The following is a 144,179-nucleotide window of genomic DNA, read 5'->3' on the forward strand; positions in this document are numbered from 1 at the left end:
CCTCTTCTCGCTTCAGAGCACATCTCTATAGTAGCCGGACAAGCTTAACGGTCCACAGACTGAACCCAAATATAACCATTTCGGTCGACGGGCGCTCGCCGGCTACTCCTTCTGCTTCGCAAGAAGACGGTAATACTAACGGCAGTTAGTATTCAAATCGACCTCGCCGTTTCTTTCCCCGGAAAGTAAGGTAAGGTTTTGATTTTTCTCAAGCTAGCTACGCACCTCTTGCTAGCTAGCTTCCCCTTACTACCGACACCACGGTAGCGAGGACGCTTTTCTTTTTCTCTCTCACGGAGGAGAAAAGGATTAGAAGTATATTGACACACCAGTCAATATTCTTTGAGAACAAAGGACCCACACCGTCCCTTTTTTCCGGATTAAGGTCGGGTTGGTAACACTTTTTCTCTCAACGACGTACCTGTTACGAGCGGGTCCTCTCCACGCCACGAGGCGAACAAGATGGACGCCTCTCCCCCTCACACCAGAGGAGTCAGGGACTCGGAGGCTCGGTCATGCGGCTGCGGGTTGAAGATAGCAGGCACAGACTCACACCAGGTCTGCTCGTCCTGCCTCGGGCTGGAACACGCCCAGGAGGCTATCGACAACCCCGGCTCGTGCGGGCATTGTGCCCTTTTCACCCGAAAGAGCCTCAACCGACGGCTAGCACACCAAGCTAGCTTGTTGGAACAGGACTCCCTCATGTCCACTGATTCGCCGTTTGGCAATCAAGACACGGGGGCGTCCGCCGCAGAGACTGAGCCCCTCACTGTGTCGGTCTGGGGCTCACTAACAGCGGCAGCTGCGGAACCGGGATCCCACGCCGTGTCAGGCCAGGACCCGGTGGCGGCAAGAGACGCGGGAACGGAGCCCCACGCCTCACCAGGCAGGAGCTCCCGGCGAGACCTCACCATGGTCTCGCCCGCAGAGAATCGGCCTGCTCCGCATACCGCCGATGGAACTGCTGGTGGCAGCCCACCTCCTACCGAGGATGGGCCCGTCACCAAGCAGGAACCCCACGCTGCCAGCGAAGGTGGACCGTTTCCAGTCGACCATGACTGAACGATCCTACAGAGCCGCAGCGTTGTCCGCCAGGGCTCTGAACGTTTCCTCACTGCTAACCGCATACCAAGCGGAGCTCTGTGAGGATATGTTGAGTAATCCTGGACCGGCCGTTCTGGATGAGTTGGCCGCGGTCACAGACATTTGTCTCCGTGTCCAACGCTGCGCCGTCCAGGCCACGGGCAAAACAATGGGGATCATGGTGGTGCAGGAAAGAGCTAGATGGCTCAACCTCACCAACCTCCCAGACCGGGAAAAGGAGGATGTGCTTGACATGCCCATCGTTCCCGAGGGGATTTTCGGCTCCGCTCTTGCCTCCATGCAGAGGAGATGCGAGTCGAAAAAGAAGGAGGACGAGGCCCTCCACCTCTGCCTCCCTCGAAGGGCCCGCAGCCCTTTGTCCAAGCTGCTCCGAACCCTGCTCGGTTCAAAATACCGAAAACGCAGAGGTCGCAGTCCGCCCCGAGTCCCCAGCCCAGGCAGGGGACGAGGGCGAGCTGGCCTAGAAAATCTCCGGTTCCGGCTGCAGCCCAGGCGCAGCCAACCCAGAATTTCGGCCAGCAGTCGAGGAAGAAGAAGCGAGCGGCGTGACAGCCCCTCCTTCTCCCCTCTGTGACAGAGCTGGAAGTCTACGGTTCCCCAGCTCTAAATGTGTTCCCGCCGCCTCGAGAGATGCCTCAACACCATCCTCAAGTCCGCGTAAACACATGTCACACACTTATTGATTTTTCTGTCATAAAACATTTTCCGCTGACGCATCCAGGCTTCGAGCCAAGGGCGCAGCTCGAAAATGAAAAGAAAAACAATAAACAGTCCGTCAACTGTTCCCCTTCTGAGAGCAGCTACGGCCTCTCTCAAAGGGCGGACAATTGACGGGTCTGTGAAGGCACCACCGTCACGCGCAAGCGCAGTGCCGGATGGGGCTGTAAAGGCACCACCGTCACGCGCATGCGCAGTGCCGGCTGGGGTCGTGAAGGCACCACCGTCACGCACATGCGCAGTGCCGGCTGGAGCTGTAAAGGCACCACCGTCACGCGCATGCGCAGTGCCGGCTGGGGTCGTGAAGGCACCACCGTCACGCACATGCGCAGTGCCGGCTGGAGCTGTAAAGGCACCACCGTCACGCGCATGCGCAGTGCCGGCTGGGGTCGTGAAGGCACCACCGTCACGCGCATGCGCAGTGTCGGCTGGAGCTGTAAAGGCACCACCGTCACGTGCATGCGCAGTGCCGGCTGGAGCTGTAAAGGCACCACCGTCACGCGCATGCGCAGTGCCGGCTGGTGTTGTGAAGGCACCACCGTCACGCGCATGCGCAGTGCCGGCTGGAGCCGTAAGGGCACCACCGCCACGCGCATGCGCTGTGTCGGTGGGGATTGTCGAAATGGGGCACCACAGTGCTCAGACACTGGAGGGCCCCATAACACAACAAATAGAGACTCAGAGGGGAAGAGACGTGACATCTCAGCTGGCTCTAAGGAGCATACAGCGGGAGATGCTCACGACATCTGCTTGGGTTTCTCAAGACAGTTACACAGAGCTACAGACCCCAAGTCACCGTCACCCCCCCTCGCTTCTCGGGCATTGTGCATTCGCAGGCCCGAGGAGAGTCAGCCCATATTCTGGAGAGAGAGATTCTCTCACTCCTAGAAAAGAGGGCTATATCTATTGTACCCGCCGAGCAGAGTCAGGGCGGCTTCTATTCCAAGTACTTCCTCGTTCCCAAACGGGGAGGGAATGGAATTCAGCCAATACTTGATTTGAGGGCTCTGAACAAATATCTAAAAAGATATAAGTTCAGAATGCTCACTCACACATCTCTGCTGCGGCTCGTGCGACAAGACGACTGGTTTACATCAGTCGACCTGAAAGATGCGTACATCCCAGTATATTACCCACACAGGAAATATCTGGGATTCGCATTTCAGGGGATCTGTTATGAATACAGAGTACTCCCCTTCGGTCTGTCTCTCAGTCCAAGGGTGTTTGTACGATGTACGGAAGCCGTGATAGCCCCGTTAAGACAACAGGGTATTCGCCTGGCGACCTACCTGGACGACTGGCTGCTTCTCGCACAGTCGGAGCAGGAGGCTGTTACGCAGACAAATGTCCTTGTAAAGCACCTGCTCAACCTGGGTTTCATAATAAACACAGAGAAGAGCATGTTGTGCCCCGCGCAGACTATACTCTTCCTGGGTTTACGCCTGAACTCGGTGCCCTTTTCAGCTCGCTTGTCAGCGGAAAGAGTGAAAGCTTTCAGAGCTTGTCTCGCTCTTTTCCAGCTGCGCAAACATGTTCTCTTCAGATCATGCCTGCGATTGCTGGGGCTCATGGCGTCAGCCATCCTGGTCGTACGACTGGGACGCTTACACGCGAGGGAGTTTCAGCGCTGGGTGGCGGCCCTAAAACTAAACCCCGCGCACCACGGCGCGTTAGAGAGTTATGGTTACTGTGAAATACGTAATGGCACTGCGCCACTGGCTGCACCCGACTTTTCTAGTACGGGGTGTGCCTATGGGTGCTGTCCTTTCACGGAAAGTGGTCACCACGGACGCATGTCTGACAGGTTGGGGAGGTATTTATGAAGGTCGCCCGGTGAGGGGTCTCTGGAGCAGAGACCTCCAGCGTGCGCACATAAATTACCTGGAGCTTTTAGCGGTGTTTCTCACCCTAAAACGCTTTCTGCCTTTCCTCAGGGGACATCATGTCCTCGTGAGGACAGACAATACGACCACAATATCGTATATTAACCGCCAAGGGGGTTTGTGTTCTCTCCAGTTACACACACTGGCGCGCAAACTGATCCTATGGAGCGGTAGACGTCTCCTCTCTCTGAGAGCGACGCACGTACCGGGAGTGATGAACCTCGGGGCAGATCTACTGTCCAGAGGTTTACCACTTTATGCAGACTGGACTCTACATCCAAGGATTGTGAGCCAGCTGTGGGTGCGTTACGGCAGAGCCGCGGTGGATCTGTTCGCATCGAAAGACAACGCTCAGTGTCAGCTGTTCTTTTCGATGCGCGATCTAAATGCACCGTTAGGCGTGGATGCACTCGTGCACGATTGGCCTCCGGGCCTTCTGTACGCGTTCCCACCCCTGGCTCTGATACCCCCAACTCTGGCCAGAGTGAGAGAGCAACGCCACACACTTATCCTGATAGCTCCGCACTGGCCAGCTATGTACTGGCCAGCGGAGATATATCAGCTGCTGTGCGGGCAGCCATGGCAGCTCCCACTACTTAGGGACATACTGTCCCAAGCGGGGGGGGCGATCTTTCACCCACACCCAGAGCGCTTGGCTCTATGGGCCTGGCCCGTGAGTGGTACAATCTGAATACAGTGTGACATGAAGCTGACCCTGGCAGCTGCCAAGCGAGCCAGTGGCACTCATGCGCTATCTGTACAGTCTTCATGCACTCAGTTTGCCCCAGGGCAAACAGAGTGTGGTTGAAGCCCAACCCTACCTTTATCTTAAGGCGGTTGGTTCAGGTACCACATTTGACATTGAGGCATCCTCCCCGCTGTATTCCTCCGGGGAACAGCGGCCGGATTTGCCGTGTCCAGCCCGTGCTTTACGCACGTACAGGGACAGATCAAGGGTGCTTCGTCATAATGACCAACCCCTTGTGTCCTGGGCTAACCCTTATAAGGGCAAGCCTGTTACTAAGCAATGGCTCTCCCACTGGTTTGTGGAAGCAATTGCTTTGGGGCCCATATGAGTCAGAGTTCGCAGGCATCCTCGGGTCCGCGAGCTCTTTCGACTCAGGGTCTGGCTGCATCCTGGGCTCTGTCCAGGATGTCTCCCATCCAACACATTGGTGCAGCGGCGAGCTGGTCCTCGTTGCTCACTTTTGTCCGCCTCTTAACAGGCTGGACGTTCTGCTCCCAGTGTGACTCAAGCAGTGCTGGGCACCTGGTTGAGTCAGAGCTCTCCCTGTTAAGTTCTGGTTGGTTTGGTGATTTTCGAGATAAGCTCGTCTGACAATACGGGAGCTACAATTTCCCATAGTGAGACATCGAACGGAGTGTTATGAATGAGAACTATAGGTTACTTACGTAACCCCAGTTCTCAGAGTAACATCAAGTGAGATGTCTCACCAGACGGCCCTCCTTGCTATGGTGAACCGAAAAGAGGTGCTTATTTTGAATGATGCATGCGTCGTGGCGCAAGCTACTTATAGGGGGTGAATTCCCTGATGCTGACGTCAAGATCACCAGCCAATCAGGATTGGCGTAATGAGATTGATGCTTCTGTTTGCTCCGCGATGAGGCGCATCCCATAGTGAGACATCTCACTTCATGTTACTCTGAGAACTGGGGTTACGTAAGTAACCTATAGTTTTGCATCAATCTTGATACAGGGTACTTATTATATGTTATAGTTTGGATTCCTAAAGCTTTTAGTCTACTATCCCATCATTCAAGGGAGGTTTTCACAATAAGTAATGGTTTATTTTTTGCATGGACACTATCATTTAATTTTTTTTACTATGTTCAATCTGAATTTACTTTAAAAACATCTATATTGATTCTGACTTTTTCTACATCCAACTCACAGGTTTATCATTGCTTTGAGAAAAAAGATTATTAATTTAACCATTTTTAGAAGTGAAGATATAGTCAATTGTTCTGGGAATGTCATTTTCAAACCTGAGACCTGAAAAACAGGCTTGGGGCTTAACTGGTTAAAATGTTTTACCATAATGTCTAATTGTGCATTGTATTACATCGCCCTATTTTATCTAGTTTAGCTTTTCTTGTTTTGTTGTTTGTAATGGCAGAGATTAGGGATGAATACAGTACAACTATAACCATAATCACATTAAAGCATTTCAATCCATAGAAAGGTCTGTGCCACGCAATTTCAGTAGAAACAGGAACACTTTATTGCCCTTTTGTTTTACAGCCACGACTCGCACTAGTTGCTTGCCGCTCATTCAAAATCAAAAAGACCCCCAACTTCCTCCCAGACACCCACCCAAAAAGCCCAACCCTCAAGTTAAGGACCCAAAAGCCTTTTTGCGCTTATCGTTGGCACTGATAAAAGACTGGCATATTCCTTCAAGGTCCAGTCTGTCCAGTTTCTTCTGGTGCACATGACATATAGCCACATTATTCAGCCTCGTTTGACTCATCGATGATCTAAGCCATGTCTAAGATCTAAGCCACTAAAACTCCTCTCAGCCTCTGCAGAAGAGGCAGGGACGACCAACAGAAGCCTTACTAAAGCTTCCACCTGACCGAAGAGACCTCTCACCTCTGGCACCATTTCTCGAATAATGCTAGCAACATCTGAGCTTGTTTCATAGGTGTAATTAGCCCCAAACATGGCCAGCTGCACCTGCAGTAGTCTTGAATTCAATTCAGGATACTCTTCTACCACCTTGTCCATGTCTCCGTGTAGCAGCACATTTTCAAGCTGCTGTAGCTTGTGGAATCCAGCTTGTTCAAACCTCTCTATGAATTGAGTATTCACTGTGTCCAAGGCATTGTAGAATTGGACTCTGTACAAGGACTGGGCATCAGGAGGGAAATGGGCTGCAGCCTGACCGGTGTAACGCTTTGTAGGTTTGCGGACATGAGGGATCTGAATTGGTTGTAGGTCCAACTTTGTTGCCACAGCAGTTGCTTTCGAGAACAATACATCAAAATGCTCCTCTGTTCGTTTGACCTGCATGCTTGTTTTGACATAGTCTATACAGCCTCCAACATGCCTGAAACGGTCTGTTTCCTAAGCTGCAGGGAGGTGTTCAGGCACTCCAAATCCCCCATCAGGTCTTCAGCCATTAAAAGGCCGAGCACAGTGTTCCCTTTAAGAAATGTTCCATGAAGACCATTGGCCTTGGCTGAAGTTTCAGGTGAGCTGCATGATGCCATTTCTTCAAGGGCCATCAGCACTGACTCATACTGCTTGAGAACTGAGCGGATAGCAGGGGTACGTACAGTCCACTGGTGGGACAGAGAGGCTTCAATGAGGTGAAAGTTGAACCATGCTCTGATTTTGCGATATTCTGGAAAATCAACTTGAACTTGCCAGATTGATTAAAGAAGCCCCCCAATTCATGGACCAGACCCATTGCATCTCTTACTAGTGGAGAGGCTCCACAGGCAGCCTGCGTAATTAAGTTCACGCAGTGGGGACCACAGTGACAATACACAGCCAGCGGTTGTTCTTTCCTTAAAATGGCTTGTACTCCCTGCAATCGTCCAGCCATGTTTGCGGCACCATCATAAGTTTGTCCTCGGAGTTGAGACAGAGGAAGCTGTAGGCGCGTCATCACATCACATGCCATCTTGGCTATATTTTGCCCTGTTGTTGATGACACTTGGTAGATTCCCAGGAATTCTTCCTTTGGTTGTAGATCTGCATCTACAGAGCGCACACATATTGACTCCTGCTCAACTCCTGATATATCTTGGGTGCCATCAATGATAATTGCGAACTGGACCACTGGCATTGATGTTATTTCCGACACAATTTATTTGATGATTGTATTGGCCATCACCTTCAACAGTTCGTTCTGCAATTCCGGACTGGTGAAATCGAGGGGACCTTTTAGCCAGGAGGTCAGCTCTGCATCGCCCGTTGCCTTGTACTTTAGAAGCTGGCTTAAATTCCCTCTCTCCTTCTGATCGCCTCGAAAAGTCAGACCTTGCCACGCCAAGTACCTCACACCCTCAACAATCTTCATCAGATTTTTTCTTGCTTGTTGCTGCCGTCTTTCAAGCTCACGTGAAAGTTGCACATTAACAGGCTCTGGCTCCTGAATCCTAGTCATCACAGCTAATTTGTGACACTGGCTGTGTTTATGCACACTACATTTCTCCAGTGCCTTCTTCCAATTGTTAAAACCAGTCTTGACAAACGCTGAATCTGCTTTTGACGCAAGCTTAGACTTTTGTGCTGCAAAGTATTTGGCACAATAGAAACAGAGGACCCCTTTTACAGAGGGGCTGTAATGGAGCCATGTATGATCTTCAAACCACTTCTCCTGAAAGTAGAGTATTCTATTTGATAGGGTTTGACTGGGTAATGGGTATGACTTTCACATTTGGATGATTTGGGCAAAGTCCAAGCTCCTCCCCTTCCTTTCCTGTACCTTCATTTTTGCCTGCCTGACTGCTCTCTCTCTCATTGTCAAACTCACTCTCCCTGCTTGATGGTATTATCTGAAATACATATGAGGATGATCTCATCTTAAATTAATATTAACATTAGACTGCTATGTTGTCATTATTCTGTCTTAACCATCAATATAGCTCCTTTCTGACTTACCTCCATGTCACCAGCGCACACTCTCCCTGTCTGGTCACCATGCTCACATTCTCTCTCTCCCTCTCTCTCTTTACTCTGAACACACCAGAGTGAACATGGAAGAAATATTATCAGTAAACAAGCTATCTGACTGGTAACAATACTCACGTCTGAAGAAATACACCCCCGGGTACAAAATAAGGAACCAATTTACATATGAAAATAAATATCCTTTTGGTGAAGTTCACAATAACAGAAAATATAGATTTTCAAGTATACAAATAACCAAAAATAAAGAAGTCATAGAATAGCAATTTTATTTTTATTGAAAAATAAAAAAATTAAAACTTTTTTTTTTTTGCTATTTATTGGGGGGGACATTTTGAGTGTATCTGAATATTGGGGGGGATGTGTGTCCCCCAATGTATATGGTGAATACGGCCCTGCGTGAATCACAATAACTCTCCATACCAGCAGGTGGCGGTAGTGTGTATTCGTCATTCAAAAGAGGCAACCAGAAGACAGACTGCGTGATATACAAACAACAAATAGCTAGATGCTACAGCTCGAGCCAAGCAGCACAGGGATGAACTATGCCAATATTGTAACAGTATTGGTGCTGTGCCTTTTCAGTGGAGAGAGATATAGCAAATATGTGTGCCTATCCTGCTATTTGTGTTTATTCTTTTAATCACATAGCGTTAAGATGTTATAAAAATGTGCCTACAATACATAACTGTCAGTTGTAGCCGTAGCATTATTATTGGTTTAACTAGCCTAAGAGTATATATTTAAAACATTTTAAAATGACCATCTTGAACAGCTACTATATTAAAATACTTCTAGGCAGATTGTGGACAGTAACAAAGTACATTTACTTAAGTAATGTACTGTTCCACTCCCATTCAGGCAAATAGTGTTTCGCTAAGCTGAACAGCCAATCAGAGTGATTTCTTTACCCGACGGCCTTTTACCGACAGCCTACCGATTCGACATGTTGAATCGGCGGCGGAAGGTGTCGGCACGGCCGAAAAGACACGACGGTGCGGGACACACCAATCTGAGTTGGGCGACAGGACGCTCAGCGACGGCCAGACATCTATCGACATCTATTGACGCCGAAAATCGGCCCGGTGTGTAGGGGCCTTTACTTTAGATGAAAATAAGGAGCCACTCCCCACGCCCCTCTGAGAGATATTTGGTTAAAAAGAACACAATGGTGCTCTAGGAGGAGATTCAGGTGATAAGGTGGGGGGTGTCACCTTGGTTGGTGATTGGCTAATGGTTACACAAGCCAATAAATCGTTATGACATCATAAAGTGGCCAAAATCTGATCAGCTCATTTTCAGACAGGTTTTTATTTTCAGGGTTTGACTCCCAATCAATGATCATTTTAGATCAAACATCCATCAGGGTAAACAACACCAACTGCACTAACAAAACAAGGTTCAAGGTTCTTTATTGTCAAACTAACATAGTTACATGTAATTATATCGTTGAAAATCTTAGGTCACAGCTAGGCTTCTCCAACAATGCAACACAATAATACAGATAAGCAGACAATATTGAAACAATATTAAAGTATATTATATTAAAAGTAATACAAAAAAGACAAATAGTTTTAAAAAAAAGGGAAATAGTGCAATACGAGTCTACATACAAGTTATTGGAATGATATATTAGATAATAGATCAATAATTACTAAGTAGCAGATGATTGTTATGAAATTGTTGCAGCAGTTCAGTTGTTTAACAAAACGAAAGCTTAGAGGTTTAATTGTTAATTTTGCAAAACAGTATCTTGTTTTACCTAAGCTCAATGTACATGTGTAGGTCTACACATTAGTTAAATGATGTGTCAGGCAATAAAGGAGAGTTAATTGTTGTGTAACTAATAAACACAAGTTTAGTAGCTTCGAGTCTCATATGTCATATACTAGGGTACACCTTAAACAATGTGAAGCATATAGTATTCAACCTGGTCATCTATAAATAATACAAAGACAGAATGACAAACATATACTGACGGAGAGGCAAATGAGGCCTGCATGGGTTGTATTTCCCTCTCTGCTGACAGAATTTCTGATGCGAGGGGAAAGAAATGGAACCGGCCTGCCTGTATTGAGTGCAGCCATCCTTGTATTTTTATATCCCTGTCTCCTTCTCTACAATGTCCACAAGTTATGGCTTAGCTTTTCCAAGGCCTGCAGTGCGCATTAAAACATTCAATAAGCCAACCAAAGCTGCCCGAAGTATCACAAAAACAATACAAAAAAACGTGCTGCACAAAGGAAAAAATATAACTGAAATACATTTTTAATGAAGTTAACACAATTCTAATTAGCTGACCTTAGGGCACTTTGTGACATTAATTACCAAACAAAACAAAACCTAGGAAATAATTTGTATGCACTAAACGACCCCTGTACATGGACATGTATTGGTCAGTGGGGGGACAGAGAGACCTGATTGGAGCAGAGCGGGGGCGTCCATTGAATTAGTTCCTTTGTTATGGAATACTCATTCCTGCGATTGTCTGCTCTGAGTGATCATGTGGACTTTTGCTGTATTGAATGTGACAACAGAACAATGCATCTGGCCCACAGACTGATGGCACTGTGAATGCACTGGAGGGCTGGAATCCCATTTTGCTCACCAGCTATCAAAGTGCTTTTTGGTTTTAAGGCTTGAGATGACTAATTTATAAAACATTCAAATCACAATCTTTGTCTTGCAAAGAGCTCGTCTATGACAAGTTGTGTGGTTTCATTTTGAAGGATAAAGATGATTTATCATCAGTAATCCAATTTAGGGGATTTATATAAAAGGATAAAGCTCGTACAAATTATTTATATTTTGAAGAACCGTCAATTAATTAATCTCTCCATAAATACTATCCAACTTCCCCAGCCTGTGTTGCCCTTAGCCCATGGTTTCAAAGGTAAATCATTTCCTAAAACAGCTTTAAACAAACATTAGTCCAACTAAAAGGTTTAGGATTACAAGAGAGGTCTATAGTTCAAATGAATAGCTTTTGTTAGACAGGCAATATTTGTTGGTAAGATCAATCCTGGTAAGAACAATATCACCACACTTTGTTTTAGTTTTTTCAGAGAACTTATTTATTTTAATATGAATATTTGGCATTGACTACAAACTGACATTGTTGACATGTCTGTTTCACAAGATTGCTTGGTCTTCAGACACTGTGCTGCCAAACTGAGCATTATTGCTTCAGGCAGCATAAATCATAACATTCCCGTAATTGTTTTTCTGTAATGACATGCCTTTCAATAGCCGTGTAGGATGTCTTCCTGTATGGCTGACTGTTTTTATTTTCCACCTAATGGAAGAGTGCCCTTTGTGTCATCCCGTTCAAGTCACCTGTAATGCATTTAGTGCCGTTTCACCTCACAAGTGTGGCCGTTCCCAACTATGTCAGCAGCCTACTGCTTATTGGATTAGGATAAAAGACAGGAGATATAGCTACAGGACACACACACACACACACACACACACACACACACACACACACATACACACACACACACACACACACACACACATACACACACACACACACACACACACACACAAGAAACAAAAACACAAGAAACAAAAACACAGCAGCTGCAGATATAAGGACAGATCAATGTGTTCTTCATCAACATATTTTTATTACAGAGCTGCTGATAGACTCAAAGGGATTCACAAATAATAAATTAAAACATCACTATTAACACTTCTGAACCCTCATCCTGTATTACGAGTCCCTAACCTGCTGTATATATGGCAGCAGGAGATAGGTGGGACGAACGCAGTGAAGAGAGGAGGAAATGAAGTGATTTGTTGAGATTGCATGGGATGAGTGAGATCCACAGAGTATCAGCATGAGAGCCCCACCATGTGCAAAACAACACAATTAAGAAGACCGCTTAGCCTAATCAGTGAATGCATCATGCAAATGATGTTTTTTTTTCAATGCCTACTTTAATCTTGGCTGTTATCATAGAATACAAATCAGGGACTTAACCCTAATGAAAGGAGGAGAGAGTGAAAAGAGTGGGATGAGACAAGAGTGAAGAAGAAGGATAGCGGAAGATTTAGGGGTGATGTAAAAAGCAGAAGTCTAAGACCAGAAACAAAGCCAGAGTTGCTTGCTGTTAAAACTGTATTACACCCTGTGGTGAGGGTTTAGAGCAAAGATCATTCTTCAAAGTTTAACAAATATAGAGACAGCCACACATTTGTATTAAAAGTATAGCAGTCAGTTTGTACTCAACTCTCAATGTGTAGGTTTATTCATATTGTTTTATATACTTCCTCAATTATTATCAAAGCATTACAGTTTTTTTCAGTTGCTAACACACTAAAACGACACATAAAGCACCATTAATTAAACTGACTCAAAGACCAAGACCTGAGCTCAAGTCTTCAAAACTCTAAACACATTTTCAGCTCTTCACCCAATTTTCAATTCAACTTGGCACTTTTTGTAAGATACTGCACACGGTTCGCTAAGCAAGACACATACATCTGACAGTCACTTTTTCAAAACACTGCTTTAAAAATGCTACACTCATGAACCAATTTACAAATACATGCTAACTGGCCAAACATACTGCTTTATTGTTGATTCATCAAATAGGATGTAAACACTAGATAAAGGCTCCATGTAAGAACTTTTTACAACAAAAATTGATCAATGGACAAAGCAGCAAGAGGAAGAAGGAGGATACGAGTGAGAGGGAGGATGAATTGAAGTCAATTGAAGAGTTAATTGGAACATATTGGTTTTATTTCAACAGAATATTTGTGTTTTTGCACATATTTCTTAAGTGTAGAATTATTGACATACAGAAGAAAGCCCACAAAGGTGAGTGTGCTTTTGATTGAGCATCACAGTGTGTAATTAGTTGGACAAAGTGTCTTGTACTAAAAATAAAGTGTGTGCCATCTGGTGCAAAAGTTGGGTTTTGATAAGTGTTTATGTAGTTGTGCAGTGCTTCATTCTGCAGAATATGTTTTGCACTTTGGGTGTGTGGTTTTGTGAATTGTGTTAAGCGTTTTGAGAAAATGAGCCATGTATTCAAAAACGTGTGTAAGCAGTTGTAAAATACTGTATTGATGCTTGATCAATACACAATTCCACACCACCACACACTGCAGCCAGTGCAGACTTCTAGATGTATACTGTACAGGTGTTGCTTTGAGCCCTACAACCACCACCACCAATATTATTTATGTAGTTGCAACAAAGATATTGTTTTAATTAAATGTACTCAACAGAAAGCATTTTTAGAAAAGATCATCATGTACCACATATTATTTTACTTGGTAAATATGATTTCCAAAATCAATATTTGAAGCTTTAAAGCTGTACTCCAGGTCAATGCTGGCATAAAAGGAGAGATACTATACATGTCCAAAAGCAAGACATATTAAGCTTCATTGAGCAGGGGGGAAACCTGCGGGAATATATGGGAAGTACCACTGCCAAAACATTCTTCATATTACATAAGTAAACAGACTGTCTGTGCAATACTGCTGATGTGTTTTTGTCTGTTGCCTCAGGCTGTAAAAAGAACACTATAAAACTGAACCGCATTAAACTATGTTCCACGAACACAGGCACATAGATCTTGTGTTACTTAGCTTGAATCTTAGTTGTAAAGAACAGACACAAGGCAGTTGTATTGGTCCCTGACTTTTTCCTTTTATACATACCATTTTCTATACACACGCTTAATCCTGGGGTCTCCTTACACAATGTACATGCATGGTATGTATGCTTTAATTGTCTGCATGTTGTTGCAAACTCTGTTTTGGGTCAGTAAAAAGCGGGGTTTCTTCTTCGTGACATCATATCCCAGAGGCCCCTTTTGATTTTTGAAGACAAGAGGCAGCTGGAGGTCTGGAACTCATTCATTCAGAACTCCAAAACATGGCCCAGGATCCTCCCCCACAAAACCCAAGCCACCATTATGTAGGACCCTGTGCTAATGTGGTCCACAGTCTGCATTGTGGATAAACAGACTTTAAAAATATGCTATGTAAGTAAGTCTCAACAAAGGATCCAACACATGCTGACTGCAAACAGCGTTTACTTCATTTTTAGATTATTTTCTTGAGCCCACATTCACATAAGAGTGGTTCAGCTTTGTTCACTTCTGCATGCATTCAGACTGAGACTACCTTAGTTATTCATCCACACTGACAGGGCCAGTGCCTGCTCAGTGGAAGGTCTTTACTTAAATTAGCCCCATCAGGATCAGAGTAATAACAAAGGATTAAGCAGTTATCCCCAACATACCTGCCCTGAAAACAGTTTCCCATGGTTCATATGCTTCTTTTCATTTTTTTTTGGGTGTACCTTCATTTTTGGACAGTCTTTGTAAGCATGCGCATGTATACACACAAGACATGAACATAAACATGCAATGTGTTTAAATAACTGTGAAATGAGGACGTAAGAGATAGACATCCTGTTTACAGAGAACATAGATGTTCTCTCTCTCACAGAAACACACACACAGCTGCCTGCTCCATCATTTCCCTTTAAATTTCACCAGGGGAAAACAACGGAATCAATCTCCGCTTCACCAGTATTCAGCTCAGCTTAATGTACCTAAATTGCACCAATCATGGTCCAATTCTAAATCTGTATGTATATGAAAATGATTGTTGAGAGAAAAAAAACCTTTTGCTAAAAAGGGCTGCTTAGGGGAACATACCTTTACCAAAGACTTGTGGTTACCTAGGGGACTAAAACAAAAGACCACCAGTGAGGCACATTATCTTGTCATGCCCTACATGATGCCATAACATGTGAACACCGCTGCCAGCCGGGAGACTGAATAGATGGTAATTTGAATTCGACCAACACACATTCAACACCTTAAGTGAGAGTGGCGACCATTTAAAGTGCTGTAATTGCACTGGGATTCAGTTTTGAAAAAAATCATCATAGTCAAAAATACACATGGAGTGTGTTATTGAATTTCTTCTTTTTAAATGTCTGCTTGTGGGTTTGAACCTCCATTTCAATTTTTAGAAGAAGTTATTGTGAATGTTCCATGCTGCAATCAGAGGCAGATTGATTTTCAGGTCCAACTGTGCTACCTACTATTACCTACTGCAGAATGCAAAATAAACGTTCCGTACTCCTGCTGTGAATATTTCACAACTGTGTTTAAAGATGACTTCTTACAGGTAATATCTTATTGTCACAAAAGCCTTTCACTTGCTCGTCAAACAGACAATGCTAATGGCAGTTAGAAAGGCAGCGCTTCCAGTTACGAAACACTGAATCCACCAGCTACTAGTAGCGCTTTCTGGTGGCAAAAACAGGATAGTGTTGCTTGCTTACTGACATACAGATGTGGACTCAACTCTTCATGCCAGAGCTGACCTCAGAGGAGAGGAAAAGAAGGGGAAGAAAGACAAATACTTTCCACTGCTCACAAGATTAAACTTGTGAACATGTGCAAGAGTACTAAAAGACGAATGCAGGAAAGAAAGAAGAAGACAACTTTTTTACAGACATTTAATAACGTTATCAATATTGTCAAAGACTGAAAGTGTGACTCATGACACATGAATACAAATCTGAAACCTTTTAAAATTGTGCAACACATAACATGAAAACACATGAATTGGAAAAGTATTTGGCAATATAAACAACATCATTTAAAACACAGCACATACATATCATTGCTTGTATTCCAGTTTAGCCCTAAAAAGGCATATTTTCAGGTGTATGGCTTTTTGCAGGAGGGTTGTTGGCAGATATTTTTAACTTTAATACATTATGAGCCTTTAATAAATCATACAAAAATGTAATGTCAAAAATGTACAATCACTATCACATTTTAAACCAAACAGCTGGCCACCTGTTGAGTTAGCAGCTGACCAAAGTTAGGACTGTGTCATGATATGGTGCAGACTAGATTCTGTTTTGTATTTTGGATATCATAAAAGGGCAAAACATCTGTTTTTTAAGGCTGTATTACAGTAAAAAGCTGTCATTTTTCAGCTACTTAATCAACCCCACAATATCACTATCCAGGTATTTGAAAAATATATTGTGATATTTGTATTTCTTTATAAAAACAATTCCCTATATTACATGTGTAGGTTTCTTTCCCATTTGGTTTTATAATTCTGCTGGTGAGTGTGTTTATCTTTGTCTGTCTGTTATTTAGCATTGCACTAGCAGTGTTCCTTCATCCACAACAACTATTCCGTAACTTCAAGTAAATGATGTACTTCACTTCTGCTCTAAAGAATATAGTGTTCAACTAACCAAGTCTCATGTGTAACCCTGGTTTTGCTACGACTCATTCATAAGGCTCTTTCTCTTCTCTCAGTTCAATAACAAATAGAAACCCATCACATCTGTTGCAGTTGAAGTCCCACAGGCAACGCTACATTTCATGCACATGTAGCATACCTTACTCAGGAAAATCTGTAGTATGTCTGGAAGCTGCAGCAATACAGTTTGTTGTTTCCATTCATCAGCAGCAGCAGTAGTTAGATAACTAACCCCCATAGAGTTTGACTCCAGAACATCTCAGCAACCAGGAAATGCCATCCAGGAGACCTGACAGAGATTCTGCCACTGTATCCTGCACCTGAGATAGTGAAACACCAACACAGATTATACATCTCCTCAAATTGATACTGGATGCATATAAACGTAGTGAAAGCCTTTCAGTTGATCAACTATCAGGGAATTACCATCCAGGGGTTAGCCAGTTGCGGTAGTTCAAGTCTCTTTGCCATGTCAACACAGGGAGTCCGACACCTGGCCCTGTTTCTGCTGGTGACCTTTTGCAGGTTAGTTATTCTATCCTCTTCTGGGTCGTCTCTGGAGACACAGGAAAGCACCAGCAGAGGCTTGGATGCTGAACTTTCGGCAGAGCTAAGCACAGCCCGAATCTGAGCCACCTCACACTCTTCCCCACCTATTAAAGACATTTTGTTATGCAAATGTTCTGTGCTTATGATTAATATATAAGAAAAACATTGTGAAGAAGCTTCAAGACAAACCTCTCCCAAGCTCTGCATTAGCTACATAGATGAAACCATCCACCACCTGGCACACCTGCTGGACCTGAGGCGCAGGGCTGTAGACTGGACATCCTGATTCATCTGTTCCTTCTAAGGTAAACAGTTTATTACTGACAGTCTGCTGCTGCACTCTGGCTCTTTCCCTCTCTGCCCTGCACACACAAACACACACAGTGTAATGACGGTGGCTGTCTTCACAAATATATAATGATAAAGATAAGAATTGCAACTCTCATGGTCATTGTAATAACAAAGTGCTTACCTATTGGTTGAGTACAGAGTCAAGATATTTAATTTGTGTTGGTTGTTGAAAATGTAACTGATCCCAGAACCAATTCCTAAAATGAAAATAAAAATATCAGTTTTGTTATTTTGGCATCTGAGCTAGAAGTGACTAATGGGATAACAATGTTGAGACAATTATGCCATCTAGTGGTAGATAAATAGAACTACATTAGATACGATAATCAATCAGAATACCTTTATTAGTCCCACAGAGGGGGAATTTACATTGTTACAGCAGAAAAGAGCCAAAGACAGCTTAATGTTACGCAAGCAAGCATGCATAAAAAGTACTAAAGATACAAAAATGAATTATAATAAAAAAGTTACACATTTGACAACAATGTACACAATTGGGATGAAATAATATGTATAACAACAGCATTGTAGGAAACAGAAATCTGATCCCAGACTCAGCTGCCATTGGTTTAAGAGGAAGTTGTACTTTGAAACCGATTCCAGAGGTACTTTTGTTTGTTTAATCACTGACCAATCAATCAATCAGTCAATATCAATGTAATCTCACCATTTATCTGTCTCTGAGGAGTGCCCGACACAGGTAGCACATCAGGGGCATTCATGAGCCTTGTGACTAAAGACACATCAAGCTGCTCCATGCCAGGGCCAAACATCGCATAGCGTGGTTCAGAAGAGGGCACCAAAGACTGAATAAAGGAGGTAAAGACCTCATATGCCGGCCGTGAAGGAAGCCAATGTTGTCTGCAGGATGGGCAGCCTTTCAGGTATCTGTCCAGAGAAAAGAAGTTTGTCAAAACATTCCAGTCAAATCAATGGTTACCAACGGACCATTAAACTAAACAACAGAAAAATATACTTACTCTGACATGTAGTCAAATGTTGAAACCATCCCTCTGTCGCCATCCTCTTCTCTATCATCCAGGCTCTCCTCTTCATTGATGAGGGGTGCATCCAAAAACTCCAGTTGGGGCATGCTCACATGATCAATGGAGGGCCAGTGTGGCATGTCCCTGAGCAGGAAGTACCTCCACAGTAATGGATCTTTAACCATGGCCCTCCAGTACCGACTGGTGGCTCCCAGACAGCAGATATCCGCAGGACACATAAAGGTCATAATCAGGAACTGAACATCCACCTTAATAAGGAGGGAGGGTAGGATTGATGTGATGAGGATTTCAACAGTACAAGACAAGATGACAGGGACACAATGGGGGTCGATCCCTAACACCAGTATTTAGCAGCAAATCTATTATTATTGAAAATACACAAATGAATATGAGAAGCCTGGCATCTAAAATGTTACCGTAGCAAAAATAATATAGGCATCATGTTGTAGAAATGTCTGTAATAAAATGAATTAAAACAAGCAATTGTCATTCAGAGGTTTATTGTGTTAAGTGTTTTACATGCACGTCATGTCTTGATAAGACAACATACATTTTATAGATAAATCTGTCTTTTAGAAAATAGATTTACCAGGAATTCTTGCTTAAATACAATAACACAAAAGGCTACACATGGCTGTTTAATCCTAATATAAAGAAAAACTGAATTTCAACCACATATTATGGGAAAGGATTCCATCAAAAGTAAAAAGTAATCATGAGCCCTGCCAGTTATTATAAAATATATTATATAGTTCCATAAAATCAGTAAAATCAGAATCTGCAGGTGAACACTGCTCATAACTTGCCCTTATGAAAAGCAGTGCAGACAGTAGGAAGTTGAATGATGCTACTTGGGCAAAGTTCAAAATGTGTTCCTAAATAACATAGCCTTGATTGCTTTAAAAAAAAGAAGGGTTTCTCTTCGCAAATTTCAAACTGGAATTGCCCCTTTCTTTACTCCAACTGAATATACACAGGCATAACAAAATCACTGTTACCGCAATGGTGGGTGGGACAGTTAAAAGACGTGTCCATGAACGTTTGGACTCACCGGTGAACTGTCCAGAAATCCGGGTTGTGGCTCTGCTTTCGTTTCAACGACAGGCGCTAGTTCGTCTTTAACAACTTTAGCTCTGTTTGTCAAATATGTGTCTCTGAAGCGCCTGAGACTGCGAATCACTACCGACTCGTTGAGCTGCTGGATATTACCTGCCATGACTCCAGATGTTAGTGACAGTAAGCGTGTAGCTCCCCACACTTTAATATGGACTAAGGACAGGTTGATTTGGACACTTCCTTGTTGCTGGCGGCAGCGGGGCATTGTGGGTAATGTATTTCTAAACGTGCTGCTAAATATGGATCTGAAAAAGTTGCAATGGAAAATAAAGGCGTTTTCTTTTTTAAAACAACGCGCGTGTTTATTGTCACCGAGGACATAAAAAACAGAAAAATGATTTTTGTCCAAACACAGATTTTCTATTAAGTTATACTATCAAGGTTATTGAAGTGGCAGAAAATGTTTACTTGCAATTGATGGGAATACAAGTGGCGCATTATAAAGCTGGTATGAACAAATATGAGCATACTTCAAATAGTCATGAATACATCATTGTCAAACAGTTTTTGAACACCTTTTCTTGCCTTAGTGTGTATATTTTAATACACAAAATATATATTGTATATGCAATTATAATATATTAAAAGCATACCAAAATGGCAACAAAACAATAAATAAAATGTTACTGTGCAATGTCTCATTTCCAGCTGGATTATCTTCAAACTTGTAACAATCTTAACAAATGAAAGAAAAAAAAAGGTACATTTTATTAATAACCTTTTTATATTCATATTAATGTTATTATAACACATTCTCAGAGCAAAATAAGTGCCCCAGTCAACAGTCTAGAATCAAGATGATAACTGCTTTTTCAGCAGGACAGGGCCAAAAGTTATTCAACCTCCGTCTCTGACTGCAACCCCTGCCAGTTTTACACCACCTATCCTATCCTGTCTGACCTGCTTTGGCCTGGGCCGTTTGGCATGGGATGAGGTTGCCTGAAGACACTGATCCAAAGACTTTCTTCTCATACACTTTCTCCCCATGCTTCCTCTTCACCTTCCACAACATTACACCCCACCTGATGGCTTCCATTTTTATTTGGGGTTGACACATTTGAATACTGAACTAAGATCTGTGCCTGAGGGCAACTTCAATATAAGAGCAGCTTGGCTCACTGTAAAATACTAAGGATTTCCTTGGCATTCTCAGTGTTCCAGCCCTGGCCCTGCAGCGGGCCCTCACAGGCAAGCACGTATTTGTTGAGGATCTGTGTGCCAATGTCCCGAAACTGGAGGCGATCATCTTTGCGATCCATAGTTTCAGCGCTGCAGTCCTCATACTTCACTGCCCAGAAACACATTTCCCCGATGTACATCATTGTCAGCAGGTGTGTGTCCGAGAAGATGCCTGTGGAAACAACAAAATCATACAATTCAAGAATATTCTCAATAATTATCCTACAATGGAACACAAAAATAAGTGATGACATATTTACCTTCAGATAGGAAGTTTGCCGTAGCAGTATCATGGAGCACCACCCCATCGTTGAGCTTTACAGAGTTCCTCACCTGCAGCATCCGCATTAAGTAGCGCACCCCTTCCTGAATACACTGGATTCAAATATGAGAGTCATGTGAATAATCTCTACCAACAAGAAACCTGAAATATCTTTTTTCAACAAAACCACCACTTGATTTGCAACGAAGATTCAGTGAAGCCCACATCCTGTCCAGAAATGCATTTAGTGAATGTACTTATGGCGCATTTCCACTGCAGGCCTCGCTCGGTTTGGTTAGGCCTTATTAGGCCTGGCTCACTTTAATGCTGCGCTTCCATTAGTTTAGGAACTGGGGTAGTTACTATAGTAACGCAGTGTAGGCGGAGCCGTGACGTCATCTTCAATGAGCGCCCCAAAAAACAACACAGCCGTTAGCTCTTAGCACTCAGAGCTCACAGCTCTTCATATCTGTTCAGAAACTAGACAAAAGTTAAACAAGTACAAACCACAGACTGCCTGTGTCATGGCGAATACAGTCGCTGGTTTATTTATGTCTGTATAGGCCGTTGTTGTGAGTGTGGACGGTCGGAGCATATATAACGTTAGCTTAGCCAATCTCCATTTAGAAAACACGCATTTTAAAAGGTTTTTCGCCTGCCGTCTGTCTGCAGACTTGTCAAAGCATTAATTCATGGTGTTTACTAACCGGTATCAGTATGTTGTTACTTCGGCATCATTTTGAAACGTGTATTACAATTAAATCACGGTCAAATATGTTCATCTTGTTGTAGTTGTAGCCCCCTTGCCAGCGATTCTCTCTCTAGTTTAGCATACTCAGCCCGGCTCACCCTGGTTGTTCCTGGCCCTAGAACCACGATTTTATGGGGCCAGAAAAACTGTGAATTAGGACCCGCTAGCCGGTACTAGGCCAAGTGGAAACGCAACCAAAAACGGGCCCCGCACGGCTCTGCACGCTTAAAGCGAGCTACCCGCTGCAGTGGAAACGCGCCATTAGATTTTTCACACTTTGGTACCTTAAGGAACGTGTCCTTGTTTTTCTTAATCCACTGTTTTCGTTGATGAAGGGTGTGGCAGTACATGTACAGCAGAGCTCCACGTCTCCAATAGAGGCATTCTAACAGCTCTAGGCCCAACACAGACTGCACCTATAAACCAAAAAAACATCAATAGTAGTGTTAGACAATGTCATGCAAGTCAATCTGGGAAAGTGTAATTTGCAAAACTATAAACCTAAGACAACATTACAGTCCAACTAATACATCTCTTAAAATATTTCTTACTGGGAATACAAAACATGTAGAGAACATGCATACAAAATCCTTTTGAGACATATATATATATATATATATATACACACTTCTTGCGCTGGTGCTAGCCTCCCCGCCAAAACCTCTGGCTCAGTCAGGTCTTGCAGCAGCTGCTGGATTTTAAATGGTGAACAGTCCTCAGGGAACTCCTGGTCAACCAGCTTATTCTCTTCATAAAATGTGATGTCAAGGATCACCTTAAAGAGGAAAAACAAACAAATCCACACCAGACATTGAACACAACGTGTAAGAAAACATGGAACATTTTAAAGATAACAAAAATCTGTAAAAATAATCCGATATAATTAGCTCACTCCTCTCACTTAATGTCATTACTGAGTTCTTCCTAAATATCGAGGTCAAATTAGGGATAAAACATATAATACTAACCAGGGAGTGGTAGGCACCGCGTACAATCCCCAAAACTCTTTTAAAGCCACTTTTCAAAAGCAAATGTGTGCTCTGAGTATCATCCAGTGTTTCCCCTATATACATTCACTGCTGCTGATTTTTTTTATACATTAAAATAATAATATGTGGTGCTCGCGTCATCGCCACGGAGGAGCACACAGCCTGTGAGCCAGCGAGACAGCACACCTTTATCTATTTTATATAGTTGTAAAAAATAAAGTAAGAAATCATTCCAATGTGTATAGGACAGTAAAAAGTTTAAAAGGGGAGTGATTAGTAAAATATGCATAAAGAAAAAGAAAGAATGCTAACTAGGTAACATAAGATAAGAATAAACAAGTTTAAATGATTTGTTATTGGTTGTGATCATATTCTAAAGATGTTTGGATCATTGAAAAGTATATGATTTAGCAAAATACACCTGTAGAGCCACAAGAGCCTTTCTTGTGCTGGCAGACACAAAGAAACATATTGGCGGGGCGCACTTTGCAAGCACAAAAATATTCCATGCGCTCCACACTCACATTTTGCTTGGCCCTTGTGCCTTTGCACCGCTGCTATTACTCCATCCTAGGGGAAACACTGTCATCCCTAACATCTAGTTAGTTTACTTCTCTGAAATAATGAGAATTCCTTAGGAACCAGTTGTTTGAGTACATGCACGTTGATAATACAAAATGAGCGGCCTTTGTTTGACATTTACAGTATAGGGGCAAAAGGATAAATAACTCACAACAATTTTGGTTGATTAATCCCAATCTCAGCATGATTTTTCCATTTTATATAAATCAGCACGCTCAAACCTGTCCATGAGTCCAAAAAATAAAAAAGTATGACGATTTGAATGTAGGGACATTTAATTGGCATTTCCCCCCGTTCTCTGACTAGTCTTACCAACTAGATGATTCAATTAAAAACGTTCCGGAAAATTAACCACTAATGTAAACATCATTAATTGCAGTTTTAGACGTTCAAATAAGTGTAATACAATGAGGTACCTGTGTGTAATCCTGAAGCACCTTGGAAAGGTTGCTACTCTCCCCTCCTTGCCTGTAATAGCTTTTCAACTTGTCTAGTATGGCAGACGCATTCTGTAAATAGTCATCATCTATGGAAGAACGATATGTCAACATGTTACCATTTACATATCTGAACTCAAGCACAGTTTCCCCCAACTTAACACATTTCAGTATTGTTTTATATAAATGGCACGGTTAGGTTACACATGTTTGTGACAGAAGTGGAACACGTTTTAACGGTACAAGAATATGCCTATGCGACAGCATTCAAGAGTTTGACACGGTTTAAATGTAATGATTGCCAATATAAAACGGTACATTTCAACATAAAAATAATAACACCAATGCTTTGAAAGTCAAGTATCAGCTGAAGTTATTTAGCTATAACGCAGCAGCGTGTTTTTGTCCAGCTAAACGTTTGTCAACAATAACGCATTTTAGCTAACGTTAGCCAATTTACGCTAACCGTTACATCGAACACGCAGGTATTCAAATTCAACCATCGTCATATATTACACTTTACTCAAAGGTAACTAAAATAACACGTTACCACCTGTTAGTTAACGGCATGGTGTGTATTATTTCACAATATGAAACATGTCATCAGAAAACAGCTGTTGTTATCGTTACAGGCTATGCTAGGTAACGTTAGCTAGCTTGCTAGTTGGCTGATACACTTATCAAGAATTTTAGCCACGCACACGATGTGCCAAGACTGGCCACAATACAGAAAATAAACACAAACGTCTCATCGATACCTTGCTTTTCAGCTCTGAGACTGGAACACTTGATGTCTAACTCAAATATCCTTCTCTCCAACTCGAAACCTTGTCGCCTGTAGTCGTCGGCCATGACTAAAGAGTGTGCGTCACGTGAGCAAGGGATTACTCACGTGCTCATAGACGGTCTCGTCTGTTTCCAATACATTAGTGTTTCTGCTTGTGCGCGCGCCTGGGTAACCGTTAACAACAATGCGTACCGCGTAATCATCGCCATTATTACATTTATTACTTGATGCGTGTTGAAATAACAGGAAAGTGATATAATCTTGCCGTCCTATTAATAGTAGTGGTGGTGAAAGGGTTACATGTAAATTAGTTTGCCAAGCCTCTCTGTATCTCCCCCCCCAGTCCAGCCCACTTGTCCAGCCCAATCACTGAGGCAGCAGCTAATGTCACCGTGAGCCTATGGTGTAAACTAGCACTGCTGATAGCCACTGTGTGCGACCTTTCAGGCTACATCATCTGTCTTCCACCGGCTGGAGCTCTCACTCCTCGACTCATCGCCCGTGTGTAACTCCAAAACATGGCGGCCCTCAAAGCTTTGTGCAGAGCGGATCATTTATTCTTCAAAAACCTCTCAGGTCCGTGCAGAACCAGATTAAATGTCGCTAATCTCCAATTAAGCAAGGTTGGTATTTAACGAATACGGTAATTGATTGTAGAAAAAAACAAGGTGAAAATGAGATTGTTGCAAATGAGGTTGTTGCAAACGAGATTGTTGCAAATGCCTGAGCAAGATTACAAGGTCATAATATTGTGAATATTTCATTTCCTTATTCGTCCGACATTTCGGATCAAAATGAATAGAGTAATTCGAATCCTGTCCGTATATATTAATGTTAATTTTGTTTATTTGTTTTGTTTATTTACTCTTTGAATAGATCGTGAACTAACCTCAAACTGCGTAATTGCGGGGATTTTCGTTAACAGCATCGCTGGATTATAATTCTGTTTGTAACGTTACAAACAGAATTATAATCCAGCGATGCACAATTTGCATTTGTTTTGGGTCAGTGATTTAAACACATTATAAAGATAAATCAAACCCGCAGCTTTACATGCAACATATATAATAAAGCAGCCTAATACCAATGTGCGTGTGTGTGTTGTAGGTGGAATAATCACACGTGCTTGCACAAACGACCCCCCCTGCCCGGATGCATTTACACAAACTCATTACAATGTTTCCATCATGTTTATTTTATGTCAAAGCCTATAGTCTGTACATTGTAGAAGGTAGTCACCATGTCTATAAATAGTATGGTTTCAGAAATCCACATATGTCTGAAGTTAGAACTCATGTGGAGACTGAGAGCACATTTAGAAAATGATCAAGAGTGTTACTTAGTTGATATCGAAACATGAATCTCCATACCATTTTTAAACAATCTGGGGGGGCAATAACTGGCTCTATAAATTGATCAATGCCTTTTATTCTTGAATTCATACAGAACATAAATTAAACTAGATAAATACTTGTTTAAAGTTAACAGTTTGTACAACATTGTTTATATGTTAATTTTGTTTATAGATGAAGGGAATTTATAAATGAGGAAGTGACTAAGAATATAACAAGCAGGGTGGAGTCTGACGGAAAGTGTTCTCATCAGTTCAGTATTCAAAGGTTAGACAGAAATTACAAATATTTACCATAACACCAAAGTCATTATAGTGTATTATAATCTGTATTGAAAAGCAAATCATGGTTTTTATTTATTGTAGCCACCTTCTGGTGAAACACAACAATATATGATATTTCTTCATTATAAAATTGGTCTTTGTTTGTACCATAGGTCAACATTGTATAGGTCAGTGTTGACATAAACAATTTCAAGTTTGAGTCCTAAACTACAGTATCTGTCCCGTTGGGATTCGTTGCTGTGAGCTACCCTAAAGCTCAACTCCTTTTGTTGTAGGATTTATTCCCAGTTTTGCATATCTTTCCCTTCCTCAACTGAATAAACTGGATTAGCTATAATACAATCATATGAGCTGCCCTCAGGCTTTGCTCAGTTTTATTTCAACAAGCTTTCTTCTCAGCAGTAAACTTGTATACAGAATATAAAGCTTATGATTATACTAATTTTTAGTGTCTGTTGCTGGTTCTTGAAAAAAAGTTCAAAGCGTATTGTAAAGTATTAGCATCTCTTCTTCTTCTTTTTCTACAGACCTGTGGTTGTTACTTCTCTACTTCTAGCCAAAGAAGGTCAAAGTTCTACAAAGATTCTTCAGAGGCAGTCAAAGATATCCCAAATGGAGCTACTATTCTTGTCGGAGGTAAAGATAAACAATACTTTCACAAACAGATTTTTTCATATTGTAGGACACACACCTTAGTGACAGTGCTAGCAAATAGCCTCTGCCTTTACTCTGTGTGTGGATGGTATCAACCACACTGCCAGGCAGAGCACACACAAATTCCACTGCTCTTATTTATAGTCAAGTTTTGAGGTGACACTTTTCCATTGTGTCAAAAGCACAAGCAGAAGTCTGACTCACTCAGTATAATATTAGTAACACCCTATACACACATGACTAGAATTACCTGGGGCTTGATCCAAGGTGAACAATGTTATTTCACTTGAGGTATTTTCTGAGTGGTTTGTAATAGCTGTAGAAGTCATTGTTTTTTCTTTTCCAAATATGCCATGTCCCTGATCTACTCTTTAAGTGCCACCATACCATGTTTATCTCTTAACACTTTTTTCGAATGATTTATTGGTTGCTTGCATTTATTTAATTTGTATTGGTTTACTTTGTATAACCTTCTTTTCATGTGTTTCACTCAGGCTTTGGATTGTGTGGTATCCCAGAGAATCTGATCAACAGTTTACTGAAGACCGGAGCTAACGGTCTCACTGCAGTCAGCAACAATGCAGGGTAAGTGCGTGTACAGGAAGGAAGAATGTGGGTACAGTGCATGCATACTTTGCACGCACAGGTGCCTGCGTAAACATGTGCTTAAACCATGCAGTGCGTTCCATGGTGGTGCTTGATTGTGAGTATAATTTGACATCATCACAACCATTTCAAAATCCCAACCTGTTTCTGGAGTGAATGGGTTGATAAAGAAGATGTTGCTAATTCGCATTTGTTTGGATTCACATTTGAATCCAGAAAAGTGTGAAGTGTCATTTATGAAGTAATGCATCATTTCTGTTTCAGTTCAAGCTGTGAGTTAATACAGAAGTCTGATTCTTGTTGCTTTCAAATCGTAAATAATATAAAAGGGGTCAACTCTTTAACCAGTTTTTGAGAAAGTCCAAGTTATATTTTGTAGTAATAAAAGTTCACAAGGTCGGAAAGTGGGACTCCCCCGTCGTGTTCAGCTCTTCACCTATTGAACGTGGAGTCTCGATTGGCCTCAAAAAGGAGTCTGTTGTTCTGTCTCCTTGCAGAGTGCTTTTAAATTCGCATTGTAGCGGTATTGTGACCTTGTTGCCGTATCCTCAAACAGGTAGAGGTTTGACAGGTTGACCTGGAGAGATGCCAAGAAGTTTGCTTATGATAAGTTATCATTTATTTGCAGTCACAAGGAAAAGGTGTTTTCAGTCTGTCACTCCTTCAGCCTTCAGGGTATATTGTGTGTGATGTGTGTCGTTGCTCTCAGTGGGTTACACCATACTTTCAGTTAGCCCTTCTGGTGCTAGAAAAAAAGCTTCTGACCTGAATGCCCTTTATTCTGTCTTGTTACTGCCTTCCTTATAATCCACTATCCTGAGCTAGAGATGTAGGAATATATTCTGACATAACTGGGTTCAGAGCAGAATATTTTTACGAGATATCTCCATAACGATAAACCTAGGAAAAAAAATCTTTAACTTTTAAAGTAATACAAATTGCAAAAACAAAGAGGGAGCTAATCTTTATGTAAGGTTAAATCCCATAAATAAAGTGTTTAATACCAGTTCAGTGCCAGACAGGATAAGCTACATCATTAAGACACTGGCCACTGAGCCTTTCACTGATCCTAGACGTTGTTTAGCATAATGTTGAAGTCTCTCTTGCAGACTAGGCAACAGTCTTTGTCTTGTCAGTTGTCACGTTGCAGTCCTTTTTTGTAATTAAATCCCGATGTGCTGCAACACAATAAACGTGGCTTCGTCTGAACTGTTTACATAACAACATTGAAACTTTAGACAGTGACCAAAATCTGATCCTAGCTACTTAAATATGAAAGAGATTATCCAAACATAATGCTTTTCCCCTGACTTCAGTCTGCAAAAGCATACATTTTGCTTAATTTCCTTTGCAGATGTAAACTCTCATTGCCGAACTAATTGATAGTCTGTTCTGTTACTTTTTTCGCCGTTTAAAACTTTTTATAATTCATAAAGATACACACCTATGGTTTATTTTCTTTGGAACTCTGCTCTCTCCCCAACACAAAATTCCACTAACATGGATTAAGAAACATTTCTTGAGAACTTGTATTGCATCTCTTGTTATTTTCTATTAACTTGTTAGCACAGGTCTCAGGCCCGGTTCCAGAACAAAATGACTCAGGGTGCATCTGAGATTAGAGAGGGTGCAGTGGTAAAGTGCTATTTTTATAAGTGGGGAGTGGACCTAACACCCTCTAGGGGGGTCCTCACCTCCTCTAGGGGGGTCCGGGGCATGCTCCCCCGGGAAGATTTTTTTTTTTTAAATATTGAAGTTAAAAGCATCAATCTGGTGCACTTTGAGAGCAAAATGAAGAGATCTATGGATCTATGTGCTCTTTGCTTGATTCATGCCTTCTCAGTCCCTTGTCACGTACAAGAGCATGGCGCCAGTTGTGGTGAAGGCATCTGACTTACTTGAACCGAAATGTCTACATGCATAGCAGAAGATGGCATCTTTTTTACATGAATATTCCAGCCAATCTCTGTTTCGAAACCATGAGCAGCAAAATGAGCGCCTTACCCCACTGTACAGGTGAGTTGGGTACTTTTTTAAATATACCTGGGCAAGCTCTGTTTTGCCGAGGTCCTCTGGCACTTGCGGGCCGCCGAGGGGTGGCGGTGTTTGGGGCAACGAAGACCGCTGCGCAGTGGCGGCTGGTGGAAAATATTTTTGGTGGGGCTGTTGATATAGTGAGTAAAAAAATGACCCCTTAAATTAGGACTTCTGGTGATGTAATGGCGCGTTTCCAGTGCAGCGCAGAGCTCGCTTTAATGCTGCGTTCAGACCGGACGCGATGCGAATATTCGCTTCGCTCTAAACGCTCCTATCGCATCGCTCCAGTCGCTCGAGTTTCACCGCGGCTGCCAGCTGTGTTTACTCGCATCATTCAAACAAGACGCGCTGGCTCGGGAGCTACAACTACAACAAAATGAACATATTTTACCGTGATTAAATTGTAATACACGTTTCTAAATGATGCCGACGTAACAACATACTGATACCGGTTAGTAAAAACCATGAATTAATGCTTTGACAAGTCTGCAGACAGACGGCAGGCGAAAAACCTTTTAGAATGCTTGTTTTCTGAATGGAGATTGGGTCGACCAGGCTAAGCTAACGTTGTATATGCTCACTCCACACTCATAACAACGGCCTACAGACATAAATAAACCAGCGACTGTATTCGCCATGACACAGACAGTGCCGAGCCGTGCAGGGCCCGTTTTTGGTTGCGTTTCCACTTGGCCTAGTACCGGCTAGCGGGTCCTAATTCACAGTTTTTCTGGCCCCATAAAATCGTGGTTCTAGGGCCAGGAACAACCAGGCTGAGTCGGGCTGAGCATGCTAAACTAGAGAGAGAATCGCTGGCAAGGGGGCTACAACTACAACAAGATGAACATATTTTACCGTGATTTAATTGTAATACACGTTTCAAAATGATGCCGAATTAACAACATACTGATACCGGTTAGTAAAAACCATAAATTAATGCTTTGACAAGTCTGCAGGCAAAAAACCCTTTTAAAATGCGTGTTTTCTAAATGGAGCTTGGCTAAGCTAACGTTATATGCTCCGACCGTCCACACTCACAACAACGGCCTATACAGACATAAATAAACCAGCGACTGTATTCTCCATGACACAGACAGTCTGTGGTTTGTATTTGTTTAACTTTTGTCTAGTTTCTGAACAGATCGTATCTGTCCCCGGCTGTTTGAAGAGCAAGCATGGGAAACAAAAGACAGCATTTACCTGTTTGCATCCAGCTAGCCATGCCTTTCTGGTGTACCAGCTACGTGAGAAGCCTCGTTGATACGTTTTGTCTTTTTCACGAGCTTGCTGCGATATATACAAATCGGGTTGGTCCGGTCCAAGGTCTTTAAGTATCGATTTATCTCCCAAACTTCTCCTTTCGAAAGGATTGGAGAGTAGCTCTTGCACGGAATTGGGTGCGGACCGAGGTCCGGCGACTCCACCTGCACACAAAGCCATTCTCATCCAACTACTGCGTCACCTTGGTCACTCACGAGTCTAAAAAACAACTCACGTCAACGCACGTAAGCAACGTGAGCGCCCTCATGACCAAAATAGTTGACGGCGCTGATTGGCTGAAGTTATGTTTTGGCGGCACAGTTTACTATTGAGACTTTTGCAACGTGCTGGTTGCTGCTGTTTGGCTCGGGGGCTCCGCCCGGTAATGATAAACTAATGCCACGGGCAAGGCCAAGCAGGAAACATGTAATTTATCAGTAACTTTAGACATCGTAACACAATTTTAAACGAGATTTTATTGTAGATTATACATTTTACTGATACCAATTGTATGATATTTACCTTTACTGCTGGCGATTAGGGCTGGTTGTTTTAACAATTTTCTGATGTCCATCATTGACTGCTGTGTAAGTACCTTGCAGATGATGAACGCGCAGCGGCACAGGTCACGCGCACCTGACATAATAACGTTACTTACCGTTTAAATTGACCAAATAAATGCAGCAGACAAAGTTATTTAACCACAATTACAATTTATTTGATGTCAACTATCTTCTTCTTCTTATTATTATTATTATTATTATTATTATTATTACTATTATTATATATTTAATATTTTTCACTTTTCATTTTTTTACTTTTCATTTTTCAAATGAGGGTGCATAACGACTCAACTGAGGGTGCAATGCACCCTTATGCACCCCCGTAGAACCGGGCCTGACAGGTCTCCATAGATTGGTATTGCTAAATGAGTAAAGTGTTCATCTTGATGGTTTATAATTTGAAATGTATTTATTATGATAAACCCCTTGAGATTCACCATGTCGTTGTCAAGGGGGTCCCGAGATTATATGTTAAAAGGTACTGACAGAAACTTAACACCATTTAAAGAATAAAGGTGCGTTACCTACGCCAACAGTAGGAATCAGCTCCGTTATGGCAGTATGCAGCACAAGGCCCTGACGCACACAAAGTGCATCCTTCATTTAAGTTTGGTTTTGGAAAAGCTGCCTAGTTGCGTTTTTATTTATACAAGTCTTTACCTGCCACAAGCTGAGAAAATATCCACCTGGAAAATAGATATGCATCTCTCACCAGCTAAAGAAAGGTCATCTATATGGTTTGTGTATTTTGGTCTACAATAATCATTAATAGTGCCATTGGCTACTGGGGAAGGTCTGCTCTTTTTGAAATGTGCAGCCTTATTGGACACTTTGCAGAACTCTGACACAGAAGGCTTTTTATGCACTGTAATACTAGATGAGAGGGATTCAGCTGTACACAAGAGGATATTATTAGGCCGTGACACAAGTGCAGCCTTATGTTCATTCTTTAATCAGCTACTTCAGTAATGTTGCCCAAACCACATTGAGTCTGTGTGAAAGGTAGAACTTGAGTTCTGAGCTGGAAGGTGCTCTGATCAGTGAGCCTTTACCAAGGACAGATTATATTGTTTACCTCTAAAGGGAGAGTCAGCCCATTAGTCACCAAGATGTTTGTATACATACAAATTTCATAAACAATACTACAAATTGCTAAACTTCTATACATAGAGGACATTTGAGGTCTTATAACACTAGCGTTGTGTGTGTGCCAGGGGGCTTTTCACATGTATCTGTTTTTGGTATTCTGGGTGCACATGGCCTAGTTATCTTGTCAGCTGATCTGAGTTGAGGACAAAGCATTAGTTCTGCCTTCCCAACTTCTTTAAAGAATAAAAGGAAATCCACTCTTGGCAAAGTCCAGCTTTTGTCTTGGCTCTGAAGAGTAGGAGCGGAGAAAGCAATAGAGAGAGACCATATTGTGGAAACATGATTTTACACTTCCATGCTGCAAACTGTTTTCAAGTTGTATTACATTGCTTGTTGCAATTGACTTGATTTGATTGCATAGTGTTCTCCGATTAATATTGCAAGACAAAGTTGTAAATAAAAGACCATGAGTTGTTGGATAGGATTTTACTATGCTCTATCACAAGACAATACCTCTCTCAAAATGTCTTTATATGTTATCATAAAGTTTTATGAAGACTTAACTTTCATAGGGTAATGAATGACAAGCTCCATGAGATCAGTCCTCTCATAGCTGCTGGCCCATTCCATCAGTATTTCAACAATCCTACTTATACAATAACCTTCCTTTGTCATAGAAAACTTGCAAGTATTACAATACTTTGCTTAAGAATGACTTTTCCTGCTGTCAAATTATTGTTTGTCCAGGTTTGATTGTCTGTCCCCCCTAGCAATGACACATTGTAGTGAAATATTTCAGTCAATAAACAAAGAGGTGCTGGCAGTGGTACTCCAGGCCTGCAGCTGCGTATGATCTTTTATTGCAGATGTGTCTTTAAGTAGCAGAACTATGGAGCTAATTTCCTGCCATAACTCCACAAACAAACTAAACAGGTTTTACAAATGCCTCATGGTTCACTAACACAATGTGGTTTGCAAATACAAAACACCATCTACAAACTAATGCATTTAGTTTTGCAAAGAAAAAACGTATCTATCAAACAAACACATAACATTTTTCTAATAAATCATGCTTCAGAGACAAATTCAGCATAGGTTTTATAACTACAAAACGTTTTCTTCTCACGGCGGAATATTACTGCCAAAAGTCACGTGACTTTGGCACATACTCCACGGCAGCAGGGGGCGCTACTGAGTCCATTGGGGAAGGCGGGAGCCTCCCGCCGGGAGGTTGAGCAGAGCATGGAACAGCCCTTGCCAGCCTGATGACAGCGGTGTTTCTAGTAGCGATCCAGCGATCTGGGTCAGTGTTTGAACAAGGTGAATTTAGCGATCACAACGAAAACAGCCAAGACAAATATTGAGCCCAGAAAATGAATGTTATTAAGGCTGTACATATAATAAGCCTTTGTCTAAAATGGACAATATTGTAACTAAGGAGATTTAAACCACACAGCGATTCTGCACTCTTCATGTTCTTTCCTGCTATATTCAATGAGTGATACAAATGTGTTTTACCATACGTTCTGAATAAAACTGATACTGTTGCACTCGGTACTAGTTTACTGCTACCAGAAATAAAAGGAAGTACTTTACTGTGTACTTTGTGAGTAATCCTCTGTCAGAGTCCCCTCCGTAGGCTATAATGCATGTTTTCTGCTTGATGAATGATAAAAAGACCATTTTGAAAAATGAAGAGTGCAGAATCGCTGTGTGGTTTAAATCTCCTCCATTTTAGACAAAGGCTTATTATATGTACAGCCTTAATAACATTCATTTTCTGGGCTCAATATGTGTCTTGGCTGTTTTCGTTGTGATCGCTAAATTCACCTTGTTCAAACCGTTCAAACACTGACCCAGATCGCTGGATCGCTACTAGAAACACCGCTGTCATCAGGCTGGCAAGGGCTGTTCCATGCTCTGCTCAACCTCCCGGCGGGAGGCTCCCGCCTTCCCCAATGGACTCAGTAGCGCCCCCTGCTGCCGTGGACCATGTGCCAGTCACGGCGCAATATTTATATTATAAAAGTCACGTGACTTTTGGCAGTAATATTCCGCCGTGAGAAGAAAACGTTTTGTAGTTGTAAAAACAAGTTTTGTACTTGTAAAAAAAAGTGTTGTAGTTGTAAAAAAAAGTTGTGTACTTGTAAAACCTATGCTGAATTTGTCTCTGAAGCATGATTTATTAGAAAAATGTTATGTGTTTGTTTGATAGATACGTTTTTTCTTTGCAAAACTAAATGCATTAGTTTGTAGATGGTGTTTTGTATTTGCAAACCACATTGTGTTTGTTAGTGAACCATGAGGCATTTGTAAAACCTGTTTAGTTTGTTTGTGGAGTTATGGCAGGAAATTAGCTCCATACAGAGCTGCCAGAAAGGAGCCGTATCACTTGGCTGGGCCCAGTTACAACCTTGAATAACCTCTCTGGGATTTGTTGTAACTTAAACTATGTTAAAAACTGTAAAACAAAAGAAAGGAGTGATAAGATAAGATGGACCTTTATGAATCCCTGTGGGGAAATTCAGTAGTTCAAACAGCAACAGGGTAAGGGTGGAAAATAGGACAGCACAGATTCACACAGATTAATAAAATAAAATGAAAGATAAAAATAATAATACAATTTAATAATGAAAAACTATGACATTTAGAAATGACTAAACAATTAAAATGAGCATATATACATATTGGGTCATATAAACTATGAAGTAAGAAATGAATGTAAGAAGTGGGCACTAATCTAGTCTCAGACAGTGGAGGATACCGCATCAAATAACATCAGATTTCTTTTTGGACAAATCAACAGGACGTTGTTACATTGAAGTTATACAATCTTTGTATAAATGAGGTTTACTGTGCTTATGTTCCCCATTTTCTTTAAAACCTTAATTTGTGAAGCGTTTGATTCTTTTTAAATATTGAAGATTGTCTTGAGATATATATATATTTAATATGCTGCACCTTATCCTACCCATTTAACGGTTCATGATGCTTTGTGTATGTTTTCTTCAGAGTGGATAACTTCGGCCTGGGCCTGCTGCTGAAGACTAAGCAGATCAAGCGGATGATCTCTTCATACGTCGGGGAGAATGCTGAGTTTGAACGACAGTATCTGACAGGAGAGTTAGAAGTGGAACTAACGCCACAGGTTGGTCAGAACACATGTGGAAATATATACAACAATACATGAATTTTCCTACAAGATATTAATATGTTTCTCTTTTCCTGACAGGGAACTCTTGCAGAGAGGATCAGGGCTGGGGGTGCCGGGGTTCCTGCCTTTTTCACAGCCACTGGATATGGCACACTGATCCAGGAGGGAGGCTCTCCCATTAAGTACAACAAAGATGGCAGCATTGCCATCGCCAGTGAGAAGAGAGAGGTGAGATGTTGCAGTTGTGCCAAAAAGTCCATTATCTTTCTTATGCCTTGTTTGGTGGAGTTAAGAACTGCAGTCTGCAGCTATGGCCATGAATAATGTTCATAATAACCCTACCATTATTATCTTTTGCATTGTAGTTCTTGCTAGAAAGAAAGCAAACTTCTCTGTACAGAGGAGGATACATAAGAGCATGAGTCCAACAATTCATCTGTAAAGGCTTTACATTACAATTAAAACAATTGAGAACTGGCCACTGCAATGAGTTCAAGTTTGTAATTTTAATTTGCATTCAGAGCACAAAGTAATGTCTGGGCGGGGCGTGCATTGTGAAGAACATTTCAACATAACTTGTTTGTCTTGTTTGATTTTAGTATTGTAGCATGCCCAAATATACTGCACTTTAATAATAACAGAAACATTTATGGTTCTCTAAGGATACAAAAATACATATGTTCACTGATGGCATAATGCTTGAATCTTTGCTATACTATTGATTTTCTTGTGTGGATGACAAAAGCTCAGCAGTATTGACTAATCTAGGTCTGGACTCAAATGTCTGTCTGTAAATGCTAAAAAACACACAATCTTCATCCTCCCCTGCATCCAGCGTCACTCACTTATTGAATTGTGTTGTCATTGTACAGGTGCGGGAGTTCAATGGCAGGCACTATATCATGGAGCAGGCCATCACTGGAGACTTTGCACTGATCAAGGCATGGAAAGCTGACAAGGCTGGAAACATTATTTTCAGGTAACTGATGAACTGGACAGGAATATAGTGCTGGTCACACACCAGCAGCACAGACCTGTAGTGTTATGGCAATAGCCGTATTTATTTAGGAAAGGATTCAGCCTCCTGGGTCGAGGCACATTAGACAAGACTTAATCACCTCTGGTATGTTTGCACAACAATCTGCTCACACTGCTGATATCATGTGGTAAGAGTCAAACAGTAATTTAAAGAAAGGTTGAATATGTTTTTCTAAAATGGCCATATCAATGGGAAATTATTCTAATTTTGACCATAGGGATATACTGCAGGGGATGATTCTGATCAGCACATTTTTGGCTGTTTTAGCTAAATGGTTTTATTTAGTTGTTCTAAATGTTTGATAAAATCGTAGTATTTATTTATTAACCAATTTAAGGAAACTGTTACATCACTGATAATACTCTTTTAGTTCCAGTTTAACCATATTCATGGATGCTGCCCACTGTCAGATAACACTCAAATACACTCATATTACCTGTTCATGAATATTGTATAATATTGTGTTTATTTATAAGACAATCAAAAATGTAGTTTTGCCCCTTTGTCAAGCACCAATGAGGTCATTTGCACCAACCTCATCAGAAGATGTAGTACAGCCTTTCTCCACAAGGTGGCAACCTCGTCCAGTAAACTAACACTTAATATTAATTCTTGGATGTTACACTGAACATTCTTGTGTTTACTTGCTTATATCTCTTTGTTTTCTTTCTATTACTTCTAATTGTTTTTTTAAATCATCTCTTTCTTGCTCCTTCCCCTCAGGAAAACGGCCAGGAACTTCAATCAACCAATGTGCAAGGCAGCCAAAATCACCATAGTTGAGGTATCAATTTCAAACTACCTAATGACTTGCTTTCACTCCTGATGTCTGCCTGGAACATGTAAACTGTCACATATCTATCAGTCTATTCACAATCTCAGCTTTGGTTTGAACAGCTTTCATGCATTATGTAGACTTTCATTTCAAAATCTCTGGAGTAGATATGCATCTCCATATACCTCATACAGCATGATTTCAAAATCCTTAGTTAAAGCCATTCTTAAACTAAAGCACCTCCTGAAAATCATCTGGAATGAGCACGAAAAATATGCAAATTCATCTCTAAAGTTTAGAGATTGTAGTTAGTTTAGAGTCTAGTTAGTTTAGAGTCTTAGTTTAGAGTCGAAACTAACTACAATCGCAACTGTGATATTCTTTAATACGGTATTGATTTTGTCCTTATAATACCCATTAGATAAAGTGATGTAAAACATTTCCTCACTTCCTACTAGATAATTTGGGGGTAAGAGGGTGATATCACAATAATGTATGAATAATTTTGACCACTATAATGTGTGTACGATAAAGAAATCAATAAAATAAAACCGCTGTTTCACTTTTAAAACCCAACCACACAAAGCTAATAGTCTTACATAGAACCCATAGCAGTTAAGCAACAGAATATAGTCATCATATACTAGATGCCATCCCTCAAAGGATGAAGTAGATACAAATAAAAAATCTATTTTTCAAGGATGGGAGCGGAAATGTGAAACAGGCATTTTACTGGTTTAAGGCCATGTGTTTTATAATCATGAATTGAAATTTTACCTTGAATTGGGAATGGTTTATATTCCTCTGAATATCATTTTTAGATAGCATATATTATAAATAGACTCAAAGTTTGAAGTACTTTACAAAAAATGTTTTCCTCAACCAGTACGGCCAAAAACCAAGTGAGGATGTCCTGCTTTCTCTGGGATATCTGTGTTATACCTACTGTCATTCTATCCGTCTGGGTACCCACTTGTGTGTGTGTGTGTGTGTGTGTGTGTGTGTGTGTGTGTGTGTGTGTGTGTGTGTGTGTGTGTGTGTGTGTGTGTGTGTGTGTGTGTGTGTGTGTGTGTGTGTGTGTGTGTGTGTGTGTGTGTGTGTGTGTGTGTGTGTGTGTGTGTGTGTGTGTGTGTGTGTGTGTGTGTGTGTGTGTGTGTGTGTGTGTGTGTGTGTGTGTGTGTGTGTGTGTGTGTGTGTGTGTGTGTGTGTGTGTGTGTGTGTGTCTCTCAGCCCCTCCAACACAGAAGCAGCTTCACACCTCCCATATAGACACAGCTTGATTTAGTGAGCAGCAGGGAGAAAAACTGTGTGTGAAAACCATAAAACAAAGGCGCCTTCTGAAAATAAATGGGTAGCGAAGGGTCACTCGTAAATCTAATTGCGTTTCACAAAGCACATTTTCAATTATTCCACGGTTGCTGGACGTGAGATATAGTCTTCTGTTGAATATAAATGTCTCTGACTAAATGGCAAAAGTATATTTTCTCACAATGAGACTATATTTTCGAATTACCACTCAAATTTGGTTTAAAGCTGTAAATGGCACATGCATTCCTTGAGGTTCATAACAGTGTTTTGCGTCATGTTTAACCCAGATGACAGGGCCATGTTGCCAATGATGCATATCATAAATGAATGCAAACTAGTGCCAGGGTAAAAAATAAATTGCTACATTTTCTTCTAAATTGGATTGAAAAGCTAGTCACTCTGACAGCATCAATGCCACAAATGTGTCTATGTGACGTCTGCTGGAGTTGTGACGTATAAGGTAGTGGCATGAATACTAAGGCTTACAAAAGTGCTTTATGAGATGCAAGCTTAATCGGGTAGATTCAACAGTGAACTGTCTGCTCGAACCATTGTGCACACAGAATCAACTGCTCAGGGTATTTTTGCAGAGGTAATAGGATGAAACAATTCTTATTGGGTTTAGAGACGACACAGGCTGCTTTTAATTTGACTGAGACACATAAGTGTTTGTTTTTTTCACTATCCAGGTGCGTTTTCAAGATTGTTTTTGTGGCATTACTACTCTCATATAGAGTGGCAGGAATTATAGTCAAGAGAGGGAGAGGACATGACAAGTTAAAAGCAAGATTTACATTTCCCCATATCGCAAGCTTCCAGGATGCACCTGCCGTACTTCAGAGGAATCAGAACAGTTATGAACACAAACAGCTTCTGCAATGTCTCATGATTTTAGAAATAATTGTTTGGATTAATTTCTAAACATGGACACAGTATAAAAAGCCTTTTAATTGGTGTGACGCCATGAGAAATGTTTTTTTAAGTTGCCTATTTAAGAAAATATGTAGTGTCTTAGTCAATTAACTCACCCAAGACCCAGTCCAGACCCTGTCACAGATTTTCAAATGTGGGGAAAGGAAAGCTCGGCATCTGCTTCTGAACGTAAATAAATCCATTATAAATGTCATTTTATTTTCCAGCACTAAAACCAGATAGTTTCAGACTACTGTGTCACATCACTCTAGTCTTTGAAGATTTTCCATGTCACTCCTTTTTTATGTCATGCTCTAATAACACATTGTCCTTTCAAACACACCAGAGATCAACTAAATGGTTCTCTCTTGTGGGGCATTCATTGTAAACTGTGCTGCAGTCTGACAAATGATATCAAACAGGATTTCCAAATGTTAAGTTAAAGTTCAGTGTGTTTCAGTGCATGTATTTCTTACTCTCTGTGGCTATTGTGTTTTTTTATATCTTACTTTTTGAAAATGTACCAGCTGAAAAGTGAGGTCTCTCACTTTCTCATAATGGATACATGCATCTTAATACAACATGAGTATCACCTTTTTAAAATCTATTAGTCTTTCAAATGTGTATATGATATTCATTAGGTGTGTATCACATATAACTGCCTGCACACTTTTTCTTATCCTCCTATCAAGTGATTTGTCAGATTGTGTGTTCCATTTTTATAATGCCTTTTTTATGGCAGTGCAGTAGCATAATGCACATGTATCTAAGCCTACTTATTGGTGACAATAAAATGATAGGCCTGTGTTGTTAAACCCATTAAGACCCTTTTAAATCTGATACTGAAGCAATTACTGTCTCTCTGAGTATACATGTATCTTTAGGATTCAGTGCATGCTCAGTAATAAATCTGTTGAGTTGCTGTCAATATTGACCCTGACGTCTTGGTGCACTGCTAAAGGCTGGAAGAGGAACCAATGGACAAGGTTAGATGTTTTTTAAGCTATATATATTTAACTCGCTTGGCAGCTCAGGCCAGTGTGTGGAAAGCTTTCTGAGCATCATGTTGCACTGTAAGATGCTGAACTGATTTCTTTCTCTGTAGCCTGTACACAGCCAGGGAGGCTCACGCTGTTCAGGGGCAATTCATTGTTATCAAAGGGCAAAATATGTCAGGAAATTGAGGTGGGAGACTACTAAACATTGGGTAGAATAAAGATCATAGACTTCTCAGTTTCAGTCAAATTATAACATGCCCTTATTAACTATTTATTTAGTAGATTAAGTTCAGATTAGAATAGTTTAAACTATGTCTTTAAAATATTTTCTCATTTGTGAAAGTAATTACATTTTTATTGGAGAAAAGAACATGCCTTTTCCTTTTTGTCACCTGTTAATAAAATACCACCACAGTAAGGTGTGTAAAGGGGATTTCAATAAATACTGAAGAGCTTCCCCTTGACGCTAACCATGGTGCCCGTTAGCCTCTTGAACATAATTTTGTTTAGCCATCCCACTCTTCTCTAATGTTTGTTTGAATCACCTGTGCTTGACCTCCTAACTTGCAGATTGAGATGGCTGTCTCGATTTTTTTTTTCCACTTGTATTTAATAGGCGTCTCACATTTGTACAGCTTTGTTCTATTTGCATTTTGAATTAAGAAAAGTACACACTGATTGTCCTTCATCTAAGTACCAATTTGAATTAGAATGCTGAGCAACTCCTTCACCTAAGGCTCAGTAAATGTGTGTAATGCATTAAAACCCTTAGGGGCTAACAGAAGTGTAGGTATGTTACCTTTTGTCTCGACCTCTGTATGACATTTATGCACATTCAACGAAGAAGAAGAATTATATTATACATAACATCATGATTAAGCTCTTATTGTACATGGGTCATTTTGAACAGATTAGACAATAACCACCTTTACGCCTTCATGGTAAGTAACCACTGGCTCATCACTGTAGTCCACATTTTTATAAAATCTTCGACTATTTTTTGTTTTAACTTCTACAGGCAGAAATGGTGTCAGAAACCGAGATAACACAAAAGCACTTTGAAAATTACCAGATCATCACTGGCTCCTGCCAAGGTTACTAGGCAACCAAATCCTGCTATTCAATCTTTGAATGTTCCACGGTATCCGACTGGTCCAGTCGCAGTGAAAGGGCCGCATTGCATTGTGGGAAACAACACATCCAAGACTGAACCAAAGCAGTGGTTTCTGCTGTTTTTCTACCATCAGTCACAGTAAATGACTCAACTGTATTCTGTTACTGTGGCAGTGCGTTGTGGTGGCGTGGGTGTTCGTGTGCACGACCAGTCATGCATGAATTGGACACATTTTTTTGTCAGTATTTGTTGTTCTTTTAACCCAGCTAGAGGACTAATTAACTTAGCCTCCCCCTTAACATTGTGTTAAAACATAAATAGCAAAACACAGGCAATCTCAGTTACATGATGTTTTGAATTAAGAATTCGACTATATGATAGTTAATGTTTTATGTTGTTCCTTTTGCAACTTTGTCCTTGGAATCATATAGTTGGTATCATAATGCCTTGTTGAGTTTCTTGCCTTGTTCTAAATGTGCCCCTGATTAATTCCATTACTCCAGCAACTGTTGGCCAATTGTTATAAATCCACACATTTTCCCAATCATTTCCTGCCTTAAGAGGTTCAGCATTTGTGTCCATAAGATGGGCAATTAATGTAATCATTTAAAGTTGTGGTGAAGGGTGTTTGGGGTATCGGCTTGTTATCTATCCAGTTTGTATCCCTTCTTGAAATCACTACCACAATAATGTGAAAATGACCATCTTGTTTTATTTTTTAAAGGATCAAATGTGCCTTCCTTTAATGCAAAATGATATAAAATTCCTTATTTAAAATACTAGTATTTGACATCAGCAACGTTTGCATTGCCTTCAGTATTGTCAAAGTTTTTTGACTTTGAGCTAAAACCTCTCTAAAGCAAATGGATGGATGCATTGCAGATCTAGCTAGACTACAACTACAGAAAATTGCTGTAATAACAATGGACAGATGGCTATAAAAGCCTTTGACATGCTTCTTCCCTCTCAACAGTGCATATGCTCGTGTTTATGCATGTAACGAAAGAGAATATGTCACAATGACCCTGACATTTTCATCATATATCCCCTCAGTAGAGACTATTTTGAGATTTGAATTGGTGACCTTCACCATAATGGAAGACAATAGACGTACATACACAAGTACATTCACACCAAGACGTGAGCTCATGATTGAACTAATTTCTAAGGCAAGGAATAAGTCTTCTACATTTATGTGTCCAGCCCCTTGTGAAAATGTATGGTTGTCTTTTTTCTAAGTTCATTTCTGAACTGGTGCATACATTTATGCACATAATACACTTCCTTCTGTCGTCTGATTAGAGTAGATAACTGAATGTAGTCTTTGGGCTTTCAGCCTCTCAGGTTAGACCTCTCCAGCATTAATTTACGGAGCCCTGGAGGGTTAATAGAGAGAAAAATAAATTAAACGTGGCCACGCTTTATTAACTTGTGCGCACGAGATGTAAAGCGTGGCCACGCTTTAAATACAATGACGCACGAGTTAATAAAGCTTGGCCACGTTTAAATACAACGAGGCCACGCTTTAAATACAACGAGGCCACGCTTTATTAACTCGTTAAAAGAGTTACGTGGCCTGTACTAAGAAGCAGGATTTGCTATTTACACTATTCATTCATGAAGTATGACGCTGCGCTGTCAGCACGCGTCTCCATGTTTGTGATTGGTCAAATGTTGCTAACCCCGTCCCTTTCACGTGAACGCGCTCTGAGCCGGACAGAGAAACCCTGGTTGATTTACTGAGTTGATAACCAGCTTCGTAGGAACGCTTAGCGGCATCGCGTTTGTTAGGGTTAGTTAAGCCGGGTAAATGAAACATATCCAGGGTCTGTTGAACTGGCTTCGTCGTACAGGGCACTGGAGGCAGTAACGTGTAACTCAGCAGAATCTGAGAAGAGCAGCACCAGCTGCAAAGAGCTGTGCCTTTTACTGTTTACTTCACTGCGTTTCCCTTCATTAGAACCGCTGAATAGAGATCGAGGCTGCTACGTTTAACCACACACACATCGAACTACCAGATTATTCCCCCTCGTTTTATGAAGGAGATGTCCTGTCACCGGGGCGCATGATGTGTGTGTGTGTGTGTGTTTGTGCTCAGCTCGGCTCTGTGTGTGTGTCCGACAACACCGGCATTTGTTTTCAAATTACCACAAACAGTAATTTACACAAATCTGGTTCTCCATAGTTATATGTGTATTCCCAAGTGAAAGAAATGTGTTTAATCGTAATCTCGATGTAGTGCTATAGTCCTGCCGGAGTGCACCGGAACGAACGACACTATCATAAACACACACACACACACACACACACACACACACACACACACACACACACACACACACGCCCTGTCGACCGGACATATTCTTCATAAAACGAGGCCACGTGTTACCTTCTCGTGCACACGCTTTATTAACTCGTGCGCACGAGTTAATAAAGCGTGCGCACGAGAAGGTAACACGTGGCCACGTTTTATTTATTTTTCTCTCTATTAACCCTCCAGGGCTCCGTATTAATTCAGACATTTGAAGATACACTCTCATGTTGAGCTGATGAATATTTTATAACCAGTCAATCTCAACTGCTTACCTTTTTAAGAGATATTGCTGGCAGTATTATCAAAACATTGCTGCTAAAGCATCGCTACACTTTATATTACCTTATTCTGAACGTAAGAGGACATGCAGAGCATTTTGATTTGGCATTGTCTTGTCAATTTTCGCATGCATTTGAATTCTAGTGCAATGCTGACATTTACTGATTGACACTAAAGCCAGCGACAGTGTAGGGTAGGGCAAAGGGTTTAATATTCATTTGTACTGTGGGTCTGATAGTATCGGTTCAACACATACAAGCGGAAACAGTCCAGATAAAAAGAGATGAAAGGAGACAGTAGAAAGAAAAGACAGATTTGCTAAACATATGCAGGGCCTGGATGTTTGAAATGGAACATTTGCATTCTATGCGCTCTCTATAAGTTCAAAGTTTCCTGATGACTGCCTATCATCTGAATCTGAACAGAGGCTTAAGTGTTCTTAGAAATGTAAACATTTGAGTTTGATGTGTTTGCATTGGCTATCTCCCATTTTCTGGATACCATGCAGGCTGCCATAGGCGAAGCAAGTTTCCACTGAGAGGAAACGGATTGCTCATGGTGTCACTATTCTGGGTTAGAGGATAAAGCAAGAGCTGAGCCCCGAAAGTGGCAGCAGAGCTTGGCCATGTGCCCACATACACAAGCACACGTACGCACACTGGGAAGAAGATAGAGGGGCTATAAATACACAGAGTAATGAGAGTGTGGTGTCGCTGTCAGCCACATGCTGTCGCCCGTAGCCACGCCGTCTCCGTCTCCTGACTGTCGCATCTCAGTGTGCGCACAAAGACGCATAGACAACACGCAGATGTGATGGATTATTAACTAAGGAAGCCTTGTAATCAATGTGTTGGCCACTAAAGCTTTGAAAGTCTGTAAAATACTAAAAACAAAAAGAAATTGACTACTCCAGATATAAAGAAAATGTATTAATTAAGATATTGTTTGTCAGTTAAATAAGTCCCATTAATGTTTAACATCCATGTAATATAACATTTAACCTTGCTAATGCTAGACTTTATGAGGGGTAATGTCAAACCTCCCAAACATTTCCAAAATAAAATAGCCCAGAACTACTTAGAGAATGACACAAAATATCAGGTAAATATTCATAGTTCCATACCTCATGTTAAGTGTGTCCATTAAGAAAAAACGATGTTCTCCATTGAGTAAACTGATGATGAATATAACTATTTATTTTAATATGCTGTGGGTATAAATGGTAATAAGAGTTTTTGTTGACTCTAAATGTTCTCCTCTTGGACAGCTTTTAAAAGTGTAAAATAAAGAATGTTCCTCATTAGTGAGCCCATTGTAATCAAAGATGTAATAAACATACAAGATGTTATCATATTATCTTTTGTTAGGACTTTCAGAATTATTATTGACATATTATGTGAACACAAAAATGCCTGATCCTGATCATTTTGGGATTGTCACGTAGGCCATATGGTCATAATGAGTTATCAGCTCAAACGAATACCTTCCCTCAGAGCTTTGAGGTTGTTAAGTGCTCAACGGTTGTTGTGCTGCTTCTGAATTTATGTCAGCGTAGTGGTGTTTTTCATGTATGATTCATAATTGGATTTAGTTCCATGTACTTGAAAATATGGTACTAATGTAGAGCTGTTTGTTGTTTATTTTGGTCGAGCAAACATTAGTGATAAGCCTGATATATTTCTGGCATTGTTTATTAACCTCAGGAAAAAAAAAAGGATGCAACACCACTGCTAGTGGTTTATTCTAGGAATCTGGTAGCATTGTGATCCAATCAGTTTGAGATTATCAAGGTTCGACCAACCTCACAGCCTAAAAAAGCACAATCCCTGAAAAAAGGCTTGTTGTGTGTGTCCCCAGAGGGCACTTTGATTCCCTCTACCCTCCTGCCAGCTCACTTCATGCCTTGCTCTGCTCTCATTGATGTGAAAATCGTTTTACAGATACAGGAATATCAATGTGTGTGTCTGTGCGTGTGCCTGTCTGCTTGATCCACACACCTGCTCATTTGTTTTTAGTATGTGTTATTCTTGTGTGTTTGTTAGTATTTAATTGTAATGCTTTATACGTTGAACCTTCCGTCTGAACTGCATCTGAGCACCGGTGCAGGCGGAACACATCACCCGGATAAAAGGAACAGGAGGCTTTTTTATGTACACAGCATATTTAAATTGTATGAGCTTGTCATTATGCTTTGAGTTAGCTTTGGAAGGCTAATTGAAAATCTGGCTGAATACATGGTCTGCTTGCATATGATTGAGAGACAAACAAACGGACATAGAGAAATACATCTCCGAGAAGTGATTTCTGTTTTTGAGAGTGTCACTGTTTGACACTTTTTGATTGAGGAGACACAATTAGGGATGGATACACTTAATTCAATTAATCATAAACTGTAATATAAGCCATCAAATATTCGATGCAATTCCCGTCCGGCACCCCTCTTCCCTATTTCATACTGTGACTGTTTTATTATGTGATGATCTCAGGCTTCCTTGATAAAGATGTCTACGGAAATTATCACAAAAGCAAAAGATGAAGCCCCCAGAGAAAGATGTGGGTGGATGTGTGGGACTGCTGTATCAATTCCCTCGCGCTATCAATCTCCTCTTCCATGGCCTCGTTTTCACTGTGGAATATTACAGATTTACCATAAAACAACCAAATGTATCAGAATTCTAAAATCACTATAGGCTACAGCCCAGAGTGTCCTTAACTTACTACAGACAAAAGCCTGCGTATCCATGACAACGCTAAGATGGGATCCACTCTTAGCCATCGATTCCTCTCAGTCAGAGCTGAGAGCTGAGGGAGGAAGTGGAGATAAGGAGAGATTCAATTCAATTTGGTCTGAACGCCTGCTTGCCCCCTCATGGAGATGGAATAAGTAGGTTACACACTGAGCTACACAAGAGTGTAGCACAACAAGGATAAAGGGAAGGGCGAGAATAAATAATGTTGTCATGGTTAAGTCCCCTTTGGGTACCCAAATATGTAATGATCTCCGTTCTTTTCAAGTGCTTTCCCCCTTGAGGAATAGTCAATTATATTTGATAGAGAAAAACCAGCTCTCTAAAACAATGCCCACCCTATGCCTTCCCGGCCTAGTTAAATTCCAGCATTGACATATCATTTGACACATCCTACGAAGAGGAGCATGGCATCTGAGTCTTAGGAGATAGATCTGGTTAAAATGGGCAGTGAGATTGAGGGGAGCCCACACATGCTGTGCCTGAACACCTGTACAAGTGGAGGCTGTAGACTGAGTTTATAGCACCTGATGTTACCTTCATTCTGGGATTTCTATCCAAGTCATGTTCACCCAGCTCTTCTTAAATCAATAGCCTTTTCCTCCTGTGTTGTGTCAGACAGAAATAACCCTTTATTCTCTGCTGCGAGACACTTAGGTGATGCACCTCTGTCTCTGTCAGGAATACATTGTTTAGAGTTACCTGGAAAACAGACCTTTTCTAATATACCATTAAACATAACATAAGTGTTTTGAGAATATTTAGACATTATATGTTGCCAATGTTATATTTCCTCTACTGACATCCCAAGAATAGGCTGAGCTGAAATGTAAACCTTGCAAAAGTCTTGAGACTGGACTATACCTAAATAAAAAAATATATAGCCAAGCAATGTTTCCTTTGACCGTCTTTCCAATTTCCCCCCAAAAACACCAACAAATCTTCACAACGCACATATACTCTTCATCGCCTTTGATCCCTGAACCAAACTATGTTCCCTGGGCTGTTTTTAGTCAGCCGAGCTGTTTTTTGGTACACAGAGTTGTAGTTGCAGGAAGAAAAAAAGTAACATTTTCTCCGATAAATATTTACCCTTTCTTCCCCCATGAAAATCACGTCAGTAACATCATTTTTTAAACCATAGAGCAAATATCTGCTTGTGCGTCACCTTATAATTGAATACAAAATATTTTTTCTATCAGGAATTGCCTAAAAATAATTACAAATCTCTTCTGGTCTTTATTATTTAATCTGTTTTATTTCACAGCTGGGAGCAGCAGATGTTATTTTCTTATACCACCGTTCCATCAGTGCGTGGTTTCCTTAACTGAACTCTCAATGGTGGTGAGACATTTTACAAGGGAAGGTGGATTTCAGTTCTGTCCCGGTGTCTTTGTGTAGGTGGAGGAGGTGGTGGATGTTGGGACCTTTGCTGAAGAGGACATCCACATACCTAGCATCTATGTCCACAGGGTGGTCCACGGAACCGGCTACGAGAAAAGGATTGAGGTACAAAAGAAGACTTTGCAAAGCAGTGTTGAATGAAAAGACTATGTACATATCAAAATGATTCAGTCATGTGTAGCATTCGTCACTTTCTTGAAAATCCAGTTCAATACAATTGGCTACATTAATTAAAAAGGATAAATGATTGATGCTATAACGTGAAGTTCAAATTATTTTAGCAGGGTTTTATATTACCATCATTGTTCAGAAACACACAAACCAGCTCTTATCTGTGTGTGTCCTTGTACCTGGCCAGAAATATCCTCTCAACATGCTGTCTCCCTGTTCCTCATATATTTCCGGATGCTTCCAGAAACGCACAGTACAGAAAAGTCAAGACGAGAAGCCCAAACCAAAGAAGGACTCGGACATTGTTCGGGAAAGGATCATTCGACGGGCTGCACTGGAGTTCGAGGATGGAATGTATGGTATCCTTTAAAAAGAATACATATAAACAAATGACCACGAATAAAACCAATCCAGGTGTAAGTAATAAATATGTGCTGCCCAATTGTAATTACTCAGTAAATACTTGTTTGCTCTTCACAAGGTTGATTACAATGGCAAATTATGCACGTTCTTTTTTTTCCAAGAATTTCACATTTCCATATTAATTGAATAGCATTCCTCCTTATGAACACAGTCTTTTAATTGTATTAATAATACCCTTTTATTTAAGCAGTTTTGGTAACTTGTATCTATTACAACTTAATAGTTTTATAGATTTGAGAATTGTCCACACAACTAAATCTTTTAGTTATTTACATGATGTGGGATGTGGAGTGATGGGTAGATTATGTTGAAGCAGCAACATTCAATCAATCCTCTATATTTTTCTCTTGATCTCTATACCTGCTTTCCATTTCAGAATTACGAATGTAATAGTCACTATCTTTAACAGAGTTAATCAGCAAACCTTGGTATTGGTATCCCCATGCTGGCCAGCAACTTTATAAAACCAGACATCACAGTGAACCTTCAAAGTGAAAATGGGATTTTGGGACTGGTAAGACGCCTACAGAGAGCTTTGTTCCCCCTCAGGCTTCAGTGCTTTCAATCTCAAAGCCCACGAGCAGCATATTTTCTGTCCTGTGTGTAGACTGTTGTTTTAAGCGGCAGAAACCTTTTAGAACTGAATTGTTCTCTGAGCATGTAGCAGGATGAATAGTCACTAATTTGAGCGATATCATTCCTAGTTTTGCCCCTTGAGCTAGTGCTGGGTTTGTTATGTAACTGATTGTGCTGGTTTGACTCTTTCTCTTCCATTTTTCTTTCGCACAATCATTATTTGCTGGCTGAGCTTTCAACAAAAGCTGCTGCTGCTGCTGCTGCTGCTGCTACGGAATGACTTTCAAATCAGTTGTGTTGACAGGAGAATGTAGGCGCCTATGCTAATGCCTTATTTGTCAAAGATTCTTTGAATTATGAGTGCCAGTTTTAAAAGAGATTCTGCTCTCCTTTCCTCTACACCCAAATGTTTTGGTCTCTTTATTGAGCACAGGGAATGTCAATGTCTCATCAAATCACTAAAATGTGATTGTGTCTGTCTCTCCCCTGAAAGATCTTGGTCAGTGAGGCTGAGTGACGTGTGAGTGTATGTGTGACCTGTGCACACACTCTTTATCTTATTCTCTTTTTGTATAGGGCCCATATCCCACTGAGGATGCCGTGGATGCAGACCTGATTAATGCCGGTGAGAGTTAACCTTCCTAAATACTTCCCAATAATAAATGTATGTTTATGTAAAATATGTATATTAATCTTTGGAATCATTGGTTAAATTATGAATTGATTAAGAGAGCTTTTCAGCTAAAATGTGAATCTGTATTTTTTTTTTTCTGACTCTTCTGCATTAAAGACAATCATACTTGGATCAATGCTTAATACAAAGGAGTCTTTGTAAAGATCAATAGTTTTTTTCAGATGCACTTTTAAAGTGATATTAGCATATTGTTGTCATCTGACACCCCTCCAGTTCCAATCAATAATTAATGGATAATGCACAGTCTCTTTAATTTTTTATTTATTTATCTTGCTGTATATTTAACTTTATTTTGTAGTTAAATGTACTGTCTTTGTGATTATGGTTGTTTTTGTTTGCTTCTATATGAGTGGGTTTTAAACTTCGACATATTTCATTTTGCCAACAAAACCTCTCAAAGATATCTCTTTGTTCTGCAGGGAAGGAGACGGTCACCGTGCTGCCAGGGGCCGCGTATTTCTCCAGTGATGAGTCATTTGCCATGATCCGAGGGTAGGCCATAACTAATAAGCTTCAAAAACGTATTTATTCTCTCAAAAGTAGATGACATTTATGGATTAACATATAGACAGCGTATTAATACTTAAACGTATTTGACTATGACGTTTGTGGTGCAGTTTTATTGAAAACATTTTAAACAAATGCACTCTTATAATTTCTCATACATTTCCATAATTCAATAGTTTATCACATGCACAATATGCAAGCTATAGCCAATGGATTTGGCTACGGGCAGTAGCCACAATTTGCCACACTGGATTCAACAACTAGGTGTGTGTCACCCAGTGCACCTAGACAGCAGCCTTGCTAATATTCCCATGGTCCCTGGTTCTTATTGATTTGCCAGCTGTCTGAGTATGCCCACCCGCACACATCAGTTCTGTTTGTCCGCCCAGTGGAAATCCAATATTGCTCATAAATAGCGCTGTTCAGTCACACTGGCGGGGACCAATTGCGCGTGAGCGTGTGTGTGCACTTGTCTGCTTTTGTGCAAACACACAGTTAAGAGTCCTGAGTAGCTAAGACAACGTGGTATAGACATCTACTTCTGTTACTTCTCATTAGTGAATAACATCAGGACCTGTACGTCTTTATAAATACCTTATTCACTTATTTGTCTTTGTTTGTGTTTGTCTAACCTCAACCCCTGCTATGTGCGGCCACATGCATTTGAGAAACAATAATTCATTTACTGCAGGCAGCAGCGTCGTATATCCCAGTTTTAATCAATGCAAGCTACCTAACGCTGCTGTCTCCTGCTCTAGAGGCATTGTTGGATACCTCACTTTTAATATTTAGAAGTAACAGGAAAAGGCATCTTATAAGAAAGATTAAATAACCAGCTTACCTTCAGAATCAGACATTAATTTGTTCTGCTTATAGTATGTACTGTATAATGACATTACATGTGGCAGCTGGACCAGATAAGACCTTAGCAACAAGCAGAGACGAAATGTGCAAAAATACAAATTATATATATTTGAAACAAAGTGGTGGTAAATAGAAAAGATACAGCAGATAGTAAAATAAAACCAGGTCACCTGCTTTTTTAAGGAATGCAAGTACAATCAAGATAACAGCAGATATGGGATGATCTCTATTATAGTGAAGAAGTTTATTATTTAAAAAAATCTATCATATCAAGTATTTGTGTTGTGTGTCCTGTCACAAATCAATGGAGGCACATGCATGTGTTCATTAGTTGAAGTGATTCAGAAGTTGACAGCTGTCTTCTTCTGTTGTGTCTTTCTCTTCAGGGGTCACATCAACCTGACAATGCTGGGAGCCATGCAGGTGTCAAAACATGGAGACCTAGCCAACTGGATGATCCCAGTAAGTGTGGTTTTGATGATGATTTTCACGACCTTTCTCCAAATTCATGCTATCTGCTCATTCTGGTAGGGGTCAACCCCTTTTTATAACATAACATTGGTCAAAAGTAACCACATTTTTCCAAGAGCCGAAATGACTGGTTTTGTTTGGCCATCAGTCCAAACATATATTCAGTTTTGGTGGTTTTATTGTTTATGTTTTAAAAGTTAAGACCTTAAGGCGACACATCATGAAAAACACTTTTTGTTGGTGCTTCCAAAATGTAAATATAATCCTGAAACTGACCCCTTTTAATTGTAACCTCTTCAGTTGACTTCAGCATTAAGCATTTTTCACAATAGGCGATGTATTTGATAGTCACTAAAGTGCGGGTTTGGTTATTGTTATTTAAGAGCACACTGTCAGGAGATGAAGCGGTGGAAGTTCTTTGTGAGAGCCACAATATAATGGATGGCTGACATTATTTCTAGACGTTTCATAAGGTCAATTGGTCTTAAGACCACAGTGGCCTCAGTGATTACTAAGGTCAAGAACCCATTTAAAAGACTGTTCACAATGTGGGAGGGCTCAACCAGAAATGCCCCATGGCACACAGTGGTTTTCTGCTTGACTGAAGTGTACTAGCACTGCTGCCTTAGCTGGTGCATCCTTTTCTAGCTCTGTCTCATCTAAACAGCCCAGAGTGTTGAAGATGATTTGATGCAGAGACATTGAGTACAATACATATATATTCAAATTAGGGCCGGGACTCGATTAAAAAAATTAATCTAATTAATTAGAGGCTTTGTAATTAATTAATCGAAATTAATCGCATTTTTAATCACTAATTTTAGTACCATCTCTTTTTGGTGTGAACGCGATAAAAGAACGTCCACGCTAGCTTCCACGCTAGCTGCTATATGTTTTGCATTGAGGTGATACTTGAGGCTTGATGTGCTGCGGTGATATGCGAATTCCTTTTTGCATAATTTGCACACAACCGTGCTCTTATCGACGCTTCCATCCGTCCGTTGGGAAACAACATTTCCCACTGTTGTTCACTGTGGTTTGTTGTTGTCTGAAGTCATGAACGTTAGTTGGTGCTCCAGTATAATCGGTACGCCTGAAACTCATCCAGTGAGAAACGTTCCGCGGTGCAAAAATAAGTGCGATTAAAATGCGTTAATTTTTTTAACGCGTTAATTTTTGTGTAATTAATTAATCTTAATTAACGCGTTAAAGTCCCGGCCCTAATTCAAATGTGATATATGCGAGTCTGCACAACAACACTGTTGTTGATGGTGACCTCTAAAATGTGCAAAGTAATTTATTTTCTCTTTGCAGCTCCAGTTGTACTTGTCTGTCCATGGTAATTGCTTATTAAGCAGTGCTTGATTAAACGTGTTGTGCATTATTGAATGCCTGCGATAGAGCTGTTATTCAGCTGCAGGGATTGTATCTTGTTTGGGTATTTGAGTGTTGGACAGTTTGAACAGTGAAACAATGCAGCAACACAGACACTTATACCTCTGTCCTCACCTACCTATTCAATCTTCATTATCCCCTCTTTTAAATGGATTGATGAAGAGAATTACATTTCCCACCTTCTAGGATAATGGAAATTATTCACTATCTAAGATGGGTACATAGCGTGAAATTGAAAATGTTTTACGTAGGAGTCTGGGACGCAGTACTCTCAGCGTGATTATGTTGATTTTGAACGCTTTAAATATGCAAAATGCAGATGGAACATTTTCCAGTTGAGGGCTTTGAAATGCTTTTACATCTCTTCTCAGCCATAAGCATCTTGAAAAACAATGAATGGGGAAAGAAAGGGGTAATAGAAAAAAGGAGGGCATTTTGGACTGGGTGTACTATTTTATGATTGAGCTGATGGAGCTTTATCAATCTGTCCTCAACATAGGGATCTTGCAGACACTGTTTCCTATCATAAGTACCTCCCCACAGATTTCTAACAGTCAGCAATACACCGTCTTTGTGAACTAGATTTTAGTTAAATAGATGTTGGATGCCTGAGCAGTTATCTTGCTCCTTTAAATCTTTGTAGTGAATAAAGAAACACTGAAGTTACTCAAATGTACCTGTTTTTGTATACTAAATATTCAGTTTTGGTTATAACATGTATGTGAATGTCTACGGAAACACCGTATTCACCAGCTTTATGCTATAAATAGTTATGAATTCCGATTTCTTTAACAAGGTGTCCATTGTCCTTTCATTAAGTCCCACATCTCCCTCTGATTGATGTCATTAGTTGTCTGGGTAATGAAGGCTTGTGGCTGTCCATCGCTATGTTATTAAATAGAGAACTATTGGTATCAGACAGCGGAGACACTCAGATAATTTGTGGGTGAGAGAGAGGAAGCCAGTTGGTAAGTGGGAACTCTTGGATAGGGAAAGGGGTCATTTTCTTTGGTGTTTGTGGCGCTGACTGAAAAGTGTACACTTGCACAGAGTATGAGGAAATCCAATTATGTTGTCATGGTAACACAGAAAATGCAAGCCACCCCATAAGCCTAGCATGACAAACACAGTGCTAGTCAAAGCATGTTTCCTGTGAAGGTTTTCCCACAGTCCCACAGTATGTCACAAAAAAAAATCCTTTGAACACAATTTATTTTTTACTGAGCATTAATTATTCTTATTATATTAAAAAAAAGGCTACATCTGCCTTCCTTGACAGATGCACAAACAGTGTTGTTTTAGGAACTTACAGTATGAAAGCATTTGACTCTTATACAGACTATGTTTATACTGCAGTTTCATCATTCTTCCATGCTAACTATTATTAAATGTGGTATATGCCTTTTATCTATAAATAGCCTAAGCGGAGGTAGTCACAGAGCAATCCAACGTCTAGGTAAAAGGGACAGTCTGCACAGTGAGAATACACATAGACTCAGGGAGTGGGTAGGCATCTCAGGATCTGCCCTCCAGTGGTTTGCCTCGTACCTCAGTGGGAGAAGTTTCTCCGTGGCGGTGGGCCTGTTCTCATCACATAGCACTCCCCTATCCTGCGACCTGCCCCAGGGTTCTGTTTTAGCCCCCCTTCTTTTTGCCCTGTACATGCTCCCATTGGGCCGCTTAATTAGCCAATTTGAGGGTGTTGTATCACTGCTACGCAGAGGATATCCAGATATACTTCTCCTTCAAACTTGTCAAAATGGAAAAAGTAAACACCCTGATCACATGTCTGTCTGCAATTGAGGAGTGGATGTCAAGCAACTTCCTACAGCTCGATGCATCGAAAACGGAAGTCTTGATCTTAGCGGCTGATAGCATCGCCTCTAAGGTAGCAAGCCACCTGGGTTCATTTAGTGGTAACATAAGGGCAAACATAAAAAACCTTGGTATAACTTTCGATCAGTCTATGCTACTAGACAAACACATAAAACTTCTGACCCGTACCTGTTTTTTCCATCTCAGGAACATTGCCAAGCTCAGGGGGGTTCTATCCAACGCAGAAATGGAGATGGCTATCCATGCTTTTATTTCATCCCGGCTTGATTATTGCAATGCTCTTTTTTCCTGCCTCAACAAACATCAATAAACCGGTTACAACAGGTCCAAAATGCTGCAGCCAGATTGCTCACTCGGTCCAAAAAAACATGCCACATCACTCCGATCCTTTCTGCCCTGCACTGGCCCCCTGTCCATCTCAGAACCCAATTCAAAGTATTGGTCTTCACAGAGCTGTCCATGGCCAAGCACTAGTGTTAATTTCGTCAGCTATTTTTTTATTTAGTTTTAGTCTTAGTCCTGTGTTAAATTTTCTTTTTAGTTTTAGTCATATTTAGTCACCTTCATCCTGTTTTTATTTAGTCAAGTTTTAGTCGACTAAAAGTCTGAGCATTTTAGTCTTATTTTAGTCAAAGAAAACTAATTATTTTAGTCTACTTTTTGTCAATGAAAACTGTTGAGTCTTTTTTAGTGATCAGATTAACATTTCAGTCAAACTAGTCTAGCCAAAACCAATAATTTGTCATTTTAGTATGTATAAATAAATAAGATTATATCTTGTCCTTATTTGATGAAAAACACAGGTTGAATGATTAAGAAGCTTTGCAGAGAGTATCTGGTCAGGTTTGTGGTGTTTTTACCAGCTGTGTTATGGCCACATTGCTTACCTTCTGATGAAACAATGCATTCGCTTTTTTCCCTCCGCCTCATTGTAGCGAAAATGGGCCCAAATATCACATTGTTTCTTTCTCCCAAGCAGTGGTGGCTTTAGACTTTTTCGTTGTCAGTCATTTTGACGGACAGGATCGTAACATTTCCGTCATAATCCATTATTATCCGTCGAGTGCACAATTTATCACTCACTCGCGCTGACGGGGGGGTATTCGGTTAACGCGAGTGCGACCACTGCTCACAAGCCCTGTTCTTGCCATTGTTAAAAGTTAGACCATGAGTTAGACCCGAGTCTTCCTGACAGTTCACAGTGTGCCGCTGCCCGGTGTAATTCAAATCTACCGCCGCGCGCAGCACAGACACACACAGCTGCTGCCCTGCCGCAGCACCGGAAATGGAACTGCTGGGAGAAAAACTGACTATCAGAGATGTAACGTTATCTTTGATAATATTTAGTCTCCTCATTTTTCGTCAACGAAAGTAAAGGGAGATTTTGGCATAGTTTTTATTTAGTAAACTACATTTTCGTCTCGTCACTTTTCGTCAACGATATTGCATGATGATTTCGTTACAGTTATTGTTTACTGCCGTCGGTGCCGTCTCGTCATAGTCTCGTTTTCGTCATGGAAAAAAAGGTCGTTGACGAACATATTTCGTCATAGTTTTAGTCAACGAAATTAACACTACCAAGCACCAGCCTACATTAACGACCTTATCCACCATCATATCACAAACCGGGCCCTGAGGTCCTCTGAGCAAGGCCTCCTAAGGGTGCCCCGAACAAGGCTAAAGACTAAGGGTGACCGGGCCTTTGAGGCGGTGGCCCCAAGGCTTTGGAACAAATTCCCCCAGATAATAAAAACCTCTGCCTCAATAGAGATTTTTAAGGGGCAGTTAAAGACCCACCTTTTCCGACAGGCCTTTGGGTCGTCGGGGGAGGTGAGTTAGTAGCTGTCTTTCATTGGTGTTTTATCGTATGTTTTATCCTATGTATTACCTGCTGCTGTTTTATGCCTTTTATTCTACATTTTATAGTTGTACTTTGAATTGTGTCCTGTGTACTGTACTGTAAAGCACTTTGTACACCCGTGTTGAGAAGGGTGCTATATAAATAAAGTTTTACTTACACACACACACACACACACACAAAAGACTCCGACCATGTTATGTTACATGTCATGATATAGTTCAAAATGCCTGTAAAAGGGTATAATGTTATACAACAATACACCTTTTCCCCAGTCAACAGTCAACCCAGTCTCATGGCATTTCGTGTTCACCAACACGATTTTTAATCTATTGATTCGTGTTCACCAACACGATTTCCCCCCTTTTTTTCGTGTTGCACAGCACGATTTTAAAAGCAATGTATTTCTACTGGTAATGTGTTTCGTGCCTGCAGCACGTCTTTTTCTCCGGTCGGGTCGTGGAAGACCGGAAGCTGTGTGGTTCATAAAAACATGTTCTTACTCAATATCAAGCCACAGTTATTGCTTTTATTTTAAATCGTATAATTTCGGACTTTTGTTGCCGTCTGTGAGGAAAATAAATGGGGGTCAGAGCCTCAGGATACTGAAATCTGTATATTTTAAATATTTTTTTCCTTCTAATTTGTTATTCTTTTGAAAATAACACACTGTTATTTACTCACCAATAACACACAATTATCCTTGCTTTTATTTATTGGTTTAATTCCATAATCTCGGGCTTTTTTGGCGCAAAATAAAAATAACCGGAAACAGACGTAGGCCTCTCAGAGTTTAGGATGGCCGAAGACACTACACTACCCATAATCCCCAGCTATCGTTTAGGACTACAGTCCCCGTGATTAATCTTCAAGCTCTGGGATTGGATGTTGGAGTGGCAGTGCGCCAAGGTTACGCCGAGCGTCAAACAGCTGTTTGAAATGGAACGAAACCACGCCAGACTATCCAAAACTGGAATCGAACGCCCCCCCAAGAACTACACATGCTGGCGTGTTTCGCAAAATGTTCTATGGGACGTCTCTACTGAACGTTTTCGTTTTTCCCACAATTAGAAGTTGCCAGTATTAAACACATTGGTGTTATCAAATGTAAAACATATAATTAATAAATGGGTGAAAATCGCTTGTGTCCATAATGCGCAGCATTAATATATATATACCCACATGACAGCTCATTGTTACTTTGTAATTCTACTCCACTACAATTCAGAGGTTAACCTGGTATTTTTACTCCACTACACTTATTTGACTTACTTTGCAGATTCTGATTAATGATGTGAAATATAAACAACCCCTTAAATCAGACTTTAGTTACACCTGAGTAAAATTCAGGTAAGGTGATTGTCAAGTGCCAACAATCAGGAGAGATATTTGATAGTTGGTGCTTGAGAAGACTAAACATGTATCTGCAATTGACATGAATGGAAACAAGTAATAAAGTATATTCATTACTCGTTATTCTCTACTAATAGTTAATTAAATTAAATTAAAGACTAATTAAAGACTGTATATTATGGCTATTTTGCACATCCCTTTCAAGATTTTCAACAGTTTATTGACATATCATATATCATATACACGGTGTATGCAAGGAATGAAAATCTTGGGTCACAGGTTCCTCAACAGCGCATTACAAGATATCTATCAATATGTGTGTATACCTCCACCATTAAACTGTCATATTCTGCACATTTCTTATACTATCTGCATACATAAGAGTATAATTCATACGTATAATATCAGTTAAAATAAGTGCTTCAACATAGTTAACATTGCAGGAAAGCAATATGTTAGACGTTAAGTACTTTGTCATGCTTAATATTTATCTGTAGATAGATACCCCCAAAGTTTTTTTCTTATTTAAAAGAAGACCTTAATCTAAAGTATTATTTAATGTTTAAATAAAGGTTAATTAGTTTGTCTGTTTTGCACTTCCTCCTATTAATATCTTTGTACATCCTGCACTAAACTGTTTTATTGTAGAGATCACTTATAGAATCTTCTTGATTTTTTATATTCTATATTTCTATCACAGACCTTCTACTTTCCCCCTATGAAAGTATGTATTCTTAAGATTTTTTTAATCAAATATAACACATAAAAACAATAATTCAATAACGTGCTTTAACCACTAGGCGGTGCACACAAGGTACACACAGCCATAATAACTTTGTATTATTAGTGTAGGACACTTATGTATGTACAACATCTGAAGATGTGTAGTTTTATTCATGCTTTCTCATCATTTTACAGCATATTGCTATACTATTTCAGACTCAGTATTTACATTCTTATATTCAAAGAAAATCAGTAATATCTTTAAAAACTACAAGTCCTTTTATATCAGCTGTGCACCGTTATGATGTAAATATAACCTATCTATGAATTAGATCAAATGTAAAAGTCAGCCGAATTAGTGTTGATACTGCAAGGAGACGTATTGTGTGAAGAGAAATTGAAGATGTTTTAATTGTTGATATATTTATGATCCACGTCAAGTATTCAGTTCCGGCGGCATTTCTTCCAGTTTTTCCAAAGGTCTTCTCATCAGGGCTCTATAAATAAAGAACTACGGCAGATCTGTAATATGTAATTCAGCCGAACCGTGTATTACAATGCCGTTATGTGATGACTTTCAAAGAGAAAAGCAAGAACACTCGGAATTAAGTATTGTTTTATTATTTTAATTTTTTTCCCGGATTTCATATCATATAAACACCAAATCCCAGCATGCATTGCGGCTAAAACATCCAATCAGCGAGCTTAAACCATAGCTGAGGATCTTGGGTAATCGCCCGAAATGCCTACGTCTGTTTCCGGTTATTTTTATTTTGAAATTCAGTTCCTGACGGACGCCAAAAAAGGCCGAGATTATGAAAGTAAACCAATAAATAAAAGCAAGGATAATTGTGTGTTATTGGTGAGTAAATAACAGTGTGTTATTTTGAAAAGAATAACAAATTAGAAGGAAAAAAGATTTAAAAAATACAGATTTCAGTATTCTGAGGCTCTGAGCCCCATTTATTTTCCTCACAGACGGCAACAAAAGTCCGAAATTATACGATTTAAAATAAAAGCAATAACTGTGGCTTGATATTGAGTAAGAACATGTTTTTATGAACCACACAGCTTCCGGTGTTCCACGACCCGACCGGAGAAAAAGACGTGCTGCAGGCACGAAACACATTACCAGTAGAAATCAGTAGAAATACATTGCTTTTAAAATCGTGCTGTGCAACACAAAAAAAAGGGGGAAATCGTGTTGGTGAACACGAAATGCCATGAGACTGGGTTGAAACAGTATGTAAGAATGTGTCCCTGATATTGCATTTCAGCTAGCTTTCTACTAGTCAGACAAAACAAGTCTAACAGAAAGCCAGCCAAAAGTTTAGGCTTGATTTGATTGAATAACATCACTTTAGCAGGAGATTAAAAGGTTTTTAGCTCATCCTAGCCTTTGCCACACACTAAAAAAGAAATCATATTAAGAGTTTTTGGTGCTCAGATTAAAGCGACCTCAGACAACCAAATGCAAAGCTGCCCAACAGAGGCAAGGTAATGCTGATCCTCCAAGCAATATCGGTAATGGACAATAACCTCACACCTGTCTATCTCGCTAACAATGTATTTCAATCAAAGTGTTCTCTATTAAACAAGGTCATAAGCATTATTGAGACCACATGCACACACACAAGCTGAATTGTTTCTTCTGCTGTCACGGTGATGCAACACAGGCACTGAGGCTGCATCATTTCAAAGCTAAATAAATGGTCTTTAACGTTAGGAATTAACAAGGCCACTTGATTCCTAGTATTGTCTTGCAAGAAACACACAACTAATGATTATTTTGTATTAAATAGTGGCTCCAGTTGAAGTTTCATTGGCCCAACCAAAAAAAAAGGTACATTTGTAATTTATCTTTAAAATATATATTTGTATCTCTTTATTGATTATAACCACCAAAGTACTTTTGTTCAATACCAATGTTACATTTTAAAAGCAAATGCTCTCTCTGGTTAACTACAGCCGAGTTGATGGGTGCAGTAGCAGCTGTAAATCCAGACCTGCTGCTGTCAGGTCAGATGGTGTTATCCCCTCGGGCATTTGCTCACACCACCTAGCCCTTTGACTGTCAGAAATTGCATTAACATTGATCATGTGAAAAAGGACACAGTTATCATCTGGAGTATCGCTGTATGTTGAATTGAAACACTGACAGAATACAAAGGTGGAGAGATTGTGCTTGAAGGCTAAAGTTAAGAATGGATAGTCTTTAAATAGCATAGATGTTGGTCATTTTATTTAATGATGTAGTGTAAGGCCATATTCAGGAGTTCTACAAGATAATAACATAAATTAAATTAAATGCAGCCCCTCCCATATCCTCAGTTTTCCCGTACTTCCTGTAAACCTCCTCCTCTTTTCCAACCCTCCCTTTGCTCTTTGTTGATATCTTCTCCACCCAGCTGGCTTCCCCGAAGGCAGACGGTATCCCAACCGCACTTGGCATATAGATTCTCTGGTTATAGTTTAGCAGAGAGCGAAGCTTCACATGATTGATGAGCAAATGGGATTTTAATTAAGTTACTCAGCTGTCACCCTGTGGCAATTTCTGCATGTCAGCCATCCTTATTTGGAACCATCTTTATTGGGAATAATGACAGGAACTGAAGACAATTTTTCACCTGGTCGACGTATATGTTGCTGTGATGATCATTCAGATTTCTTTATGTACTTTCTCCTCTCCCGGTTTAAATTAAAACCAACTTTATTTAAATGTTAATTTTTAAGGAACATTTCAATTGTAAATAAAGGCAATGCAATGCAGTGCACATAGGAGCATACAACCATGGTTTAAAGCACCATGTTTAACCATATAAGGCAACCTATTTAAAAGATACACTACATTTTAGGCTGATCTGTGGGTGCTAGCTCTGTGCTTTGCTCACATCTCTGTGAATGTATAACTCTTTTTTGCAGCATAAATAAGAGATGGTGGTCCCTGTTGAGGTTTGTAATCTTTAAAGGAAACAGTGGGCTATGATCAAATTTCCCAACACTTTGTATTCTGTATTTAGTAAAATGTTGCAGTTAAGGAGAGTAAGCACCGTTAAACTCAGTTAACACCCAGCTAGGCCCAATTAAGGTTTATCTTATACTACACTACTATACACTACTGAATTCATCACAATACCGAAGTACTGTTGATGCTGCATCTTATCAGGACCATTGACGAAATACAGTAAATGGAATAAACACCATAACAATTCACACTCAAAATGCTGCTGCTGAAATTGTACCATGAAACATGAGTTATGAGCACATTGCTCACGGCAATTACAAAAGCATATCTTCTCACTCACCACCATTGTTATCTATTCATGCAGATAGCTTTGGTTTCAGTTGCTCAGGTTTTGATAAATTAATCTGTGACATTTCTGCTGGTGCTCCAATCAATACAAACGCAGTGAATGGAGGTTTTGTTCAGTATTAGAGGACAGTGGATTTCTGAAGAAGACAGTGGATATCTAATATTTAAGTGTCTAGTTTAGATTTGTTACACTGTGCATTTCGCTTTGCATTGCATTTTATTTTACGAATTGTTTGGAAATAAATCATATGTTTTATAATATTTAATTAAATAGCGTTTGTGGTGTTGCCACTGTAACCTCACCACATTATTCTAATACTTTAGTTTGATTATTTTTGCTTCCTTCTCTTGTTCACCGTCTGATTCTGTAATTTGTTTTCAAGGTCTTGCTACTGAAGGAAGAAAAGTACTGTATACCAAGAATAGAGCTTAAAATATTTTTCTTCCATTGAAGACAAACCAACAACTAGCAGCTTGCAAACCTTTATATATTTGCCATGGATGTGGTTTTGTGTTGAGAGAGCCATCTACTTGAATAGGTGCAGCGGAAGTGAAAAAAGTGTTGTCATTTCTTTTCACCTTTCTAAATGAATGCTTTTGTTTCCTGTTTTTTTTTATGATTTTGTTGAAATTTACATCATGGTCATTTTAAGGCCATTGCTAACGGGAGATAACAACTGAATTATGATTGTTCTACTTTAAATACATGTGATGACTGAAACCTTAATCCATGTTATTTTCCAATTTAGGGTAAAATGGTGAAGGGTATGGGAGGAGCCATGGATTTGGTGGCTAGCGCTGGAACCAAGGTGGTGGTCACCATGGAGCACTCAGCTAAGGTATGTGTGCATGTAGGAGTGTGTGTGTTATGTGTGTGTGCTTTCACCATGCTTGTTCTAACCAACATGACCTTTACAAATTACCCTGGCTAATTTCCTTTGCCAGGTATCCACGTCAAATTAAATTGGCAATTTTCTTTTCCCATGTTGGCACCGTCACTAGAGTACTTTGTATCTGCTTCCTACGATAACGAGTGGGAGTGTTATTACTGACTAAGGATTATTCTGTTAATGGATTTCTTAATGCCTCTTTACAAGAGAGCGCTGCTCATACTGATGAAGTTTTGCACACGAACCATGTCCTGTTTGTTTCATCTGTGGCTATTTTGAATATACTTAATGCATTGGAAACAGCTGATTAGTTAGACTGGTTCTATAGCTAGGGGTGAGTAATCCAACTGGGATTTTTGACAAAAGCAGTAGGTGACCAAACTGATCCACTTCTTTTTTCATATGGGAAAGTCCAGACCGATATGACCCAAGGGCAGCGTAACATAGCATTCACAGAAGCATGTTGTTCTTGCTAATGGTATCCTTTCCGGTGCCTAGCTGTATTCCAGATGGTGCAGCATGTGAGCATACACTTACTGCCCTGAAGTCTGCGAGGTGGGGGGGGGGGGGGGGGTTGATGAAGTGTGCATCTCAGGCAGCAGCAGAGGCATTTGAATGTGTCCCTTCCTTAAAATGACAGTCTTGCGTGGATTTTGTGCTGTATACATTTTGGAGGAAATAAGAGTTTATATAACCAGCTGCATCACTGGATATATTTAAATTGGAGCTGCATCACTGAAGGTATCAACCCACATTCCGAGGGTGACTGTTTCTTCCTAAGTTTATGTTTTAACCAACTGCCCTTTGTCTTTCAGGGAGGAATACACAAGATATTGGAAACATGCAACCTGCCTTTAACAGGGAAGCAGTGTGTAGATCGGATCATCACAGAAAAGGTGCGTTTCCATTTTTTGCATTATCTTCCATTTAGAGCGAAATGGATGAATGGGGGGATTTCCCAGACTTCGGTAAGGAGCCCTTTATTATAAAACAACAGCAACGCAGTGGTATCTCCTGGCATACTTACTCACTTAAGGAGCAAACAAATTTAGGGGAAAAATGCTGTCACCGCAGCTTTACAAGCGTAAAACCAAAGAAACACACACATACCCTCTTGTAAATCGTGAACACAACAAATACTAAAACATTTAGGCTTAAAACAACCAACTGCTGCCTACATACAGATACTAAGCCTTGAACCTGTTCTCCCTCTACAACTAACTCAAGCCTTTTTTGTTTCTTTAATTAAAGCATCTTGATTAATTTGTTTTAGTAGATGACTGACTACAAGTGCTACAATTTCCCACATTGCAGTAGGGAAATATTGAAACCAAAATGTTTTGGTTGGTTTTTTATATTATCTCAGCATTATTTAGCAATAAGGTCCCACATTGTATCTGTATCTCTCAGTTCCATTTCTTGCATTACACTAACAAAAACAATCACACTGCAACTGATAAATTAGTATGATGCAATAGAGTGACATGGTTAGAGGGAAATTGCATTTATTCCATTAACAGTAATTAAATTAGTTGTGAGGAGGCTTCTGGTTTGTTAATTTTCATGGTTAGGGTTGGGTTTCCCTTTATTATGTATTCTGTTGATGCTCCCATCCGTGCCTCAGGGCCTCCTTCTAATGATGTTGATGCTTGTGCAATGATTGTAGTCATAGCTGATCTGCAGCTGTGTGTTTTTGACTGTTTTTCGGTTATTTTATAAAGAAAAAACACTGAATGAAACCGAGTTGGAAGCAGACTCAATTAGTCAAGAAGCTCATCTGTATATGGAAGAGATTCACTTAGGATATTGTTGGGTAGTCTTGGTTGACACACCCTTTGAGTGTTTCATGCACTGGGGACATGCTGACTGGTTCCAATCTGGAAACTCTAGAAAAACATACTGCTCAAGCTCTCAAAGCATATGTGTCTTGGCAGGAAGGCAAATCTCCATCTTCATCATTTAGAATTTCATCAGCTCCCCACAGTTTGAGTGTTCTGTGGTGTGAGGGAAGAAGGTGGAAACATTTGGATATAGATGCCATTTACATTCAAGTTGCCTTACTTGGTAGCCCATGTGGTGATAGAGAAGGTAGGGGTTCTAGCAGCATGAATATTATGTTATGGTTCAGGCAAACTGGGTTTTAATGACCAACACACAAGTAGAGAAAACACTTATCTTTTCAGAATAGTGCTACAGTAAGCACATGTACATGGTTGCAAACAAATAAAGAGAAGTAGGGATACAGTGGGGCAAAAAAGTATTTAGTCAGCCACCAATTGTGCAAGTTCTCCCACTTAAAAAGATGAGAGAGGCCTGTAATTTTCATCCTAGGTACACTTCAACTATGAGAGACAGAATGGGGGGAAAGAATCCAGGAAATCACATTGTAGGATTTTTAATAAATTAATTGGTAAATTCCTCGGTAAAATAAGTATTTGGTCACCTACAAACAAACAAGATTTCTGGCTCTCACAGACCTGTAACTTCTTCTTTAAGAGCCTCCTCTGTCCTCCACTTGTTAACTGTATTAATGGCACCTGTTTGAACTCGTTATCAGTAGGGCTGTCAAACGATTAAAAATTTTAATCAGATTAATCACAGCTTAAAAATGAATTAATCATGATTAATCACCATTCGAACTATGTCCAAAATATGCCATTTCTTTATGTATATTGTTGTGGGAATGGAAAGATAAATGAAAGAAGGCGGATATATCCATTTAACATACAGTATCTATGTTTATTATTAAAAAATTCTGAGTGTCAAAATGAAAGACAACCCACACACCTATCAATCATCAAATCGTGGGGTCTTAATTCATTACGTGTTGATTTCTATCAACGGGGGAGTACTTCAGGAAAGTCGACGGGGGGGGGGGGGCTAGTGGAGTACTTCGTGACCACACCTCATTCACACCAACGCAAGTCCGGTTCAAGCTCCGTGCTAGAGCTTTTCAGGTTCAGAACCAGTTCTTCGGTTTAGCTCTGGCTCTTTTCACACCGCCCAGAGTCCGACTGGTAATGCGTCATTGCGTCATCGTTTGCGTCATGACGTAACCGTTTGCGTGCCTGTTTCATAAAGCCAAACCGCACGGATGAAATCAGTTGCATTAATTTCTTATGGCTCTATCTGCAGCTTTTCCGGAGTCATTTCTGTGGTTTAGTTATATTCTTATTAAAAAGTGTACTCGTGTCAATAAAGGTTTTTTTAAAACACAACTGCTTCCGAGGTCGGTCTTATTTCTTAAGGTGGACTGAACCATGAGTGTGGAGTAATGTTGTATCTTTCATTTAAATGAACTGTAACCTTCACCCAGGTATGTAACAGCTGTTCTCAAATGAACACGTGAAGTAAAGTTTAATATGTATAGTTTTATAGATTTATAATGAGTTATAATGAGAGGTGATCAACGTGAATGCTCAGGTTCCACCTTAACACGCAGACACGTTGCTTCACCATGAGCAGAAACCTTTATATATATACAGTCTATGGCAGAAACACTGAAACTCTGAAACTCTTGTTAAGTTTCTCCATCGTTGTACAAACTGGATAAAACGCGGGCTTTTTGTTGTTGTTCAGGAGTTGATCTGTCTCTGCCCCCGCCTCGACGTAAGCGTGACGTATGTGGTGCTTTTGCTCTGGCTGGACAATTTGTTGGTGCTTGAAACTAACCGGATTCCGGAACTAAGAGGCTGCTCCGCTGCGGTGTGAAGAGGAAAACCCGGTGCTTTTCAAGCTCCAGCTCCGAACCGGCCCTGAAACACCATTGGTGTGAATGAGGTAACTGATACCTCATTCACACCAACGCAACTCCGGTTCAAGCTCCGTGCTAGAGCTTTTCAGGTTCATAACCGGTTATTCGGTTTAGCGGAGGCTCTTTTCACACCGCCCAGAGTCAGACTGGTGCTGCGTCATTCCGTTATCGTTTGCGTCATGACGTAACCGTTTGCGTGCCTGCTTCATTAAGCCAAACCGCACGGAAACCCCTCACAGCTGACACCGACAACAACAACAATGGCCGATTGTGCTCCAGCTTCCTCTGTACCTCTTCGGAAGACCAGATTCCCAGTAGGTAGCTGGTCTCTTCAGTGGACCACTGCTGCTTGTTAAGTTTCTACATCGTTGTGTACAAGCTGGATAAAACGCGGGCTTCTTGTTGTTGTTCAGGAGTTGATCCCGCCCCTGCCCCTGCCCCCGCCTCGACGTAAGCGTGACGTATGTGGTGCTTTTGCTCTGGCCGGACAATTTTTTGGTGCTTGAAACGAACCGGATTCCGGAGCTAAGAGGCTGCTCCGCTGCGGTGTGAAGAGGAAAACCCAGTGCTTTTCAAGCTCCAGCTCCGAACCGGCCCCGAAACACTGTTGGTGTGAATGAGGTATGTGTGAACGTTGTGATCAGCTGTTTTAGCGCAGTTCTCCAGTGAAGGGGGGGAGTCTCCCTCCGCAGCCGGTTGGCGTGGTTTTGGCACAATTCCGTTGTACAGACCGACGTTAACAGCAGCCCTGTCTGTGCACACGGAGACCGACTCTGTCGTCCGGTGATCTAACCGCCTTCTGGAAAAGCTTCACAAGTACGTCGGTACGCAAATGCGCTTTGTGACACAAGTGACGGTACGCATTTCAGATTACGCACATAACCTGCGTACCAGTTATGTGCACCCCTGTACTACAGCAAAAGTATTCTCCGTCGGGACTTCCTGCAACAACACCACGCCGTTATCTTGATTATGATTGGCCAGAAGACATTATCATTATATTATATAGATGTTCTATTGAGAAGACGATCACTACGTGACAAAAGTTTTCAAAACTGTTTCTGGTCTTCGGTATTTCCAGACAAGTGGCTGCTGAAATCAATCTTACTAACTGCTGTCTGTGCAATTTACTCCGCGCAAGTTGGCAGACTTTATTTTGCTTACTTTAACATCATTTTTCATGGTGGGGCTAAGCCATTTCTTGGTATGGGTGTAGCCTACCCCAGCCATACCCTGGCGCTGTCACTGGTGGGATGTATGGGGCGGGCCATTCTGCACATGCGTTAAATGCGTTAAATATTTTAATGCAATTAATTCAAAAAATTCATTACCGTCGTTAACGCGATAATTTTGACAGCATTAGTTATCAGTATAAAAGACACCTGTCCACAACCTCAAACAGTCACCCTCCAAACTCCACTATGGCCAAGACCAAAGAGCTGTCAAAGGACACCAGAAACAAAATTGTAGACCTGCACCAGGCTGGGAAGACTGAATCTGCAATAGGTAAGCAGCTTGGTGTGAAGAAAGCAATTATTAGAAAATGGAAGACATACAAGACCACTGATAATCTCCCTCGATCTGGGGCTCCACGCAAGATCTCACCCCGTGGGGTCAAAATGATCACAAGAAACGGTGAGCAAAAATCCCAGAACCACACGGGGGGACCTAGTCAATGACCTGCAGAGAGCTGGGACCAAAGTAACAAAGGCTACCATCAGTAACACACTACGCCGCCAGGGACTCAAATCCTGTAGTGCCAGACGTGTCCCCCTGCGTAAGCCAGTACATGTCCAGGCCCGTCTGAAGTTTGCTAGAGAGCATTTAGATGATCCAGAAGAGGATTGGGAGAATGTCATATGGTCAGATGAAACCAAAATAGAACTTTTTGGTAAAAACTCAACTAGACGTGTTTGGAGGAGAAAGAATGCTGAGTTGCATCCAAAGAACACCATACCTACTGTGAAACATGGGGGTGGAAACATCATGCTTAGGGGCTGTTTTTCTGCAAAGGGACCAGGACGACTGATCCGTGTAAAGGAAAGAATGAATGGGGCCATGTATCGTGCGATTTTGAGTGGCAACCTCCTTCCATCAGCAAGGGCATTGAAGATGAAACGTGGCTGGGTCTTTCAGCATGACAATGATCCCAAACACACCGCCCGAGCAACGAAGGAGTGGCTTCGTAAGAAGCATTTCAAGGTCCTGGAGTGGAATGTGATTTTCTGGATTTTTTTTTCTTCTCATTTTGTCTCTCATAGTTGAGGTATACCTAGGATGAAAATTACAGGCCTCTCTCATCTTTTTAAGTGGGAGAACTTGCACAATTGGTGGCTGACTAAATACTTTTTTGCCCCACTGTATATGGTAGATGCAAGTAAAAAGGGATGAAAGTGGGGGCAGGTTAGAGAAAAGCGACTAGAAGCTCCTAGTGCTGATTAGGTTTTTTTGTCCTATTGTGCTTTTGTCAATTCCCTTTGGAACTCATTGAAAACACGACCTGTAAGCATCAAAGTGAGACCTGGCCTTGACAGTGTCCGTGGATTTTTTTTCCACCCCATCAGTTTTTTCCTGCTCGACTGGCTTTTGCTGTGATTGCGCAACATTTCTCAGGGAGCAGATTTCTGTCAATATTTATAAAGGTTAAAGCTCTTTCTGCTGCCATCATAGCACTGCTACCACCTCCTCATCCTTTCCACCTGTCTTAATTTCACCTCGTGCTGTTTTCTCTTCCTCAATATCCATTTGGTATTTATTCTCTTATTACATCCCAAGCTTTTTACTTTTTTTTTTAAATGTCTCAAATTTCTTGCGTTCTTTCATTTATAACCTTTCTTTTGATGTCCTTCCATCTCTTTCAACACATTCCACATACACACCTAATGTTATTTTTCCTTCCACTTGGCCTCCCATCCACAATCAACAGGTATTGTCCAGCCGTATATGTCCATATTTAGAAAATACCCTTTCATGAACAATGACAGTCTGCTTTTGTAGTTTGGACAGGGAAAGGTGAGCTTTTCAAAAAATGCTGACAAATGACTGTCAGCTTGTCAGCCTCTCAGATATTGCCACAATACTCCTGCCTGGCAGCAGTGGTATGAATGAAAAACAAATAAATAGCTTGAAAGCTTCTAGTCTAATTGACATTAAGCAGTGTTAAGAAGCTGACTTTTGGTTCCGTTTAGCGCTGGCGGTGAGTGCTTCTTTTGAAAAACAGTGTAGTGAACTAGACAACAATTACAGCCGCAGGAATAGAGAATACTAACGAAAGTACAGCCTAAAAAAAAACCCTCTACCATGAAGACAGAATACAAACTATTGTCTGTTATTGCTGTTTGGTGATCAAAATAATGATTTCCAAATCTTTTAAGCCTGCTAAAAGCCTCAGTGACATTATTGCAAAGACATTTGAATCACATACAATTGTTCATAATAATAACACAGGATGTGGTGGGGGAATAAGAACTTATTAAAGATGCGGGAACAAAACCAATTGTGAAAAAAAACTGTGGTGATCACCAGAGGAAACTTCCAGCAGTAGAGATTGGGGAGCTATAAAGCCCGGTGGCAAACAGTGCTTTATAAGCCTGATAATGGTAATTCCAAATTGGTTTCTTACTATTTGCTATCCATGATTAAAATCTCTGCTACAAATTGTTACTAAAATGAGAGCAGAGACTTGGGCCTTCTAAACCTGACAACAAATATATTTTGTCCCCCTCAGACACATGCACAGATGCTGACATACACAATGTATTCTCACGCACCCAGCATGCTCCCTGGCTCTGATAGCCTGGAGGGACGGTGATTCAAGCGTTGTCCCTAAATAGTGTTGCTATGAATTGAGACCCAGGGTGATGGGAAACCTGTTGCCTCAGGCAGCATCTCTGCTCGATGTGGTTTGCACCATTTTATACAGCATGTTGCCATTTATTTTTCTCTTAAGCACAGTTCCCCTGTTTAAGAGCCATCTCGCATGTAGCATTTTCTTCAAATTGATCATTGGGATCATTTCTGAGTTAATCACAGGCAGTGGGTAAATCACCACTTCCCTAGCTTCTGGTGCTTAAATTGCCGCCATGACAATGGTATACACACAGGTTTCTGTGTAATTTTAACCCTTTTCAACTGTTATTTAGGAAATCATTTCCTGTTTTAAACATTTAAAAAACAATTGCCCATTCATGCAGTGATGAAGCAGAATGAATATTCATTAGTTTTAATGATCCCAGAAAAGGGTAGCATTCTGCGTTAAGACAACAGAGCCAATGACAGCAATTATAATTCCAGAAACCACATTTAAATAATCTTCTTGTACTTCTTGTCCAAACACATCTTAAAATATGCTCCTTTAAATTGCTGTCGTGCGTTGATAGGATACGGGATGATCTTTAAGTTCACTTATTGAAGGGTAAAATGTCATGTTTTACTCCCAGCTCTTTGTTACATCCCATTTGTCTAGTGCGGGCTGTGGGCTGAGCGATGTTGGCTTATTGTTGTTTCATGATGACAGTCAGACAACACAAGGGGTAGACTAGCAGCTTCTTAAGGACTAACGTGCATCAATCTGGTTAATGATGGTAACTCTGAAAGATGTGAAGAAAGACTCAACAAGAGTCAACAAAAAGGCAAATTGAGGTACATTTTGTTATTCAGTAGAAAAGTGAGGCGATCAGAAACTAGGTCAGCTGATTGTTAATGACCATTGTGTGTCAATGTCTTCTGAATTGTATATCAGAGTATGTCAAACTGTGAGCTCACATTGTGTATAAATAGCCCCTGCTAAAGCTGTAAACTCTTGTTGCACCTATATTGACCACCTCTGACAGATTTCACAAATATATTTTCCTTAATCACTTGGGAAACTTGTCAAGATTAGAGATGGATGTCACTGTCTGTGTAATACATAGACCCTTGCTCCTCGTGACATTCCATCTGTCTTGCTATATTGGAGTGAGATATTTGCCTCCTGCCCTGTCACTGTGTGGCCCTCTAATGAGCGGAGAGTCCTGACAGGCTCTGCCAGGATGTGTCTGGCTCAGCCCATCAGTCCTGCTGAGAGGAGCAACAGGAAGCGGCTCAGCTGAGTGCACCTGGTCTGTCTTTTGAAGCTATTTTTTGCATGAATATGTAGAATAATACGGCTCCAGGTTTAGTTTTAAAGGTAAAGTTTAAAAGGGCTGGTGTACACCATGTACTATATCAAAAATGTGACACAATGACTGGACATAAAATACACACTGTTTTCACACACACAGGCACATAAAATGTACACATGACCAAATATGTATGTTCATTTAAATTCATTTCTTATTTTATAGTTATTTATCATATTTAATTTGTATCTTTGATTTGATCCTTCATTTGATTAATCTGTGTGAACATTTACCCTGTTGCTGTTAAACTACTGAATTTCACCACAGGGATTAATAAAGATCCATCTTATCTTATCTTATATGCACACATGACTTCATGTCAGACGTGTGTTGAGAAGCAGCAGTCTGTCAAAGTTGAAATGTTCTAATTTAATTGAAGATGTTAACAGTAACAGATACCTCTGGTGAGGCCAAATAAAAAAATGACGGATAGATATTCAAGAAAGGAATTAACATTTAGAAGTTACTTCAGAAATCTGTTTTTTTCTCAGCTGTCTAAAGTAAGTTTAAAAAAACTAACGGGTGATGATTATGCCCAATTGTTGACCAACCAATGAAAATGTAAACGTACTTACATAAAGTTACAATGTTTAGGATCATTATTAACTAAATGTGGTTGAGTCCAAGCAAGAAGAGAATCACACCCGAAACGAAAATATGTTTCAGGGGAGACTTGGAGAACTTACTAACAAATCAATCTGTTGTACACACATACAGTATATGGCTCATATATTGAATTATCTTGGCTCATAAAGGCTTGAACAGGTCTGTTGCCTGAAAAATCTTCAAAAACATTGTTGTATACAATTGCTTTTTTTCAGTACTTAGTCTTTAGATATACATCCAGCATTTGTTCTACTCTGGCCTTGTAATTGGAAGATTCTTTATGGTAATTTACACACGATCTCCAACTTCCTTTCTTCTACATGACATTACATTGCATTTAGCTGACGCTTTTATCCAAAGCGACTTACAATAAGTGCGTTCGACCAACAAAATACAAACTTGAAGAAAACAGAATCATATAAGTACATCAGGTTTCATAGAGCTAAAACATTTCAAGTGCTACTCAACTGGCTTTAGATAAGCCAGTCCTTTATTAGTATATAAGTGCTTTGTTAATAGTTCTATCGCTCGAAGTGGAGTCGAAAGAGATGAGTTTTCAGTCTGCGCCGGAAGGTGTGTAAGCTATCTGCTGTCCTGATGTCAATGGGGAGCTCATTCCACCATCTTGGAGCCAGGACAGCAAACCCACGTGTTTTTGCTGATGGGAACTTGGGTCCCCCTCGCAGCGAGGGTACAGCGAGTCATTTAGCTGATGCAGAGCGTAGTGCACGTGCTGGGGTGTACGGTTTAACCATGTCCTGGATATAGGAAGGGCCAGATCCATTCGCAGCATGGTACGCAAGTACCAGTGTCTTGAAGTGGATTCTAGCAGTTACCGAAAGCCAGTGAAGGGAGCGGAGGAGCGGAGTGGTGTGGGAGAATTTAGGAAGGTTGAAGACCAGACGAGCCGCTGCATTCTGGATGAGCTGCAGAGGTCGGATGGCACATGCAGGTAGACCGACCAGGAGGGAGTTGCAGTAGTCTAGGCGTGAGATGACGAGAGCCTGGACCAGAACCTGACGTCGCTTTCTGGGTCAGCTGGGGACGTATCTTCCTGATGTTGTAAAGCGTGTATCTGCAGCAGCGGGTTGTAGCAGCTATGTTTGCAGTGAAGGACAGGTTGTTATCTAGGGTCACACCCAGATTCCTTGCAGTCTGAGTCGGGGAAACAATAGAGGTGCTGATGTTGATTGTTAGGTCAAGAGTGGGACAATCTTTTCCCGGGAGGAAGAGCAGTTCAGTCTTGTCAAGGTTGAGCTTGAGGTGGTGAGCAGACATCCACTGAGAGATGTCAGCTAGACAAGCAGAGATGCGTGCAACGACCTGGGTCTCTGAGCGGGGAAAGGACAGAATTAATTGGGTGTCGTCAGCGTAGCAGTGGTATGAAAAACCATGCGGGCTAATGACAGGTGTGATGCCTTTTGCCTTATACTGCATTGCATTAGCCTTAGAGATGATACAATCTCCAGGGGCCTTTGTTAAGAATCTTGCAGACCAACCATTGTAAGCTCATCTTGGAATCATATTTATACAATTTTGCTTATGAATGTTTGTATAATCAGAACAACTCCTCACAAAGTATGTGCAATAACCCTTTGTTGTGGTGTTGTAAAGTCTTATAAAAAGTAAAGTTGTAAAGACAAACACACAATGCCATATTTAACTATATTAGCATTCTAAAGAGAACAAGGAAATGTTGTTTAGTGTGGAGTTCAGTCACATTGACCTTTCTTACTTCCTCCTAGCAATGCCTCCGACTAATGACATGTTTTCTTTCTGCATTAATGATTAACTGTTACACTTGAACTACATTATTCTTTATTAAATCAGTGATTATTTTATGTTCCAATTGTTAAAAGAAGTGCCACAATTAAAATGTAATTGCTCTCCTTTATAGTGATCGACCCTCAGAGAGTTGAGGACCACTTTGTGAATAATGGCACTATTTTAGGTAACACTTTATTTTGATAGTCCATATTTAACACTCTATAAGTCATCAGTTGACATTTAGTAGCATGTCAACAGCGTATTAACCAATATTCAACCTTACTATCTGTATATTGTGTCAACATCTTCAAAATTGACAATCAACTACTCAAAATCAATCTGTCAGTTGAAAGTCAACAGGGTCATGTTGACTATCTGTTGATAATCTGTTGAGAGTCAAGATGTCAACTAAAGATTACATTAAGCATTAGTTGGTGATCAACAGATAAGCAACTTTAGAGTTTAGTTGACTTTCTGTTGATCGTCAACTAATCTAGAGTTGACTATCTGTATACTTTTAGTAGGCATTCTCCACTAAGCGTTTGTAGGCATGTGTTAGGACTATCCAATTAAAGTGAAAAACAGTTGAGAACAGTAGGAAAGTCTATAACCTATCAACAGAACACATTCATCCACTAATTATATGCAACAGACATGGGAATAAAGCAAAATGTTTTGCAAAACTGATCACAAACTTTATGTATTCATTATGTATGTAATGTTTGAGTTAGAAACACCTGTTCCTGTTTTATTTGACTAATATATAAGATAAATACAGAAGCCTAATGCATTCACTTGAGAAAAAAAGGTTTTTCACAAGAACTCACAATCTACAGATAGTAAGGTTGAATATCGGTTAATAACCTGTTGCAAAAAACATGTTGACAGTCAACAGACACTTTTTGTAAAATCTATAGATCAACACTTGAGATGTACCTTATATTCTACTGGCAGTTAGTTAAATGGATGTTACTTGTCTGTTGAAACAGTGTTGTTGAATGTCAACTGATGACTTGTAGAGTGTTAACTATGGACTATCAAAATAAAGTGTTACCCTATTTTATCATCTATGGTTGGAGTGGTTCTCTGCCCCCACTGATTTTGTGTGTGTGTGTGTTGGGTGGGGGGGGGTGATCATCTAATTTAAGGACTGATAATTGAGGCCTCCACATCCTTGTCTGTGACCACACAAAAATAGGGTTCAAATCCATCTTTTAAGGAAATACTCATTTTGTCTTTGTGTCTCATCACCCACCCTCATCTCTCTCTTGCTCTTAACATCTCATCCTGTTTCTGTTCCCCAGGCTGTGTTTGATGTGGATACGACAAAAGGCCTGACTCTGATAGAAGTATGGGAGGGACTCACTGCTGAAGATATCAAAGCATGCACTGGCACAGATTTTGAGGCAAGTATTGATTGCTAGCATTATATTCCATTTTCTAACTTAGTATCATAACCATGTGACATCTTTCTTCCTTATTAACGGTCTGCTGTCTTTTTAGGTGTCTCCCAACCTGAGGTCCATGCAGCAAATCTAGAGGAACATGCAATGGTTTTGGCTTGTGTACACTCATTTAATTTCTCTTTGGTGACCAGATAGTGTTTTAGCAGCCAGAGACATGTCAAATACTGTTTAAACAAAAATGTTAGGTGCAGTTCCCTACTTTTACCATTAAGTTATTCTTTTTTTTTTTACTAGTGCGTATGTATAGATATTACCAAATAATCCATCTGAATTGACATCTGGAATACTCTTTATATGCTCAGGGAGAAAAATGCTAATTTACCAGTGCTATGAATAAAAATATACAAATACTTGAAGATTACTGTAGACTGTAGATTAGAGGATTTTGCACTAGGCACAAAAGGGAATATGATTGTGCTGTATTTGTGGTAATACACCAAGTAACAAAAGAGTCTTTGGATTATATCATCTAATGTAAGATATCATATTATTTATTCTCCATTTGATTGACAAAGAAGATGCAATAATGACATGTGTCATAACAAACACTGTCGCATTGTCAAACTGTTTTATGGACTGTATTTTCTCTGACATATTTGGTGTGCAATTACTTATTTATTTAAAATAAAATGTTTTTTGCTCAGCGTAACATATGTATTTGTTTTTCTCTAAATCTTAATTTCTGTATAACAGTATCTGGAAAACCAACAATAGTTGGATTGCTTGTTGAAATTAGTCATCAAATCACACAATGATTTAAAAGCATTATGAGTGCTTTGAGAGTGATTGTTTCTGACACTTTACAGGTTAGTGCTTCCTATATATGGGTGGTATGCTTGCATTGACATCCTTGATGTTATTTATTTATTTCTCCTTATTTCGTCGAGTAAAGGCGCTGCCATTACCTGAGGGTTGTTACATAACTGGATAAATCAGCCTCTGGGCTTTTGGGTTCAAGAAGATCAACTGGATTGGATCATCAAGCAGAAAAATGGAAGAAAGTGACAGGAGCTTTTGCCACCGGCTGTTGATGTTAATCCAGCGCATCCCTTCATGAGTCAAACAGAAGTGGTACCCATCTACATTTAGAAACCTATTTCTCATACATGAACTGAGGTGCAATTATAATTAATTGTAAGAAGCATATAGGCTTTAACACAAACAAAAAGCATTAACTTGATTTTTATTCATCACAAATGTAAAAATTGCGTGGAAGTAATTTTAGTGTACATGGTGGCTGTTTTGGCCTGAGGTTGGTGGAAAGCAATCAGAGTTGGTTTTTGATGTTTTATGGGAGCAAGTTTGCTTGTGGCCTCCCCAGTTATTGTTGTAATTGTTATTTTAATGATTTTCACAATGCATCATTTATGGATGTAGCCCCCAACCATGAAAAATGATAATCAATAATGAACATAGACTATAGTGATATTCTGTCTATTATCTAGGCAAAACATATTTGACAGCCTATACACCTGAGGAATTTCTCTTTATGCAGTTTGGTGTAAATATGGATTTATTATGAGCACAGTCGTTACAGAGGCAATTAAAGCATAACATGCCCTCGATGTTTCACTGGACCCAGGTATAACATGCAGCGTGTCTATGCGATGCTCAGCACAGATGCATACATTCTAATTATTAAATTATTCGAATGTTTTTCAGCTTCATGCCGTGACCTGAATAACTAAGGTGGCTAGCTCAGTATCATCACCACATTGCTTATATCAGTTATTCATTGTCATTTCCGTTTTAACTGCAGTGATAATTAATCATATGGCTCTGTCCTGAAATTGTATGACCTCAAACAATATAATTAATTTTCAGTATTTGGATATTTAGAGCTAAAATTATTTTTTTGCTGATTCCTTATCCTTTTGTAGAGAAATAAAGACCCAATGCTCGTCTCGAAAACTGTACTAAATGTTAAAAATATTGAGAGAGAGAGAGAGAGAGAGAGAGAGAGAGAGAGAGAAGAGAGAGAAGAAGAAGAGAGAGAGAGAGAGAGAGAGAGAGAAGAGAAGGGAGAGAGAGAGAGAGAGAGAGAGAGAGAGAGAAGAAGAGAGAGAGAGAGAGAGAGAGAGAGAGAGAGAGAGAGAGGAGAGAGAGAAAAAAAAATGCGTGTGTGTATAGAGAGAGCGAGCGCTATCCAGGTTGGCGCAGGCACCGGTCCGGTAGAACGGAGCGTTGTGCACGGTGGCAGCATGGCTTCGTCTCACGGGAGAAACGACATGCGGTTCGCTGACTGGATGTCAAGTTTACCGCAGAGCATGCACACTCTTCCGCTCACCAACCTGGCTATTCCCGGTACGTGTTTATTTCATGTTGATCAAATATAATCATGTGAGGAGGAAATTATGTTCTTCTCTTTCTATCCGCGCGCATTGTCTGTATCTATCCTGGTAGGTGGGAACTAAATAAATATGTTAGACCATGAGTTTTAACATTAAACATGTATATCTGCTTTCAAACGTTGATGTTTTACTATACCCCGTGCAACTCGGCTGTAGTTTCATTGTACCTCGTTAGGGTGAGACCTGTTGCGCAACATAATAAATGTCCTTTATTTTCAATAGTTGGGCTTTCTCCTGCAATAGTCCGTTTTCTCAAGGTGATCAATAATACCTTATGTATTGCTTGCCTATATCTAACTTAACGATGAGAAGCCCTGACACATTATATAGATGAATGATAGACAGATGACCATGCTGCTCTGTTTTGTGTAAGACTTTTGGCGTCTGTATGGGGTGGTGGATTCACTCAGATGATCTGTTTTAGCTTTAGCCAAACAGTGTTTAGGATTCCTTAAACTCCAATAAAGTATGACACTGGTTGTAAATCACACCTCTGAATGATGGAATGGCATATTAGAAGAATTGTATATCTGCTGCGTGGTGATTATGAAAACATTACACAAAGCTTTTTCATTCTTAATTTTCTAATTTTCCAGTTTTAATCTTTAAACCTCCGCCCCCCCACTCAACATATCTCTCCTCACTTGTATGCTGTTGCACTAGATACCTGGTATATTTAGGGGTATTGCATGTGCAATGATGGGTTTTCAGATGCAGATAGCTTGGACCATATAGTGTCCAATGAGGTATGACAAATAGACACATGCAATACATCATAGATTTAATCAAATACTGACTGTTATACAGAAGCAGCATGACATATGACCTCATGCATTTTGGCTGAATCACAGGACATGTTCATTCTTGCCAAGCCAGCATGTAAGCCATCATTTCTTATTGGCCCTGCAGATCAGATCAGATGTTCTTTGTCTTTCATCCCTTTGGAGATAGATTCTGTTAACATCCTCAGATTCTTTGCACTTTCTTGTGTTTGTGTTTACCCATCTGGCATAAGGTTTCTTAAAAAGCATTGTTATCAATTGTTTCAGCAACACATGTGTTCTTATTGGAGTGTATGTCTGGAAGTGAGTCTCATATCACTTCCTTTTGTCTCATCTAAGAATGCAGCCTTTGTTCAAGCAGAATTGAAACTAGGACAGACAAAAGAGACATCTGTTTTATCTTAGTTTCACTTTTCCTTTTAGTTAAAGAATATTATGTTCATCATAAAGTTTCCTGACATACACTCCTTAGCATCCACACACTGTTGCCTGTAATTCAGTGATGCAATTTATTTTCAAGAATAAAAAAAAAAGTTATCCATCCGACAGTCTCAATGATTCAGGGCCAAGTGTTTTGGCAGTTTGGAGTAATCTACCATGCGTGGGTGATGTGATGGCGTTGTGCTCTGCTGTTGCCAAAAGCCCCCACTGTGTCTGAATTGCCGGCATTCCACAGCTGTACTCATTAATATACATAATCTGTATGATTGGGAGTGAATTTAAAAAGGTTTCACAGTGATAGAAAATACTAGCATTGCCTGTTCCCTGGACCAGGCCATGACTATGAGGTCGTCTAGGCAAAAATAAAACTCTCATGCCGTGGACGTGCGGTTTGAGTGCAGAGGTCACACATTTGCTGAACGTGCGTGGGGATAGGGAGTAGCCGAACTGTAATCTGTTGTACTCGTCTCGTAGGCTATCCCCTGGAAGGCAAAACGCAGATACTTTCTGTGCTCTGGAGCAATTTCCACATGAAAGTATGAATCTTTCAGGTCGATCGCCCGGTTGCATTAACTGTTTTATAACATGCGGAATTTTCTGCAGGCAATATGGCGATTCAGGCTGCTGAGATCTAGAATAGATCTGAATTCCCCTGTCTTCTTGAGAACCAGGAAGTGGAAAGACCCTTTTCTCTGTGCTGAGGGTGCACAACAGACACCGCCTGTTTTTGCACCAGAGCCTGAATCTCTGCTGAGAGGAAACCCATCTCCTCCTGGGATGACAGATTTACCTCTCGCATGCCTTTGAATGGAGGTGGGATGCTGCAAAACTGGAATGAATAACCCCGTTTCAGCGTCCTGTCCATCCACTTTGTTAACACACAGCTTAGTTTCCATTCCCGATAACATTGTTATGGGGAATGGCCCTCAGCTGTGAGCCGCAGCGATGAAGCTGTGATACTCTCTGGTGACCCGTTCCGCCGCAAAACTCCCCGTGAAGGGAAGTTTTGCCCATGGAGGGTCGACACAGAAAGGGCCAACTTTTTACTGAGGTCCCTGAACACACCGCCGCGCGCTCTTGTGTGAGTGCGCGCTCCACCATAATGTCCCCTTTACCACTACGGTAAAGCGCATTAATCGGAGTCTTTACTCTAGGCGTAGTGTGTTCCCTGACAGTAATACGCCGGCCATAATGCCCCTATACCCGCATAGCGCTCTGATAGCACTTCCTGGGAGCTCCGTGCCGGCGCCTCTCCCTCCGTCACACCGTCGCGCTGCGCTCCCTTGCCTGCAGGGAAGCCCGCAGAGGAGCGCGCTGCGGCGCCTGAGGAGGAGCCAGCGGTAACATGCACCCTCTCCTCCTCTAGGCGCTGGGTGACCGAGGATATCGATCCAAAGAGCCCTTCCGTGGACACGGGGGCTCCAAGGAGATCCTCTCGGTCCTTCTTGGATAGGGCGGTGAGTCCTAGCCACACGTGATGCGACGCCACTGCGGCCAAGGACATCACCCGCCCGCTGCGGCGGCCACTCCATGGATCAGATTGTTCATCTTACCTATGCAGTGGTCTGGATAATTGCTCTCGTCCTGAGGCGGGAGGGCGGGAGCGTCTGCTTGAGGAGTAATCAAGTAGACGACAAACACGCTGAGATTATTGGCCCCAGCCGCCATCTGTGCACCGAGCCTGAACATTTTGTCTAAATATTCCAGGGTGTCTCGGTCCTGCGGCAGAGGGGGTTGAGGTTTCTTCCTCTCCGCCCGACCAGCTGCCTGCGGAAGCAGATGGGCCGCCAGGCTTTCATCGAGGGGGGGCACACCGGGACACGCCATGTCCGAGCGGCCCTGCACCCTGATGACACCCGTCATGGCTGCTACTGGGGCCTTCGTCCTCAATGGCCGCCGCCACGTCGCCTCCACACACTGCCAGATATCTGGCAATGGGTCGAGACGAAGGCCGGCTGCGCCGGAAGCACGGGGCTGTAAAAACCCTGCCGAAGGTGGCTTACAGGCCTCGGTGGCAGCGGTGGGGGGAGCGGTAAGCCCACACGCTCCGCCGCCAGGGTCATCACCGCCGGGAAGTCCAGACTCGCAGACCTGTATGCTGAACCCTCCTGGCCGCCGGAACCGAAGGTGTCGGACAACGAGGCGTCCTCCGCAAACGCGACCACCCGGCCCCTCTTGAGGGTGAACTCGAATGGCACCTCATCGAGATCATCCATGTCAACCACCTCGAGGTCCTGATCCTCCACCTCCACCTGCGGGCCGAGCTTCACCTGGAAATGCTCGCCACGATGCCGGCGGCTTAGCTGCGGGATCATGCGGCAGGCATTACAGGCCGGCGACTGGCCTAGGCCCTCCTCTGCGTGGTTCGGCCCCAGGCACTGGAAGCACAGGCAGTGCGGGTCAGCCCCTGCAATCAGGCCAGGGCATGTCCGGCAGGTTTGGTGCTCTCGGAGTGGTTCCATGTTTGTTCAATCCATCTCTTTCACGTCTTGCTCAGTGTTCACTTCTGCTCGCTGAAGAGAAAGGGATGACGGTCAGGAGGCGAGGCCTCCTTAAATACGGTGAGATGCGCACGCATTCAGGTAGGCCCGCCCTGGGGCTGGCTACGTCTATAGAAGTCTCAGTAGGTGAATGCTTGCATGATAAGGTAGTACCCATAGAGTCCAGTATAAAGGGTGGAACCCTGGCTGAATCTACAATGCAGGAATCGAATTAAATCTAGAGACCAACTATTGAAGCAGAGCTTGAAATCTGGACTATCCACTGATAGACAGAAATTCACTCATGCTCGTAACAAGGTAACACAAACAATAAGACAGGCCAAAGCAAACTTTTTCATCAATATAATTGAAGGTGCGAAAGGTAACTGTAACAAAGTTTGGCAAACCTTAAAGGTCCCATGTCCTGCTTTTCTGGTTATTACCCGTCCCCTTGTGTGTTATGTAGCTTTTTATGCATATAAACGGTCTGCAGAGTCACAAACCCTCAAAGTACACCCTGTAGCGAGTAAAACTCTAACACAGAAAAGACCTGTCTATGCTGCCCCAAAATGCCTCGTTGGATATTTCTCTGTTTCTTCCTGGGTACAGTGACGTATTTGGGTATAGTGACGTAACACACACACACTCAATATTTTCTCAGCTGCTGCTCTGCCGATTTCTCCGCCTGAGACGGCGGGACGCGGCGAGGCTGTGAGTCTGTGTGTGAGCACACACACAAACTCCCAGCCAGGCTGCGGGTGTGTGTGTGTGCTCGGGCTGGTTTCGGGCTGGGTTTCGCTGTGTCTCACGGCCCGTCCACACAGCAGCGTTAAAAAATCTTCCAACGCTTCTGCCCATTCACTTCGAATGGTGTGACGTCACGTTTCAGGATTCAAAAGTTGAGCAATGTTCAACTTTTGAAACTGAGGAGGAAGCGTCAACCAATCAAATGCTGTTTATGCAAATCTGACAGTACAAGCGCTAGCCAATCAAACCGCGTGCAAGCTGGGAGTGGCATACCGCAGTTCATTTTCTATATCCCTAAAAATGGAGGAGAAATTAGTTATTGCGGTAGCAAATCACCCGGTTCTTTATGACCAGTCCCTGTTAACTTACCGGGATACAAACCGGAGGAACCAGGCTTGGAGGGAGGTGGCAGAGACAGTGGGTGAAACTGGTAGGTTTTCGCCTGTTTGGGGATTTTATATCCAGTTTACTTCGTTTTAACATTGCTATTGCTTTGTATGTCGGGGGCGGGAGATTCATGTGATTGGTTGTTGGTCGAGTTGCTCGCAAAAAATCCCCAAGCTTCAGATACGCCCACCTCCAAGATTATTTTAACACGGCTGTGTGGACGTACCATCACTGTCTCGCAGGCGGCCACTGGGCTCACATGGAGGGGGGGGGGCAGGAACTCCAACAAGCCGTTTAGGACAGAGAGTGAATACACATACTATACAGAGATGCAATTATGATCAGTAGAAATGTCCATGACATGGGACCTTTAAATAAACTATTAGGTAACATATACCAAACAGGAAAATAATGTACTAGAATTAAAAATCAATGATGCCCTGATAAAAGACCCTGCAGTGTTGGCCAGCTCTCTCAATGAGTATTTCATAAATAGTGCCCTGGACATTACAAAGTTATTCCCCCCATATGAGGTCTCACCTAGCCCGACTGTGGATACACACCCCGTTTTTGACCTGGAGGAAATCACAGAGGTTGAGGTAAAAAATATAATCTTAGGGTTAAGAGGTTCTAAGGCTAGGGATGCATATGATCTCGACACCAACATCAGCAGGAGGGAAGTTCCATCATCCTGGAAGGTGGCCACGGTGACACGATCTTTAAATCTGGGGATAAGGCAATGATGTCCAATTATAGACCTATCAGCTTCCTCCCCTGTGTCTCTAAGATAGTTGAGAGATGGGTGTCAAAACTAATCACCAAACATTTAGACAAAGGTTTCGCTCCACTCCACCCAATGCAGTTTGGTTTCCGTGCTCACCAATCCACTGAGACAGCTAACTGTGTCACAGTTAAGTAAGGCACAGTAAGGCAATGAGCATAATGGCCCGTCCACACTACAGCGTCGACAGCTTCAATCTGCCCATTCACTTTGAATGGGGTGACGTCACGTTGCCTCGCTTTTTCGCCGAACTGAATTGTGGGTAGCATAGCGGTCTGTCTCCGCCGTCTCCGGAGTAGCCAGCGCCAGCCAATCAAATCCCGTTTCGGAAAATCTGACAGCTCAAGCCGTAGCCAATCAAACCGCGTCTAAGCTGGGAGAGATATCCCGCCGTTCATTTCTATATTTCAAAAAAAGATGGAGGAGAAACTAATTATCGCCGTAGCAAATCACCCGGTTTTGTATGACCAGACCCTCTTCACCTACCGGGATACAAACCGGAGGAACCAGGCATGGAGGGAGGTGGTAGAGACAGTGGGTGAAACTGGGGTTTTTGCTTTGTATGTCGGGGGCGGGAGATTCATGTGATTGGTTGTTGGTCGCGTTGCTTGAATAAAATCCCCAAGCTTCAGACACGCCCAGCTCCAAGCTTTTTTTGAAGCTGTAGTGTGGACGCTCCGTAAGAGAAAAGCAAGAGGGAGTGATGGCAGATTAAAGATGGTGTTCAATAAAGGGGGAGAAGGAGGGAAAGAGGCATGGAGAATTTTTCCTTTCCCAAAGATGGTCAGTGGGGGACATGTTGGGTGGGTTTTCTGTGGCTATTGTTAGATCTTCTGGGTGAGTGCTGCAGGCTGCAGTCTGCCTGAGGTGGTCAGCAAAGGTTTGCTGCCAGATATACCCTGAACCTGTCTCTCTGTGGGCCTCCCACCATGAAACGAGCTTTACCCTCTGCAGGAATGGCTGGGAGAATGTTGCTGCCATATAAATTAATCTGGATTTTCAGTATCAGTTCAATACAAAACAAATATACTTACTGGAACGTGCATGTATCGCTTCCCAAAAGTGTGCACAATCACTACAGTAAATGTACATTTAGATTCCTCCAGGTCTATGTTATGTATTAACTAAGCTCTGCCTATGTTAACAGGCCAACATTTTTACATTTACTCTCCAGTATTTGGGTCATCAAAAAATCCACATCCACCTTGGGCGGGGGGATATTTAAATTAATATGTTGGCAAATTTTACAAGCACAGAATGATTTGTTTCTATGTCAATATAAACAATGGTACGGATTAGCTACCTCACGGAAAAATGCCCAAATAGACCTAAAAGTATCAGATTCACATGAGAAGGCTCAAGGGAGCCATACTTATCCTCTTCAATGGCTGACTGTATAGCTTATGGCTTTAGTGGAGGAAATGAATGAATAGTGTATAGGCCAGGAAGAAAGGATCAGGGCAATTGTATTATATCAAGATGGTTTGCAGGCAATACATACGCATCCATTTCAAGAGGGGCCTCCTCAGTCTTGCTTTGCTCCCACAGGGCAGAGGGAACGACAGACCATGCACTTTCAGCTGTAAATCCGTTGATCAGTTCCTTGACAATTGTGCTGCCCCTTAAGCCGCTGAACAGGGAGGATGGATGATATCAGATGCCAGGATAAACACTGGTAGGGCACCGAGATGCTTGGAGGCAAGGAAATCAGACAGCTTAAAAGCCATTGATAAACAGAAGATATACAAATTCTAAAAAAATAAAGGATGGAAAATATTCAGGTCATTAGAAAGACAAAGAAAGAGAGTATTTGTCCAAGTAAATAAAGCAGATTTATAAGGATGCAGGAAAAGTAAAGCTATTTCTGTAATGGTTGGTTTGCCAAAGCCATGTGCTTGACCAGGTGCTTCATGACTTTAGACAAAGACTAAGACTAAGACTAGAGAGAGAGAGAGAGAGAGAGAGAGAGAGAGAGAGAGAGAGAGAGAGAGAGAGAGAGAGAGAGAAGATGAGAGAGAGAGAGAGAGAGAGAGAGAGAGGAGAGAGAGAGAGAGAGAGAGAGAGAGAGAGAGAGAGAGAGAGAGAGAGAAACATCTTGGAGAATACAAGATCTTGGATGACTGAGCTCACGTTGAGGACGTAATGCATGTGTGCAGGTTACGTGCCAGTTTAATAAAGATGGACACTCGGAATGAGAGAAGTAGTCCGCGTCAGCTGTTTATGTAGACAATTATATGACCATAGAACAGAAGATTACAGATAGATAGTACCTAAACAAAACACAAGTCTAACACCAAGCGTTTATATCCGCACTGGTAGCGATATGTTATACTTCATGCTATCTGCACAAACTATATCATATGAAAAGCTGAGAGTCCACAGATCATATTGGTATACGTTTCATCCCTATGCGATCAAAACTCACTGTTCTGTATGATAAATAAAAGAACATTGTACCTTGAAAATCAATAGCGGGTACATTTTACCCGTTGGCGGTTTTAGGTATACAGCGACCTCTGGCGGTTCTAGTGTTAAAATAGCTCGGATACCAATCTGCTTATACTGTTCTCATTCATAACACTCCGTTCGATGTCTCACTATGGGATGCGCCTCATCGCGGAGCAAACAGAAGCATCAATCTCATTACGCCAATCCTGATTGGCTGGTGATCTTGACGTCAACGTCAGGGAATCACCCCCTATAAGTAGCTTGCGTCACAACGCATGCGTCATTCAAACACCTCTTCTCGCTTCAGAGCACATCTCTATAGTAGCCGGACAAGCTTAACGGTCCACAGACTGAACCCAAATATAACCATTTCAGTCGACGGGCGCTCGCCGGCTACTCCTTCTGCTTCGCAAGAAGACGGTGATACTAACGCCAGTATGAAAATCGACCTCGCCGTTTCTTTCCCCGGAAAGTAAGGTAAGGTTTTGATTTTTCTCAAGCTAGCTACGCACCCGTTGCTAGCTAGCTTCCCCTAAACTACCGACACCACGGTAGCGAGGACGCTTTTCTTTTTCTCTCTCACGGACGAGAAAAGGATTAGAAGTATATTGACACACCAGTCAATATTCTTTGAGAACAAAGGACCCACACCGTCCCTTTTTCTCTGGATTAAGGACGGGTTGGTAACACTTTTTCTCTCAACGACGTACCTGTTACGAGCGGGTCCTCTCCACGCCACGGGGCGAACAAGATGGATGCCTCTCCCCCTCACACCAGAGGAGTCAGGGACTCGGAGGCTCGGTCATGCGGCTGCGGGTTGAAGATAGCAGGCACAGACTCACACCAGGTCTGCTCGTCCTGCCTCGGGCTGGAACACGCCCAGGAGGCTATCGACAACCCCGGCTCGTGCGGGCATTGCGCCCGGTTCACCCGAAAGAGCCTCCGCCGACGGCTAGCACACCAAGCTAGCTTGTTGGAACAGGACTCCCTCATGTCCACTGATTCACCGTTTGGCAATCAAGACACGGGGGCGTCCGCCGCAGAGACTGAGCCCCTCACTGTCGGTCTGGGGCTCACTAACAGCGGCAGCTGCGGAACCGGGATCCCACGCCGTGTCAGGCCGGGACCCGGTGGCGGCAAGAGACGCGGGAACGGAGCCCCACGCCTCACCAGGCGGGAGCTCCCGGCGAGACCTCACCATGGTCTCGCCGGCGGAGGATGTCCTGGAATTAGACTACATGGAGGACAAAGAGGACACCTCTGAGTCCCTCCTGTCTGATTCGGATGAGCAAGAAGAAGATATCTTCATGTCATCGGCTCAAACGGCAAAGCCGGGAGCGATGGCTGCTCTCCCGGGCGATAGCACACCAGCTTCGCCCTGTCTGAGCTTGGACCTGCAGGCCGCGTGTCAGCACGATGCGTCCAGGCTAGACATCCCATGGCCCGAAATGGCCAAGGAGACCGCCAGGTCCCGTTACGAGGGGAAACATTCTCCCCAAGCAACGAGGACAAGGAGGCAACTCCTCCCGGTCTTCCCGGAGATGTTGGATGAGGTGTCGGTCTCGTGGAGGGACCGACCCTTTACCAACAAGGCCCCAATCCAGGGTGCCTCCTCCCTAGACTGCGACGGTATGGAGAGGCTCGGCCTGCTCCGCATACCGCCGATGGAACTGCTGGTGGCAGCCCACCTCCTACCGAGGATGGGCCCGTCACCAAGCAGGAATCCCACGCTGCCAGCGAAGGTGGACCGTTTCCAGTCGACCATGACTGAACGGTCCTACAGAGCCGCAGCGTTGTCCGCCAGGGCTCTGAATGTTTCCTCACTGCTAACCGCATACCAAGCGGAGCTCTGTGAGGATATGTAGAGTAATCCTGGACCGGCCGTTCTGGACGAGTTGGCCGCGGTCACAGACATTTGTCTCCGTGTCCAACGCTGCGCCGTCCAGGCCACGGGCAAAACAATGGGGATCATGGTGGTACAGGAAAGAGCTAGATGGCTCAACCTCACCAACCTCCCAGACCGGGAAAAGGAGGATGTGCTTGACATGCCCATCGTTCCCGAGGGGATTTTCGGCTCCGCTCTTGCCTCCATGCAGAGGAGATGCGAGTCGAAAAAGAAGGAGGACGAGGCCCTCCACCTCTGCCTCCCTCGAAGGGCCCAGCCGCTGCCTTCGCAGCGGCAGCCCTTCGCCCAAGCTGCCCCGAACCCTGCTCGGTTCAAAATACCGAAAACGCAGAGGTCGCAGTCCGCCCCGAGTCCCCAGCCCAGGCAGGGGACGAGGGCGAGCTGGCCTAGAAAATCTCCGGTTCCGGCTGCAGCCCAGGCGCAGCCAACCCAGAATTTCGGCCAGCAGTCGAGGAAGAAGAAGCGGGCGGCCTGACAGCCCCTCCTTCTCCCCTCTGTGACAGAGCTGGAAGTCTACGGTTCCCCAGCTCTAAATGTGTTCCCGCTGCCTCGAGAGATGCCTCAACACCATCCTCAAGTCCGCATAAACACATGTCACACACTTATTGATTTTTCTGTCATAAATCATTTTCCGCTGACGCATCCAGGCTTCGAGCCAATGAAAAGAAAAACAATAAAAACAATAAACAGTCCGTCAACTGTTCCCCTTCTGAGAGCAGCTACGGCCTCTCTCAAAGGGCGGACAATTGACGGGTCTGTGAAGGCACCACCGTCACGCGCATGCGCAGTGCCGGCTGGGGCTGTAAAGGCACCACCGTCACGCGCATGCGCAGTGCCGGCTGGGGTCGTGAAGGCACCACCGTCATGCGCATGCGCAGTGCCGGCTGGAGCTGTAAAGGCACCACCGTCACGCGCATGCGCAGTGCCGGCTGGGGTTGTGAAGGCACCACCACCGCCACGCGCATGCGCAGTGCCGGCTGGAGCCGTAAGGGCACCACCGCCACACGCATGCGCTGTGTCGGTGGGGATTGTCGAAATGGGGCACCACAGTGCTCAGACACTGGAGGGCCCCATAACACAACAAATAGAGACTCAGAGGGGAAGAGACGTGACATCTCAGCTGGCTCTAAGGAGCATACAGCGGGAGATGCTCACGACATCTGCTTGGGTTTCTCAAGACAGTTACACGGAGCTACAGACTCCAAGTCACCATCACCCCCCCTCGCTTCTCGGGCTATCTGTATTCACAAGCCCGGGGAGAGTCAACCCATATTCTGGAGAGAGAGATTCTCTCTCCTAGAAAGAGGGTTTTATCTATAATGCCCGCCGAGCAGAGTCAGATTACGCAGACAAATGTCCTCGTAAAGCACCTGCTCAACATGGGTCTCATAATAAAACTAAACCCCGCGCGCCACGGCGTGCGGAGAGTATTGGTTATTATGAAATGCGTAATGGCACTACGCCACTGGCCGCAACCGACTTTTCTAGTACGGGGCGCGCCTACGGGTGCTGTCCTTTCACGGAAGGTGGCCACCACGGACGCATGTCTGACAGGCTGATAGGGTATTTACGAAGGTCGCCCGGTGAGGGGTCTCTGGAGCAGAGACCTCCAGCGGGCGCACGTAAATCACCCGGAGCTTTTAGCGGTGTTCCCCACCCTAAAACGCTTTCTGCCTTCTCTCAGAGGACACCATGTCCTCGTGAGGACAGACAACACGACCACAGTATTGTGTATGAACCGCCAAGGGAGGTTGCATTGTCTCCAGTCACACACACTGGCACACAAACTGATCCCTTGGAGCGGCAGACGTCTCCTCTCTCTGAGAGTGACGCATGTACCAGGAGTGATGTACCTCGGGACAGAACTACTGTCCAGAGGTGCACCACTCTATGCAGACTGGACTCCACATCCAAGGATCGTGAGATCACCCACGCCCAGAGCGCGGGGCACTATGGGCCTGACCCGTGAGTGGTACAATCTGAATACAGTGGGACTCCCTCAGAAGGTGATAAACACTATTCAGAGTGCGAGAGCTTCCTCCACCAGGTCTCTTTATGACTGTAAGTGGAGGGTGTTTGAGGAGTGGTGCCTTCAAGAAGGACACATCTCCTTTCAATGTCCTGTCGGGGTGATTTTATCATTTCTACAGGACTTGATCGATAAACACAGAGCTTTCTCCACGACCAAGGTGTACCTGGCTGCTATTGCTGCATGCCATGTGGGCTTTGAGGGTAAGACCAACCCAGTCTCACAAAAAAACGTGTAATAACTACGTTGGTCCACAACGTAGGACGTAGTATATCTACAAAAACGCCTCTGAAATTGTAAGATGCCTACGTTTTTTTTCACCATTCATTCCAATGGCTGGCTTCTATGTCACGTGATCTTCAAATTTCTCCCTGCAGAAAAAAAAACATGGCCGACCTTCGTTTTATTCTCGGTGTAAAATGCCTATTTTAAGGTTAGTTTGGTCATTAAAATGCGTTTTGATGTCATTTCATGCGAGAAATATGGGTTGTTATTTAAGATTATGTGTGCAGTGGGTGTACATGATCTTTAGTTTGCTAGTTATTACGAAGATTACTTCAGGAAATTGTGTCTATACAACGTTTTCATTGTTACCAAGATGGTTGCTAGGGACGCTGCTATCGATATTATTTCTGTTATGTTGTGTACAATGGTGTTATCTTTATTGCTACCCCCTTCCCCGTCAATGTATAGTGTTGGTCCACAGTGCAAACGTATTAGTTATTAGCTATACTTTTATTTAGCATCTCAAAACACATGTAAACAGCTTCATGCCCGGGAGGCGAAGACCGGCAGTCCGGCTCACTAAAATGTCCGTGCAGAACAATACCCATGAAATGGGATGGGACCACGGCAGACTGTCCAAAACTGAATTTGAACGGGTCCACCGTGTGTCCCCCTCCCCCACCCCGTCCCCAGAACTACACATGCTGGCACGTCTCTACTGGGAATTGTAGTTTTAAAAGACGTTTTCATATTTCCCATAATAAGAAGTTGCCAGTATTAAACTGTGTACATCCCTGGAGGACAGAGGGTGTCGTTTTTCTCATACTGATATTCTGAACAATCTGTGCTGTTGTATTTGCTGTAAAGTGTCTCTACTGTAGACTAATTTTATTATATGTACAGCACTTTGGCTCAACCAAAAATCGTTTATAAATGTGCTATATAAATAAAACTTGATTTGATTTGATTTTGGAGGTTTAGGGGATAGGAAACACTCAAATTTAAAAAATATAATTAATAAATGGGTGAAAATTGCTTGTGCCCAATGGGCAGCATTAATATATATATACCCACACGACAGCTAAGATCAGAAGAGCTTTATTTAACAGCTGGTCTTATGTCTGTGACCCCTCCTGTTGTTCATTGATAAGCCTGAAACATGCACTTGTCAAGGTTCAGAGGCACATTTTGCAAATCTGGCAGTAGCCATCGATCAGCTTAAGATAAGATATACTTTATTGATCCCAAGTTGGAAACATTTGCGTTACATCAGCATGTGTATAGTTGTACATATGCAGTGGTGTTTATTTGTAAATCATTTAGTATAATCACACAAATTCTGTGTTTTATATTTAATAATTCTCTGTTCTTTATTTATTGATTGTTCAATACCTGACAAGGCCGGAGATGAAAAACTTGGGTCACAGGTTCCTCAACAGTGCATCACAAGACGTCTTTCAATATTTGTGTACCTCCACCATTAAATTGTCGTATTCTGCACATTTCTTATACTATCTACATCTTATAAGAGTATAATACATATGTATAATATCAGTTAAAATAAGTGCTTCAACATAGTTAACATTCCTGGAGGTATACACAAAGTTTTACATTCATTGCATAACTACACCCTTTGTGAATATGTCAATAAACCTTAGAAAATCTTGAAAGGGATGTGCAAAATAGTCATTATATACAGTCTTTAATTAACTATTAGTAGAGAATAACGAGTAATGAACATACTTTATAGGGATTCTATTAATGTCTAATAATAAAAATAATGAAATTCAATAACATGCTTTAACCACTAGGTGTCCCTTTATATCAGGTGTGCACGTTTATGGTGTAAATACAGCCTATCTACCAATTGGATCAAATATAAAAGTCAGCCGAATTAGTGTTGATACTGCAAGGAGATGTATTGTGTGAAAAATAAATGTAAGATGTTATTTAATTACTGATATATTTATGATCCATGTCACGTTTCCAGTTCATCATGTTTGTCTCATCAAGGCTCTATAAATAGAGAACTACAGCAGATATGTAACATTTAATGCAGCCGAACCGTGTATTACAATGCCGTTATGTGATGACTTTCAAAGAGAAAAGCAGTGGACCAACACTAATAACGGTGTTGGTAACGGAAAATAACGTATCTATTGTGGTGATTGACATTATTCACCCACAGATCTATGGGTTAGGCCAGGGTATTGTTCTGCACGGACATTTAAGTGAGCCGGACTGCCGGTCTTCGCCTCCCGGGCATGAAGCTGTTTACATGTGTTTTGAGATGCTAAATAAAAGTCTAGCTAATAACTAATACGTTTGCACTGTGGACCAACACTATACATTGACGGGGAAGGGGGTAGCAATAAAGATAACACCATTTTACACAACATAACAGAAATAATATCGATAGCAGCGTCCCTAGCAACCATCTTGGTAACAATGAAAACGTTGTATAGACACAATTTCCTGAAGTAATCTTCGTAGTAACTAGCAAACTAAAGATCATGTACACCCACTGCACACATAATCTTAAATAACAACTCATATTTCACGCATGAAATGACATCAAAACGCATTTTAATGACCAAACTAACCTTAAAATAGGCATTTTACACCGAGAATAAAACGAAGGTCGGCCATGTTTTTTTTTCTGCAGGGAGAAATTTGAAGATCACGTGACATAGAAGCCAGCCATTGGAATGAATGGTGAAAAAAAACGTAGGCATCTTACAATTTCAGAGGCGTTTTTGTAGATATACTACGTCCTACGTTGTGGACCAACGTAGTTATTACACGTTTTTTTTGTGAGACTGGGTTGGTAAGACGGCTAGCCAACATCCTTTGGTCTGCCGTTTTATGAAGGGAGCTCGCAGGCTCCTCCCTGTCTCCAGGTCACTGGTGCCCTTATGGGACTTGGCAGTGGTTTTAAATGGGCTCAGAATGACCCCATTTGAACCCCTGGAAGGAGCTGACATGAAACATCTGTCACTCAAGACAGTGCTGTTACTGGCCCTGGCATCCGCCAAGCGGGTCAGTGATATTCATGCGCTGTCTGTACATCCTTCATGCACTCAGTTCGCCCCAGGGAAAACGAGAGTGTTGTTGAAGCCCAACCCTGCCTTTACACCAAAGGTGGTTGGTTCGTGTACCCCAATTGACATTGAGGCATTTCCTCCGCCGCTGGTTTCCTCCGGGGAACAGCAGCAGGATCTGTTGTGTCCAGTCCGTGCTTTACGCACATATATGGACAGATCAAAGGAGCTTCGTCTTAATGACCAACTCTTTGTGTCCTGGGCTAACCCTCACAAGGGCAAGCCTGTTACTATGCAACGGCTCTCCCACTGGATTGTGGAGGCAATTGCTCTGGCCTATGCGAGTCAGAGTTTGCAAGCACCTTCGGGTCTGCGGGCTCACTCGACTCGGGGCCTGGCTACATCCTGGGCTTTGTTCAAGGGTGTTTCCATCCAAGACATCTGTGCAGCGGCGAGCTGGTCCTTGCCGCTCACTTTTGTCCGCTTTTACAGGCTAGACGTCTCCGCTCCAAGCGTGGCCCGAGCAGTGCTGGGCACCTTGTTGAGTCGGGACTCTACCTGTTAAGTTCTGGTTGGTTGGTGATTTTCGAGATAAGCTCGTCTGGCAATACGGGAGCTACAATTTCCCATAGTGAGACATCGAACGGAGTGTTATGAATGAGAACTATAGGTTACTTACGTAACCCCAGTTCTCAGAGTAACATGAAGTGAGATGTCTCACCAGACGGCCCTCCTTGCTATGGTGAAGCGAGAAGAGGTGCTTATTTTGAATGACGCATGCGTCGTGGCGCAAGCTACTTATAGGGGGTGATTCCCTGACGTTGACGTCAAGATCACCAGCCAATCAGGATTGGCGTAATGAGATTGATGCTTCTGTTTGCTCCGCGATGAGGTGCATCCCATAGTGAGACATCTCACTTCATGTTACTCTGAGAACTGGGGTTACGTAAGTAACCTATAGTTCTCTGCATTGTATAACTGACAGCAAAGCCTGGTGGTTTACTGATGCTCATTACACACATTTTCAATTTTAAAAGTTGCTTGACTAAATCTTTTGTGAAAATATCTCAGAAGTAGGCAGGAATGATTAGGTTTGGATTCTCCACAGGCTGCTTTGGCTTCAACAGTGGCAGGTAATTGAGTTTTCCAGCAGGAGAACATTTATCTTGATTCAAAAAGTCAGATAATAGAGCCCCATGTGAAATATATGCTTTGTGCGCATTGCTACTCTAACAAAATGGAAGAAGTGTGAGACAGGGTGAATCTAGACTCTAGAGCTAATTGAATAGGAACTTGAAGAATAAAGGGCTGGAAACAATAACACTTGAATTACTCGACAATCGTACAAGGTAGGGTTAGGGTTAGGGTTAGGGTAATGTTGTGAATCGAGTGGCCTGTGTTTGTCGTCCATAACATACGCCTGCCTATACCATAACCCCACCACCACCATGGGCCACTCGATTCACAACATTACCCTAACCCTAACCCTACCCCTCACATCAGATACTGACTGGTTTTCGGACCCCCCCAATAAAGCAAAAATGCACGTTTCAGAGTGGCCTTTTATTGTGGCCAGCCTAAGGCACACCTGTGCAATAATCATGCTGTCTAATCAGCATCTTGATATGCCACACCTGTGAGGTGGGATGGATTATCTCGGCAAAGGAGAAGTGCTCACTATCACAGATTTTTTCAGATTTGTGAACAATGTTTGAGAGAAATGGTTATTTTGTGTATATAGAAAATGTTTTAGATCTTTGAGTTCATCTCATGAAAAATGGGAGCAAAAACAAAAGTGTTGCGTTTATATTTTTGTTCAGTGTAGTTTAGTCATTTTCTCATTTACTCCTCTCCTCTTTCCATTCTAAAATAGAGTCCATGGGGAGCAATAATGAATCATCATGAAATGGGCGTAAACCACCAGCGGTTTTCTTCAATGTGCTGTTTTCATTCAGACAAAATGATACAATAAAGACAGCTCAAATCTAAAAGATCATCATCATCGACATCATCATCATCATCATCATCATCATCATCATCATCATCATCATCATCATCATCAAATAATTGTCTTATAATTATCTCTGCTTGTTTCAGCCTTTTTCTGTTTCTCTTCTGCAGTCAGGCTCATTGTCTCTTTCCACTTTCTTCTTCACCCCTGTAATGTCATTATTTTGCTGATTTATGGGAAAGACGAGTTCCTAAAGTTCACATGCAAGCTCAGCACCATTCTTATTCAGGTATTTTGTCATATTCTCTGCATTTTCACTATTGACATGGATGTTCTCACAAATCGTTGATCCAGTGACTAAACAATTTTAGCTAACTATCTAGATAATGGAAAGAATTTTCAATTATTTTAGATTTGGGACTGTTTGGACTAAAAAAGCAAATACAAAATACCACCTTGGGCTAAGACATTGTAATTGTAATCATTTTATTCAATGAATGGAGCATATTTGGTTGGAAAATGAAGAAAACAATTGTGTGATTATTATTACATTATGTTGCATTACCTTTAAAGCCAAAGAATAATCTTTCTCTGTAGTTGCAGCATATCGAGCGGTTGCGACTGGTTAAGGTCATACTATGTTTCACTGTGACCCTGTTGCTACTATCAGCCTGCAGGGATGTTATTTCCTTCCCCCCGCCCCAGGATTTAGCTGTCTATCCTGCTTATAGTCATTCTCTGGGCCCTCTGCATAGACCTGGCACTGGATAATAGCTGAAGGTCAATCCAGGCTGTCTGTGCATGCCTGCGTGCCTGTGTGTGTTGGTGGAGGAGAGGAGGGTGTATTTGTTATGATTGAGCGATGAGGAGACCAAAAGTCGATGAAAAATCAAGTCCAGTGATTAGAGCAGGAGGCATTTAACAGAATTATTGTCAGCCTAATTTGCATACAATGTGCATAAACCCACATAAACACACTCTTACTCTTATCTTACTTTCAAACAGACATAGAGGACACATGACCTTGAGACCCCACTAGCAGAATTCACCATGGGCCCTTCTCACTTCGGTTAAATGGAATCCTTGCATCCCTCACTTGCGTTGTTTCCCTGTGACTAGTCCCTCCCACCAGGGAAGCATGGAGAGATGCAAGGAAACCACGAGAAGCAGGGAAATTAGTTTTAAGAGCAATAGGACGTCCTTTCCTCCGGAGCGTCCCGTTTGTGATGACGCTGCACAGCTGATCGTCTGACAGCAGCTCTGTCCCCGTTATTTCCACACACACCCCCGCCTCTGTTATACACATTTACTGACACAAACATTTGTATCATCTGTTGTAGACCCAAATAAATAAAAATAAAATAAGAACTAATTCTCAAAAAAAAAAATGCCATTCTTAAAATTTATAAACGATCATTAGTTGGATTAATATTGATTAGAGTGCACAATAGAAATAAAATAATTGAGAGAAGAAAAAGAGATATGTTATCTATCAAAACCCAGTTAGATTAACATTCATTGGATTGCACACTTTGTTTGTTTGGATATGTAGCAAATTAACATTTTAATAGCACTTAATGACTGACTGAATGGAAATGACAATAAATGAAAATGTAAAACGAAAAAAGCGATCATGAAAATGTTTCCAAAAAATGAATAAAATGATTTTTTACCACTTTGTTGTTCAGATATATCACATATTTGTAACTAAATGATACATGAATTGAAACAAAACACGGTATAAACTGAGGAGTGAATCCCGTGAGGTTCATATTTTCTTCACTCCGCTGGGAAACTGCATCGTCCAATCAGTGAGCAATACACAGTAAGGGGGCGGGGCGAGTGTCAGGATTTCATCGAAGGATGGTCTGGTGGTTCCTCGGTTATATCTCCTCCATTATCGCTCCTCGGTCCTCCGGCAAAAATAAGACCATTGGGACGCTACTCAAGATGGCGCAGACAAATCAACTTCCGGTGAGACCGAGACCGAGGAGCGAGGAAATTAAAAATAAGAGAAGTGAGAAGGGCCCCATGCATCGATTGCAAGGCAATGCTTAAGTGTCACCTAGGAAAGCATCACTTCATCGACAGACCTTCACAATCCGTCCAGTGTTATTTTACTGCCACTAACGGGATAGGATCTTGGATTATTCTTTTGATGCAGCTCCCAGTATACAGTTATATTAGCCGGACAATAAAATTAGAATGACATTTTTGATCAATGGCTTAGTACATTTATATATCTGTATTCATATGAGATATCTTACCTCTGACATGTCTGAAGCCACTCCAAAACCATGGCAGTAAATGGAAATGTGTTTGTGATGGTCAGGGCACTGATAAATTACATTTTAAATATGTATCAGCATTTATGTTCTCAGTTTCTTAGTATAAGAAACCCCTGTGTCAAATGAGACAGAGATGCTTAATTGTTTCAATAAACATTTCATTGCCTCCAATTCCTTGTTTGACACATTATCTTTTGGTAAATCATCTCCCTCCATCACCACCAGTCATGCCTCCAGTAGCCACACTTTCTCCTTCAACCCCTTCAATGTTGGGGAGGTTTGTAAGGCTCTAAAGGACCTAGACCCCAAAAGATCAGCAGGCCCGGACGATCTCCCCCCTTATTTCTTACGGCTAGTGTTAATTAATTAAAATCAATGTTTTATGGCATAATGTACCTTAAACATACCGTCAGTTTAAATGCTATTTTATTCTGGAAAAAAACGGAAGTTCTCAATACCAAGCTTTTATTCTGAAAATCCTTCATGACGACATCCGGGACTACCGCCCATTAGTATCATTAAAGTGGCTATTGACGCCGTTAACATGTATTACATATAAAGTTATGAAAGAGATAAGGAGGAGAAAAGGCATGTAGAAGTAAGCAATGAATGTAAAATGTCGAAATCCTCTGTTTAACGCGATATCGGACACAGACAAACGAGGGGTCACTACAGCTCACAGAAAGGAGGAGCGAACAGCCAGCAAGCGGGAAGGACGAATGCTTGTAAGCTCTTCTGCACGGCCGGCACCTGGGAGAGGAAGCTGCAGTCTTTCTCTCCTGACTGAACAATATCCTGTTTGTAACATTACCGCGCTTTTTATTAATTAAAGTACCAATTTTTTATCTTTGTTTAATTGGAGAAAGTTCTGACACATCCAGTCATTGATTTGTTCAATGCACTTACTCAGTGTTTGAATTGGAGCATAGTCTCCTGGTGAAATTGTTACGTACATTTGTGTGTCATCTGCATAGCTATGGTAACTTATTTTGTTGTTCTTCATTATCTGAGCCAGTGGTAGCATGTAGACGTTAAAGAGAAGAGGCCCCAAGATGGAGACTTGAGGTACCCCACATGCAACACACTCTCACTCCCTAAGCGTCCAGGAGCGACGTTTGGTCAGTGTCCGTGGCGTCCAGTTGTGACGCTCCTAGGCTCCTTCAGCGTCATAAAGGGACGCAAATAGCTTTCAACTGATTGCAATGTATTCCCATCTGCAGCGGGATTTGACGCTCATGGAAGCACGGCATTCGTTTGTGTCGGCTGCCCTTAAAGGCAATGTGAGCGTCCATTCCCATTGGATAACGGAGAATTGTACACCCGGAAGTAAGTATTCCTCTTACTGTCGATTGATTTTACAGTGATATCTGCACTACTCATTGACTAAAAAACACCAGATGATCCTTGATAATTACCCAACATTGATTGGTTTAAATTGTGTGCAATGCTTTTGTATTTTTCCCCTTCGATTCGGAGAAACAAATATTTTTTCGGAGTAAAGGATGGCAGAAGACACTACACTACCCAGAATCCTCAGCTATCATTTGGACTACACCACGTGCTCTGTTTGACAAACCCCGTTTTTTTCACTATTCATTCCAATGGCTGGCGTCTATGTCACGTGATCTTCAAATTTCTCCCTGCAGAAAAAGAAAACATGGCCGAACTTCGTTTTATTCTCCGTGGAAAATGCCAATTTTAAAGTTAGTTTGGCCATTAAAAAGCGTTTTGATGTCATTTGATGCGAGAAATATGAGTTGTTATTTCAGATTATGTGTGCAGTGGATGTCCATGATCTTTAGTTTGCTAGTTATTACGAAGATTACTTCAGGAAATCGCGACGTTTTCATTGTTACCAAGGTGGTTGCTAGGGACGCTGCTATCGATATTATTTCTGTTATGTTGTGTAACTGTTTAATGGTGTTATCTTTATTGCTACACCCTTCCCCGTCAATGTATAGTGTTGGTCCACAGCGCAAACATATTAGTTTAACAAAATCCGCATCTAAAGATAGCCTACGTTATTTTCCCCTGTGCAATTTCAGTCTCACATCTCACAGCACATCGTCATTAACAAATACCGGAAACAGACCGAAAACTTTTTTAAAAATAAAATAATACTTTATTCCGAGTGTGCTTGCTTTTCTCTTTGAAAGTCATCACATAACGGCATTGTAATACACGGTTCGGCTGCATTAAATATTACATATCTGCCGTAGTTTTGTATTTATAGAGCCCTGATGAGAAGACTTCTAGACAAACATGAGGAACTGAAAACGTGACGTGGATCATAAATATATCAGCCATTAAACAACATCTTACATTTATTTTCACACAATACGTCTCCTTGCAGTATCAACACTAATTCGGCTGACTTTTATATTTGATCCAATTGGTAGATAGGCTGTATTTACACCATAAAGGTGCACAGCTGATATAAAGGGACACCTAGTGGTTAAAGCATGTATTGAATTTCATTATTTTTATTATTAGATATTAATAGGATCCCTATAAAGTATATTCATTACTCGTTATTCTCTACTAATAGTTAATTAAAGACTGTATATAATGACTATTTTGCACATCCCTTTCAAGATTTTCTAAGGTTTATTGACATATCATATAGGCCTACACAACTATGGTGTAGTTATGCATTGAATGAAAAACTTGGGTCGCAGGTTCCTCAATAGTGCAATACAAGACATCTATCAATATTTGTGCATACCTCCAGCAATGTTAACTATGTTGAAGCACGGTATAAACTGATATTATACATAATGTATTATACTCTTATAAGATGTATGTAGATATTTAATCTCCAGCCAAATGTTCCAACTTGGGATCAATAAAGTATATCTTATTTTAAGCTGATCGATGGCTACTGCCATATTTGCAAAATTTGCCTCTGAACCTTGACAAGTGCATGTTTCAGGCTTATCAATTAATGTAATGTAATGTTATCAATTAACAACAGGGGTCACAAACATAAGACCAGCTGTTAAATAAAGCTCTTCTGACCTTAGCTGGCATGTGTGTATATATATTAATGCTGCCCATTATGGGCACAAGCAATTTTCACCCATTTATTAATTATATGTTTTAAATTTGAGTGTTTCCTATCCCCTAAACCTCCAGGGATGTACACAGTTTAATACTGGCAACTTCTTATTATGGGAAATACGAAAACGTCTTTTAAAACTACAACTCCCAGTAGAGACGTGCCATAGATAGAGAACATGTTGCGAAACAGAATAGCCAGCATGTGTAGTTCTGGGGATGGGGTGGGGGGGGGGGGGGACGTGGTGGACCCGTTTAAATCCAGTTTTGGACAGTCTGCCGTGCATGGTTCCATCCCATTTCAAGTGCTGTTCGAGAATCGGCGTAACCCTCGGAGCACACTCTCCAATCACAGAGCTTGAGGACTATCACGGGGTTTGTCAAACAGAGCACATGGTGTAGTCCAAACGATAGCTGGGGATTGTGGGTAGTGTAGTGTCTTCTGCCATCCTTTACTCCGAAAAAATATTTGTTTCTCCGAATCGAAGGGGAAAAATACAAAAGCATTGCACACAATTTAAACCAATCAATGTTGTGTAATTAACAAGGATAATCTGGTGTTTTTTAGTCGATGAGTAGTGCAGATATCACTGTAAAATCAATCGACAGTAAGAGGAATACTTACTTCCGGGTGTACAATTCTCCGTTATCCAATGGGAATGGACGCTCACATTGCCTTTAAGGGCAGCCGACACAAACGAATGCCGTGCTTCCATGAGCGTCAAATCCCGCCGCAGATGGGAATACATTGCAATCAGTTGAAAGCTATTTGCGTCCCTTTATGACGCTGAAGGAGCCTAGGAGCGTCACAACTGGACGCCACGGACACTGACCAAACGTCGCTCCTGGACGCTTAGGGAGTGAGAGTGTGTTGCCACATGTCATATTTGCCAACTCAGATGTGTACTCACCTATAGAAACAAAGTTGTTTCTGTCCTTTAAGTAGGATTCAAACCAATTTAGAACTGTTTCCGAAAGTCCCACCCAGTTTTCCAGTCGGTCTAGTAATACGTTGTGGTCAACAGTGTCAAACGCAGCACTGAGATCTAATAATACTAACACTGAAGTTCTGCCACTGTCTGTGTTTAAGTGGATGTCATTGAAGACCTTTACAAGAGCAATTTCAGTGCTGTGGTTTGGACGAAAGCCTGACTGGAACACATCAAAACAGTTATTCAAATGCAAGAAATTACTCAACTGTTGAAAAACAACTTTTTCAATGATTTTACCTAGAAATGGGAGGTTTGATATGGGCCTGTAATTGTTTATTACTGAAGCATTTAGATTATTCTTTTTTAAGAGTGGTTTAATGACTGCAGTTTTCAGGGCCTGTGGAAAAATACCTGAGTGAAGAGATTTGTTTACTATATGAAGTAGATCTGAGGCCATGCAAGGCAAAACATCTTTGAAAAATCCTGTTGGAATAATATCAAGGCAGCAGGAGGATTTCAGAAGTTGTATAATGTCCTCTAGGTTTTTATCATTAATCTGATGGAATTGTGTCATGGTGTTTGAATTGATTTTAAGTGGACACAGAGACAACACATTTGCTGTACCTGATGCAGAGGCACTGACTGCTTGTCTGATTTTCTGAATTTTGTCAGTGAAGGAGGCAAAATCATTGCACGCCCTGGTGGATAGAAATTCAGAGGCTACTGACACTGTTATTAGTTAGTCTGTCGACGGTAGCAAACAAGGCACGTGCATTGTTTTTGTTTTTGGTAATGATGTCAGAGAAGAACGATTGTCGTGCGTTTTTCAATTCCAAATTATAAAAGCCAAGTCTCTCTTTATAGATTTCAAATTGAACCTGGAGATTTGTTTTTCGCCACCTGCGTTCAGCTTTTCGACATTCTCTTTTTTCACGGTCATGGCCTTTCTCCATGGAGATATTTTCTTGCCAGACACTTCCTTTACCTTAGTTGGAGCAATGGCATCTATAACATTTTTAATTTTTGAATTAAAATGATCTACTAGCTCATTTACTGAGATGTTAGCAGGGGCAAGTGTAGAAGAAAAATTCTGAGTAAACATTTCCCTAGTATTTTCAGTTAAATATCGCTTTGTGGTTACCTCTTTTTGAAAAATGTTGTAAACAGAAATAGAGCTCTCAAAGAAAACACAGGAATGGTCAGAGAGTGCAACATCAGTCACCACAACCTTAATGTCAGGTTTGAGAGAGGCAAGCAGGACCCAAATGCAGATTAACAGAAAATACCTTTATTTCAAGGTTTAAAGACAGAACTCTTCCCAGTGAACACAGTCCAACAACAAGGAACTAACAAAGACTAACAGAAAAACACAGAACCTAAATGCACACATGACTAATCAAACAAACAAGAGACAGGTGAGGAGGGAGGAGAAAACACAGGGGGACCAGGTGAACACAATCGGGTAATCAGGGAGGGAAAACAGACAGAAACCAACAGGCAAAACAGGAGGTGAACACTTTTCAAAAATAAAACAGGAAACCAAAGACAGAAAAAGACAAGACACAACACAGACAGATCGTGACAGTACCCCCCCCCCTCAAGGAACGGATCCCAGACGTCACAAAAAATGGTGTCGGCCGGACAGGAACCGGAGCCGGTGGGACAGGCTTCGGCAGGATCCCCCACGGAAGAGGACCAGGCGTTGGCAGGACCCCCGGCGAGACAGGTGACGGCGGGACCAACGAAACAAGACATGGGATTGGCAGGACCCCCGGCAGAAGAGTCGTCGGCGGGACCCCCAACGGGACAGGACACAGGGTTGGCAGGACCTCCGGCAGGAGAGTAGTCGGCGGGACCTCCAACGGCACAGGACATAGGGTTGGCAGGACCCCCGGCAGAAGAGTAGTTGGCGGGACCCCCAACGGGACAGGACATAGAGTTGGCAGGACCCCCAGCGGAACCTCCAACGGCACAGGACATAGGGTTGGCAGGACCTCCAGCAGAACCTCCAACGGCACGGACATAGGATTGGCAGGACCCCCGGCAGAGGAGTAGTCGGCGGGGCCTCCAACGGCACAGGACATAGGGTTGACAAGACCCCCGGCAGAGGAGTAGTCGGCTGGGCCTCCAACGGGACAGGACATGGAGTTGGCAGGACCCCCAGCGGAACCTCCTACGGACCAGGACATTGGGTAGGGACTTGAGACGTGACTCGAGAGGGGACTCGAGAGGAGAACCAAGGGGGAACTAGAGAGGGGACTAAAGGAGGGACTAAAGGAGGGACTAGAGGAGGGACTAGAGGGGTAACTCGAGAGGGAACTGGAGAGGGGACTAGAGGTGGGACAAGAGAAGTGACTAGAGGTGGGACTAGAGGTGGGACTAGAGATGGGACTAGGGAATTGACTAGAGGAGGAACTTGAGTAGGGACTAGAGATGGGAATAGAGAAGGGACTAGAGAAGGGACTAGAGAGGGGACCAGAGAGGGGACTAGAGGAGGGACTAGAAAAGGGACTATAAATGGAACTCGAGAGGTGACTCGAGAGGGGTGACTAGAGAGGGGAGACTAGAGAGGGGACTCGAGAGGGAACTCGAGAGGACACTCGAGAGGAGACTTGAGAGGGAACTCGAGAGGTAACTGGAGAGGTGACTCGAGAGGGGCCTCGAGGGGTGACTTGAGAGGGAACCTGAGGGGTGACTAGAGAGGGAACTCGAGAGGTGACTCGAGAGGGGACTCGAGAGGAGACTCGAGAGGGGTGACTAGAGAGGGGACTCGAGAGGGGTGACTAGAGAGGGGACTCGAGAGGTAACTTGAGAGGGAACTCGAGAGGTGACTGGAGAGGTGACTTGAGAGGGAACTCGAGGGGTGACTTGAGAGGGGACTCGAGGGGGGACTTGAGAGGGGACTCGAGGGGGGACTTGAAAGGAGACTCGAGAGGGAACTTGAGAGGGGACTCGAGAGGGAGCTGGAGATGTAGCTTGAGAGGGGACTTGAGAAGGAACTTGAGAGGAGACTTGAGACGGTCGGTTCGCCAACAGAACACAGGGGGCTGGAGTCGGCCGGAATACCGACAGGGCACGGGGAGCTGGCGTCGGCCGGAGACGAGGGGCTGGAGTCTAAACCATGGCTACTGGGACCAGGACTGAGGCTGGAACCATGGCAGCTGGGGCCAGAACTGGGGCCGGAACCATGGCTGCTGGGGCCAGAACTGGGGCCGGAACCATGGCTGCTGGGGCCAGAACTGGAGCCGGAACCATGGCTGCTGGGGCCTGAACTGGAGCCGGAACCATGGCTGCTGGGGCCTGTACTGGAGCCCAAAGCATGGCTTCTGGGGCTAGGGCTGTTAGCTTGGACCTGCGACTCCTTCTCTTAAGAGCCTTTTGGAGGCTCCGTGGACCTCCAAAAGCCAGACGAGTTCCAGAGAATGGCTCCTGGACAGGAGCAGGAACTGGGGAAGAAGCAGAGGCCGACTCCAGACGGAACACACCGAGGCGTACGGCGCCAGGTTGGGAGTTGGGAGGCAGGGTGCTAGCATGCCTGGGGCTAGCAGGCCGGGAATCACACACCGAGAGGAAGTCCAAAATCCAGCCTGGTAATAATTTCACTAAACCTGGCTTCTCCATAGCCATCTGGTGCACCTCAGCCAGAGCAGCCTCTCGCTGCTGAACTCCGGACACTCCCCTCCACTTATCAGAGCAGCCAGCCAAAGAAAAAGGAAAACTGAGTAATTCCAACTCAAAAGGATCTGCTGGGCCCATCCTTGGTTAGTTCCTTCTGTCAGGGTTGAGAGAGGCAAGCAGGACCCAAATGCAGATTAACAGAAAATACCTTTATTTCAAGGTTTAAAGACAGAACTCTTCCCAGTGAACACAGTCCAACAACAACAAGGAACTAACAAAGACTAACAGATAAACACAGAACCTAAATGCACACATCAAACAAACAAGAGACAGGTGAGGAGGGAGGAGAAAACACAGGGGCACCAGGTGAACACAATCGGGTAATCAGGGAGGGAAAACAGACAGAAACCAACAGGCAAAACAGGAGGTGAACACTTTTCAAAAATAAAACAGGAAACCAAAGACAGAAAAAGACAAGACAAAACACAACACAGACAGATCGTGACACTTAGAGATATTCAGACCCTTTGAGATAATTAAGTCTAGAGTGTGCCCCTTATTGTGCGTGGGCTCCGTCACATGCTGAGTCAGTCCATAGCTATCAAGAACACAACACAGTTATTTTGCCCCTCTGTCCTGGGGGTTGTCAACATGGATGTTAAAATCACCAACAATGACTAGACGGTCAAAGTCAATACACACTATAGACAGCAGTTCGGTAAAATCATCAAAAAAGCTTGCACAGTATTTGGGTGGTCTATAGATATTTAGGAACAGAGCTCGAGAGGAGGTTTAGTGTCCTGCCTGTCTGTAACTTTGTGTGGTAGTGTTACCACTGAACAGGTCTCTCTTGAAAATGAGACCTTGTGTCTCAATGAGATTTTACACCTGTATAAATAAAGGCTAAATAAAATAAGCTCCAACTTTCATCAGGACTACTTTCTGCATAAGAAATACATTTGTGAATATTTTAGATTTTATGGTAGGTCAGTTTGATCAAAGCACAGACACATGTATCCAAGCAGTAGTTCACTTGTGTGTTTGATAGAGGTCAACCCAAGTTGTGTCTAAAGCCACGTGGCCTTTTTTTATTTAGGTTTGATGAAACTGCTGTGATCTAACTGAGAAGCATGAGTCAAAGCCAGAATTAGTTATTTTTCTTTCTTTGTCCCTGCAAGATATTATCTTATTTATTGAAAATGCTTTAAAACGTTCAGATCATACTGAAGATGACTTTTGAAAAAACATTGGTCTGAAATAAACTTTGAAATTGTGTGTAAAAAAAACACCTGCAAAAAGCAATTACTTGGGTGTTAGTGTTTTGTCAAGATCTACAGTATGAAAGGGGATCCTAGAATCTACAAGAACATACCTTTGCAATTCTGAAGGAAATTAGCCTTACTCTGGGGACTAGAAAATCTCCAAGGATAGGAAATTGCAAATTGAGTCAATAAGGATGAGACAAGACTGGATTCTAAAGGCATATTACTTACAGAGGCAGAGGAAAAAACCGGCAACAGATCTAGCAAAAAAAAAAGTTCTCTACATAAAATGAATATGACTACTTCATCTACTGAGGAAGACCACAAGATGTTGTTAAAATATTTGGTAACAACATGATAGTTGGACTAACCGGTAAGACTCAATATATGATTATTGTGTTTTAAGTAATTGATCTGTGTGGTTGGAAAAAGACCAATGACAATACAAACTGACAAAACAAAAGGTAAACACAGACAATTGCATTTTATATTCACTGTAGAGAATAATGCTCTGAAAGCTAAAGAAAAAATCCTAATAATCAAAGTTCTTTTTTTTCTCTCGGATCTCTGGTCTGGATGAATAAATATATAATAAGAGTATATGAGCACAACTTTTCAAGTCATACAAGTTCATAACTTTACGACGTAAAATGCTATTATTCTCAGTCAGTGTTGTTGCCATGGTACCGGGATATTTTTCAGCTTTGACCTCACTCTCAAAGCTGTGTCAGCACAGAAACAAAACCTGCTGCGTTGAAAACCTGCATTAAGACTCATGTTTGTGTCTCCTCCAGGTTCCCATGATTCCTTTAGTTTTTACATTGACGAGGCGTCTCCAATTGGCCCCGAGCAGCCGGACACTGTGCAGAACTTTGTGTCTGTTTTTGGCACGGTGGCCAAGAAGCTAATGAGAAAGTGGTTGGCTACACAGACCATGAACTTCACGAGCCAACTGGAGGCTGGGGTCCGCTTCTTTGACCTGCGCATCTCCACCAAGCCCCGTGACCCCGACAACGAGCTGTTCTTCGCCCACGGGCTATTCAGCGCCACGGTCAGCATACAACTCTGAAGTTTTCTAATGTGATGAATATTTTTCCAATGCATGTGGCTGCTAATGTTTGTACATATCTGTGTGGCAGCATATTAATGTGAGTTTTATCAACAAGTGCCTATATTTAATCTCATTATGTGTTAAAATAAATTGTTAATACCTGTGTTGTTCATATTTGTGTCTTTTAGGTCCGAGAAGGTCTAGAGCAGATCAGCGGTTTCCTGTCAGCTCATGCCAGAGAGGTTGTGTTTCTGGACTTTAACCACTTCTACGGCGTGCAGAACATGCACCATGAAAAACTGGTGGCCATGTTAAGAGAGGTGTTTGGAGACAAACTCTGCCCGGTTATCTTCGCTCAGGAGGTACTGTCCTATTCAGATACAAAATAGACACTTCACAGTGAATCATGTTTTGTGTTTTCCTGTTGTGCCACATGTATTGTTGACATTTATGTTTAGTGTTTATTTTTATTTTTTATTTTTTGTTCTTTTATAACGCCTTGTGCAGAATGCTTTGGCAATACTGTGTTTAAAATGTGGTCATGCCAATAAAGCCCCTTTCTATTGTATTGTAGTGAGTAGGACTTAAAGCAATTAAGTGACCTAGAAGCTGAACAAAACAATGCTTTTTTTGTATACCTCAGCCACTCTTGATTAAGAGAAATAAAAACCAGGCACATATTGTTAATGTCAATGTGTGTTTGTGTGTATGTGTATGTATGTATGTACGCTTTTAAATATCATGTTGCATGTTGCATGTTGCATAGAAGTTGAATAGGTAATGTCTATCCAGGGCTTTTCTCTGATAGTTATTTTATTCTTTCATTATGATACACTGTAAAAGTACTGCAACTAAAGCAATGCTCATACAATATTGTGGTTTACACTATAATATTGTGCAAAAAAGTTGAATGTTTTCCTTCTTTAATTAATAAAACAGAAACTACAAGTAGAACTGCACCAACGTGTAACATTTATCTTTTTCGGAATATTTCAATTCTGGCAGGTTTCAGTCTCAGTAATTCTGAGAAATGTTTTCATAATATGTTTTCCTCTTGAATAGCCTGTAACTCCACCAGTTCTCTTTAGTCATTTTAGTATTAAGCAATACACTCTGATTTAACATAAAACAGCGGTTGTCGTCTGAAATACAATTTTTGAACAATCAACACTGAATATTGAACAACGTTGCAGAAATAGGCATCATATCAGGCAATTATATCCACTTATTTAATTTGCTTCTTTTAAATGAACACAAAGCTTTCTAAAAAACTGCCAGGTACATCTTAGTTACCTGTTTTAAATGTCACTCAGCACAGAAGTTGATCTTATGTATTTACAATAACTTATCCCATCATCTTTTCTTCTTTTCTTCGAATCTCAAAATGTCCGCTCTTTATATACCTCCTGCTGCGCTGAACACATGCCTCCATCCCAGGTGTCTCTGCAGTATCTATGGGAGAAGGAGTACCAGGTACTGGTTTTCTACCATCACCCCATGGCCCTGGAGGTGCCCTTCCTGTGGCCCGGGCAGATGATGCCCTCCCCATGGGCCAACACCACCGACCCAGAGAAGCTGATTCAGTTTCTCCAGGCGTCAGTTACTGATCGGAGGTCAGCCTTTACCTTTATTACACTAAGAGGGCATCCTAATGCATGACATTAAATGGGAGGAAATCTTGCAAACCTTTGAGGAGCTCTATGTGACTCAGTGTTTTTACCTGTTTCAATCATGGGTTCTATTTGTTTTGAAACCTGTGAAAATGATTTGGCTTTAGGTGGGTTTTAAGTTATCAGAGAAACAGGCTGAGCAAACATCACTGGCTACTCAGCTTGAAGCCCGCTCTAAACATGTGTTTTCCACAGAGACAACAGGTGTCCAGGAGCTCCACAGAGAAGCATCTGAGGACCACTGTCAAACTGCTTTGTTCAGTGACCTTACCTGTTTTAATCACCTAGTTTTAATGTTTTAGAAGTTAGAAATCGCCTCAACCATGAACAATACAATAATCCTAACCAGGAAGAGCTGTCTTTAATGACAGTAATGAACTCCATCAAACCCTGTCTTTTTTAATTGTTTTGATAAGAGAGCCCTAGTGGTAGACAATTACATACTGTGCTATTAAATGACACTGCTGACAGTAATGGGGTAACATGTTCTTAGAAGCTCGTATACATTTGCATGTGAAAATGTTCTGTCTATATTCAGACAGAATAACTAACTTTCTTTAAAGGTAGGTACGTTTGAGAAACCGGCTCGAGATACACTTGTTGTTATATTCCATGGAATGCTCTTAACATCCCGATAGCAATGAATATCTTAAGTGCTTTGACAAAAAATCCATAATAAAATGTGATCTGTGGAAGCCGTAGTACTGTAAAAAGCCCGGCTAAAATAATTGGATGGCCTACCTGCCTGTCAGCCTTCCATCTGTGCACAAACTTATTTTGTTCGTGTGTGTTGGAGGAGGGGCTCTATAAGGAAGTGGCAGATTTTCTCCGGTCGTGTATTTTCAAATTCTAGCGATCTCGAGCCGGTTTCTCCAAAATTACCTACCCCACCTTTAATCTTAAGAAAATAAATGTTTTATTTATTTATGCACAGCAGCACCTCTCTGCTGCAGATCTCATAAGGGGCTTCACGTAAAACTACAAAACGACACAAAAGGTCAAATAAATCCAAAACACATTGTAAATACTTGATGTGTCTCTTGCAGGAGGAAGGGGACCTTCTTTGTCTCCCAGGTGGTCCTGACACCGAAGGCCAGCACCGTGATGAAGGGCATGGCAAGCGGACTGAGAGAGACAATCACAGAAAGGTGTGGACGATGTTTCTATGTTTCTTTAGTGGTGAAATATCACAAAAAATAAACACACTGTAAAATGTTTGACTGTAAAATTACAGTAAATTACTGGCTACTAGTTGCATGGATTTCACAGTAATTGACTGTGAATATTTCACAGTAATTGACTGTGAATATTTCACAGTAATTTACTGTATATATTTTACAGTAAATTAGAATAAAAGTACAACTACATACTGTGACTTTACAGTTGCCATGCCCATGGAATTACTGTGATATAGCAGTTGTGGTATTATGGTACCTTGATGTACATCAATTACAGTAATTACCTCTATTTTCACACTATTACTGTAGAAGTAATGCAACACAGTAGCCAGTAATTTACTGTAAATATAAAAATGTAAATAATACGATAATATATTGTAAATCTGACTAGTTCACTGGGATTTTACCATAACTACACAATTCAATCAGCTCAATCAACAAAGAAAAACAAAGAAAATGCCCATTTAACTTTGTATTACTCCATTGAAGTGCAAAGTACATTTCACAGTGTCTTGGACATGTTGTTACGGCCCCAACCTCTACTCCGCGGTAGTGGCTCGTGCTGAGACCTGCAACATGAAAGAATACACACAATAACCGGTACTTGGTAACGAGCATGTATTGATAATCAGCCGTTTGCTCACACAAGCGAAACCGGAAACAAAAAGAGGTCTGGAGCAGGGTTTCCGCTAGGATTTTTTCTCGCCGGTCAAATGTCCGGGCAGAATTTATTTTACCGGACACATTTGAAAATTACCGGTCATATTTCAATAATAATAATAAGAGTTGTGTAGCAGAGTTTCCGTTAGCAGGTAATTACCGGACTATGAGCAGATATGCTTCAGTTTAAAACTCAGTTCACGGGGCTCATTTTTATATTGCTTCAGTTTATAATCGTAACAGATCGAAAAATTCAGATTCATTTTTCAATAAATTATTCCACAAACAACAAACAACATAATTATTACATTCAAACAAACTACTTGTAGTAGATAACGTACATTATTCAAAAGTTTACATTAACTTTGAATAATAACACGGGAGAAACGGATCCTCTCTTTTCCCCTCTGCCTCCCTCTCTCTCCTGACAGCCCGTCAGTTTCTCATGCAGCTCCTGCAGCTCGCTAAACAGAGGGCGGGGCTTCAGGTGATCATGCAGAGCTGCGTGTCTCGGTCAGACTCAGCAGCTGATCTGATCTCTCTCGCGTGTCCGGTTATACTTCACTCGCGTTTATGTCCATATCGATCAGATCCAGCTCTCCTGATCGGCCTTTATAGAGAGCACCGATCAAACTATTAAGAGTGAATATCGGCCGATAATGACCGGCGGCCGATCTATCGGAGCCTCCCTAATTATTACCAGACATTTTGACCGGCGGGTTTTGAATTGACCGGTTTTTAATACATTTTACCAGCTAAAAACCGGTAATTACCGGCTAACGGAAACCCTGGTCTGGAGGACTGGCCAAAAGAAACAAACAGAAGGAAGGAACCCGAGCCAGCCACACCACGGGCCGTAGGACCCAGAACTCCCCCCCCTAACCAGAAATCAAATATAAACCTTATGGGAAACAAAATAAAGCCGCGAAAACTGGACTACCAGGTCCTCCAGGCTAAACATAAACACACCTGCAAAAATATGGCCTACAGCTCAAAATGGCAAAGAGGTATTCTAAGGAGAGTGTCTCCCGGCGTTAGGACAGGCGAGACATCCTTCTCTTCCAGCTTCTCTTTATATATACACGGCTGAGTGGAATTTGGAACACCTGGGCAGAGGCGGAGCCAGGGGCAAAGACCAGGTGCACCTGGGCAGAGGCGGAGCCAGGGGCAGACCAGCTGCACCTGCAGCAGGGAGACAGACATAAAACAAGGAGGGGAGCACGTAACATGTGCAGACATCCACTCAAAGTCAACAAGTTTTCTGAAGAATGTGCTGACATGAGGCTTTAAATTGCCATGCCTCTTTTTGGCTTTCGAGCCCGTCTCAGGTTTAATGCCCAGGAAGCACCTGAAAAAAATAAGCCAAGACAACCATTTCAATTTGACATAGATGTATATGTTGCATCGTTTATTTTAAGGCACATGCAGCGGTGCCCCTTTCAATTTAAGTAAACCCTGCACCAAAGAAATAAATGAGTATTTAAAGCTAAGCAAGAGCGATGAAAGCAAAAAAATCACTTAATTTGTTGTGTTATCACAGTGGATGGTCTGAATACAGTATTTTACTGTGAAATAATACAGTAACATGTTGTGAAATCCTGGTAATCATTTATCCTGTACATTCACAGTAATTAACTGTGCCTGTATTTATTTCACTGTGAAATTCAAAATGACAGTATTATATTGTGAACATTACAGGTAAAGACTGTAAAGTGGTAAAACAGTAATTTATTGTAAAATATTACAGCTAAATATTGTGAAATCATGGTAATATTTTACAGTGCATAACAAAACATAAAACTCTAACAATGATGACGTATGTGATTAAATGATAAGTCAGAGAATGGAAATTAGACTAGATTCATAAATTAAGTGTGTGGGCATTTTTATGATGTTTGCATGAGACACAGTGTGGAGTAGGGGATTGTGCGGCAGAAAAAACGTGAACACAGTTGTGTTTATTGTCTAAAATATGGAATAGGAAAAGTATATCATAATAGGTGTGCAACTGATATATGACAGAAAGAGAGACAATTATATGTTATACAGCACTAGGATTGAATTAGATGCAGGGTAAGTAACACATACAAATATTCAATTTATACACAGGCAACTAAACATCAAGCAACATCTCAGGCGCATACATGTGTACACACACACTCACATAACTGTGACTCATATTTGAGTCATCATATAATTTAATAATCCATTGGCATGTTGCTTTCTACGTTTGACATTGACCTTATTTCAGTTTTTTTGAACAGACAGCTGCCACAAACCTGAGGCGATGCTTCTTTACCACCTCCTCCCTCTTTCTAAACTGCCTCTTCTCAGTTCTTATTAAAGTTGTCTTTTTCTGATTTATCAGGGGGTCTGTGTGTATATAATTGTTATCTTAATGTCACCAGTTTGTTAAAAGCCTCAGCAGCAGAGCCACCAGTTTCCCGGGCATGAATTATTCATTTGATAACTCCACTATCAGTCATTCTCACCAGGCATTAGGTTACTTTGATGTAGGCATCCTTCAAAATTCCATCTTTTCCTTTAGCCACACAGACAGAGCAAAGAAAGCGAGCGGGTTGGGAGGAGACAGCTGGTGAATTTTGTAGCGCAGAAAGCTGGGTGAGGCATCTGCAGGAGTAACACCCTCCCCCTGGTGCACGGCACACATGATCATGTCCAGTAAGTGTCATCCTCACAGCTGCTTTCTGGCTCACAGACATCCCATGCTGTGTCACAGAGATATTTTATCACAGCGTGTCCCTCTCCGTGTTCAACCAGCCAACCGAGAATCATTCCTTCTTCACTCCCTCTCTTTATCTTTTGTGACTTTGTTTCCCCCTCTTCCTCTTTCTCCTAACGTGTGCCTGTGTGTGTTTTCATGCGTCCTCCCAGGGCCTTACCGGCCATGATGCAGTGGATCAGGTCACAGAGACCCGGGGAGAGTGGCATCAACATTATCACAGCTGACTTTGTAGAGCTCGGAGAATTCATCAGCGCTGTCATCACCCTCAACTATCATCTGGACGACGAGGATGATTACGCCACCTGAGAGCCCACAGTGGGCGTTAGGGAGCACAGTCACCACTATCACTAGAGGCTTTGTCTGTGCTCTCACTCTTCTCTCTTTGGCATTTATTTCAGGAGGGGAGCTGCACTGCTCCTTTCAATTTAGTTAGGGCTATAGTGGTGTGCGAGCTCAATTGACAGAAGGACGTTGAGGTAAGGGAAGTTGGGATTGGGAGGAACAACAATGGTGTTTGGTTGGAGCACAAAGAGAATGAGGTTTTGTTTGTTTCCTATATTGGGGATCAAAATAGTTTTTTCAAGTGAGATGTTCTTTACTTACTGTGCTATAAAAAAAATAACAGCGTTCTCCACTGATTAAATGCACTGTTTTCAGGCAAAGCACTTCACCTGGGGTAGATTGCTTTCAGCATTTCAACATTCTGCTAAATGTATTGGTACATAATTTTTTTTATTCTAGTAAAAGTTGTTTTTGCAGAAATTGGTGTTAAGAAACTTAAACCACTAAATGTGTAGACGTTATTTTTACAATAAGCATTCTAAGTCAGATCACTGCGAGTGTTTCTGAAAAGCATATAGGCCTACTACACAGCAGAATTATTTTAAGAGTTAGACAAGAAACCAACCTTTTTTATGTTTCCTCAGCAGTTATCTCACATTGGCTTTTTTCTTTTAGTCTCATCTGAAATAAGCTTGCAGCCTTGACATTGATCAGACACCATTTTTTGACTTGGTAAGTCATGTATTCACTAATTAATAAACACAGAGAAATAGAGAGCGAGAGTGAAGCTTTGTCAGCCAAGAAAAAAGTACCTTTCACAACATGTGTACTTTACATATGGTGCATCAAAACCAAACAATAATTGTAACATGTCATTGTGCAAGGTGACTTAAAAAAAGATGTATTTAAGATAGCTAGTAATGCTTTCTATGTTACTAGTCACCTCTAACAGTAAGGAATCCAACATGACACATTTATGGCATTTTGTGGTGGGTGCTGAGTCGTGATAGTCAAGTATAAAAATACAGTAAATCTGGGTATGAGCTTTTATCCGCTGTCTGTGTGTGCACCTTTACTTACTGCTGTAGTGCAGTATATGTGAGTCATCATACGATGTATCACAGTGTTGTTCCTTTCATAATAACAGGTGATAAGGTTTATTGACTCTAACTCAGAGTCAAGATTCATTTGAAGTCAGAAAAGGATTCATGGAGTCAGGGGGTCTTGATGTCACATCAGTGTCTATTGACACTTGTTAAATAACACAATCAATGTTTGGTTTAATATCTAGCTCTGTAACTCTTTGGTGTCTACCTAATTAGGTGTTTCATGTTTCTGAATGTTACTAAATCATCTGTTTTGTGCTAGATCATTTAGCACACCATTATGTTTCATTTGTCTTGAATTGCTTTCAATATTTAACTTGCAGTATTTTACTAAGATGGAAAAATACCTTGAAATTGCACCCAGAAAGATAAAAAGAATATTTTTATTGCGAGGTTTTACACATTATGCATGAAAACAATCACATACAAGTCAAACATCCACACAGCCTATGATCAGTGTGGCGCTTTCTGCTGAGAATGTATTCTGTCAGGACAAAACAGAAAACTCAACTCTTTGGATTTGTGAATGTATGTCATGTGAGTAACTGTGCCATTTCTAAAAAGTAACATGTGATCGAGAGACTGAGTTCCAGCTAGAAAGTCCTTTTTGTATTGTATGCTTCAATGTGGAGCTGAGTTCCAGTTTTAGAGTTTAAACAGTACTTCTTTACTTCAGTGTGTTTTCATGTAAAAATGTTTTCTATTGTGAAAATAAGTCTGTACATACTGCAATTGCAAATAGTAGCCTATCCTGCCGTTAAATTGCAAATTCTTTAAAGTATTGCAAAATCATTGCTAATAACTTCTTAACTTTGACCTAAACTAAGCTATCATACTACTATATAAAAACTATTTTTTTTTTCAGATTTGTGCATGAACCAAACAGTTCTACATTTACCTATTGTTGTTTAGCTTCTCCTCTGTTATTTTCTGCATATTGTTCTCCAGAGCATGGGTGCATCTTAGTTATACAGAAAACAATTACCTTTTAAATGTTGCACTTCCACTACTCCATACAGATTAAGAATAAAGCAACACACATTTTCAAACTTGAAAAGACTTAAATTGTGTTGTACGGACATTTGTGTCTTCCCTGGTCCAAACTGTTGTCATTGCCTTTATGTTCTGGTGTCTAACGAGTCCTTTGCTGTTGTTAAAATCAAAAGCTTTTATTCAAAAGTGACTCTGTTCTCAGTGAAAACGGCAAATCAAATAAAGCTTCTATGCCTAAAGATTGACGATGTGGAGTATCATTTTATGACCATTTACTGGCTTGCTGAGTGTTGATTGGTTGGTTAGACGCTTGACAAACAAAATCATTATTAAAGCCATTATAATACAATTGTGATTGAATTCAATCACCAAATGACAGTACTCTAATTCTAAAGTAGATGTGTGGCTTTTAATCGAACATAACCGTGCTTCATTGCCTATCTGCGCAGAAAAGCATCCTAAAATCATCCAGTTTCCAGGGTGATGAGGATGGAGGTGGGTGGGCAGCGGCACCCAGAGTGACCTTGCTCAGACTGCTTTGTTATTCAGCATCTGTCCTCCTGCTGCCAGGTGTTGCTCATGGAGAGGAAACATAAATGCTCACTGCAGAGTGGCCTATTATGTGCGAGCATCTCACTGTAGATAAAAAAAAACTGTATTTTGTTGAGTTATTCTGACCTTCTCTCAAGGACCTCATGCGATAACCATGTAGATGCTCAAACAAATCACTGAATCTAAAAAGAAATTCACACGTATAAACACAGGGCTTATTGACATCATGCCACCATGATATTCTGTACAGTACATCTGCGAGCTGCCTAATACAACTTCAGTGTTATGGTGGTACCATGGTGGTACATATAAACTAGCTGCACATCGAAGTTATGGGAAGGAAAAGTCGTAAATCATGATTTCTTCCTGTAGATAATTTTGATCATGATGTGATATTTCTTCACATTTTCTTGTCATGTGCGTTGTATTTTGTTTCTATATTGATGTGCTTTATTCCGTTTCCTAATGGACTACATGTCATTATTAAGGCTGTCCAATGGAAAGTGCAACGGCACTAATACACTTTGGATTTGATTGAAACAGTCATTCACTGGAGGAATGAAACAAATGCAAATGCACATATTTATTGTGTGCATAAGCGTGTGTGCATGTTTGTGTCTTTCAGCCTATCTCTGTCACTCTGAAACACACACACACACACACACACACACACACACACACACACACACACAGATAACGAGGAGGTAGATGTGTGGGAGGTAGAGATGGATGATGGCATTCAGGCGGTTTAAACAGGGGCAGTAACGAGATGCAAAGCTTTAGAAAAGTTCGGAGTGTGAGGAGGAGGAAGAGTATATTCACCAGCCACTCCGGTGTCTAGTGATGGGGGCTACATGACACAGCAGGTGGCTCTTGTCGGATGAGAAGCTTCACCACAAAATACAATTTTCAAGTTAGAGACATAAAAAGCAACATAACAGGCTGGGACACAGAAAATTAAATAAAGTCAACAACACAGTTGGAGTCATTATCAGGGGCAGAGGGGAAACTGGGAGTTATAATTATTCTGTTTGTCTGTACATTATGAACAGACAATTACATTACATTTCATTTAGCTGACACTTTTATCCAAAGCGACTTACAATAAGTGCATTCGAACAAGAAGATACAAACTTGAAGAAAACAGAATCATATATTGTTAGGGAATAATTTGCCTAGGTATTCAACCTTTGACACAGTTCATAATTCTCTCCTCTCACTGTCTCCTTTCCCATGGCATATGTCTACGGCCTTGGGTATTGCTGCTATCTCTCTTAAGGAGGAGCAGCTTGGGCGCATTGTTGTTGCCAGTCTATGACAGAGCACAAGCCACCATGAGGTAATTTACTGTTCAGGGATGAAGGTTCCCTGGCGCACATTCTTTTCTATGGACGAGAGCTCTAGTTAGATTCAGGGTCCATAATTGTTTAGTCTCACTGATGAAGAATGTTGATTATTACACTCCGAACTAGTTAAAACCTTCAGCTACAGAAGGAGTTATTCAGAATTGGTTTGGCAACCGCTGTGTCAACTCGTGACACACCACCTGTCTTGTCAACTCTCTGGCCTTAACTCCAAATAAATCATCAGTGTTTGACATCAAAGCTCCTGCTCTTCCCGTGTCTCCTTCATGAGTCGGTGACTCCCACTGCATTGCTACACAGAAGTTTCCCTTACAAATTGGCGTTGTCGGCAGGATACCAACAAATCTTCAGAACTGGTAAGTGTAATTTCAAATCTACATTTGGACATTGCCTTACCAGAATCTGTGATTGACGGTATCCTAAAATTACCTGTGAAACTGAGCGGCTGTGTTTCGTTTTTTGGTTAATTAACATTTGGGGATAATAAACCCAGGGGATCAGTGTCTGGGGACTTTGTCCTGGCTGATTTCCTCTGTGTATGCTGCTCGGGACGTATGTGCCATACAAGCATGCACAGCTCATGTTTAGAGAAACCTTAAAGAAAGGCATCAGTAAAGTGGAACTTCTGTAGGAAAGCAATGTAAAGATTTGTATTGAACGAATCGCCGAATTCTGGGGGTTTCAGCGGCCAACACAGCAGTTAAAAATAAGCAGCCGGAGATATTACTCCTATCGCCTCTGTAAACACGGCTCCAGCAGCAGCCGCGGGTGTGTGTGTAAAACCTCCCGTGTTTGTGGGGCTGGAGAAGTGCATCTGAGAGGGAGAAAGTCACAGCTTTTTGTTTATAGCTTTAACTCACACCACCGCCGTCTCTATTAAAAACGAGATGGTCTAAAAGCACTCGTTGTTTGTGACCGTCTTCTACATTGCTGGCAAGGCCGGGGCAGTGCGAGGTGCACGCATCACTCGATGCGCCACAGTTCCCTATACATGGCTAGAGGAGCTGGTGGCGGTCCGGGGTGCATACATACAATTATAGGCTAATTGATCACGGGTGGGTAGTGGCAAGCAAGTGTAGAACAAAACTGTGTTTTATCGTTGTGATGAACTCGATAGTGAGTGTATAGGCTGGTCATGTAGGACTACAGTTAACTGTGCTGTTGTTGGAGAGAAAGTGTAGCGGAAAAAAGTCTATGTTCTCCTGGTCGGGGGGGCACAGCGCCACTAGAATAGAGTAGTGGTGTCGCAAGAGGATAAGCTAGTTATCGCTTTTGGACGGTCTTCAGGCACGATCTTAGCACTTGTATACAAGGGTGGACGTGTGAGTCAAGGCGCCCCATCTATAATTCCCCACCCCCTCTGAAACCTCTTAATTCGGACTAAATTGAGCTGGATGAAATTGCTGTCACGCTGGTGTTTATTACGAGTTCATGTTTGTTTGTCTAATTGTTTGTATGGGGGGTCTATATTGGTTTGTCTACCCGCCGTCTAGTGTATGCTTTGTAACAACTAATAATGAATCAGTCCATAGCCAGGGTAAAATAAACTAAGCTTTAGTTAACTCACCAAAAGTAAATGACGTGAGACAAATAATGAAATATAAAGATGTAAAGCTAAATTCTGGTAGTATAAATGTGCTGCAAAATGAAAAGAAATAGCAAAAGAGTGTTTTTATGTCCTGCCTCTGAGTGTGTAGAGGAAAATGTAAACAAGACGCACACTGTTCAGGGTGTGCGCTGTAGGTGTAAGAAGAAAATATTGCTTTAAGAATACATTTTAAATTGTATTGCTGGTATGTTAAGATATCTTTGTGACCTTGTATAAACCCTATGCCCCGTCCTGCGCCCCGAGACCCTCAGAGGCATCACTGCTGGTCGTAAAGACCTGCCTGAGGAGAACAGGGTTGCAAAATCTGTCTGTTTTTTTTTTAGGTCAATGTTGTATTATTTGTTTAATTTATTCTTAAATATATGTATTGTATGGTAATAATGAATAAAAACGTAATGTATTGAACACATTCCGAAACAAAACAGATAAGACAGAACTAGACTCAGACATAATACTAATTATTATTGAAACGTTTTGCGCTGTTGCTGCAAAATGGAAACTTTGTTTATTATCTATTCCAACTGGCCACTGGAATCAGATAATTAATATAAGTTGAAGTTCAATTACAGTTTTAAAAATAGTTTAACATTCCTTATTGCTTACTGCTTCAAATTATTTCTCGTATCAACCAATTGGTCTCCATAGAGATTACTACAATTAAAATAGTTGTTAAACTACTGACAAGTTTTCTGAAACCGAGTTTATGAACAATAGAGTAAAGGTCGCTGGTTAAGCCAGGATTAATATATTTGTTGAAGTTTTTATTGTGTGCATAATAAATGTGTTAAATTAATTGAGCAATTATTTAAAAAGTATAATGTTGCAATCTCTATAAAATAAGTAATTACAGTTAAAAAATAGATGTTGTTTTCCATGAGCCTCTCTTTCACAGGCCCACACTTTGAATCATGACACTTCCAAGTCCTAACAGACAGAGATCAGTATCACTTTGTGTTGCAAGCCAAATCTAAGGGTTCTACTCGAGCCCAATTTTAAATACCATAAAGAAAACTATTGAACCCAGCTCAAGCTAAATGTCAAATGTATTTAATTAATGTGCAAGTGTTTTGATTTATTTAAAATGTTCCAGTCTAGTTTCCTTCGAGTTTAGTCTAAGCAACAAATTGTTTTTTATAACATTCTCCCTGCTGTCCCAAATGTTTTAACCTTGGGCAGACAAGCTGTACACACACACACACACACACACACACACACACACACACACACACACACACACACACACACACACACACACACACACACACACACATACTTTGGATGAGTATTCGCCTTATCCACATTGTAAATTGTTGCCTTCATTAGAGTTATTAGTAATTCAAGATTAATTATTAAATTAAATATGGTACGTAAGATAAAATAACTAAAACTTTGACTTGATCATTTTGTTCACAACATTAGACGTGTCCTCTATTCTCTACTAGCATAAGATACGTGTGCATGTTTGGGTGTATTAACACTCCCGTGATGTACCTAATCTTGTTATCCTTTTCATTACGGAGCTGGGAAAATTGTGTATTGATTAGATTCTGATCCGTGCACGTCCAATTTTGACTGACTTTAGTTCTAATGTTAATGTTAATTTGACTTCAACCCATAAGTAATTATTTTAATTAACTCTAAATTTCACATGATGATGGATTAGTGTTCCACATTTTTTCCACTAATTTGTTTTACAATTAGGCCGAAGGTAAAGAGAGACATTGATGACCTTGTGTCCCTTTTGTTGGTACGTGGTTCCATTTTGTCTATGGCCTTGGACGGCTTCACTAAGAGTCACCCAGTTCTGCCCTGCTACAGTCCGGCTGAGTGCAGTCACAGAGATGCTATGGCTGCTCTATGTGACATTAATGGTCTGGTCCGAGAATGGACACCATTTCCTGCTCCCAGAGAGAATGACGCTCCTCAAACTGAACATTACAGCCGTTGATACTGTCTCACGTGGGTCTGCACCCCACCACTGAGCCATGAACTGAAAGCTTGACATCTGCTTTGAACACCTGGAAGCCTCCCTGTCACACCAGCACCAACCCTTGGGCCAGTCAGATGAGACTAACGGCTTCACTTAGGGCATTTGGTTCAGATACATGACTCTCGTTACCACAGAGTGGGTTGTTTTTTTAGGGCTATTCATACTGCTATGCAGAGGATGCCTGTAAGTTGGCAAGCTGTTAAAAGCCCCTACTATTTTCAAATAGGCCTAATGTCAGGGGCCTCTTAATGTCTAGTTCTACATGTATTCACATTATATAGACAATGTTTCCACCTGATAAAACTAAAGGCTGCACGAAAATCAGGCTACAATACAACCATTCTGTTCTGCTCTAACGATTCAATTGATAGATTCTACATCAAAACAATTAGCGTTTATTGTTTCCAATGATAACGTCACCTTAAGTGGAGCAATGCAAACCTGTTTTCAAATGTAAGGTTTTGATTTTCTTTGACATTTCTCAGTAGTGACACCCTCAGACACCCACTATCATTCATGCTATGCCATCAGTAATAACTCAGATGTTAAGGGGATGAAGCCAAATCAGAAGCCCAAATCAGATATGCTTTGTTCTTCAATAAAGATACATTTCCTGCATAATATATGTTTCTCACAATAGTTTTTGTAAGCTGCACACAGGTGATACTGAGTCTTCTTGATTAATAGATTAGAAACTATGCTATGGTTAAATAGACTCCTAAGTTATTATTTCATATGTAACATATGTAAGAAAAGGGGGGGAAGAGTCAATTATATTGAGTAATTTATTTTATATTGGGTAATTTATTTCTCAAACCTATCTTTTATGGAAGAGACAATGTATTTCTGATAAACTAATATTTTATCAAAAGGTAAATGGTGAATTAATATAACATTTAGAATCATTGAGAAGGGGTGATATCCGCAGGGACAAGCTCACCTTTAACTTAAAATAACATTTCTCTGCTTTGGACTGATGAGTATATGAGTCTTGCATGTTATATGACTAACACAAACCTTCAATTGATGCATGTGCATGTGTCAGGAAGGCTCCCAAATTATTCTGAGGGGCCTATCCTATTTTAGTAATTAAATGATAATGTGCTAATCCATTACTTTGAGTTGTCTGCACTCAGGAAAACATCCCTATCAAATGTTAACCCAATAACTAGGACAGCTCTCAAGGCCATGGGTCAGAGAGAGAGGGTTACACTCTCCGGCTGCAGAGGTTACCCCCGGCCACGGGCAAGGAAGCACGAGGTCGTTCGAGATGAGAGGATGCTTCTCTCCACCTTTCTGATAAGATGGGATGCTTCTCTCCACCTTTCTGATAAGATGGGATGCTTCTCTCCACCTTTCTGATAAGAGGGGGTTCTTCTCTTTACCTTTCTGCTCGGTGGGCTCAAGCAGACAACCCTGCAGGACGAGCGAGGGCTTCAGAGGCTTCTATAATACAAGGTTCCATGTTTCTTGGAGGAGCAGATGTCTTCCTAACCTCTCCCATCATGGGGGGACACCTGGATGCGCCACTTGGAATACGCAGTTGCACTGCTCTCAAGCAGATAGCAGAAGGAATGCAGGCAGATGAGCCTCCATTTCACTGGGGGGATCAACTACAGTGTTCACTGAATGAGCCACACAAAAGCAGAGCAATTGGGGGGGGTTGAAATATGGCGCTCTGATGAAGATGAGTTTGAGCCAATCAGCACCTCAGTACTAATCTACAGTATCAGGATGCCTTTACACACCAGACACTCTGTGTCATAAAGGGAGAAGGAGAACGAGTCAGGATGACTGACGGACATTTTCTTCCAGCTCTCGTACAAAGATGAACTTTGAATTGAATAGATGTTTACAGATGTACAATTAATGATTGTTTTTATATTTACAATGACCAGACATGTGTTAAATAGTGGTGATAACAATATTTTGTCAGATCAGATTACACTTTCGCACTAAACAAAATAAATAAATATTCTCAGATCATAAGGTATTGAATAATAAGGTATTTCTACTATTATCACAGATAATGTTAATATCCTTAGTCACCCAGCAATCAGGCTTAACAACACTACTCTTCAATGTATTACCCATGCAGAGACAGACCTAAAATGATGCTTCAAGTACTGGATTAATTTCAGTGTTGGCCCAAAACAAATATGTATAATAAGTCATATAACAATTATGTAGCATATTTGATCCTCTAATTAGAGAAGTATAATTTAAAGAAATTGATATTCTATATTCAACATTAGATAAACACAGAAGAACCATAAGTAGATTTTCAGGTAAGTATGGCTAATAAGAATAATTAATGGCATTAATTTGGTACAGATCAGTGGTAGCATTTACAAATGTATGAATTAAAGTTTTAGGAATGCTTAATCCTTCCTTTCCAGGTTTTTACAAAAGTCTTTGAATATTTGCCTAACTTTTCCTTTTCAGATTGTTAAACATTTTGAGAATTGTTTACGATTTCCCTTCAGATTTTGAAATGACATAATGATTGATAGTTCAAGTAATGTAATTCTGTTATCATGCCATAGTCTCTTGATTTAAGCTTAATGAAGATAAACGTAAATATAATCCTAAATTGTTGACACTGCAATTAAAGTGTAGCAGCAGCTTGATTGTCCCTTTTTCTTTGTTAACCGTTTCACATCATGACTTAACAGTTTCAGATGATTATAGAACAATATCAGTCTTTACACATTACATTACATTACATTGCATTTAGCTGACGCTTTTATCCAAAGCGACTTACGATAAGTACATTCGACCAGGAAGACACAACCTTGAAGAAAACAGAATCATATAAGTATATCAGGTTTCATAGAGCCAAACATTTCAAGTGCTACTCAACTGGCTTTAGGTAATCCAGTCCTTTATTAGTATAAAAGTGCTTCGTTAATCGTTCTAACGCTCGAAGTGGAGTCGAAAGAGATGAGTTTTCAGTTTGCGCCGGAAGATGTGCAAGCTATCTGCCGTCCTGATGTCAATGGGGAGCTCATTCCACCATCTTGGAGCCAGGACAGCAAACCCACGTGTTTTCGCCGATGGGAACTTGGGTCCCCCTCGCAGCGAGGGCGCAACGAGTCGTTTGGCTGATGCAGAGCGTAGTGCACGCGCTGGGGTGTACGGTTTAACCATGTCCTGGATGTAGGAAGGGCCAGATCCATTCGCAGCACGGTAAGCAAGTACCAGTGTCTTGAAGTGGATTCTAGCAGTTACCGGAAGCCAGTGAAGGGAGCGGAGGAGCGGAGTGGTGTGGGAGAATTTAGGAAGATTGAAAACCAGACGAGCCGCTGCATTCTGGATGAGCTGCAGAGGTCGGATGGCACATGCAGGTAGGCCAGCCAGGAGGGAGTTGCAGTAGTCTAGGCGTGAGATGACGAGAGCCTGGACCAGAACCTGAGTCGCTTTCTGAGTCAGCTGGGGACGTATCTTCCTGATGTTGTAAAGCGTGTATCTGCAGCAACGGGTTGTAGCAGCGATGTTTGCAGTGAAGGACAGGTTGTTATCTAGGGTCACACCCAGATTCCTTGCAGTCTGAGTCGGGGAAACAACTGAGGTGCCGATGTTGATTGTCAGGTCAAGAGTTGGACAATCTTTTCCCGGGAGGAAGAGCAGCTCAGTCTTGTCAAGGTTGAGCTTGAGGTGGTGAGCAGACATCCACTGAGAGATGTCAGCTAGACAAGCAGAGATGCGTGCGACGACCTGGGTCTCTGAGCGGGGAAAGGACAGAATTAATTGGGTGTCGTCAGCGTAGCAGTGGTAAGAAAAACCATGCGGGCTAATGACTGATCCGAGCGAGTTTGTGTACAAGGAGAAGAGGAGGGGACCAAGAACAGAGCCCTGAGGGACCCCCGTAGTTAATTGACAAGGGTCGGACTCAGACCCTCTCCAAGTCACCCTGTAGGTACGGTCTTTTAGGTATGAGGTGAGGAGGGAAAGTGCAGAGCCTGAAACTCCAAGTTTTTGGAGAGTGCGAAGGAGGATCTGATGATTCACCGTGTCGAATGCAGCAGACAGGTCCAACAGGATGATGACAGAGGAGAGGGATGCAGTTTTGGCAGTGTGCAGTTCCTCCGTGACAGCAATGAGAGCAGTTTCTGTGGAGTGACCTGCCTTGAAACCAGACTGGTGCGGATCCAGAAGGTTGTTCTGATTGAGATAACAGGAGAGTTGTTTAAAGACAGCGCGTTCAAGTGATTTAGACAGGAACGGGAGGAGAGAGACAGGCCTGTAGTTTATAACATCAGACGGGTTGAGAGTGGGTTTCTTTAGGAGAGGGTTTACTCTTGCCTCCTTGAGACTGTTTGGAAAGTGACCAGAAGTTAGAGAAGTGTTGATGAAATGGGTGAGAAACGGTAGAATATCAGGAGCGATAGTCTGAAGGAGGTTTGAAGGGATAGGGTCCAGAGGACAGGTGGTAGGGCGGGCAGAAGTAATGAGGGTAAGAACCTCACTTGGAGAGAGAGGGGAAAAGGAGGTTAGTGTGTTGGTGGAAGGAAGGTCTGGTGACCCAGCGGTGAGTAAAGGTGAGTCAGAAAAAGAAGAGCGAATATCATTAACCTTTTTTTCAAAGTGGGTAACAAAGTCGCTTGACAGAAGTGAGGAGGGGGGAGGAGCTTTTGGAGGGTCCAAGAGGGTGGAGAAGATGGAAAATAGTTTTTTAGGATTGGAATAGGAAGATTGGATCACACATCATAACAATTGAACAGTTTCAAAGTTTCTCTTTCTTTCCCTCTTATATTGCAGTCCCTCACTCACTTTGTTTTGTTCAGTGCGAGAATTGAGCTTGAGCTTGTCCTGCCAGGAGTTTGTAAATCTGGGCTGAAATTGAGTCAGGGCCATTCTCATACACACATGCAGGTGCTCATTGGTTACAGTGATGCAAACACAGGTATGGTGAAAAAAGAGAAAACTATTCGAAGCAGAACAAAAACAGCGTAATATACCATCTGACAAAGGCCTGTGCTATAATGCTTCAATTAACTGCTATTCTTTATAATATACTCAGATCAATAGGAGACAGAGATGTTAACTTATAAATCAAGGGTTTTTATTATTATTTACAGCAGGGGTGGGGAACCTTTTTCCTTTCAATTTTTACAACATCCTCCGAGGGTCGTACAAATGATTGAACTCAACCTTTGCTTAAAAAAACTAAAATCACAGCCCATTCATTTGGCCTTTCTTTCATGCTGTGCAAAGAAAAAGCAACCTCTTAATCCCGATATCTCACCATGACTCACGTATGCATGCATGTGCACGGTGTGGCATGACCACCAAAACAGAAAGATATGGACACAAGATGTGTGCAAATGTATTTAGTATCCTATCCATGTGAACATGATTTAAGTGGGGGGGGGGGGGACCTAACCTCCTCTAGGGGGGTCCGGGGGCATGCTCCCCCGGGAAGATTAAAGTTAAAAGCATCAATCTAGTACACTTTGAGAGCAACATTAAGAGATCTATGGATACATCTCTCAACACCCATATGAAACAGAACTGTAAGCATATTTTTCTTTTTGGATATTTTACAAATCACTCCCATTTTAAACTCTATTCTTGTTATTGTTAACATCTTTTTTGTTACTGTCATATAGTATTTTATACCTGTTTTTCATTTAGTCTCATTAATAACTATAATGATCATATCAAGGTGTGCCTTAACCTCACTGAGCTGAGGTTATTTGAGCCTCTCAGGAGATAGCTCTCTTCCACCTGGTTGTAGAAAAGCTCTTTAAATTCGTTAGCATAGCTAGCTAACCAGATGCTAATAGCAACAGATCGCCACTGTGCTTACAACTAAAGACACAGCCACGCAAACACTGCGGCATGTGTACGGCTCCTTATGGGTATTGCAATATTTTAAGGGCTGGAGCGGCGTTCCGGTGCTCTCTGTCAGAACTCCTTTCAGACGAGACATATACCACGTGAAGACACGTTACGCTCGTGTTGTGTTCAAGGAACCTGTCCTTGGCCAGGAAAAACAGGTACTCACTTGTTTAATTATTTTTGCGGTCTAGATTTCTTCTTCTTTTTTGAAGTGAGAAGTTGTCCGTCAGTCGGACTGACGGACGGACTCCCTCCCCCCCACCCCTAAAACGAAAACTCTTCGGTTCTCCACGAATTACGCAAGTCACCCAAATCAGCGTTAAAAAAGCGGGAGGCACCGAAAAATCCCCTATTAATGTATTGATTATAGCTCCGGGTCCGTATAGGTCGGCGTCTGGGTCCGGATCCGGACCGCGGTCCGCCTGTTGCCGACCCCTGTCTTAAACCATAGTTCGATCTCTCATGATCCTGATTTATTGACGCCTTGACTAAATGTTTGCCTTGAAGTAAATATTTGAGCTGCAAGCTAGTCTTTATTTTGTAGAAAATGAAATTAACTAACGAGTAAATGATAAAAGGTATTTGTTTTAAAATGTTTATGTTATTATGTATCTGTGATTATATGTGATTATAACCCTATGTTCATTATCGTGCTTTTGAAAAGATGCTCCAAACACTGATGAGAGATAATTGTTATGATTGTGATTGACTGTTTCAATCTGAAATGTTTTATTCATGTGAATATTTGCAACATTGTGTAGAATGCCTACACCCTTTCTGAAGAACCTTATTTATTAGGGTACTGAACAAATTATTATTAGAATAGGTTTTTTTAGGTTATCAAAATTGATAAAAAGAGAAGACTGTTAGGGAATAATTCGCCTAGGTATTCAACCTTTGACACAGTTCATAATGTTCTCCTCTCACTGTCTCCTTTCCCATGGCATATGTCTACGGCCTTGGGTATTGCTGCTATCTCTCTTAAGGAGGAGCAGCTTGGGCACATTGTTGTTGCCAGTCTGTGACAGAGCACAAGCCGCCATGAGGTAATTTACTGTTCAGGGACGAAGGTTCCCTGGCGCGCATTATTTTCTATGGACGAGAGCTCTAGTTAGATTCAGGGTCCATAATTGTTTAGTCTCACTGATGAAGAATGTTGATTATTACATTACATTACATTACATTGCATTTAGCTGACGCTTTTATCCAAAGCGACTTACAATAAGTACATTCGACCAGGAAGACACAACCTTGAAGAAAACAGAATCCTATAAGTACATCAGGTTTCATAGAGCCAAACATTTCAAGTGCTACTCAACTGGCTTTAGGTAAGCCAGTCCTTTATTAGTATAAAAGTTCTTCGTTAATAGTTCTAACGCTCGAAGTGGAGTCGAAAGAGATGAGTTTTCAGTTTGCGCCGGAAGATGTGCAAGCTATCTGCCGTCCTGATGTCAATGGGGAGCTCATTCCACCATCTTGGAGCCAGGACAGCAAACCCACGTGTTTTCGCCGATGGGAACTTGGGTCCCCCTCGCAGCGAGGGCGCAACGAGTCGTTTGGCTGATGCAGAGCGTAGTGCACGCGCTGGGGTGTACGGTTTAACCATGTCCTGGATGTAGGAAGGGCCAGATCCATTCGCAGCATGGTAAGCAAGTACCAGTGTCTTGAAGTGGATTCTAGCAGTTACCGGAAGCCAGTGAAGGGAGCGGAGGAGCGGAGTGGTGTGGGAGAATTTAGGAAGGTTGAAGACCAGACGAGCCGCTGCATTCTGGATGAGCTGCAGAGGTCGGATGGCACATGCAGGTAGACCAGCCAGGTGGGAGTTGCAGTAGTCTAGGCGTGAGATGACGAGAGCCTGGACCAGAACCTGAGTCGCTTTCTGAGTCAGCTGGGGACGTATCTTCCTGATGTTGTAAAGCGTGTATCTGCAGCAACGGGTTGTAGCAGCGATGTTTGCAGTGAAGGACAGGTTGTTATCTAGGGTCACACCCAGATTCCTTGCAGTCTGAGTCGGGGAAACAACTGAGGTGCCGATGTTGATTGTTAGGTCAAGAGTGGGACAATCTTTTCCCGGGAGGAAGAGCAGCTCAGTCTTGTCAAGGTTGAGCTTGAGGTGGTGAGCAGACATCCACTGAGAGATTTCAGACAAGCAGAGATGCGTGCAACGACCTGGGTCTCTGAGCGGGGAAAGGACAGAATTAATTGGGTGTCGTCAGCGTAGCAGTGGTAAGAAAAACCATGCAGGCTAATGACTGATCCCAGCGAGTTTGTGTACAGGGAGAAGAGGAGGGGACCAAGAACAGAGCCCTGAGGGACCCCCGTAGTTAATTGACAAGGGTCGGACTCAGACCCTCTCCAAGTCACCCTGTAGGTACGGTCTTTGAGGTATGAGGTGAGGAGGGAAAGTGCAGAGCCTGAAACTCCAAGTTTTTGGAGAGTGCGAAGGAGGATCTGATGATTCACCGTGTCGAATGCAGCAGACAGGTCCAACAGGAAGATGACAGAGGAGAGGGATGCAGTTTTGGCAGTGTGCAGTTCCTCCGTGACAGCAATGAGAGCAGTTTCTGTGGAGTGACCTGCCTTGAAACCAGACTGGTGCGGATCCAGAAGGTTGTTCTGATTGAGATAACAGGAGAGTTGTTTAAAGACAGCGCGTTCAAGTGATTTAGACAGGAACGGGAGGAGAGAGACAGGCCTGTAGTTTATAACATCAGACGGGTTGAGAGTGGGTTTCTTTAGGAGAGGGTTTACTCTTGCCTCCTTGAGACTGTTTGGAAAGTGACCAGAAGTTAGAGAAGTGTTGATGAAATGGGTGAGAAACGGTAGAATATCAGGAGCGATAGTCTGAAGGAGGTTTGAAGGGATAGGGTCCAGAGGACAGGTGGTAGGGCGGGCAGAGGTAATGAGGGTAAGAACCTCACTTGGAGAGAGAGGGGAAAAGGAGGTAAGTGTGTTGGTGGAAGGAAGGTCTGGTGACCCAGCGGTGAGTAAAGGTGAGTCAGAAAAAGAAGAGCGAATATCATCAACCTTTTTTTCAAAGTGGGTAACAAAGTCGCTTGACAGAAGTGAGGAGGGGGGAGGAGCTTTTGGAGGGTCCAAGAGGGTGGAGAAGATGGAAAATAGTTTTTTAGGATTGGAATAGGAAGATTGGATCTTATCTTGAAAGAAAGTGCTTTTTGCCTGAGAGATCGAAGCAGAGAAAGAGGAGAGGAGAGCTTGATAGGTTAGGAGGTCGTCACGGTGTTTGGATTTCCACCATTTCCGCTCTGCTGCCCTAAGGACGGTTCTATTAGCACGCAGTGCATCATTTAGCCAGGGAGCAGGAGGGGACTGACGAGCCTGCCGAGATGTGAGAGGACAGAGTGAGTCCAGAGTGGATGAGAGAGTAGAGAGGAGAGTTTCTGCAGCAGAGTTTGGAGGCAGGAGTTGGAACGAATCAGAGGAAGGGAGGGCTGAGAGCACCGACGAGGCAAAGGTAGAGGGGGAGAGGGAGCGAAGGTTACGGCGGACAAGTGCAGGATGGGAAGAGATTAGATTGTTATGTTTGGAAAGGGATAGAGATAATGAAATGAAGAAGTGATCGGATGTGTGGAGCGGGTTTACAGAGAGGTTAGAAGTAGCGCAGTTCCTTGAGAATATGAGATCAAGGACATTGCCAGCTTTATGAGTCGGTGGGGACGGAGACAGTGAGAAAGCAAAGGCGGTTAACAGAGATGTTAGTTCGTCTATCTTCCCTGTCTGGAGGTTGAAGTCTCCGAGAAGTACAGTGGGAGGGCCAGTTTCAGGGATGAGTGAGAGGAGATTATCTAATTCCTCCAAGAAGTCCCCCAAGGCGCCTGGTGGACGGTAGAGAACAACAATGGTTAACTGTATAGGATGGGTTACTGTGACGGCATGGAATTCAAAGGTGGAAGGAGTGAAGTTAGGTAGCTTGAAGAGGGAAAAGCTCCATTTGGGAGAGAGCAGGAGACCAGTGCCACCTCCTCTGCCAGTGGGTCTGGGTGTATGGGAGAAGGAATATGCAGTGGAGAGAGCTGCTGGGGTGGATGTGTTGGATGGAGTAATCCAGGTCTCAGTGAGAGCAAGGAAATCCAGAGACTGCAGGGAGGCGTAGCCAGAGATGAAGTCAGCCTTAGGGAAAGCTGACTGGCAATTCCACAGGCCACCAGAAACTAGATGTTGGATCTCAGTGGAGCACGTGGGATAGACGAGAGCAGGCCGGTTATATCGATTAGGAGATACACGGGGCCAGTGATAATTGCGAGAAGACACATGAACAGGAATGGAGAAAATACACATGATTATAGCATGAGGGGCTAGAAAACTAAAGAAAAGAGAAATAAGACACCATCTCAATCAGAGTAGGATTTGCCTCCTCTTTGCCTCCCTCGTGACTCCCGCAGGACTCCAATGTCTTTGTCAGTCTTAGTCCCGCAGGACTCCAATGTCTTTGTCAGTCTACGGCTGTCTGACGCTGAAGCTGACGCTCCAGGAAAGACCTACCCAAAATGGACGCCTGATTGCTCAGTTCTCACAGCTGTAGGGCCACGGCCCTCTAATTAGTTAACTATCTACAGCTGATGGGCGACAATAGACTGGCCCTGCCTATATTAATGCAGGCTTGAGTGCTGAGACCTGTAAAGCAGGTTTCGCCTGAGCAGATCTGAGATTTAAAATCTCTCAAACGCGATTTAGCCGTTTAAGCTACAATAACAATTTATACAGAGTCGAATAAATGAAACAGAGAAGTCTAATTAAACAAGAATATAACTTACAGTGGTTGCTGCGTCAATAGGTAATGTCGTCACCGGGTCCAGATGCACACTGAGTTCATCAGATTTTAAATGCGGTATTTAAATGCTTTTTAAGGTAAAAAATGACTGAGTCACGCGGTTGTACTTCACGCTATCAATAGACTGTCCCTGCCTATATTAATGCAGGCTTGAGTGCTGAGACCTGTAAAGCAGGTTTCGCCTGAGCAGATCTGAGATTTAAAATCTCTCAAACGCGATTTAGCCGTTTAAGCCGTATTACACTCCGAACTAGTTAAAACCTCGAGCTACAGAAGGAGTTCTTCAGAATTGGTTTGGCAACCACTGTGTAAACTCGTGACACACCACCTGTCTTGTCAACTCTCCGGCCGAAACTCCAAATAAACCATCAGTGTTTGACATCAAAGCTCCAGCTCATCCCGTGTCTCCTTCATGAGTCGGTGACTCCCACTGCATTGCTACACAGAAGTTTCCTCCACATATATAGTATATAAGTGTTTTTGTTTTTCATTTTATTGCTCGAAGTGGAGTCGAAAGAGATGAGTTTTCAATCTGCGCCGGAAGGTGTGTAAGCTTTCTGCTGTCCTGATGTCAATGGGGAGCCCATTCCACCATTTTGGAGCCAGGATAGCAAACCGACGTGTTTTTGCTGATGGGAACTTGGGTCCCCCTCACGGTGCGGGTGCAGCGAGCCGTTTGGCTGATGCAGAGCGGAGTGCACGTGCTGGGATGTATGGTTTAACTATGTCCTGGATATAGGAAGGGCCAGAACCATTCACAGCATGGTACGCAAGTACCAGTGTCTTGATATGAGAGGCCGTCTAGCTCACAACTCATACTTGGTCTTACAAACAATATCAGAATCTCACCACCAGACTCTTTCACACACAGTATCATAACGTCTTTAACGTAGTGTCATTCCTTCCTTCATTTACTATCATACTATCATACATAAATAACTATTCTCTCTCACACACAAAAACAAAATGTAAAGGCACCATCATACTCTCGTACACCACTATCGTCTTTCACAAACAACTATAATCTAATAGAACATTATAATAGTGTATGTGAAAGAGGATAGTAGTATGTGTGTAATCGGTAAACAATAGGCATATGTAAGACATAATAATAACCTATATAAGAGGGAATAGTATTTCATGTTAATAACAATAGTCATATATGTAAAACAGAATAGCAGTGAATGAAAGGCCGAATAATAGCTTATATGAATGACTATAGGTGTATAAACCTATTATATGTGTATAAAACTGAATGATGGGGTGTGTGGCACTGTGTGCATAAGAATAGTTATGAGTGTGAGAGAGTATGATTGAAAAGGAAGTGAGTTTCATTGAAAAGGAAGTTGGACTCAATTCTCAGTTCCTGATTGGCTCTACATTTTTCGTTTGACGGACACCGCCCGCAGTAGACTAGTACTAATTTTTCCTATTGTTACGTGCTCCCCTCCTTGTTGTCTTTTTGTGTCTTTGTATTTGTATTTATTTATAGAAGGACCATGCATACAAACACATTAATCTCAGCAAAGAGAAGAGATGCCAGATTATAGCTAATAGATCATTTCCATCTGTGGTCCTCAGGCAGGTGCACCTGGTCTGCCCCTGGCTCCGCCTCTGCCCAGGTGTTCCTAATTCCACTCAGCCGGGTTATAAGGAAAAACTGGTCTCGCTATACCCTCACGCCGGGAGACACTCTTCTTTTGATTATCTCTCTGCTACTTTTGAGCTGTAGACCGTGTATCTTCTGATGTTTTTATGTTTAGCCTGGAGGACCTGAGGCCTGTACTACGAAGCTAGTTCAACCTAACCTGGATATGTTTGAGTTAGCCGGTTGGCCTAATCCAAAACATACGCGCTCTCGCTAAACTGTACTACGATGCGGGTTATCAAGTGGATCGCTCAAACCAGCCGTGTCCTATCTAGTTAGGTGCGCGTTCACATGAAAGTATTTGGAGCATTCGACCAATCACAAACATGGACAAGCGTACTGACAGCGCAGCGCGTCATACTTCCTGAATGAAAAGTCAACTATAATATTAGACATATGAAGAAGTTAAACTTTAAACATCCATGACTTAAACACTTTATCCAGGATAAAAGCCACATAGTTGCACCTGCAAGGTGAATACAGCTGGTAAAATAACAAGTGTTTGAATGCATACATTAACAGGTTTATGATATCACGTATCTAAGACACGATCTGACTTTAATTACATTTGACTCGAGTGTTTCGTCAACTTAATATGTTGCTTAAAATAATACTTCTGCATACAGTATGTGACATTGTGAGTGTTGCACAGCCAGATACGGCTCAAGAAGCTGACTCAGATAAGGACATATATGATACATTATGATGTGATATGCCGCGGACTGTACTGTTACTTTGATCCGGTATACTTATGTTGTGGCAGATATTTAATTAAGCTTTCTTAACGCTAATGTTATAATAGTCAGATTGCTCTGAAGATGGGAGGTGATATGGCCCCAAGCCTGTTTTTCAGGTTTCAGGCTCGAAAATGACATTCCCAGAACAAATGACCATATCTTCCTTTCTAAAAGGGTTAAATTAATAATCTTTTTTCTCAGCGTAATGATAAACCTGTGAGTTGGATGTAGAAAAGTCAGAATCAATATAGATGTTTTTTATTTTAAAGAAAATTCAGATTGAATATGGTAAAAAACTGTAAATTATAGTGTCCTTCCAAAAAATATGTTTTACTTATAGTGAAAACTAACCTTGGATGATGGGTTAGTAGACTAAAAGCTTTAGGAATCCAAAGTACAACATATAATACGTACCCTGTATCAAGATTGATGCAAAATAAGTGATATTTGACCTTTTTAGACAGATTTAGCAAAAAAACCCTCTTCTGGGGCCATTTGGGTGGATTTTTCATATCTCTGGCCCCCCTTGTTCGATTTTGACATGTGACATCTCTTTCTGACCGTTAGAGCCAATAGAATCCAAGGGAAATCGTCCCGCACACACTCATGTTAAAAAAAAATGGTGGCCTCTCTGCGCATTCTAGCTGGCAGGAGAGGGGGGAAATATTGCTGCTCTGATATCAAGCAACGGAAAAGCTGTTTTATTGCTTATGGATTATCAGAACATTTCAAAGGGGACGCAGTCACATTGGATTAACCTATGGATTAACTACACCATCGTTTTTTATCGTTTTAATGCCATTGAAGACCAGTTTAGACCAGACAAAGACGAAGGTATGCCATGTTAGCGTTATGGGCTACATAGCGCCACTTGTTTTGATGTACGTTTTTGTTGATAACGAGTTTGTATCTCAGTGTTGAGGTGGGCACCGTTAGATTCTGTGATTCTCCTTGCGATCATAAACAATGTGTTGGATGTTGAAGTAAATTGAAGTAAAGTGTTACAGCAGAAGGTTTAATACAGCGTATTTCTGGTAGATTCATTTTATTATGTCACCTGATATATAAGAAGTGTGTTTTTATATATTCATGTGTGTACTTAATTACTTTGTATTTAATAGTAGCAGTTTATATGAACAAGAAGCTGGAGTTATGAGAAGTGAAAACGTTTGTATTTGGAGTAAGATGTGAGCCAAGGAGATGTCCTTATTTGGAGACAGCTCAGATCTCTGGAATGCTGCAGGGTAAAAATGAGTGTGCGGTCTCTATATATGTTTATGTAAAAGTTCTACTATTTCACTGCTTGAGAGCAGAGGTAATGTTTTCCTCGTTATTATTGATATTAAAGTAATTTACATATATTGCTTGTATTAGTCAACCATAAACAACTATATCTTAGACTTATCTTAAAAATGCCAAGGGTGTGTGGAGCTGGGTGTATTGAACTGATGGGGGAGGGGGCCGGAGAGAGGGAAGTCTCTGCAGAATGTGTGTGTGTGTGCAAGCTACTACAAGATAACAAACTTGTTATTCGGAGCAGGTTCGTGCCGGACACCAAATGTGTCTGTATTACCTCAAATGTTAAGAGACTCTTGTTTCCGGGTCCTCGGTTGGCTCGCGCTGATTTGCTGCGACAGGCTGTCGTTTTTATATCTCCCAATAGATGACTTGTAGAGGAGGAGCAGCCAACACAACTCCTCCCCGTTGTTATTCATATCTCCTGTTGGGTCTGGGTGTTCGGCCTCTTTTTTTCCTGCTGCCAAGACCGGAAGATCTAAACAGCACGCGAACCAGAGCAGGAGTACTTCTGTGTATTGTATTCTTACCTTTTACCATTAAAACAGATTATTGTTTAACCCTTTATCTGGTGCTTTGAATTCCTTCCTTTTATGATTTAACCAAGCTCATCAAAAGGACATGCGGAGCCGAGGTGGGTTTCAGACCACTCCTTGCTCCAACAATGTGCACCTAGGATAAGTAATAAGGGAGCTAGGAGTGATTATCAGTGCAGTAATAGGTTAGCATTTTTCGCTCAGGGGTCATTTAGATGCTTCTTATGAGACTTGTGTTTTGTTTTGGTAAAAATGGTTTGTATCGTCAGTTAGCTGATATTATTCCCGTTAATCTGGTATAACACATTAATAGGTTCTTAAATATTAAGATCCCCTGAAACACAGTGTTGTGAACAGTGGCGAGCCGTCAGGGCCCTCTAGGCCCTCTGTGAGGGCCTAAGATATTCTAAAAAATAATATTTGAAAACATTAAAAAAAAACATTTTTTTTTAAATATTATTTTTTATATTTTTGTTGTTACATTTTTCATTAGTTTTACCAAAATAACTTGATTTAATTGTATTTAAAATAACATTTCCAAATAAATAACTCCTTCGAATCTGCCTGTTCAGTTTCTGTTGGAATGTGAAGGGTTAAATGCCGTCTCTGCGAGTTCTCATTCATAACACTCCGTTCGATGTCTCACTATGGGATGCGCCTCATCCCGGAGCAAACAGAAGCATCAATCTCATTACGCCAATCCTGATTGGCTGGTGATCTTGACGTCAGCGTCAGGGAATCCACCCCCTATAAGTAGCTTGCGCTACGTCGCATGCGTCATTCAAACACCTCTTCTCGCTTCAGAGCACATCTCGATGGTAGCCGGGCTAGCTTAACAGTCCACAGACTGAACCCAAAGCTAACTTTCGGTCGACGGGCGCTCGCCGGCTACTCTTCTGCTTCGCAAGAAGACTGTTAATGCTAACACACCAGTTAGTATTACAATCGACCTCGCCGTTTCTTTCCTCGGAAATTAAGGTAAGGTTTTGATTTTTTCAAGCTAGCAACACACCTGTTGCTAGCTTGCTTTCCCTCACTACCGACACCACGGTAGCGAGGCTACGTACCTGTTACGAGCGGATCCTCTCCACGCCACGCGGCAAACAAGATGGACACCTCTCTCCCTCACACCAGAGGAGTCAGGGACTCTGAGTCTCGGCTCTGCGGCTGCGGGTTGAAAATATCAGGCACAGACTCACACCAGGTCTGCTCGTCCTGCCTCGGGCTGGAACACGCCCAGGAGGCTATTGCCAACCCTGGCTCGTGCGGGCATTGTGCCCGCTTCACCGTAAAGAGCCTCCGCCGACGGTTAGCACGCCAAGCTAGCTTGGCGGGACAGGACCCCTTCATGTCCGCTGATTTGCTGGCTGACAATCAAGACGCGGGGGCGTCCGCCGCAGAGATTGAGCCCCGCACTGTGTCGGTCTGGGGCTCATTAACAGCAGCAGCTGCGGAACCGGAGTCCTGCGCCGTGTCAGGCTGGGACCCGGTGGCGGCAAGAGACGCGAGAACGGAGCCCCACGCTTTACCAAGCTGGGGCTCACGGCTGGACCTCACGATGGTTTCGCCCGCGGAAGATGTCCTGGAATTGGATTATATGGAGGATGAAGAGGGTGCCTCTGAGTTCCTCCTGTCTGATTCGGATGAGCAAGAAGACGATATCTTCGTGTCATCGGCTCAGGCTGCAAAGCCGGGAGCGATGGCTGCTCTCCCGGGCAATAGCACACCAGCTTCGCCCTGTCTGAGCATGGACCTGCAGGCCGTGTGTCAGCGTGCCGCATCCAGACTAGACATACCGTGGCCCGAAATGGCCAAGGAGACCTCCAGGTCCCGCTACGAGGGAAAACATTTTCCCCAAGCAACGAGGACAAAGAGGCAACTCCTTCCTGTCTTCCCGGAGATGTTGGATGAGGTGTCGGTTTCGTGGAGAGACCGGCCCTTTAGCAACAAGGCCCCAATCCAGGGTGCCTCCTCCCTAGACTGTGACGGTGTGGAGAGGCTCGGCCTGCTCCGCATACCGCCTATGGAACCGCTGGTGGCAGCCCACCTCCTACCGAGGCTGGTCCCGTCACCAAGCAGGAACCCCACGCTGCCAGCGAAGGCGGACCGATTCCAGTCGACCATGACTGAACGGTCCTACAGAGCCGCAGCGTTGTCCGCCAGTGCTTTGAACGTTTCCTCGCTGCTAACCGCATACCAAGCGGAGCTCTGCGAGGATCTGTCAAGCAATCCTGGACCGGCCGTTCTGGACGAGATGGCCGCGATCACAGACATATGTCTCCGTGTTCAACGCTGCGCCGTCCAGGCCATGGGCAAGAAAATGGGGATCATGGTGGTGCAGGAAAGAGCTAGATGGCTCAACCTCACCAACCTCCCAGACCGGGAAAAGGAGGATGTGCTAGACATGCCCATTCTTCCCGAGGGGATTTTCTGCTCCGCTCTCGCCTCCATGCAGAGGAGATGCGAGTCGAAAAAGAAGGAGGACGAGGCCCTCCACCTCTGTCTCCCTCGAAGGGTCCAGCCGCTGCCTTCACAGCGGCAGTCCTTCGCCCAAGCTGCCTCGAACACTGCTCGGTTCAAAGTACCAAAACAGCAGAGGTCGCAGCCTGCCCCGAGTCCCCAGCCCAGGCAGGAGACGAGGGCGAGTTGGCCTAGAAAATCTCCGGTTCCGGCTGCAGCCCAGGCGCAGCCAACCCAGAATTTCGGCCAGCAGTCGAGGAAGAAGAAGCGGGCGGCCTGACAGCCCCCCCTTCTCCCCTCTGTGACAGAGCTGGAAGTCCACGGTTCCCCAGCTCTAGATGTGTTCCCGCTGCCTCGAGAGATGCCTCAACGCCATCCTCAAGTCCACAAAAAAAAAAAACATGTCATAATATTGTTGTTGTTTCTCACATAAACCATTTTCCGCTGACGCATCCAGGCTTCAGGCCAAGGGCGCAGCTCAAAAAAATTAAAAGAAAAACAATAAAAACAATAAACAGTCCGTCAACTGTTCCCCTTCTGAGAGCAGCTACGGCCTCTCTCAAAAGGCGGATAATAGACGGGTCTGTGAAGGCACCACCGTCACGCGCATGCGCAGTGCCGGCTGGGGTTGTGAAGGCACCACCGTTACGTGCATGCGCAGTGTCGGTGGGGATTGTCGAAATGGGGTACCACCGTGTTCAGACACTAGAGGGCCCCATAACACAACAAATAGAGACTCAGAGGGTAAGAGACTTGACATCTCCACTGGCTCTAAGGAGCATGCAGTGGAAGATGCTCACAACATCTGCTTGGGTTTTCAAGACAGTAACACGGGGCTACAGACTCCAATTCGCTGTCACCCCCCCTCGCTTCTCGGGCATTCTGTATTCACAAGCCCGAGGAGAGTCAGCCCATATTCTAGAGAGAGAGATCCTCTCACTTCTAGAAAAGAGGGCTATATAGTACCCGCCGAGCAGAGTCAGAGCGGCTTTTATTCCAAGTATTTCCTCGTTCCCAAACGGACTGCGGTCAACTCAGCCGTCTCTCGCATTTGCTTGGTCAAATGAGCAGTGCTTCATTTTTGAGTGCGTGATTAATAGCGTCTTTACGGTAATCGCCGAGAAGTGGCGCTGACGATAGTAAAAGTGCTTATGCTATATTTGATCAATCAATCAATGATATTTGATGAGGGATCAAATTATTTTTAGCCATAAGTTCTTAATAAAATTGGTACTGTTGGACTCAGTACATGTTAGACTACTACCACAAATACAATCAAGTACTTTTACTGTGTACTTTTTGAGTAATACTCTGTCAAACTCCCCTCCAGAGTACAATAATGCATGTTTTCTGCCCTCTTTGATGAGAGATACAATCATTTTTTGCAATGAGTTCTTAATAAAATCGGTTATGCTGAATTCTGTACTACTTGGACTACTACCACGAGTACAATCAAGCACTTTTACTGTGTACTTTTTAAGTAATACTTGTTTAAACTCCTGTCCTGAGTACACAAAAGAATGTATTCTGCTATCTTTGATGAGAGATAAAATGATTTTTTGCAATAAGTTCTTAGTGAAATTGGTACTGTTGGATTCAGTACTACTTGGATTAGTAGCAGAAGTACAATCAAGTATTTTTACTGTGTACTTTTTGAGTAATCCTTTGTCAAACTCCACCCCTGAGTACAATAATGCATGTTTTCTGCCATCTTTGATGAGAGATAAAAGGATTTTGTGCAATAAGTTCTTAATGAAATTGGTACTGTTGGATTCAGTACTACTTGGACTACTACTAAAAGTACAATCAAGTACTTTTACTGTGTACTTTTTGAGTAATCCCCTGTCAAACTCCCCTCCAGAGTACAATAATGCATGTTTTCTGCTATCTTTGATGAGAGATAAAATGATTTTGTGCAATAAGTTCTTAATGAAATTGGTACTGTTGGATTCAGTACTACTTGGACTACGTCTAAAAGTACAATCAAGTACTTTTACTGTGTACTTTTTAAGTAATACTTGTTTAAACTCCTGTCCTGAGTACACAAAATAATGTATTCTGCTATCTTTGATGAGAGATAAAATGATTTTTTGCAATAAGTTCTTAGTGAAATTGGTACTGTTGGATTCAGTACTACTTGGACTACTAGCACAAGTACAATCAAGTATTTTTACTGTGTACTTTTTGAGTAATCCTTTGTCAAACTCCACCCCTGAGTACAATAATGCATGTTTTCTGCCATCTTTGATGAGAGATAAAAGGATTTTGTGCAATAAGTTCTTAATAAAATTGATACTGTTGAATTCAGTACTACTTGGACTAGTAGCACAAGTACAATCAAGTATTTTTACTGTGTACTTTTAGAGTAATCCTTTGTCAAACTCCACCCCTGAGTACAATAATGCATGTTTTCTGCCATCTTTGATGAGAGATGAAATGATTTTGTGCAATAAGTTCTTAATGAAATTGGTACTGTTGGATTCAGTACTACTTGGACTACTACTAAAAGTACAATCAAGTACTTTTACTGTGTACTTTTTGAGTAATCCCCTGTCAAACTCCCCTCCAGAGTACAATAATGCATGTTTTCTGCCATCTTTGATGAGAGATAAAATGATTTTGTGCAATAAGTTCTTAATGAAATTGGTACTGTTGGATTCAGTACTACTTGGACTACTACTAAAAGTACAATCAAGTACTTTTACTGTGTACTTTTTGAGTAATCCCCTGTCAAACTCCCCTCCAGAGTACAATAATGCATGTTTTCTGCCATCTTTGATGAGAGATAAAATGATTTTGTGCAATAAGTTCTTAATGAAATTGGTACTGTTGGAATCAGTACTACTTGGACTACTACTAAAAGTACAATCAAGTACTTTTACTGTGTACTTTTTGAGTAATCCCCTGTCAAACTCCCCTCCAGAGTACAATAATGCATGTTTTCTGCCATCTTTGATGAGAGATGAAATGATTTTGTGCAATAAGTTCTTAATGAAATTGGTACTGTTGGATTCAGTACTACTTGGACTACTACTGAAAGTACAATCAAGTATTTTTACTGTGTACTTTTTGAGTAATCCTTTGTCAAACTCCACCCCTGAGTACAATAATGCATGTTTTCTGCCATCTTTGATGAGAGATAAAAGGATTTTGTGCAATAAGTTCTTAATAAAATTGATACTGTTGAATTCAGTACTACTTGGACTAGTAGCACAAGTACAATCAAGTATTTTTACTGTGTACTTTTAGAGTAATCCTTTGTCAAACTCCACCCCTGAGTACAATAATGCATGTTTTCTGCCATCTTTGATGAGAGATGAAATGATTTTGTGCAATAAGTTCTTAATGAAATTGGTACTGTTGGATTCAGTACTACTTGGACTACTACTAAAAGTACAATCAAGTACTTTTACTGTGTACTTTTTGAGTAATCCCCTGTCAAACTCCCCTCCAGAGTACAATAATGCATGTTTTCTGCCATCTTTGATGAGAGATAAAATGATTTTGTGCAATAAGTTCTTAATGAAATTGGTACTGTTGGATTCAGTACTACTTGGACTACTACTAAAAGTACAATCAAGTACTTTTACTGTGTACTTTTTGAGTAATCCCCTGTCAAACTCCCCTCCAGAGTACAATAATGCATGTTTTCTGCCATCTTTGATGAGAGATAAAATGATTTTGTGCAATAAGTTCTTAATGAAATTGGTACTGTTGGAATCAGTACTACTTGGACTACTACTAAAAGTACAATCAAGTACTTTTACTGTGTACTTTTTGAGTAATCCCCTGTCAAACTCCCCTCCAGAGTACAATAATGCATGTTTTCTGCCATCTTTGATGAGAGATGAAATGATTTTGTGCAATAAGTTCTTAATGAAATTGGTACTGTTGGATTCAGTACTACCTGGACTACTACTGAAAGTACAATCAAGTACTTTTACTGTGTACTTTTTGAGTAATCCCCTGTCAAACTCCCCTCCAGAGTACAATAATGCATGTTTTCTGCCATCTTTGATGAGAGATAAAATGATTTTGTGCAATAAGTTCTTAATGAAATTGATACTGTTGGATTCAGTACTACTTGGACTAGTAGCACAAGTACAATCAAGTACTTTTACTGTGTACTTTTTGAGTAATCCTTTGTCAAACTCCACCCCTGAGTACAATAATGCATGTTTTCTGCCATCTTTGATGAGAGATAAAAAGATTTTGTGCAATAAGTTCTTAATGAAATCGGTACTGTTGGATTTAGTACTACTTGGACTACTACTAAAAGTACAATCATGCTTTGCCTGTCCAGATACGATGCTGTAGTACATGGAGAGAAGTTCCTGGAGGCTGACTCCACAGAAATTATAGGCCATGGACTCCATGAGGACTGTAGAGCCATCACAGATCAGCATGACAGGTCTTTTTTTGGCTCCCCTTCCATGGAGTCTTATTACATCAGTCAGAAATGACCCAAGGAAAAAGGATATGGAGGCTATTGTGTGGTCGTTTGTGATGTAGGTGGCCACAGGGACAGGGGAGGATCCTTTGAACGGATTTCGGACCACCATCTCATACACATAAAAAGGTGAGG

General features: G+C 41.9%; 4 protein-coding genes across 4 annotated transcripts; 2 read left to right on the forward strand and 2 right to left on the reverse strand.

Moving 5' to 3' along the window:
• Positions 1-15,846: 15,846 nt before the first annotated feature.
• On the reverse strand, positions 15,847-19,922 carry fbxo4 (F-box protein 4). Its single transcript, XM_034234802.1, has 7 exons — positions 19,588-19,922; positions 18,510-18,784; positions 18,197-18,417; positions 17,651-17,726; positions 17,368-17,540; positions 17,056-17,282; positions 15,847-16,949 (listed from the first exon to the last, which is right to left on the reverse strand). Exons 1-7 carry the CDS (start codon positions 19,855-19,857, stop codon positions 16,857-16,859), a joined length of 1,335 nt encoding a protein of 444 aa, XP_034090693.1. The 5' UTR covers positions 19,858-19,922; the 3' UTR covers positions 15,847-16,856.
• Positions 19,923-19,932: 10 nt separating this feature from the next.
• On the reverse strand, positions 19,933-24,903 carry cunh5orf51 (chromosome unknown C5orf51 homolog). The gene is made up of 6 exons (XM_034234803.1): positions 24,611-24,903; positions 23,832-23,941; positions 22,473-22,619; positions 22,129-22,260; positions 21,092-21,206; positions 19,933-21,003 (listed from the first exon to the last, which is right to left on the reverse strand). Exons 1-6 carry the CDS (start codon positions 24,702-24,704, stop codon positions 20,768-20,770), a joined length of 834 nt encoding a protein of 277 aa, XP_034090694.1. The 5' UTR covers positions 24,705-24,903; the 3' UTR covers positions 19,933-20,767.
• Positions 24,904-24,948: 45 nt separating this feature from the next.
• Positions 24,949-77,007, forward strand: oxct1a (3-oxoacid CoA transferase 1a). The gene is made up of 17 exons (XM_034234801.1): positions 24,949-25,262; positions 26,803-26,911; positions 27,424-27,514; positions 35,497-35,632; positions 35,717-35,866; positions 36,511-36,617; positions 37,401-37,461; positions 48,526-48,633; positions 48,944-49,058; positions 49,542-49,636; positions 50,275-50,323; positions 50,812-50,884; positions 52,150-52,225; positions 63,462-63,551; positions 64,418-64,498; positions 76,193-76,294; positions 76,392-77,007. Exons 1-17 carry the CDS (start codon positions 25,158-25,160, stop codon positions 76,425-76,427), a joined length of 1,584 nt encoding a protein of 527 aa, XP_034090692.1. The 5' UTR covers positions 24,949-25,157; the 3' UTR covers positions 76,428-77,007.
• A 1,453-nt stretch (positions 77,008-78,460) lies between these two features.
• Positions 78,461-117,011, forward strand: plcxd3 (phosphatidylinositol-specific phospholipase C, X domain containing 3). The gene is made up of 6 exons (XM_034235003.1): positions 78,461-78,658; positions 107,875-108,131; positions 108,320-108,493; positions 109,569-109,744; positions 110,848-110,949; positions 114,535-117,011. The coding sequence occupies exons 1-6, from the start codon at positions 78,469-78,471 to the stop codon at positions 114,689-114,691; spliced, it is 1,056 nt and encodes a 351-aa protein (XP_034090894.1). The 5' UTR covers positions 78,461-78,468; the 3' UTR covers positions 114,692-117,011.
• The last annotated feature ends 27,168 nt before the right edge of the window (positions 117,012-144,179 follow it).

This window comes from Gymnodraco acuticeps, unplaced genomic scaffold (assembly GCF_902827175.1).
Source record: "Gymnodraco acuticeps unplaced genomic scaffold, fGymAcu1.1, whole genome shotgun sequence".
Lineage (NCBI taxonomy): Eukaryota > Metazoa > Chordata > Actinopteri > Perciformes > Bathydraconidae > Gymnodraco > Gymnodraco acuticeps.

Excerpts from the sequence above, each read along its gene's own strand:
- fbxo4 (XM_034234802.1), bottom strand. The coding sequence starts at position 19,857 with ATGCCCCGCTGCCGCCAGCAACAAGGAAGTGTCCAAATCAACCTGTCC. Across the intron at positions 17,541-17,650 it reads ACTCTGTACTCAACCAATAG|GGCAGAGAGGGAAAGAGCCA; the intron begins GTAAGCACTTTG and ends TTGTGTGTGCAG. Across the intron at positions 16,950-17,055 it reads AACTGGCTAACCCCTGGATG|GTGCAGGATACAGTGGCAGA; the intron begins GTAATTCCCTGA and ends TCACTATCTCAG.
- cunh5orf51 (XM_034234803.1), bottom strand. The coding sequence starts at position 24,704 with ATGGCCGACGACTACAGGCGACAAGGTTTCGAGTTGGAGAGAAGGATA. Across the intron at positions 21,207-22,128 it reads ACAAGGACACGTTCCTTAAG|TGTATTCAGGAAGGGGTGCG; the intron begins GTACCAAAGTGT and ends ATTTGAATCCAG. Across the intron at positions 21,004-21,091 it reads GGCAAACTTCCTATCTGAAG|GCATCTTCTCGGACACACAC; the intron begins GTAAATATGTCA and ends TTGTTTCCACAG.
- oxct1a (XM_034234801.1), top strand. The coding sequence starts at position 25,158 with ATGGCGGCCCTCAAAGCTTTGTGCAGAGCGGATCATTTATTCTTCAAA. Across the intron at positions 27,515-35,496 it reads GCAGTCAGCAACAATGCAGG|AGTGGATAACTTCGGCCTGG; the intron begins GTAAGTGCGTGT and ends TGTTTTCTTCAG. Across the intron at positions 48,634-48,943 it reads GCTACGAGAAAAGGATTGAG|AAACGCACAGTACAGAAAAG; the intron begins GTACAAAAGAAG and ends GGATGCTTCCAG.
- plcxd3 (XM_034235003.1), top strand. The coding sequence starts at position 78,469 with ATGCGTGTGTGTATAGAGAGAGCGAGCGCTATCCAGGTTGGCGCAGGC. Across the intron at positions 78,659-107,874 it reads CACCAACCTGGCTATTCCCG|GTTCCCATGATTCCTTTAGT; the intron begins GTACGTGTTTAT and ends TGTCTCCTCCAG. Across the intron at positions 108,494-109,568 it reads CGGTTATCTTCGCTCAGGAG|GTGTCTCTGCAGTATCTATG; the intron begins GTACTGTCCTAT and ends CCTCCATCCCAG.